The 136,005-nt window shown below is 40.4% G+C and overlaps 1 protein-coding gene across 1 annotated transcript; it reads left to right on the forward strand.

The window, feature by feature from the left end:
- The first annotated feature begins 594 nt into the window (after nt 1–594).
- LOC132822648 (V-set and transmembrane domain-containing protein 2-like protein) lies at nt 595–89,982 on the forward strand. The gene is made up of 6 exons (XM_060835894.1): nt 595–670; nt 49,204–49,373; nt 61,970–62,020; nt 84,335–84,689; nt 89,096–89,129; nt 89,913–89,982. Exons 1-6 carry the CDS (start codon nt 595–597, stop codon nt 89,980–89,982), a joined length of 756 nt encoding a protein of 251 aa, XP_060691877.1.
- Nucleotides 89,983–136,005: the final 46,023 nt, after the last annotated feature.

Raw genomic sequence — 136,005 nt, forward strand, 5'->3', positions numbered from 1 at the left:
GGGTTTATTTTGATGTTGATTTATCTCACAATTCTCTCAACTCGCAAAGCAGGTCAGCTAGCTGGCCGTCTATAACCAGTCTACATGTTGATGCATTGATAAGGAAGATTATCTGAAACTAGACAGGACAATTTCATATACAAATCCACACTCTTTCAGGTCCACTCAAACCAGCAATTTCGACCATTCTAGACTAGCAATTGCCAGCATTGAATTGTCCAGGATGAAGTGTACGGCTTGTTGCATCCCAGAGTGATGTGACATAAAATAGGAGTTTATATTAGGAGGGGCTGCAATCTTCAGAAGTTTGGTTTTGTAAACATTGCCTCTGAAGTTACTCTCACAATAAAACAGGCTGACGTGGATACCTCCGCGCGGTGATGAGGCGCCCCCGTGCTTAGCACCGCTCTGTTCCGCGTGTCTCCTCCGCCCTGTGCTGAAGTACCGCAGAGGCAGCGGCTGCGAGAGATCAGCTTGGCTTCAGATCGCCTGAGCGATCGAGCTGGCTGAGCGGAGATTTCCTCAGGACCCGAGCGAGACCGGATTTCCAACACCCAGCCCGACTGATGTGAGAAACTCAGCGGTGCAGATAAGATGGGGATATTTGGAGTGACAGTGGGAGCTTTGCATTACCTGGGGCTCTATGTGCAACTCTGTGCTTCTTCACAAGGTGAGAATCAGCAGTTGGCTATTTCGATAGAGCAGGTTCAGTGCGAGCGACCACGAAGGATACCTTTGCACTTTAGAATTACCAGGCGCAGGCATCGGTTTTTCATAATATTCATTTGTCCACAACACGTAATGCAAATTGAAGTTTTGTCTGATAAATATGTTCATCAAGAATTGAAGCAAGATGTATGGTAACATTTGAAGAATATTCCTGTACAGCACGGTTTATTTATTTATTTATTTATTGATAGGAAGCAGTGTCTTCAGATTACAAGGCAGGTGAAAGTCTGGATTGAGGCTACAGTCCACAATTGACATTATCATATAATTGCTATCTTCCATCAGACAGGAAACAGAGTAATAATATCAAATGTTGGATTTTATTCAGGGTTAAAACTTCCTGCTGCCTTTAGGATTTTAGCACAAGCTGTGGTGAGAGTGCAAACTGTGGAATATCGATAATTAATAAACACCGTTCTTAGCATTATGATATGTTTACGTGTGCTACCTCTATCCCGTCCTGTAGTTCTGTTGTACAAGGTATTTTGAAAAATGATTAACCCTTTTCAAATCAGCGAAGCATTTGGTACAATGTCTGAATAATACTACTTTCTGTAGTTTACAGTGAAATACAAACTGGCTCATTACTTGTTTACTGTTTTGCTTTTGTAATAATTAAAGTTTGGAAATATCAATTCAGTAAACACAGAGAACCCTATTTTGTCATTTTCTTAGAACAGATGAACATTACAATTATAAGTGATTAGTGTACAATGAGTGTGATTGTATTCCTTCCAGTCAGAACTGATATAATCAGAAAATATCAGTTTGCTCACGACAGTATTTTCTTGAGATTGTTGTACACACTGTACAAACTCTTGTCTTTTTTTTAATATTTGGCTGAATTGTCCAACCTTTAACAGAGTTTAGATTTGCATTTTCTTTTCTGCTTTCATCGGTGATTCTTTATTTTGAAAAGAAACTGTAACTACCCACAAGAGCTTTCAGTTTGAATTATGAATTCTGAAGGTATTAACCTCAATTGTACAATGCAGTACCGTGATATCCTTCAGTTGCCAATAGCTAGGACGATTAAACACTAAAGGTCAGAACTAATAGAAATAAGTTTGTGACATCCACAGATCTCAAATAAACGTAGTTCAGTTAGTTCAACACGTAACATTGGAAGTTTAATATAACAGACATGAGGATCTATTCACAACACTACCACAGCATATAATCATAGTTGTACTAAGGAAGGCTTTTAAGGGGGAAAATTGTCTTGCAATGTTGAAATTGTTTCAGTGAATGTGGTGATTCATAACCCACAGCATTAAGAATAGTATTGATATTTGTTTTATAGCATTTTTGTGGATTTTTACTAACAATAAAATCTGTTTTTTGTTAGATAAGCTTTCAAAAGTAACAGTACAAAGCTCTTCAGATTACTGCTAGGAATTTTTATGTTTATGGAGTGACTATATAACAAAGAAACATCTGTTCAAAACTATTAGAATTAGCACAATGTAAGATAGTTTTCTTAGGAAATAATACATTACGCTAAAAACTGGAACCATCAACTGGAGCAAAGAATATCACTATCTGTGTTTGAGAGCTGTGTTATAATGACACTAATCTGTGCAATTGTATGAAAACATTTAAGTAAATTATAATGATTACAATTAAAGCATGCATTTGAAGTGAATGGTGAAGTCAAAGTAAAAAGAAAAGTCAAGTTTGTGTGCTAAGCATAAGTTAAACATGTTAATTTAGACTGATAAATAATTAAAAGCCTTTGGAGTGACAATGACATTTCAAAGCTCCATCAAAAATATACTGAGCTTCCTTTCCTCACTTCTCATACAACCAATGGCAATATTGTGATTAAAGAAATACCACATTTCACAATGGTCCTGATTACTTCTAGATCAGGGATGGCAGATGTAATGGTGAATCAGACAGATTTCCTTCATTCGAAAAAGACGGTAATTGTGAAACTGCATCTTCCCCTGCTCCCACATCTTGTACCCAAATATTTGCTTTTTTAAAAAACCAATCCTAACCATTGTTCTGAAGGTTGCAAGAGTTGCTTGGTTTTGGAGCTATGTCCAGTATGCATCAAACTCAACTTGTTGGAATCGACTTCATTGAAGAGATTCAAACTATTTTTCCTCAAAGCTATATTAAATAAAAATAACATCCATTTTGGACTCCCTATTGCCAAACAACTGATATTCCAAACTGAGGTGCCTATTTACAAAGCATCTTAAGAGTTGAAAATTAATATTTTTCCCAACATTTGATCATATACACATTGGCCTGAAGTAAAGATCCACTGCTTCATCCTGCAATGTTGTTGTGCTAAGCTTTAAATTTTGGTTTTCACCAGTTTAGATAAATTGGAAGATTACATTATCAAGTGTTAAAACTGATAAAACCTGCATAGGCCATTTTCCAAATTGAATAAAGCATAACTGAAACCCCTTCTCTTTTGTTTGTACAGCATATGGTTTAAAGGAACATGAATCAGGTTCGGCTAAATACAACCCACAGCAGGAATTCATGAAGATAAATGTGCCCAGTGCATTCTTTTAATTTGAGTGAAAGACCTTATTAGTAAGGGAAGTTCCAAACTAGTTATTAGACTTGGCCAGGGAGTGCTACTTGTTAACTTGTTTGTTACACTGGTCGAGTGATTTTCACAGAGTTCACATACATGTCACTCGTTACCTTGATTGCCCTAAAATATATTTTGAAATGAAAATGATGTATGTATTCCTGAATATTTTCCATAAGTGGAGAAGGATGCTTAATTTTAAATTAATACATTAGTTTAAAAACATCATGATTTAAGCTATTTCATAAAATTGCAATATACAATTGAAATCACCTATAGCCATCTCATTTCTGATTTGCTTCTCCTTTAAATTATTTTTGGGATAGGAGGGAGACTGGTTACAGTGTTTAATGGCTAAGTGAGTTTGTGTCCTGCTGCTAAAGGAAGAACAAATATCCAGGCAAAGAGAGAACAAATCTCAGAAGCTCAGAGAAATCCAAATTAGAAAGAGAATTTCAACCCCTTGCATTGTACAGACATCTACTTCATTGTAAAATGTTTTTCTGTTTGTGACAATGGATAAAACAAAGGGCTGGCATATGCATCTATACTTTCATGACACAAGACCTAACACTGTTTTTAAACAGAAATTGCTGGCGAATTTCAGCTGGTCCGGCAGCATCTGTTGAGAAACTCTGAAAAAAGGTCATTGGACTTGACATGCTTTTTCTCCCCACAGACGCTGCCAAACCTGCTGAGTTTCTCCAGCCAATTCAGTTTTGTTCCAGCATTCATAATGCTTCATTGTGTTAACGTTTTGTAAAGCTTTGTGGTTTAAAATCATGTTGTTTCATTCTCCCCAGGTAAATCAGATGTCATTCCAAAGGTTTGCTTAAAAAATATTGCTGAAGAAAAATTGCTTAATGTCATATTTGAACAGATTTGTTTTCCATGTTGATCATTTTCTTATCCTTCCCCACTCACCCCCTCCATCTACATTGAAATAATTGCACGTTTAATGAAAAATCATTCAATGGTGTTGTTTCACTCTTTTAAAAAGCTGGCATTAAACTGCTAAGACTAGTTGTGGTGTTGGAGCTAAATACTGTAAAGCTTTGTCAGTCTGTGGTAAGATGTATTTTTTTGCTATTTGTAAATGATTTAAACAGAAAAAAATGGTTTGGTGTAGAAGGTATAAAGTAATGAATCTTTTCAGTAGACAAACTTTACTCACTCAAACTATGAAATATTACTGGAGCTGTAATGTTTAATTTGACAGCCTTTAATATAATGTTTATCAATAATACAGCCAATCTTAGACTGGAATATATCACTGGGCTGCCCACATGCCATGTGATAAATAGAATTGAAACAGATCAACATATCTACAGCGCAGGAATGTTGAGTCATAAGTCATAAAATGACAACAGGTTGCAATACAGTTATACCTTTTAATTCAATAAAACTTTCTAAAGTGGTTCACAGATACTGAGTAACAATAGAGTTAGGGTTGGACACCCAAATAGTTATACATAAGGAAGCTATTAGAAAATGGAAGAGAGCTAGCAAAAAAAAGAGGTTATAAAGGAAATATAAGCAGATTGTGGCATCAAGACTGCTGAATCTCCTGGCTGAGGTGCTAAGTAGTGTACTATTTGTGGAACAGTCCTACTGTTTATCTTTAAAAGAAACAATAGGATGGTGAATGACCTGAAATACTGTCATTATAGTTGTAAAGTAGAATTCAGGCAATGGTTGCAATTAACAACTAGAACTGAGAAGTCATGGAATCCTATTTTCAAATTAGCTTGCATTTGAAATTTATATTGTCATATAACAGAGAAAGTACCGTTTTAGATATTTCAAATACTCTTTATGAAGATCTATACCAAATAGAGAAAATTACATTCTGTTCTTCAATGATTATCAACTGAAAAAAAATCATTGTAAATATTGATGTGGAATTAATTTCAGCATGGAAAAGCTTGTACACTGTGTTAATTTGGTTTCATTTAGTCCAAATCAGTTCTATTTACTGTATACTTTACGCAGATTTATAAAACAATATGAATTATATGATGAGTAGTAGCTGTCACATGTCCTCAAATGTTAATCCTTTTTATTTACAATCTTCTGCACCTACTTGATGGAAGTTCTACTTAACCAGACTTCAAAGTCCACTTCGAAACAGAGAAAGAAAGGGAAAGTTATTATTCTATTTTAACCAGGCAGACTGTATGTCCTGTGCGTTTTTCATCTACATACTGATTTTGTCAAACTAATTCGAATAGTTCATTCACATAGGTGATGTTGACTATCTTAAAAGATCAACTAAAATGATTGGAGCAATCTCTTGTTAGGGCAACTGAACTAACCCATCATTCATAAATGTTCATAGGCACTGCTTCATTCTAATGTGCTGGGGGAAGACTTCTACTCTTGCTTTGCACAGTATTATACATTCACAGGTTAATTACCAAAGGAAATCTTTCTTAATCTATTGCATCAATAGTATCTTTATCTCTTACAATGACCAAAAACAGCTCTTCTAATAGGCAGAGACTACTTTTCTAATATTAAAATCTATTTGTATTGTCTTTTATAGTCTGAAGATGTGTCTGTAAACAAATGTGTTCTTTTGAATTGAAATCTAGGTCACCGAAGCAAAGGAGCAGTGAAGTAACCCATTGTATCATCTAATTCCTATGTCCATCTGATATATTCAGCAACCAATTGAACTGTATGGCCTTTCCGTTCCTTAGTAGGCAGATAACCAGCACAAAACTTATGAATAATTAATAACTCATCAATGGTTCATCTACTGTGCTCCTTGAAAGCCTATTCAGGAAGGATAAATCATTAAATTTAGGGTGACTACCCTAATCCAAAATAGAGCTTGTTGCAATTTTTTTTCAAAAACATTATGTGTCTGAGTTCCATTCCCAAGCGTAAAGACATGGGAATGTGAAATAGATATGGTATAACTATCACAGAGAGAGGAAAAACACCATAGTAAAGAAATTAATTAAAAGAAATAAATAGAGTTTTATGTTTCTAATTGCTTTACATCTTAGCATCAGGTCTGAGGTTTAATAAAAGAAACATGAAAGCTGCTCGCACAACTTATTCAGAAGGATTAAATAAATCTCTATGCTTGTAAAAGCATTTAACAAAAACACATGCAAAATAATTAATAATAATTAATTTAGAAACAATGATTGTAGATGAGTGCTGTAAGTATGTTACTTAATGGGAAACTGAAGGCTGCTGAAAAATTTATAATCATAAGCCAAAACTTAACAACTCATTTGTGCACACGAGTTATTGGGTCTCCTTCATGCAAGGAATGATCTTGTATTGAACAATTCCTATTGTGTATCCTCCTCTCTAGAGAAAGGGGCAATTGTATATAGCAACTATGAACCACCCATTCCTGTGTTAAGCACTATGTGGAGAAATTTCAGAAAAGTTTACATTCAAAAGGATCCGTAAGTAAACCATTATTTATTGCGCATTGACATTTATCCATAAGCTTCTCAAAGATTGCAACATCATGTTTTCAGAATCTTTTAACTGCTTTAGGGTCAGTGAAAGGGAGCTGAAATTGATTTGAAATGTTCGTGTGGTTCTTTCACTCAACAACAGAAAGAAGCACAGAATGTTGTTATGCACCTGAAAGTGGAAACAAGGCAAGAAGGGGAACTTAATTATACCAGGGGTCAAAAATCAGGTACCTTATGGCAGGATGAAAGTTTGCAATAATGTTATCAAATCAGAATGTAATTTTCTCTATTTGGTATAGATCTTCATAAAGAGTATTTTGAAGGTGAGTTACGTGTCCTGACAAGAAGTCTTTTCGCTTGCATTTGTAAGTCATTTGCTCATTAAAAGGGCAGCTCGTCAGAATTGCATCCCCCTTCTAAATTAAATCTCCCTGAGTGCGCAAAACTTGTCCTTCACTTGTCTACTGCCTATAGCAAGTAATGTCACCATCATCCCAGAGGATTGTTCTTTTATGGAGAGTGACAACAATTTAACCTGAGGGTCAACATGCTTCAGACAAGGGTCAAGGTTGAGAAGGTAGTACCTTTCTGATGATCTCAGATGGTGTAGGAATTGAACTTGCACTGTTGCCATCACTCTATTTTAAGAAAAGCTGCCCAGCCAGCTGAGCTAACTGATGCCATTATTCTGCATATAAGACTTTCAGCAGGCATGTTATTGACCTCACTAAACTTCTGTGTTAGTAACAGAGGGAATGTTCAGCTATGTCCCTATTGATATTGGGTGGATGTAGCTTACATTACATGGGGCACACAAAGATGGAGGCATATGTAATGGGCACATGTAAAGTAAGCTGGCCAAGAGTGCTATTCTGTCTGGCTAAAGTTTAAAGACTGTCTGGCCAAGGATGGAAGGCCTCCCACTGAAAAGTAGAAATGTCAGAAAATTTAACTGTAGGGATCCACTCTGAGAGCCTGAGCGATGCTTCTGGCTTGTAAGGAATGAAAACCTGTCTGAATGCCTTTTAAATATGGGGATGAGATCTCTGTGAGAGAATGATCGGGGCATTGACTTCTTGCTTGCACATGTGCTTTTCATACATGCATATGTAATGAGCTAAGAATCACATAACTGGATGAGGAAAACCAAGGTGCCCTCATGTGGATGTGACACAGCTACGGCTGCTACTGACCATATATTTCAGAATGGAAGATTCTGCTCAAAGATGCCAACTGTAGCTTTCAACAGGCATTATTCAACATGGAGAACTCAACATGTACAATTAAAACATGCTTCTAGTCAATTGCTATTCAGTATTTCTGATAAAATTAGGTCTTTGATACATATTTTCTTCAAGCATTCTTAATTATGACTATCTCAACTTTAATAGATTTTTATGGTAAATCATTCCACTTTCCACAAGTGCAATAAAATTATTTACACCCCTATGCTTCAGTAGTAAAAACATCTATCAGTGAATATAATCTTGAGATACTTTCTAAACATTTCATCTGTTTGAACATTTTTAAGGAGATTCCTCTTTAACTTGTCTGCTGCAGTGAATACAGCTCTTCTGGTCACATCCTCATATCTTTGATACCTTATCTATAATGGAGCTCACACAACCACTCAAAATATTCTGAGTTGTGGTCTGACCAATATTTTATTCTGGTCTATCAGTACTTTCTTGAATTTGTATGTGCTGCTTTATATGTATAAAAGGTATCTTTTTTGTGTGATATTTTCCATCTGTTAAACCTATCATTCATACAGTATGCTTTTTAAACAGGGTTATACTCTTCTGAGAGAAGTTAGATGGATTTGCCATCCTACCACAGCAACATAGTTGAAATCAAGGACAGTTACATTAATTTGGTTACCTTGTACTCTGTATATTTTCTGGAGACAGATCAGCTGCCTTCCAGAAACAGGCAACACATCATTTAACCTATCATACTACCCTGATGGTAATTTCATGAACTCACTTGCTATCAACTATTATTACCCTTAGTAGGAAAAGGAGGTATTCTATAATAATACTTTGTGACTTGCAACTAATAAATGGTGAAGACATGAAAACAATTTGGTATCTTCAGAAATATTTATTTTACATTTCCTAAAACGCACCAGCTTTGGACAGAAATAATTCAATCCATTTTACTGACATGCAAATTTATGACTCCCTCTGTCTTATAATGAACATTTTGTTTATCCCTGGTCCAAACTGCAAATCTCCAGAAGTGACTTATTGACTTCCAATTCTTCAGTCCTAGGGGAACTGTCATGCAGATGCAGAAAAGATAACTAATTAATGTTGGAAATGTGATGGAACAGGTTGCCCACAAATAATTTGTTTTCTACCTTCATGAGAGAGAAAAAAAACACAATTACTTTGGAAGGTTTTTCTTGCTTCCCTTATCTTGGAATCAACTTACCAACATGTTGGAAAACCTCTTGCTATATTTATACTGACTCAATTGAATCATGTGATGATAAAGTGCAATTCTGTTTTCTGTCTGAATTCAATATTGATATCACTGCATTGTAATTCTACTATAATGGATGTGTGTGCTCATCTTGGAGTATTACACTAGAATGTGAGAGACAAACATTTTTATTTTCTATGTTGAGATAAGCGATATAGTATACAAATCATAAGGCCATAAGTTGGTCAGGAATCTTGTTACAGCATATTGAGTGCAGTGTATTGACAGTTTCTGTTGGTAAACCCTGTTCTATTATTTATTTGTTGCTTAATCAGAGCAAAATAAAAATCCTTAGAATATATAGTGCAAAGCCTTTGTTTATACTCAAAATATTTGCCATTTTGGTGACTTTTTCACAAAGCAAGCAGTTATAAACTATTGCATGAAGTTCCTATGTATAAAATATCTATTTCCAGTCTGAGGAAGACCAATTAAGCTCAGTTCTGAACAAGTTATAACCAGTTTCTCTCATGTATAAATCTATTTTTACTGCAGGGTAATGTTTTAGACTAATATTATTAATATCAAGGGAATAAAGGAAAATCTTGAATAAAGTGACTAATGATTACTACACAATACTACTTAGATGAGGAGAAGTAGGATAATAAATGTAAAAATGCAGAGTATAGAAAGGGAAGTGGAAATGAATATAACAGGAAATGTCTAACATATCAGGGAGACATGTTTCTAATATCATTGCAAGACGATTATGAATAACAAACTTTTAAGTATGTGAATGGATTGAATAAGATAACCTTGAAATATTTAATGTGAAAAATACTAGAAAAGTAACCTTAGTATTAAGGCTGAATTATATCAAAATCTGGAAGAATTTGTATTGATCAATCTTAACATGACATGAATGAAAACAGGCTGTTTGTTTATGGTTAAGTAATAACCTCACAACCAAGTGATATGGAACAAATCTGCTAGAAAAATGCATTTCGGACTGATACTGGGAAGTACAGTCAGTGATAAATATGTGTAGTGACTTTCTAGATAGTATAATGGAATGAAAACATTGAAATCAAGTTTGAAGTGGATAGATACAGTGATGGAAGAATTGTAAGTTTCTTTAGAAGGATAAATTAAATGAGCTGAGGGTTCACATTGTCAGATTTCAAATTTGAGAGGAACCATAAAATCGAGTCTCGCTGAATATTTTTGGCCTTTGTTCACTCCAGAGTTCAGATCGCTTCGTGTCTTCATTCCTTCTTAGATCTATGATCATCTCTGTTCCTAAAAGCTGACCAAGAACTCTATGTTACTTCAATATGACTATGTGTACATACTCCAATCATTTCACCTACTGCTGAGATGCAGAGTTTGGGTTAGTCTTGGTTCTGGACGGGAGGTGACAAAGCTTGAAAGTTTCCAGCTTGCCCTATAGCAACGCCCTATTCCAGGAGGCTTCTTGGAGATGGATTGAGTGTTGCCCTGAGGCAGATAGAGAAGAGTGTAGGGGCAATGGCACCATTTGCAATGGATCCATTGGGCAACATCACGGTTGATGTGTTATTGTGCAGCAGGTAGAGAATGGTGACAAATTTCTGCAGCCAGCTAAATTTGAGGAAAGCACTCCATAATCCCTTCTGGTTAACAGTTAAAGGGTTTTGTGAAGTTCAAAAAGGTAATTTTGCTGTGAAGATCATGTTCATTTTGCCGCTTGATGCACAGAATCAGTCATGTGGTTCTATTAGTATCCACTGGGAGGAGGTGACTGAGGAGAATTGACAACCCTTTCCTGTGCAGGGAGATCTTCTGGAGTACCACAGTCAACTTCAGCTCCTTTTTTTAAGATGATCACCATTGGTTATTTTGGAGGTCTGCTGGCATGCTCTTCTCCTTACAAATGAGAGAGACGAGGTCTCGTACTCTTGCATATTTGTAGATACACAAAATCATTGCCTTTATGTGGATAGAGATAAAGAGGCCAGAACATCTGAGATGCCATAATGGCTCAAATTTTGACCGTGTAGTCATACAGTCACCCGAAATGGCCCACTGCTGTAGTTTTAGGTCCTTCTTTCATGATCAGTCTGGGTTTTCTCCTTGAGAACTCCTCTTTACAGTTCCATGTGGCCTTCTTCCTTCACTGGTGGCAAAGGTTTCTAAAACATTCAATCTTTCATGTCCTTTTTCAGGGCATGGGAGTTCACTATATGGACAACCATGCTATCTTATAGAGCTTCCTTTAAAAACAAATTACCCAATTGTACATGAGTTTTAATGTTTAAACGATAATGTGAATCCACCCAGAAAGCTGTTTGCATTTCTTTAATTTTCACCAGTACTTTTCCAATGTGAAACCTCATACTATTGATATTTTAGAATTAAAGATATTAGTATGCTGTTGAAACACTGTGTGCTATATCTTATTTATTTTCAAAACCCTAGTCTTCAAGACTGTAGCAATAATGTGTCTTTGTGGTCAGTAGTATCTCTGTAGTCGCTCCCAGTGGCAGTTGTTTGCACTTCTCAGCTTGACAAGATCAGTGAGTTTACTTTAGAAAGGCACTGGAGATATTTTGTCAGTCCAGTTCAGTCAATTGCAAAGTATAATAAGCATTATTGCCAATCCTTTCTTCCCTAAATTCACTTACAAAGTTTTGGGTTTTTATTACCTACAGTCCTGAACACTGTATGCAATAGATCTGGTTTCTTACCAAGCTTTTATCTTTAGGACAGTCAATACGAATGTGTTAATTGGGATGAAATCTGACTGTCATTTAATTATTTTGTTTGGCAGCTGAAAATTGATTTATAGATCGTTTTACTTCTTATTCTCAGTATTCAAAGGTTTTGAGAAGATTGTATTGAATAAATGGGATAGTGTTATCTATGCCTCTGGGTAATTATTCATATTTAATACAGGGGCAGGCAGGAGGTCAGGGGAAGGACAAGCTGTTGTGATACCAGGGTGAGATTTGCATTGTACAGTGCCTCAAGCAACATCACAGAAAGCATGCACATAACAAGGAGGACTAATGGAGTGGTGGGAGTGGAGGCATGAGGAGGAGAGCCACAGATATGGTCTATGTTAGAACCAGTGACCACGGAAGACAGAGGATTGAGGTCCCGATTGAGAATTTAAGGAATTATGGAAGAAGTTAAGGGGATCTCAAAGTCTCGATTATTCCCAATATCGTGCCTCCAAGGATTTAAATTTGATGATTTATTGAAAGAATGATGCATGAGCGAGGGCTTCAAATTGCTTGGACTTGATACCAGTTCTGTGGCAGGAGGGACACATTCAAGGTTGACTGGTCCACCTGAATGGAGCTAGGATCAATACCCCTGCAGTTAGGTTAACTAGTGCTGTAGAGGACTGAAATCAAATCAACAGGGTCTCAAGGGAGCAAATTGTAGCATTAAAAACTAGAAACAGAATGCTTGAGAACTGGGAGAGACGGCTAAAATGGCCAAAGGGTCTGTTTCCTTGCTGTATATCTCTATGACTTTAATTTGGTGTGAACATAGAAAATACGACGGCTACTATGTTAGCCTGGGAGGGTATGGTGTAAGTGGACAAAATCTTCTCAGCAAAGTAACTCAACTGCAGCAGTGAATAACTACACAGGAAGATGGTGTACAGGGCAACCTCAGTTATCCGAATGACATGGGCAGGGAGTATTTTGTTCTGATAATCAGATAATCAAATGTTCAGACAATGCAGTTTACCCAAACATGGGGACCTTGAGATTGTGTTCGGATAATCCAAAATTCAGACAATCAGTTTCGGATAACTGAGGTTGTGAGAGCTGGGAAATGGTGCAGAGAAAGGAAGGATTGATGGTTTACAATTTGTAGATGTGAGGTGGTCAGGAAAAATAGGGAACACAACTTTGTGTTGCAGACTAGGATCCCCAATCACAGGATGAAATGTGGATTTGACCTGACACTTTGGTGAGAGCTGTAGCCCAATCCAGTATTGATTTCCTTCTGCAAAAGTGGCCAATTAATAGCCAAAGGGTGTGCTCACTCTCTATTGAAAGTTGGTAAATGGGCTTCCAAGGCAAGGGAGTCAACAGAAGGTTGTCAAGCATTGACACTGAGAGAGTTCCTCCAATGGAGGATCAGCAACAGTAATAGCTGTTCAAAATTCTTGGATGCCATCAGGAATACACACATAGACAAAGAAGAAACCATGATCTCATTCGACGTGATGGCACTGTTCACTTCGATTGACAAAACCCTAGCCAGAGAAACAATAGCCAACCTACTGGACATACATAACAGAAAACAGGAGGCGGAACCCATCAACAAAGACGGCATACTTAAACTACTGGACGTATGCCTCACTACACACTTTACATTCAACAATCAGATATACGAACAAATCAACAGAACACCCATGGGATCACCAATCTCGGGACTCATAGCAGAGGCAGTTATGCAAAGGTTAGAACAAACAGCCCTACCACAAATTCAACCCAAACTCTGGGTCAGATATGTCGATGACACTTTCATAATCATCAAAAACACGGAAATAGAAAAAACACACCGGATCATCAACGCCACACTTACAGGCATCCGATTCACGAGAGAAGTAGAAAAGGATAGCCAACTCCCATTCCTGGACGTGATAGTACAGAGAACACCGAACGGAGAATTCACCACAAGGGTACACAGAAAAACAACACACACAGACCAAGTCCTAAACTATGAAAGTAACCACCCCAACACACACAAACGAAGCTGTATCAGGACACTATTCAAAAGAGCTACAACACACTGCAGTACACCAGAACTGCGAAAAGAGGAAGAGGAACACCTATACAAGGTATTCGCCAAAAACGGATACCCGCGCAACTTTATCAACAGATGCCTAAGAGATAGACCACGGAATGAGGACATGCCACAACCAAAAGGACTAGCCACACTACCATACATCAGGAGCGTTTCAGAACTGACAGCCAGACTACTGCGACCCCTAGGACTCATAACGGCACACAAACCAACAGCCACGCTCAGACAACAACTTACTAGAACAAAGGAGCCAATACCCAACATGAGCAAAACTAATGTAGTTTATAAAATACCATGCAAGGACTGCACAAAACACTATATAGGACAAACAGGAAGACAGCTAACAATCCGCATATATGAACACCAACTAGCCATGAAGCGACACGACCAGCTATCCCTAGTAGCCATACACTCAGACAACAAGCAACATGAATTCGACTGGGAAAACACTACTATCATAGGGCAAGCCAGACAGAGAACAGCCAGGGAATTCCTAGAGGCATGGCATTCATCCACAAATTCCATCAACAGACACATCGACCTGGACCCAATATACCAATCACTACAGCGGACAGCTGAAACTGACACCCGGAAGCGGCAAAGACAGACCACTATAAATGCTGGAAGAAACATCAAAGAAGCGCTTCGAAGGAGGCTCCACAGCACTGATGATGTCTCCTAGCCAGGGGACGAAACGTTTGCAACAAAAACTTCCAGCTCGGCGAACAGAACCACTACAGTAATAGCTGTGGCCAGATAGCCAGGAATAATGGGTGGAGTGGGTTGCCCCTCATGGAATGAAATGCTTCTGCTTCTCTCACTGGACACAATAATCTTTATTTGGCCTCTGAGTAGTCCTGCCTGCTGACAGCAAAATTCCCCTCTTTGCAAAAAGACCCTTTAGTTACCTCATTACAATTAGTGACTCAAGTGAATCTTTTCTAACTTGTCATTCTGACAAAACCCAGCTTCTTTGGAGTGGACATGAGGAGGGAGAATACAAACTCATTTTAAAGTGGGCCCAATAACAGGGAGACCTAGAGGGCTTATGCACAGGTTTTTGAAAACAGCTACCATCATTTTCCACTTGGAAACTCTATAACCTTCTGGACTCGACAAGTTTGATGTTCTCCCATGTCCTTGCCCCAAACCCCACACAATAAGCCTTGTTATCACATAGTCTGCTATTACACACTGCCCATCATTTAGCTTCTAATTGTCCACTAATAGCTATTCATTCTCCCAGGCTGATCGTTATCCACTCCTTTGTCTATCCAACTGTTCTTCTCTCCCTTTGGGCTCTACCTTCACCGATCATTTGCTGTTTACCTGGGTCTCTGGATTAACAGCCCAGCAATAATACCTCTAGGCCACTGCCCTACCCCGCTTTGGTGTGACAGCCCTTGTGTCAGATCCCTCCGAGACCTGGACTGGTGAGAGAATTGAAAGCAGGAGGTGAATTGGAGGGCTAAGGTAACAGGGGAAAGGTCTTTGTGGAGGAGAGGTACTGGTGTGATTGCAGAGGCTTGTCAGGCAGGCCCCTGGATGGATTGGCCTCTTATTCCTGAGTCCAACAAATCCTCATTTTGAGGAGGCCGCTGGTTTCCCCATTGTTACAGAAAACCCAACCAGCAACTGTCAAATGTCAAACATTTGATGACAGTGAGATTTGCTGCCTTATTCTCATGTCTAAAGTTGCAGCCCTGATCCTTGGATCGTGTCTAGCCCTCCCCCCCCCCCAGTTTCAGTTAGCGCTGGTAAAATGTGGATTTGAATCGAGAAACAGATTCTTGACACATTTTTGACTGGCTAACCCAATCCCCCTTGTTAACATTTCATCCCATTGAGTTCAAAAGCCAGGAGTTTTACATAAACCAATGGTTTATCCCCAGCCAGTGTATTATGTCCAATCCTCAGCATCACACTCCAGGAAAGATGTGGAAATATAAAATCCCAGGGACTTCAATGACAGGGATAAACTGAAGAAAGTAGATTTGTACTTAGATTAGAGAGGAGATTTAACAATGGTGTATAAAATCATGTAGGGTTCAGATGGAGTGAAAAAAACAAATTCCAAGGGCTGAGGGAATACTTACCATATAAGATGCCCATAAGATGCTGAAGGGACTTGGCAGGGTAGATGTGGAGAAGATGTTTCCTCGTGAGAGAATCTAAGTCGAAATGGCTGATTAAACAAATGAAGCAAAATGCTTTCTTATGTGGGTTCACAAATCTTTGAAACTCTTTTTGATTGATTGTTGTCACTTACTGAGATAATGTGAAAAGTGTTGTTTTGGGTGCTATGCAGGCAAAATAGATCAGGATAGCAGAATAAGTGTTACAACCACCGATAAGGTGAGGTTTAAGACAATGTTTTGGTAATTCTGATAGAATTGTGGTTTAAAAGAACAATTAGAAAATGTTGTAAGAATAAGATCTCCTATAGACAGCTTGTAAAATGTCACCAAGCTCACTTGAATTATCCTTGTAAAGGTGGTGAGAGCAGAGGCTATTTTTAAGCTAGAGGTGGTAGATCCTTGGGAGCCATGGGGTACAGAGATTTTGGGGCTAGTGGTAATATGAATTTGAGGTTGTAATCAGATCAGCCATGATATTGTCAAATGGGGAAGCAGGCCTGAGAAGCTAAATATCCCACTTCTCTTTGTCTGTATATAACCATAGAGATCACAGACTTAAGACGATTGGCAAATATACCAGAGGCCACATGAGGTGTTTTTAATGCAATAACTGATTGGAAGTTGGGGTGCATACCTGACAATAGGAAAAACAGATTCAGTAGTAGCCTTCTAGAGGAGTTCAGATAAATATTGCAGGAATATGGAAGAAGAGTAGGGAAGTGGAACTAACTGGATTGTATATGAAGAGTCAGCATAGTACTGTACCCTGATTATACATCTCAAGATGGATCCATGATTTCAGCAAGCATTACTGATGGTCACTTGACTATAATAGTATATTCAATGTTTTTGTTTTCTTAATCATCTACAGGGAAGTGGGTGTCACCTGCTAGGCCAGCATATAATTCCCATCCCTAATTATTTCCCAGTCTGGACTCAGGTGTAGGCCAGACTAGGTAAGGACAGCAGATTTCCTTCCCTAAAACATATTAGTGAATCAGATTTTTTTTGTGACGCTGTTGCATTGTCACTATTAGGCTAACGCTTTATTCTAGATCTTATTGAAATCAAACCCCCATCCCTAAAGTATTAACCTGGACTTATTGGATTACTAGTCCAGTGACATTACCACTATTCCTGTTACTTTTGTTACCTGTTCTGGCTTTGCAGTATAAAATTATAATTCCAGGATACCTTGATTACCTGATGATCTCCACTTCCATATTCTGGAAAATGCTGACTAAAGGTTGGTGAAATGTGGAGTGAAAGGTGAGTCCTGTTAGACTGTTGCTGCCTGATGTCAATGAGCAATTGCACACTATCTTAATGATGCCAGCCATCAGTTGAAATTGAAGTTATTTCTTCTTGACTATTTCACCTTTACAATAATGAGTAAATTCTGGAACAAATGGGATTATTGTGGTGGGATATTCAGGCAATTAAGTAGCGAGAGCCTGTGGTGGGAAAAGGGTGTTAATTGGAAGCAAACTTTTCTATGTCCTATCGGTTCTGTGATTCTGTGAGTTATTATTACTTCAGTTCTATTCAGGCCCCCCTCCATCCATTCTTTTTCAGGAACATTAATTGATTCCGTTACTGGCACTCACTTTGACTGGAGACATTGTCAATTCTGCTTCCAAATCCAAACCTTCACATGGGAACCATTTCTGACAGTTCCCCTTCTTTCGTCAATTTTTTTGACACTATTTCCAGGTACAAGTTATCTATTAAGATTTGTCATAAACTCCACCCAGTGCATGACCACCTCGACTACACTTTCACACATGCCATCTCTGTGCCACCATAGTCCATGCCAACTCCCCACACATTTGCAGAATGCGCAATAATACTTCCTTTCTTTTTCCTGACCAAGGCCCTAAACAGATTAAGCAACACTTTACTGCTTTCAATCTAATCTACATCTCTGCTCAGTTCACAAGTGTGATCCAAAGCTTTTAGTTGCTTGCTGTTTTAAATCACTACCTTGCTCTCATGATCACATAGCTATCCTCTGACTGCTAACATGCCTGGAGAAACAACACCCTATTCCTCTGATTCAGCACTTTGTAGCCTTCAGGACCTAACATTGAATTGAAACAACTTGAGACTATGGATTCTGCTGTCCATTTTGGTTTTCAGTTTTGTCAAACTTTTCGCTTGTGTTCATTTTTTTTTGTTATAGTCTCAAGTTAAGCTGTCCGTTGTTCTGCCATTCACATTTACTGTGTTCCTGTCTCATTTTGTGTGGCTCAGGGGATTGGAAGTATTTCAAGACAGGTTGCTAATTTGTTACAAACCTGTTTTGTGCTGGTGACATCAAACGTTCTACCCTCAGACTTCCCGAACATTAGGTAATTCCCTAGAAGCCTGCCATTTGATAGGAATGCTAATGCTGAGTAATTTATATTTCATACAACGACAAAGAAAAATAATGAAGTTGCTCCCTGTCCTTTATTTGTACGCAAGGAAGCACCACAAGGCAAAAATAAAATTTCTACTGACGGCTTGTACAGAATAAAATAAAGTGGTGTTCTCCCTTCCCATCTGTACTACATGAAACTGTATGTGTAAACAAAATGTTGTGGATTTCTTGGCAAGATTTCTCTGTGCTTAGGTGAGGTGAAATAAACTGCTTGAAGTGATGTCTACCACATTTGCAAATACTAAAGGCTATCATGATCATGTTGGAGGACCACTTCTGTCACTCAGCTTATCAGTAGCACAGTGTGTGTCCTTGGGAAAAGCTTTCAATAGCTAAAAAAAACTGAGTTTCAGTACAAGCAGGCAATGTTCTTAGAATAAATATGTCTTGTGAATTAATTAGGGTTGAGTCAAATAGAAAACAGGTCTCTGCTCAACAGAATTTTAAAACATCTGATTCTGTCAGCTGTCTTGCTCACTGTTCCTGAATTTTCATCAGGAATTGAAGGCAGGATTTCCCCATGTATCGAGAGGGGTAATTAGAGGCTATTCCCCCGTCCCTCAACCACACCAACACAGTGGGAAAGTTGCCCTGTTTCCTATTCTCACCATGGGTGGAGGCAGGTGACTGTGGAGGTGGCAAGGCAGTGGAGTTGGTCATCCATGGACCTTTTGCACCCAAGACTTAGTCAGATGACAAGCAGAGGGCTAGCTCTTCTTCAGGGCTGTCTCACTCAATTACTTCCCCTTCTCCCCACATCTCTCACCACCTTCAGCAAGGAGAAAATCATGCCCCGAATATTTATTGACCAGAATTGCAACTAGCTGTTTTCCCCACAAATTTATGAACTGTCATTTGCCCTTCTGTTCTACCCCGTCCCTTTTCAGGATGGAAAAACTACTTCCAGTCGGATGAAGAATTATAAATAGGCGACAAGGGAAGTTACTGTTGCAGTCATGAAGAACGCCTGGGGCATGTATACTCCCATGTGTTGCAAAAATGATGATGGGTTTAATGATTTGACAGCCGTGAACAATACAGGAATAATTCATTTTCATTGTGTGAAGCAATTCATCTTTTGTGTTTAATTGAATTACAATGGTAAAACTATCAACATTACACAAATCACACCTATTAATTATACAACTGTATATTTATTTTTAATCAATAAAACTGCATATATAACAAGATTTCTCTTGAACCTTAAGGGCAATTACTGAAAGTGCTGGAAAGGCACAACAGATCAATTTGTATCCGAAGGAAAATTTTAATATCTCCAGAGGCTAGAATCTGCAGTCCTTCAATTGAACTTGTTATACCTTATCCCTTCATCCAGACCTCCTTCTTATTTTAATAACCCGCCGTGTCTTTCCAGAATTGTCTCCTTTTAGTTTAGAATTCCAGCATTTACAGGCTCAATTTTCCAAAAAAGAAGCTTCCAAAGATAAGGAATCACTTTTATTAGAAATTTATCTTTCTCTGTACCAGGCTGTACAATATAAACTGTTGAACAAAGGAGAACAAAGAACAATACAGCACAGGAACAGGCCCTTCAGCCCTCCAAACCTGTGCCGACACATTTTGCCCTTCCATACTAAAACTGTCTCCACTTACAGGATCTGTGTCCCTCTAGTCCCTCCCTATTCATGTATCGTCCAGGTGTTTCTTGAATGCTACTATTGTATTGACAATTAACTGATGGAGTGGATGCGTGTTAGCAGGAATAACATGTACAGTAGCATGGTGGTTCAGTAATTAGCACTGCTGTCTCACAGTACCAGGGACCTGGGTTTGATTCTACTCTCTGGTGACTATGCAAATTTCGCACAGGCATTTTCCCCATGTCTACATGGAGATGCTTCTGGATGCTCCGGTTTCCTCCCACAGTCCAAAGATGTGCAAGTTAGGTGGATTGGCCATGCTAAATTGCCCTATAGTGCCTAGGGATATATTGGATAGGTGGATTAGCCTTGGGAATTGCAGGATTACGGGGATAGGGTAGTGGGGGTGAGTCTGGGTGGGATATTCTTTGGAGGATCAGTGTGGACCAGTTGGACCAAATGGCCTGTTTCTGCACTATATGGATTCCAGTAACATCCTTTAAATGAATGCTGCTTCAAAGCACAGTCTGTATTAAATGAGATTATTGTTAGAGATAATATTTACTACCGGCATTTCTTATAAAACCAAAATATTGTATTTGTATACTTTCTAGTGTCTCTAATATTTCAAGGTATGTTGTGCTTCAGTACAGCTCCAGTAGCAAAACTTTTCTGTAGAGCTCCTCTGATAAATCAAACATCAGGACTGTCTAATCAAGATGCTATTTGAATGGAATTTTACGATGCCACCAACATCTGACTGCTTCTTTTAACCAGTTATTTTAAAACATTAAAACACCATGAACCTGTAAGTGCATCAACATGTGTCTCCATAGCAATAAGAATTTCTGGACAACTGAGAGTTCTATGTATTCTTAAAATGTAGTAACGAGTAATTGAAGAATTATTGAGAATTATTGCTTGTTCTTCACTTGTTGTTTGAGATGTAATTCCATTAAACCATTTTTGAAGAATGTCTCCATTGTCTTGGAGGTAAAAACAATGACTGCAGATGCTGGAAACTAGATTCTGGATCAGTGGTGCTGGAAGAGCACAACAGTTCAGGCAGCATCCGAGGAGCAGCAAAATTGACGTTTCAGGCAAAAGCCCTTCATCAGGAACAAAGGCAGAGAGCCTGAAGCATGGAGAGATAAGCTAGAGGAGGGTGGGGGTGGGGAGAAAGTGGACCATTGTCAGCCGCAGTTACTGCCACGTTTATCAGAATGTTTAATTGCATTTCTTCCTTAATCAATTGTTTGGCAGGCAGGAGTATTTGCACTTGTTTCTTTTGTGCCCTGTCTAATTTTTGAGTGGACTAGTTGCACAACTCAGCAGTAATGTGGATGTTCACTCGATGGTTGATAGTGACAAGAAACGCAAATCTTCCAAAATTCTATTTATCACACTCGGATTTCAGTGTCACTTTTTTCCCTTTGATATATTAAAGTTGGACAAAGTTAGGAAGAAAATTCCTCCTTATAAATATGAGCATATCTGGAATGTACAGCAAAACATTAGTAATTTCTATTCCCATTTGTTTTAAATTTAATAATTTATGATGGAGTGCTTTGTATGATTTCATTTAATTTTATTGAAGGCAAAGCATGATATTTTGTTAAAAGATATGAACTTAAAGGAAATGTCCTCAGACATTTTCCTTGTCTGTTGTCTTAATTCCAAGCTTTCTTTAAAGATGATTTTAAATAAGAAAAGAAAGGAGCAATTACAAAAGGACTTTTAATGTGTTGATATGCCTAAGTGTTCAATTACTCTGATCAATCCTTATCTATTCTGACACGTGGGCAAGTCTATATCACAACTTCCTTACTCCAGGAAATCTCATACAGATTGTAACTGAGGTATGAAATGGTGATATCAGTGGTTGAACGGGGTTTTAGGTCATTAGAATACAGAATGGGCAATTATAAAATTGCATGAAATGAGTCTTTGTTTATTACAATAGCTAATAGAGGGGAAACATGCTGCTAAGTTTAGATGATCATCACCTCTGTTTTGGCAGCTACAAGTAGCCTTGGAGATCCAAAATAGTAACCACAGTATCCGCATGTACGTGACTGAGGTGAGTCACAGGGGACACCATATTAGTGGGTGTATTAGTTCACACACAGTAAGTGGCAACTAGAAACATGCAGAGTAGACAGACCATGATAGCAATTAGTGTGTGATGTTGATTTGATGCCAACAGTATCATTTCAGAGCTAATGCTATCTTTTAATCATGTATGACTGAACATGTGTTCAGCAGCAGGAAGGATCCCCACCAGCACCATTTAGAGATTACCAACTACTTTCAGGTTAGTTGTGGATTGATTTCTATCAACTGAAGCTACAATTATACAAGATCTTTGATACTTTCTTGAGTTGGTACAATAGAGGAGCGGAGCATGACTTTTTTTAGCCCCACTCCCCCACTGGTTATAGCAAATTTTAAATTTAACCAGCGAGCTTACATGACCAATTATATAGGTTTTATGTGATGTATCTAGTTTTGTAGTCTAAAAAAGGCAGTGAGGTTTCTTTAAGTCAATAAAGAAAAATAAAACTTACTCAAACGGTCAGCATTGCCAAACCAATCCTGCCCCAGCTTTGTTTCTTGAACTCTAAACTCATTTATTTAGACAGAGCAAACACTCCTCCATTCTTTCTCATAGTGACACTGAACTATTGATTGTGCACAATTGCTTTTGAGTTCTCCAAATTCCCAGGATATTTCTGGATCCCTCACTCCAACAGTTAGTTGCCTACTAATTCCCAGAGCTTCTTCCTGCATCTAACAGCATAAATTCTCACTTTCAGTCCCCAGTTATAAAGACTTATTTCAATTGCATCTTAACAAGTCCAGCTCAACACTTTTCTCCATGGAGGGAGATTCGTTCTGTCTCCATTTTCCATCAGCTATGAGCTGGGAACTACTCTTTACTGACACCTGAATGGTTTGAGTGACCTATTAAAAAAAAATTGCTACAAGCCTCCCCCTTTTTCCTCAGCATTATTGAAAGTAAGCAATGTTTAGGAGCAGGCAAACGTAGCAGCCCTTTAGAAGTTTGTTCCCTGAACATTGCAACGTTCACTGACCGCTGGTTCCCAAAGCACAAATTCATGAAATAAAAAGAAAATCATCATGGGGTTTTTTAAAGTTACTAAAGTCTACAGAGCTTAATGTGGCAGGTAATTATGTATTTGATCCTGACTTCAAGACTGCTGTAAAAAGCTGTTGGTCCCAAACACGGGAACTGTACTAAGTATTTCCCAGGAATAATGTGCTTAGAATGAACAGCAGTAACATAGAGCAGGGTAAACTTTGGAAAGAGAGAGGAAGAAAGGCTACATGACCTTCAGCAGAAGGTCCTATCTATTTGGTCAGGAAATAATTCACGTGCCTAAACCTCAGTGAGGAACAGTGTGTCAGGTGCCTCCTCTTCAATAAAGATGTCCCCTTTAATAAAATCTGCCAGCTGCTTCTGCCATGCATATAAGGGCAAGCATGGTATTGACTGGTGAATGTGAAAATGAATGTTTATGCTTTGGGTTCCTTCCAGGCTCAAGCTAGAAATGATTGCAACAATTCATCATTTTCTACCCTTTGTTGAATAAGGGAAGTCACTGAGGGTTTGTACCAAAGAGCTGAACATATTTCATTGCTCTTGGCAGTGAGCAGCATGGCAAGTGAGCATAAAGCTTCAAAAGGATGCAGACTTCCCAATTGTGTAAAGTGCTCAGCACGGAGTGTGCCAAGATTTGTAGTGGCCTGCTGTATGCTGAATAATGGGTTATCTTGAAGTCACAGCTCTTGTCACCAGAGTGCAAAAGGAACTAGAGGAAGCAGAAAAAATAAAGAAAGGTAGAGGCAAACTGAACAGTCCCTTTCTGACTGAACTGTGTATGAACAGTGCACCCAACTACAACTCCAATTCCCCATTCCTGAACAGCCCAGTATTCTCTCTGTTACTGACTGTCACAGTGTTCACATGGATGCAATGTTGAAATACAAGAAAATACAAAGCAATTCTAAACAATTATTATGAAACAATGATACATTTGCAAATAAACACCAACAAATTAGCCTTGTGCATTGTCCAGTCTTCTGTACCTCTCCAGCTAAACTGGTGCACCTACTCAGTACCACCCCTGTCTTTCACTAGGGGAGGCCGAAGATGGTCTTGAAGGACAACCCCAACTAGATCTGGGCCTAGCAGGTCTAGCTTCAGCTGTACCATCCCAGCTTGGGTGGCAGCAGCCTGGCACTAAGAAGTGGCAGTGCCCTCGCTGCTTCTGATCTTTGTAATTTCCTCCAGTCTGATTGGATATCTGTATTCTTCAAATGTTGGTTAATTGTTCATCTTTGATTTTAATTGTTCTATCCTTGGTCATCATGCCTTCAGCTAAAACTCTCTGACTCTCATCATCCTTCTACACTTTCCTGCTTCAATTACCTAGTTCTTGACTATCTGGCTGAATATCTTTTTATAGAGCAGTATCAAATTCTGTTTCTTCCTTATCCAGTGAGATGCCTCGAATGATTTTACTCCATTGAAATTGCTACGTAAATATAAGTTGTTGTTAAAATAATCAGCTGCAGAATATCCCAAGACTAGCACAAAATATTGCATTTTTTTCTGAACTTGGTTACATTGAATAAAAGTGCAAAGACTACCAACTACTGATGTATCTGTGCCTTTATTCTGTACTAATTTCAAAACTTATATGTTGTACATTGCAATGCTTCACACTTCCTCTGCCAGTGGAATTTACTCTCAGAAAATATTGTAATCTGAAACTCAGCTCCTTGAATGCAGAAGATCAAAAACACAATCTTTGCTGTTACTGAAGATACAATGAGTTTCCATGATCTTCAGCTCTGTGGGAGAACTATTGACTTAAATCACTCTTCAGGGGCCCTGCTAGAAAATGCACAAGATAGATATTCAGCTTATCCTGGCTCATACATCTAGAATGCCAACAGACTTCTGTGCAGCATGACCTTATATCAAAGTCGAGAGCCTTTTCTCCAATCATTTTCATCAGTTTTCTCAAGTACATTGGCTCAAAGAAAAGTCTGTTAAGTTTATGATTTATTGTGAAAAGGAGAATTTGCTGCATCAGTCTCAAATGTATTACTTGTATCTTTTCTTCATTTGTTAATGCTATGCAAGCTAGGCCTGCAAGTATTACACATCCCTAGAAGTCAACATACATTGTTGGTCTGGAACCCTGACCAGACTGGCAGATTTCCTTGCTAAAGAACATTAGTGCACCAGCTGGTGTTTGAGAATCAATGGTGGTTACGTGGTCATCAACTCAGTTGCCTGGGCAGTTAGTTTGTGATGCGGAGTGGTGCCAACAGTGTGGGTTCAGCTCCCATACTGGCTGATTTTACTAGGTCCTAAGCAACCTCTCCCCTTGCTTGAGGCATGGAGGTTAAAGCAAGGTTAAAGCACCACCAGTAAGCTCTGGCTTATGACAGCAGCCATATGGTCTTGTAAAACTTTAGTGATTTTACTTTTGACATGGTCATCATTCAGCTTGCTTTTTAGTGAGTTCAAACATAATTAGCTGCCACGGTCGGATTGGAAACCATGTCCCCAGAACATTCACCTGAAGTTCAGGATTTCTAGTGCAGTGACATTACCATTTTTAGCCCAAAGCTATAACATATTGGTTTTGTGTCGAGATCTCTCTTTTTATACAGTTTCTGCCATAGACAACTATGTTAACCCAATTCTGAATCCCCTTACCACGGTTAATTTCTAAAGGTAACTATCAGCCTTGCCTCTGCAGATGAAATATCTACTTTGTCCTCTGGGACCAAAATTACTTTGCAAGTTTCAGCTTTGACTTTTGTTTTAGAACTTCGAGAGAAATGTGGATCTCTGCAAATATGTTTATTCTGAGCTGCATTACTTTTATTGATGTAGCTAATCTTAAATCTTTGATGATAAAAGCCATAATACTGATGTCTTTCTTTATGATATGTTTATAGTCAGGAAGGAGTTGCATTGGGAGTCCTCAACATTGACTTCAGCTCCCATGAAGTCATAATAATGTGGAAAATAACTACTGCTTTAAATAAGCACTAACTGTAAACAGATATATGCTAAAATACAGAATCAGCATACTATAGAATTTAATGATTCTGAACCCAATTTAGTAGATTGAAGCTGTGCAGTCCTATCACATCTACTGGTGAATGGTTAATTAATTCACTGACCACAAACAGAGAAGGGAGCTGGAAAAAGTTCTCCAACCTCAATGATGACAGAGCCCAAATCGTCAGCACAGAGGACAATCATAAAACATTGGCACCCATCTTCAACGATGTCTTCTTTTATGTAGTACTTTTAATCCAGTAACATGGGAGTATTATACTGAGCCCGAAACAGAAATACTGGGACAGATGAACAATGCTTGTTTGAAGAGATATGTTTCAAGAGTATCTTAAAAGTAGAGGGGCAGAAAGGTTTAGGGTGTGAATTTCTGAGCTTGGGATCTTGGCAACTGAAGCATTGCCACCAGTGAGAAAACAATGATAATTTGAAATGTACAAAAGGTGCATGATCAATTTGAAAACTTACCTTCTAAATCTTGACTTCATGTGCTGCACTACCAACGGACAATTACTGTAGCAGATGGAATATTTTAACGTGACTTTTTTTATTGATTTTTGAGAGTTCAAAAGAGGATTTAAAAAGGAATGTATATATGAGGATTATTGGGCCTGGAGAAGATTACAGACAGGGAGAGACAAGGTCATGGGAGGATTTGAAAACAATGATGAGAATTATAAAATCAAGGCATCGTTTAAATGTGAGACAGTCTTCAGGCATAACTGTCAAATAGATAATCTATCCTGCCCCGCTCCTGAGATTGCCACTTCCACAGGTGCCAGTCTTCAAACAACTCCAACTATTTAATACGATATTAAGAAAACACCAATGGCTACGGACCCACAATATCCTGGCTCTAATCTAGAGATGAAAATGTGTTGCTGGTTAAAGCACAGCAGGTCAGGCAGCATCCAAGGAACAGGAAATTCGACGTTTCGGGCCGGAGCCCTTCATCAGGAATGAGGAGAGGGTGCCAGGCAGGCTAAGATAAAAGGTAGGGAGGAGGGACTTGGGGGAGGGGCGATGGAGATGTTATAGGTGGAAGGACGTCAAGGTGAGGGTGATAGGCCGGAGTGGGGTGGGGGCGGAGAGGTTAGGAAGAGGATTGCAGGTTAGGAGGGCGGTGCTGAGTTCAAGGGAATCGACTGAGACAAGGTGAGGGGAGGGGAAATGAGGAAACTGGAGAAATCTGAGTTCATCCCTTGTGGTTGGAGGGTTCCCAGGCGGAAGATGAGGCGCTCTTCCTCCAACCGTCGTGTTGTTATGTTCTGGCGATGGAGGAGTCCAAGGACCTGCATGTCTTCGGTGGAGTGGGAGGGAGAGTTAAAGTGTTGAGCCACGGGGTGGTTGGGTTGGTTGGTCCGGGCGTCCCAGAGGCGTTCCCTGAAGCGTTCTGCAAGTAGGCGGCCCGTCTCCCCAATATAGAGGAGGCCACATCGGGTGCAGCGGATGCAGTAGATGATGTGTGTGGAGGTGCAGGTGAATTTGTGGCGGATATGGAAGGATCCTTTGGGGCCTTGGAGAGAAGTAAGGGAGGAGGTGTGGGCGCAAGTTTTGCATTTCCTGCGGTTGCAGGGGAAAGTGCCGGGAGTGGAGGTTGGGTTGGTGGGGGGTGTGGACCTGACGAGGGAGTCACGAAGGGAGTGGTCTTTGCGGAACGCTGATAGGGGAGGGGAGGGAAATATATCCCTGGTGGTGGGGTCCGTTTGGAGTTGGCGGAAATGACGGCAGATGATACGCTGTATACGGAGGTTGGTGGGGTGGTAGGTGAGAACTAGTGGAGTTCTGTCTTGGTGGCGGTTGGAGGGGCGGGGCTCAAGGGCGGAGGAGCGGGAAGTGGAAGAGATGCGGTGGAGATGGATGCATCTGCAGACCTCACTTTTTACTCTAATCTAGAGATGAATTGTACCTCTATCAAAGCTATAGAAGTTCAGTTACAATACTGACATCTAGCTAGTGAAGTGGAAAACCACATAGGTATGCCCTGTCCATGAAAAAGTTCAAACTGACTAATTACCTTGATGTCAGTCTATACTTGATCATCAGCAATGTGATCGATAGTGACAGTATTATCAAGTAGCATTTAGTCAGTTCACAGATGCACTGTTTAAGTTCACCAGGGTCTCAGAGCTCTTTTCCCTGGGGTCAGGAAAAGACTAAAATTAAAGGGTTTAAGGTGAGAGGGGAAAGATTTAAAAAGGACCTGAGGGGCGCCATTTTCCATGTAGAGGGCAGTGTGTAAATGGAGTGAGCTGCCAGAAGAAGTGGTGGAGGCTGGTACAATTACAACAATTAAAAGGTATCTGGGTGGGTATATGAATAGGAAGGGCTTAGAGGGATATTGGCCAAATGCTGGCAAATGAGATTAGACTTATTTATAATATCTAGTCAGCATGAGCAAGTTAGACCAAATGGTCTGTTTCTATGCTGTACAGCTCTATGATTCTATGACTTCATCATGTCATTGTATGAGTTCCTCAGTGTAATTTCCCAGGACCAGCCATCTTCTGCTATTTCATCAATGACCTTTCCTCCATTCTAAGGTCAGAATTGTTTACCATTACATGGTGTTCAGTACCATTTACAACTGAAGCAGTCCCTGCCTGCATGGACCATGGTAAACTGGATAAACAGTCAGGCAAGCTCCATCACTGGAATGGAGCATGAAGGAGCTCAGTCTAAATTCTGGAACCTTTTCCTTTTCTCTGTGGGAATAGTGACACCTCCACATACCCAGTATTATCCATGTTGAAGCTACTGACAGCATATGCCTCTGTTTCCACTGCAGTACAGGTAGATGGCTCACTGCTACAGTGGAAGCACCGACTGAGATCCCAAGATCCAAAATGGAGGCCTTGCAAGTTCAGTCTGCTACCATCCTATCTGAGGATCTTGCCGCTGTACATTACATGTGATTCTTGCAGCAGTGCACAGTCTGAGTTCCAGCAGATAACGAGGACAACTGAGGCAGTATCTGAAGGAGTGGTGTTATCTCCATGGAGCATGAAACTGTTGTCCTCTCTGAAGATGACAGTATTCATGCTCCACACACTGACATTCAGCCCTTGTTATTGTCGCTCAGGTGAGCCATTAAACTATTGCCATTCATGCCAGGGTCCTGTAGTTGGAAGCAAGGCCTTTATGATCCACAGCTGCACAGTTGTCATATAAAGCTTTTCTGCAGTCTCATCCTGTCAAAAACAAGTCTTTCAACAGCCATGTAACAGTCACTGAAAAAGCACTGTGTAGGAGCACTAAGTTAAGCAAGAGTACCTAGAATACAGGGACTATGAGATAAACCAGAGTGATTATTTTTTCTGTCTGTTATTGATTTATTGTGGCCTTCATTCCAGAATCATAATGACAAAGAGCTCATTCACAGAGCTTCAGTGCACAGCTGATGCTTCTGCATGCACAATCACACAGAAACTGAGCTTTGCATCATTGTCTACACATTCACCAAAGCAAATGAGAAAATGGTCCTTTCCCTAAACATCAGGAAGACTAAGACCCTCTTCCATGGGAAAATACCGCCTCCCATTGATTAAAGTACATGGTGGGATTCTGGAAAATTTCATGGGAGCTTCTGTCTATGAAGGCAGACATAGCTGGTGAAATTCATAGTTTCCCCCAATATGCCAGCTTAACCTTCAGCCAACTTGGTGAACAGAGTATTTTGGGACCAGGATTTCAATTCTAAGGCTAAGGTCAAAGTTATTGTATGAAAGTTTATGCTGTTGTTCTTCACTGATTGATGTTTGTCGTGTGATGGGGATGTCTGATGTCTAAATGTCTGATGTTTGGATGTCTGAAAAGGGCGTGGCGTAGAGAAATTTTTTGTTGATGGAAGTACTTTTCAGTTGAAGTGAAACTTCACAATCTGATCACTTTTGCCTTTTGATTGTTTGTGTATGGTGGATATACTCTCTCCCCTGCCTCCTCTTCTGCCTCCTCCTTATAAGGTGGCTCCTGATTAGGGAGATCATACTTGGCATTGATAATTGCTAGATTGTGGAGGACACACCAAACTAACATCAACAAGAAATGCCTATCTTGGATGTTAGGAGTGAGCTTGGAGGCAAAATCTTTGCTTTAGGAGGCTGATAGCTTTCACTGTGGGTTGCAAGTAGGTCCAAAGCTTTCAATAAAGACCTTCTGATGTTACTTGGTGTGATGTCAGAGGAGGTTGTACATTTTGCCCTTGTTGCCAAGCAGACACCCTCTATTGTGTGTCAGAGGCCCGAAGGTGCTACTTATTCAGGATTGATGCAGAATAAATACTTTGTGGGTAAGGCCAGTGCAATGAGCATTCACTGAGAAGAACGTCTTGCTGCAGTTTTACTTAAACTTCACCTTTTAGAAAGTGTTGAGCCTTGTCATTCCTGCATGGCTGATCAGTGTACAGTTGATAGTGATGTGACTTTCTTCCATTACTAAGCATGTTGGATTCCTTCAAAGTGTCCCAGCAATATTAATAAGTAAAAAACACCTCACCTTCAACTTGACTCTTTAAATAGTCCCAGAACAGGTTACTACATCTTGCTACATAATGCGTGTTGTTTCAGGAATGTTTAATTAAGATATTACCTGAATTTGTAGGTTTGGTATGCTGGTGTTGTAGCAGCCAATTCAACAGACTAATATTAAATGAAGCCCATTCAAGGTTTGTAGGCCCACATGTAGGATGCGTAGTCCTTCTATAGTGGATAGTCACATTCCTATGCAAACCCGCGATGTGCAAAAACCTCTCAATCCAACTAACACAGTGTTGCCGATGCGATTGTGCTATAGCCAACATACATTTTAAACATTTGTGCTTTAGAAACAGCATCCCCTATTCGTCAATTGTGTTACAGTGAATTTGTGCTAATGAAGTACACATTTTGGCAGAATGACCTGTACCTGAATATGCAACCCTAGTATGGTAGTGCAGTGGGTTTTATGTAGCACAGACATTTCACACACATGGAACCCCATTGTAAACCTTTCTGGTGGTCGTAATTTTTGTGTCCTTGCATTACTTAGAAACAAAGTCTCCTGTGTTTCGGCATATTTCTGGTATTTCTATAATCTACTTCTCTATACCACTAGCTTTGTATCAATCCTAATGCCTCTAGCATGAATTACCTGTTAAAAGATTATGTACAGCATGGGTGCCACAGTGGCACATGTGCGGCACAGTGGCACAGTGGTTAGCACTGCTGCCTCACAACGCCAGAGACCTGGGTTCAATTCCTGCCTCAGTCTGTTTGCACATTCTTCCTGTGTCTGCGTGGGTTTCCTCCAGGTACTCCGGTTTCCTCACCCAGTCCAAAAAAAAATGTGCAGGTTAGGTGAATTGGCCATGCTAAATTGCCTGTAGTGTTAGGTGCAGGGATAAATGTAGGAGAATAGGTCTGGGTCGGTGTGGACTTGGGCTGAAGGGCCTGTTTCCACACTGTAAGTAATCTAAGCTAGAGAAAATCTTGTGGTTGAATATCCCATTGATATTCATTATCCCAGCTGGTACAAATAGTTAGCCTGTGCCTTCAGATTTACATCCCTGAAAGTTTCATAGTTTGGAGAGAACAAGCATAATTATTTTAAAACATTCTGATTATTAGCTTATGCAATGTAACTGAAAAGTGCCTAAAACAAAAACAAAAAACTTAAACATTACAAATTATACAACCAAAATATTTTTATAGATAAATTATTTTGTTTGTGCCATAAGTCAGAAATTAATAATAAATTGCATTTGTTTGCAGTTAATATCTGAAGGCAGCACTGGGTGACGTTATACATTCTCTACAAAGTCACTTTGTCAAAATATATTTTCTTATCAATTATATACAATGTTCCTTTATTGGGAATTACTTTGTATTAAAGTTAAAGTCCTATTTATTAGATATGGGATGGAGGAGGTCCCTGCCTGATGCTATCAGAATACAAAGGATTAACTACAAACTTGGAGCCTTGCCAAAGTGGTCAATTTGAAGAAAGGCTTTTAAAAGTCATTTGTAGTTTTAATGAACAGTAGTGGTGGTTAGACTAAAGACAGTTTCAATCTTATCAGACTATCCGCAGTTGTAATAAGTCACTAACTAATTTTTGTGTGCAATTAGCCATGCTTCTGTTCTGGGAAGGAACACATATTTTGGCTGTCCTTTTGAGGATCAATATGATGCCATTATTTCTGTTTTAATTATTGATGTGCTTAGGAACAGGAATACCTTTGTAACGATTTGTAATGAGGTCAACCAGGTGGACTTCATCTGGAGAATGGTTAGGTAAACCCTGGATTCAGTTACATATCAACTGTGCAGGTCTTTTTACAGGCTCAATATGGATGCCCATTCAAAGTGGCTGGGCGTGTATAGAGTTCATTTGTGAAACACTGGGATGACAGTAGTTAAACTGAGAACACCTTTTACAATACGTGGACTCCTAGAAGTGTTGGTCACAGATTAGATTAGATTAGATTCCCGACAGTATGGAAACAGGTTAATAGTCCATTGTTTAACAGGAGGGAATTTGAGTATTTCCTAAAGGGGAATGATAGTCATCTAATAAGGACAGCTCCATACTATCCATCCAATGGTCTGGCAGAAAAAGCAGTCCAGACTTTGAAGGCAGTTTAAAGAAATACACTACAGCTTCACTCAATACCAAGCTGTCCTGATTCCTATCTGATTATTGGACCACTCCTCAAGCAACTACAGGGATAGCTTCAGCGGAGTTGCTGATGGGGAGAAGACTCTGCACCATGTTAAATCCAATATTCCCGGACTTTGCAGGGGAGTATGAAACACCATCATGGATGCCAAAACCAAACAAGTGAGAGAGAGAAACAGTTTCCTTAAGAGGATGAAGTTTGTTGTAGGAACTGCAATAATGGCCCTGCTTGAATAAGAGGCATGGTCGATGCCAAATCAAGTCCAGTGACATATAAAGTTTAGGTAGGTGCTTCAGTCCTGCAAAAGCACATGTACCACATGAGAGCTGCAAACTCTCAGACAGTACAGGAGCAAAACATGCCCAGCTCCTCAACTGCCTTTCCGAATGTTCTGGAACCTGTGGGTTCTCCCTCTCCATCAAGCATTGAAAAGACCTCAAACTCTGAGATGGACATGGCAGATATCACCACCTCAACATGTTTGCCACCTGAATAGAAGAATGAATTTCTTCCGAATTACTCTGAGTGCAATAGCTGAGCTACTGTGTGCTACATGCTGTCCATGTCTGAGCCAATTGGAGGAACTTGACCCAATGCTAAAACACCCCAGGTGAAGCTATAAAAAGTAGAACTGGCCTATGTGCTCTGACTCAGAGGGGGAGAGATATAATGATTGTGACGAGGTCAGTCAGCTGGACCTCAGAATATGAGTTCCCTGATTGGATCAAATTAACAACCCTAATCAGGGAGCCCTGACTGACAGATATAAACAGGAGTGTCACTCAGCATTGCCCTTTGTTGAGGAGGGCACTGCTTGTCACTAACCACTTGTATTTTTCATTTCTTCCTTGTGGTGGAATATGAATAAAGTTTTGTGCACTCATTGTTCATTTGCTGTATCCAATACCTGCATGCACACAACATGAATGCTGGGGAAAAATAAGCACTACTGCTGTTAGGCGGTAGTGTGGGGCTTATATAAGAAAGAAGTATAACCGGGGGATTAGAATCCTCTCAGTTGAGAAAAAGAAAAATGAAAGGAATAGAAGAAGAAAAACAAAAAATAAACAGGGGATTTCTAATCTCTTCAGTTCAGGAGACTGACTCCGAGCTGGCTGGTCACACCCAGTATACTGTGAGGGGGAAGAGAGTTTCCTTGATTTTAGAAAAAAAAGTGTCAAAGGTTCTGTTCCCTCTGAGAGCTGGCTCTGAGGAAGCTGAATTACTGTCAAGGACTGTCCATGTGTAAATAAAAGGTGACTTGACGATGGCTTTTGTGGAGTTGTTTCAATCTTGATCCCTTATTCTTTCTGTATCAGAAGCTTTTATCAAATGCATTATTTCCTATGGTGTAGTAGTATATGAGTAAAGACCCATCTCTGTGTCCTCATTGCAACTCATTGCACTTCATTGTGAGAACATTTTCAGTTGCATTGCATAATATGAATGGTGGAATTCATGTCAAATAAGGTCATTTAACAGTCTGGCGTACCTTTTAGTGAAATATTTGTTTATGTTAAATGCACTGTTCATGCTCGAGCATGTTGTTTTCTTCAATACATTTTAAGTGCCAAAGATGGAAAGATTCATAAATGTACCACTTCAGGTAGTATCAGACCTTCACCTAACGCAACTTCACTCCAAAAAAAAATTGTGGAATTTAGTATTTGCTGCTAGAGCAGTTGTTACCCAGGAAACATGGTCATGTTATAGAGGAACTGCAATGTTTAGCTTGCTGTCTAACCTCAAATGTTGAAGAAGGCTCCGAGATTCAGTAAGCCACCTGGCACCCTCTGTGGAAATTTAGGGCACTTGGAGAGGATTTTCTCTGTGTGTCACTTATATTCATGATTTACTTTTGGCGCACAGGCATTCATAATTTTTGTATAATCAAGGAAACTTTCTGAAGTTGCAGTATTGGTGACTCTTGAGCTGCTAAAAGTGTTCATGTGATAATACTGATTTCAGAAGATGCTTGACATGTTTGTGTTGGACAGGTCTAAGTTTGGAGGACACACATTTCTGATATAAATTGTCAATGGCTTTTTCTCCATCATTGCTAATTAGATCTATTTGTTCCTCCGATGTGAGGGAGACTCCGCTGGCTACAATTGTGAAAATGTTCGCAACTTCTCACTAGATCAATGAATCATTTAATGCCATATCCAAATACAGCTAATCTGTCTCTTTAGGAAGGTTGTTGAAGTGGTTGTCCAAGTCAGTAAAGCATCTTGCTTGAAGAATGAGATTGACTAATCTTGGGGTGGACTGAGACATCATGTAAAACTGGGTTTAAAACAATTGAAATCAGAATATGTGAACAGTATTGAATGTAATCCCAAGTTTGAATTCAACTCTGCTTTTTCCCTTAGTAGGTGCTGTGCACACTTTATGCTCTAATGCATTATTGCTAGCATTGTGGAGTGCAACAGACAGTGCTTAGAGTCTGTGTGGCTGAGAGATACTTTGATTTTGCTTCAATTACTTGTTACCCACTCTGTAATCCTGTACACTGGGAGAATTTAAAGACTTAGATATTTGTAAAGGCACCATTTAATGCTACTGCCACAGACCGAAATGAAGAGAAGTATTAATAGTTGGCATAATATTGTAAATCAATGGATTTGGGAATTGAGTTAATAGAAAGACAGGATGGAATGTGAAGGAGTAAAGAGTAAATTCTGCAGCTGAGCTAACTCCTCCTTGGAATTGTAGGCTGCTGAAAGGATCTTCTTAGCAGCAAAGAAATATAACACACAGGGGATATAATAGGATGTCCCATAAATGGATCTAATTGAATAACAAATGAGTCTATAAGGTATCATTAAATAATTTTATCTATTGCAATCTAATTTGCTAGTTCTTTTTGGGCTGCATTCCAAATCCCTGTACTTGTCAGTAAACTGTTAAAGACTCAATCCTTGTAATTATGAGAGGATAAATGTTTAATATGTTTGTAAGAATTTCTTTTTTCTTCTCTATTTTAGCATGGATATAGGTTAATGATTTGCTTATTGATTGTATTAGGAATCTGTTAACTAAATTACGCAAAGGCTAAATTGGGTAGCCCCTAAAATGTACAATGGAATTGTGATGTGCAGTTAGTCAATGCCCTACAATACAACGTAGGTAGCTTCCTGCTTTTGAGCTGCCTGCTATCACCAACTGTACAATTCATTGACTGTGTGCACCAGCACTGATTCCAAAGTTTTATTGAGCAAAATACAATGGATGCTAGAACCTGTACTGAAAACAAAAAATGCTGGAAATCACAGCAGGTCAGGCAGCATCCATGGAGAGAGAGCAAGCTAATGTTTTGAGTCGAAGGTAAAGTCATCTAGACTTAAAATTTTAGCTTTCTCTTTCCAAAAATTTTAACTTGTTTGCACCAATTACCCTCCAACCACAAGGGATGAACTCAGATTTCTCCAGTTTCCTCATTTCCCCTCCCCTCACCTTGTCTCAGTCCCAACCCTCGAACTCAGCATCACCTTCCTAACCTGCAATCTTCTTCCTGACCTCTCCGCCCCCCCACCCCCACTCCGGCCTATCACCCTCACCTTATCACCCTCACCTTAACCTCCTTCCATCTATCGCATTTCCAACGCCCCTCTCCCAAGTCCCTCCTCCCTACCTTTTATCTTAGCCTGCTTGGCACACTTTCCTCATTCCTGAAGAAGGGCTCATGCCCGAAACGTCGATTCTCCTGCTCCTTGGATGCTGCCTGATCTGCTGCGCTTTTCCAGCAACACATTTTCTGCACCAATTAAAGTCAGTCCTCACATTTTAACGGGAGTTGCATTGTGACAGAGGCAAGTGCTGTCTTCATGCAGGAAGTGAATGGACCTGGGAGATAATGAAGAATAGCACAATATGGGAGATTGTGGGTTCCAGTGTTCTCCAACACAGCCTTGTTGGGGTCAGTGTGAAAAAGGAGAGCTGAACCCTATCCTCAAGGACTAGAAGGTACAGCAGGCATATGCTTCAAAGGATATGGGACCAGAGAACCATGTAGCCCTGTGCCAGGATTCAACCCCAAGAACCTGGATGCACTTCTGTAAGAAGTTCAATGACCTTACAGAAGAGTTGAATGTCAGTGTGTGATATCAACTGTACCCAGCCAGTCTGCACATGTTAAGTGCACAACAGTGTCTAATATTAGATATGGTTCTGTAATTGGATAATGCTGGATATGTAAAGAATTACACTGACATCCACACTGTGTGGTACTTGCGTGTACTGAAAGCTCTCTATATATATAGACAGAAGGAACATCTGCATGCATTGCACCTGTTCACTCACAAAATAGGTGATAGCCATTTGCTGTTTCACTTCCCAGGCAATTTCCTGACCAATTAAAGTAAACCTACTTGGTTTAAAATTTAAAAGAGGCTTGGCAGTCAACAGCATTCATAGGTGTATTCATCATGACAATGCCTCTATTAATCAGAGTTCATTTTTCAACCAAGTAGCACATTCCTCTCATTTGATATTGGCTTTGCCTTTGAATTAGTATTCTTGTGAATTGTCCTAATCGAAAAGTTTCGATTAATTTTTTTTTCACCGACACTTGAATTCTGTACTACCAAACAACTATCTAAAATACACATGGTTCAACTCATCCTCAGACTTAGGTTCACACCTCACAGCTTTTACCTGATGCCAGCCATTCAACTATCTTAACCACTTCAAGAAACAGATTTTATAACTGTGCTAGCAGCGAAGGACTTAGCACAGCATCCTGATGCTGAATTCTTCATGACAAAGTTAATAGGCATGCATAGCCAAATGTTGGGTTCTGGTAGGGAAGCCTACCAGAACATTCAGCATTAACATGGCACAGAGCTGGTAGCATACACTTCCCTGAGTGAAAATGGTGCTCAACTTGGTGGTGAACTGTCGACCATCTACAGTTTTGTCCATTTATAGTCAGCAGCATTCTACCAGCCGTGTTGCAACTTAGAGCACTGCAGGGGAGCACCAGAATAGTAAAATTTCACACAGAAGACAAACATTAAGAATATGCACATGGGTGATTAGCTGATTTTTGTATGTAATATAGTTTGGTTTGATTTATACATTTGGTTTTAGATGATTATATTACATTGGCTTTTTACATTGTAACCAAATGGATGCTGTGATGGTTGGTGATAGAGGAAAGGTAAGGTCTGAGACTCTTGGTGAATTTGAATTAAATTTGTGGTTTCCAGTGTCGCTATCAGATGAATTCTTTGCGGAGAACTTAGACTGAAAGGTGCCATCCCTGCCTCTTCTTCCTCAGACCCCTGTTCTTTAGTAGCTAAGCAAACAGCTGGTGGTAGGAGCTATCCCATCATGATTGAGATGATGTGCAACATGCAACAGACCACCATGAGTTCTTGACATCTGCTGTGCCAGTTGCTAAAGGAGCACCTCCACAGCAATTCAGAGGATAAATGTATTGTTTACTCCAGTGATGTATCAATAACGTATTAAAAGCCACATTGCTGTTCATGTATGTATACTACTCAAATGTGCATAGATTACCCATGTAGTCAGCCATGTGGTCAGCCGTTGTCAACCAATAATCACCTTTCATTTCCCGTGGTGATAGAAAGGTAGGTGACACAGTGGAACTGCTGCAAAACAATGATGTCATGATTAATGTGAAGATAGTGGGCATGATGCATGACACATTGCCTATGATTATTTGCTAAATGGAAGCCAAGGGATTGGGATTTCTTGATGCTTCGGTACAGCTTAAAGTTAACATTGGGCACGACAAAGTGATGTACCTGCAGCCAATAAGATCCTGCACTAGGGCCACCTTGCAATCCCAGCAAAGCCGAGTTATCTGCTCTGACTGCTTATCTCTGGAAAGAGAATGAAATATTGTTACCTCTTATTGAATAGCCAGCCTTAGTGACTCTTGTGCAACACTGTTCAACAAATGATGATGTGTTGCAAATATCTCCAGCCTTGATCAGATGTCACTCAGACCATGATGTAATTTTAGGTGAAGTCTCATGTGTCATGGTGAGAGACAAATTATGTTACTCAACTCTAGCTTCTTCCAGAAGTGATTTCATTCATATCTTTTGTTATATTTCAAATTAAATCATCACCATTCAAGTGGCTCATCTTTTGTCTGCTCAATTGAGTGTTGGGATTAAATTAGACACCAAAAGTTGTGATATCTAATGATTCAAGATAATTAAGAGTATCTAATTTAATAGTAACTGCCATTTTTAGACACACTCTGTTCAATGTAATAGAATGTAACAGAGAGGGGGAAAAGAATATACTGTAAGTCTTGAGTTTAGAAGCTGACAAAATAAAAAAACAAAATGTTTGACTAATTTAATTAACATTCATTATCCTTTTGATTTTAATGAAAGGGGTTTGTCTTGACACTTTAAGAGTGGTTTGCTTTGATCATGGAATTTCTATACCTGTCTGAGTTGAATGAAGCTTTCACAGCTAGAGAGAGAAATGAAATGTCAATATCCTGCCTACGTTAACCTGTGGGTTGGTATCTATTCTGTGAGACATTAGTTCAGTTGATTGGAGGCTTCAGTACTCAATCATATTGTCATTGTTATCATTATAAGCATCATATGTGCTGTGCCTGAAGACAGTCCATGGCCCACCTTTTTCCTGTTGTCTGTTTGTCCTGTGCAACTCTTTTCATTTTCCAATAACCTCAGTTGATTTTCACACTGTTGAGTGTTGATATTCCTTTCCTTTGAAGTGATTTGTTGCTTTTACCATATAACTTTTTTTATTCTACTCTAAACTCTCAAAGCTAGTTAGTGGTTATCTCTGACTAAAACAACTTTTCCCATTGCTATCCTTGTTCTTATTTCTTTGTTGCATCTTCCATCTGCAGATATTATTCTCAATAAATACTGGATTCCTACACTTGTTCTAATCCCTTCCTCCATCACTCCCCCCCCCTCCACCTTGAGTTTGTTGATGTTCATTTTCATTCCAGTATTCGTGACTACCATCAACAATGCAACTGCTAGTTCTTGTAATGCCCCAATTGAGCTTGCTACTCAGTGCTATCTCATCCGTAAATCAAGCTGATGTTATCCTTCACCCCATCGATACCATTCTTTACCTTTTGCAACATTGAGGTCATTAAGGCCTGATTCTTTTTCCAAATCCAAATGTTCTTTCTTTCTCTGATATCTCTTACTTATCCAACACCACTATTCTGAACTCGCATAAAGATTAGATTCCTATAGTGTGAAAACAGGCCCTTTGGCCCAACAAGTCCACACCAACTCTCCGAAGAGTAACCCATTCCCCTGCCCTATATTTACCCCTGATTAATGCACCTAACACACTGGGCAATTTAGCACGGCCAATTGACCTGACCTGCCCGTCTTTGGATTGTAGGGGGAGAATCAGAGCACCCGGAGGAAATCCATGCAGACACTTGGAGAAAATGCAAACTCCACACAGGCTGAAGAGGGAAACTAACCTGGGTCCCTGGTGCAGTGAGACAGCATTGCTGCCCACTGAGCCACCATGCTGCCCACTGTGATCGCATAGCTCTTTTCATTCTCTTGTTTGATTAGTTCTTTAGTGAATGAAATGAATGATACAATTATAATGGAAAATTTAGATCTAATGTAGAGGTAAATGGATTTTTGCTCTCACTTCTGTGAAAATATGTTTTAAGTATCAGAAGCCTTTTTTAGCAGAGGGCCAAAACTGTATTTTAAAGAAATCACATGACTTATGCTAAATGACTAGGTATGCTACTGTGGTGAGACAGTTAATGAAGTGCACATTAATTTAGGAATTAAAATCTGGAGAGGGACCCCAAGCAGATCCAATTCAAAAGAAGGAATCATTAACAACAGATGTGTTGTTTATCAGCCTGAAAGTGGTCAAAATAATTTGAAAAGACTTTGCTTTTAAGAGTTCAATAAGAAAAGTCAGTGAGTTAACCTATGTCTGTCTACCTTCAACAGAGATTGAGACAATCAAATCTAATGAATGTGAAGATGGGAGTGATATTTCACTGGGGTTGAATGTCTGTAAGGATATTATTGGAGAAAAGGGTTGAATATTTTGTTTTACTCTTTAACATAACATCTTTCCAAACCGTTATTTAAAGATAGGTTTGTTTTTTTTTCTTTGTAATAAATGTAGGTTATCTTGCTATAAGTACATTGGCAACATCTTGTGAAATTGTTTATTGACTGACGGCTGTGGTAGCCAAACTGCTAAATAAAACTTATGTTTATCAAGCAGATTTCTTTCTGGAATCTGTCTTGTCTAATATTGCCATGGCTGGGATCATAATTGATGGTAATATCCACTCTTTTGCCCCTTGAGGTTCACTAGCATCAGTCTATTCACTCACACAGTTAACAGCTTCTAACACTACCACTCAGTGTTCCAAGTTAAATTCACACAAAACTAGGTTATAGTCCAACAGGTTTAATTGGAAGCACTAGCTTTCAGAGCATTGCTCCTTTGTCAGGTGTTTGTTTCTGTTCCTTTATTTTTCTTCTTTTGTGTCAGGTTGCATTTAGAGTCTTCTGAGATCTCATCCACCAAACTATTACACTTCACATAACTGCAGGATGCTTAATTTGTCCTTTTTTATTTCCCTAGATTTTCCTTCTTTTTCATTATTCACACTCCAATTTAATATTACTAAGCTTTATATATCTGTGGATTTCACTGGATGGCACATGGATGCCTCTGTAACTCCTTTACTGAGTGAAAGAGCATTCGTTCTTTGACAGAAGTTCCCATCTGCACCAGTTTGTGTTTATTTGTGCTGACACCATCCTGAGGCATTTTCTTGGCTGTTTTCAGTGATGGTTTGCCATTGTCATGTGGCAGAAGGTACAGGGCTACAATGATACCAGACAAAGACCTCATACTAAAGACCTGACTCGCTGTCCTATTTTATTTTCAAGTTTTTATCAGCCTTTTATCCTTGGATATTTCTCCATCCTTGCATTATTAGACTTTCCTAGTGTGACAACATTATAACTTTGATATTTTGTCGTTTTTTTTGAAGAGAGGTTTTGAACTATAGGTGAACAGTTGTCTGGTGCAAACCACTGAAGTAAACAGCTTGTGAGGCCTTGTTTTTTTTAAAATATAGAATAATAGAAGTAGAATGAATGGGTGGAGTCAGGTTCCAACAGAACCAAGGTTTTAGTTGATCTTTCAGTTGTTGTTGAGCATTTGAAGTTGGCTGTAGAGGCTGTCCCCTTCTTTCTCTACCAGAAGTTTCTCCTTGTTACACCTAAAAGCTTGCATTCTCTCTCTGCTAGGTGAAAGTGAGGACTGCAGATGCTGGAGGTTATAATGGAGAGTGTGGTGCTGGAAAAGCACAGCAGATCAGGCAGCATCCGAGGAGCAGGAAAATCAACGTTACGGGCAAAGGCCTTTCATCAGGAATGAGGTTGGGAGCCTCGGTGGTAGAAAGATAAATAGGAGGAGAGTGGGGTTGGGGACAAGGTAGCTGAGAGTGCAGTGAGGGATGGAAGTAGAGGTGATGATGATAAGTCGGAGAGGAGGGTGGAGCGGACAGGTGGGAAGGAAGATGGACAGGTAGGACAGTTCAAGAAGGAGGTGTCGAATTAGAAGGTTGGATCTGGTATAAGGTGAGGGGGTGGGGGAGAAGGGAAATGAGGAGACTGCTGAAATCCATATTGATGCCAAACGGTTGGAATGTCCCAAAGCAGATGATGAGGCATTCTTCCTCCAAGCGGGTGGTAAGGAGGAGGCGATGAAGGAGGCTCAGGACCAGTATGTCCTCAGTGGAGTGGGACGGAGAGTTGAAGTGTTCGGCCACAGGGTGTTGGGGTTTGTTGGTGTGGGTGTCCTGGAGATGTTCTCTGAAGCTCTCTGCAAGTAAGCGTCCTGTCTCACCAATGTAGGGGAGACCACATCAGGAGCAATGGATACAGTAAATGACGTGTGCAAGTGCAGGGGAAACTTTGATCACTGTGGAAGGCTCCTATGGGGTCTGGGATGGAGATGAGGGGGGAGGTGTGGGCATAGGTTTTACAATTCCTGCGATGACAGGGAAAGGTGCCGGGAGGGGAGGGTGGGTTGTTGCAGGGCATGGACCTGAGGAGGTAGTCATGGGGGGAGTAGTTATGGAATGCGGATTGGAGTGGGAGGGAAATATATCTCTGGTGGTGGGTCTATTTGGAGGTGGTCTCTCTCTGTTGCCAGGAACATGTGTGAGACACTTTATTTTACTGAATTTGCCTTTGCCAAGGGTGTTTGAGATGTAACTATGTTGGAATAGCTGTTGTTTGCTATTTAAGCAATTTATTATTCTATTAGGCTTTCCAATGGAGTTAAAGTTACATCATTTTTTTTGTTTATATTTTAACTGGAGACAAGAATAAAGTGTATTTTACTTAAAGCTGAGTGATGTCACCAATTGAATTGTATCTTAAACATACCGCCTCACACTTGCCTTTAAATCAGATAAAAGTTAAGATCTAGGCTCTCTCCTAGATATATCTGCAGAGATTTAGGTCTGGTCCATAACACGAGGAATTTTGTATGATTGCTCATTGGGGAAGAAAAGATACACCTTCTATCCAGCCCCTCCCAAAAGCTTTCTGCAACTTCACATTCCCAAGTAACACATGTCTAATTAATGTCAGAATCCTCTGGGATTATACCAAAGGCATAATAAATTTAAAATTCAATTTTGGGTTCAAGTGTTTATCAGTTCATCTCAAAGAAATTAAAGGCACAAAATCCAGCCTACATCACAAGATGAACTTTTTTGTTACATGGTCTTCTCCTACCCCTTACCAGCTCTCACTGTTGTAACATCAGTTATTGACCAGTAAGGCCAGACTCCTAAAGACAAGTCACTCATACCACTAACAGGACTGACTAGCATCAGAGTGCTTGAGAAAATATCAAAAATGTGTACATGGAGTCCATTTACTAAAAAAATCATAATGTAGGTGTATAATTGAAAACTGTTTTTTCTTTCTTCGAACACCTTATTGTTTGGATGAGGTAAAGTGTGAAATGTACTTCTTTGGAACTGAAATGTATAATAATTAAGAAGAGAGGAAAGAATAGATTCTTCTTTGATAGTATGTCCACAACAGCTAGGGTTACACCAGATACATTAGTACTTGTTCAATGCTATCTACATTTCATGCGATTTCTTGTTAAGTGCATCTTTTAGGCTGATGCATTCAACACTCACAGACAATCAGCTGCACTTGAAGGATAATAACTGTTTCTGAAAGTATTGTACTTAATGTGAAACTGGGCTCCTGTAATTGTAAGTCAGTACAAACTCTTAAACTCACTGGAGGTTGGATAATCAACACTAGGATTTCAAAGGAATCTTGGGTTTAATGGGTTTGTAAATCCTTTAGTGGCAGCTCTATTCCTTTAATCACGAATATTTTTAAAAAGCCCCTTGTGCAGAAAATGCTTTTCTCATGCTATTGGAGTTATTTTCAAATGTTTCCTCATGCAGATGCGTCTGTATAAAGTATCACTGTCTGGGCTAATGGCACTTTCCATTCATTTGTTTTACCCTGGTTATTGGAAAAAGGCAGCAAATGATCACTTTGAATTTGTAGTCTCAAGCAATACACACACTGAGGCAAATTATTTCAGTTGGAAATGGGGTGTTGTCATTATACAAGTGACTTTTTGACTGTGTTACTGTTGAAATTAGAGTTGACCATTCATTCAGTTTAGATTGGCAATCCAAATATGTCTGTTCTGTACGGAGAGTAGCAAATGATGTTCCTTTTTTTTAAAAAAACAGGTCATTTCATATTATTTTCCATATGGTCTGGCAGGGGTGATTGTAATTAAAATAACATACCTAATTTAACAAAGCTACCACCAAATTGGAGAGAAAGGACACTAAAATCAATGTTGCAGACTTATTTATGACAAGCATCTTTTTTGCTCTTCAATTTTGGCCCCTCAGATGTTTAGTTTTCTGCTAGTTCATTAGTCAGGCTGCTCCATTTGAGTTTATTGATGTTTGTCAGGAAGTTCACCTTGGCCCTTGGCAAAACACTCAAACCTATTCAAGCTTTTATTTGCCTGAGATCAAAGGAAATTAGGTTGAAAGTGATGGTTATGTAATTAATGTGCATATACATGTATATATAAAAGGAACAAGGAAACAGAGTGTTAGAATTTTGTGATATGTGAGTAGGAATAAAACTGACTAGAAATGCCTGGACTCTAACCAGCCGAGAATTATTTGGTGTTTAACAATTAATTCTTAAGATTTTCACAAAATTTTTAGAAGGAAATTTCAGATCTCACACAAGGATTCCACTCCTGTCCAACCTTGTACAGTAACAAACAGGTCATCCTGGATGTAATTAAAGATGACTCCAGGACACTGAATTCCAGTTCAGGTTAAGACCACTGTCAGGGCAGCAAGGACATTTGATATAATGTCCCAATGAATTGATATTTGTGATAACTGAATTGATATAGAAAATGTTAAACCCACACATTCCTATGTTAAATGAAAAGCAATCCTGTTAATTAAAACCTGATATCCAATCCAGCAATGAGGGAATGCTATACTTCTGGAGGTGCAATATTTTCAACTGGATGTTACACTGAGACACCCCTCGCAGATGGACTTGAAAGGTCCTACTGCCATTTTGAAGTGGTTAAGGGGATTTCTCCCTGTGTTCTTGTCAGTATTTATCCCTCAGCCAAAACCTCCTAAAACAGATGATCTGGTTATGATTTGATTAGCGTTTTTGTTGGAAATGACTGCCATGTTTCCTGTGTTAAAACAGTGAGTATATTTCAAAAGTAATTAAATGATTCTGAATTGCCTTCGAGACGCTGATGTCCTGAAAAGCATATAAATGCAAGTTCTTTTTTTTGTATCAGTAATATTGACCAACGTCCAAAATAGTTCAAACTATATTCTTTAGGAAACCTTCAATTACATCCCAAATTATGAAAGAATTGATGGGTTTTCTTCGTAGAGTCCTACTAATGGAAAGTAGCACATTTATTTGAGGAATTGACTGTAAATAAAAGCTTGAAAAGGTTTGAGTGTTTTGTCAAGGGCCAAGGTGAATTTTCTGACAAACATCAATAAACTCAAATGGAGCAGCCTGACTAATGAACTAGCAGAATACTGAATATTTGAGGGGCGAAAATTGAAGGGCAAAAAAAAGTGCTGGTCATAAATAAGTCTGCAACGTTGATTTTAGTGTCCTTTCTCTCCAATTTGGTGGTGGCTTTATTAGCTGCATGTTATCTAATTGTAATGGAGGGGAACATAAACAGTGAAAAGTGACAAATAATTCTGGACCATACTGCACCAAGATTGTGTGGAATTGTTTGCAAACAATATTTGATACTGATATTTCTGATTTGAATTTGTAGGCAGCTGTGGATGCCTTGTGTTATATTTTGCAGGCATCATTCTTTATGTTAAATCAGAACTGAGAATGTAATAATTCCAATGGGTGTTCTTGATGTATCATTTTTGAAACTCTGGTTCTAAAATGGATAATACAATGTAGAATTTAATGTGGATTTGTGTTTCTGTATCATTTGTGTTAAGTGGAGAGACATGGTTTAGTTTTGATTTAGATTGCCCTCAAAGTGTTTGTAAATCAGTGTGAAGAAATTTATAGAAACCAGTAACAGTCTTGCCAAATGAACAAGGCACTTTAAGGTGGAACCATGGTACCCAATCTCTGATGTTGAAGTTTCTGTGAGGTTATTGTTGAGGGGAAAATGGTTGATTTTTTTTAATATTCGTAATTAGATCATTTCAAATAGGTCTTGTATAATATGAAATAATCCTTTTTTTTAACTTTTATGTGTGATTCTTTACTCTTGTTAAAAGGACATTGGCAAACTCTTGTGAAAGTATTTCGTACCTGACTACCATGGTGTACAAATTGCAAAAGTAAGACTTATGGCCTATCAAGCAAGGTCTCACTTGGAGTTTGGCTTGTCCAGTATCACCATCAGCTGAGATAAACATTTCCTTCAGTTTAATTTTAATGTTCAGAGTTTAGTATGCCAGGCTGGAAAGATGCATTTACAGTATGGAACAGTTCATTCAGCCTGATGGGTCATGTTGGAGTCTATGTTCTATGGTGGCACTTTTTCCTAGTAGTTACTCATCATTCTTCTGAGATCCATCACTTCCACAGTTCTTTGTATGTATCCTGCGATATTGTGATGTGTACCAAATAGCTGGGGGACTGCAGCAACTCAAGAAGGAGCTCCTCATCAACCTCTCGAGCAACCAGGAACAGGAAATAAATGCTGGCCAGTCAGCGATGCCCACATTCCATGAATAAATTATTTTTAAAAAAATTTAAAAAGTCAATAAAACAAATTACCTTTTACTTTGTAGTTTGTATATGCATGGTTCTAGCGGAAATTTTGCTTATTAAAGTGCAACTTTAGATCGCACCATCTTAAGCCATTATGCCACTTTTACCTCAGATTTAATTAGCGTCAATTCCAATCTCATCGATTGTAGTCATCCAGTAACCAGAAGGTCAGGGCTAGCATTGCTAAATTTAAAATGAAGGTCCCTTCGCTAACCTCTAAAGGCTTGGAACATACCCAACTGGCATAGTATCTCCAATCTGACACTGGCTATGTTTGTATGGTCAGGTTGGAAGGGCTGTGTTGCGCTATGACCCTAACCCCATGGAAATGTGTTGATGTTGCCGAGACTAATCTGATGGGACATTATGGCAATTTTCAATGCTGTTTGGACCTGTATTTTCCAAGCTAACAAGACTAATTCAAAAGGTGTGTTTTACAAGCAGGACTTTACTGCAAGGTTCAAACAGAAATACAGGCGCTGAGTGCAAATAGGCAACCTTACTGGTGCCACATCTGGATTTCAGATGCAAATTTGGTAAGGCCAATTTCACCCTCAAATCAATTTAAATTAATTTAACAATCCCAATTGGTGAGGAAATGAAAAAGAACGTACAGTCTATTCAAAAGCTCTCCACTCCAATATACTACATCCAAAGTCACTAGTCTGTCAGTAACTTTGCTACTGTTTGCTGCAATAGCTTGGACTAATTGCAAACTCAAGCAGTCAACATTCATTGTTAAATTGAGGAACTGACTTGTCCTGGAAAAAGATCCTGGATGTTTCTGTGTTTCTGTCAGCTAAATTGAAGAGTGTTCATTGAAGTGTGGAGTGTCTAGCTTTAAAAAAAATTTAGAATCGAAAAATTGTTATGGAACAGAAGGAGACCGTCCAACCAATCATGTCACTCCAGATCATTAAAGAAGCTTCATTACATAGCACCAATCTCTGACTATGTCTACAGACCGTTGTACATTAAATCACTGTCCTCTTGAAAGCCTCAATTGTACCTGCCTCCAACACAGGCAGTGTATTCCATAGTAAAAAATGAGGTCTGCAGATACCCTATCTACTTGCTGAACGAAAACGTTTTCCCTCACATCACCCTTGCTTTTTTTCACACATCACTTTTTAAATCTATACCCTTTTGTTCTTCTTCCTTTTATGAGCAGGATCCACTCTGCTCCATCCAATCATTTTTAAAACCTCTATCAGGTCTCTTAATCTTCTCTCCAAGGAGAACAATCCCAGCATTTTCAATCTTTCCTTGGAATAAACTGAACTCTGCAACCATTGTTGTAAATCACTTTTGCATTTTTTCCAAAGTATTCACATACTTAACAAAACTGTGGCACCCATAACTGTACACAATAATCTAGCTGGTGTCATTAAAAGCATCTTCAATTTGGAGTTGCTTGAATTCCACACAAATACCCTTCTCTGACCTATGCACTCACTTGTAGTTGATGGAGAGAATTGTCAGCAGCCTAAGTTTGATATCCTTAAATCCTGTATCTTCATGTGCTTAACTCTGCTCTGACATTAAATCTGCTCTTCAATGTATTTCAACTGTTGTTTTCTTTACTGCAGCAATATTGATAAAAGTAGAGATGATGATATCATAATTCTAATTTATACGAGGAAAAGTAAATCAAATTGATCATGTGCATCTATTGAATACAGCAGATATGGTCAGGGCAAATTGTTAGCTCTGGATTAAATGCTAAATGGTGAACTTGTAGCATTGGGATGACGGTCTTCTATGTGACATTTCATTGAAGATGATAAATAATTGACTTTACTTCTACTGAAATAGTGGTTAAAAGGGTATACTGTGAATGCTTTGAGCAACCCTCTAAACCCCAGCAGTAATTTCCAAGCTGTAGTCTCAAAGTGAAAAAGCTAAAGACTGCCTGCTGACTGTAGTTTGATTTCTTCCTTACAGCTCTGTTTACTGAGGTCCCTCATGATGTCTCAGCCAGAGCTGGGCAGGATGTGGAGATGGCCTGTGCTTTTAGGGGCAGTGGTTCACCATCCTACTCACTGGAGATTCAGTGGTGGTATATCCGAAACTCCAAGGACTGGACCGACAAACAAGCATGGAGCTCCCACCAGGTACTCTCCCTCTATCTCTCTCTCTCTCTCTCTCTCTCTCTCTCTGTCTCTCCCTCTCCTTGTATTCAACTTCTTTATTTAAAAATATAAGCATTGCATCAGTTTCCATGACTACAAATAACTTTGACATAGTCAAATATCCCAAGGCACATCCCAAGAGAAATGTGATCAAATATTCGTTGACTCCTGAGACACAGCTGGGACAGATAGTCTATAGATTGGTCAAAGAAGTAGATTTTAGTAGTGTGGTCTCAAAGTGGGAGAGGGAGCTGGAAAGCCGGAGAAGATGGCTCAGTGGTTAGCATTGCTGCCTCATAGCACCTGGCACCAGGTTTGATTCCAGCCTCAGGCGACTGTCTGTGTGGAGTTTGCACATTCTCCCTATGTAAATGTGGCTTTGTGTTAGTTTTCTTCCACAGTCCAAAGATGTGCAGATTGCTTGAATTTGCCATGATGTTCAGGTTGGGTGGATTAGCCATGGAAAACATAGGGTTACAGGAATCGGGTAATGGAATGGGTCTAGGTGGGATGCTCTTCAGAGGGTCAATGTGGATTCAAATTCCCTGCTTCCACACTTTAGGGATTCTGTGATCCCTTGGAGGGGAGGAATTCCAAAGCTCAGTGGCTCGATTTTTGAAGACATGGTTACCGCTGTTGTAAATGAGGAAGTGGAAGACAGGGATCTTGAAGATTTGAATAGCTGGAAGAGGTTACAGATGTAAGCAGGATTGAGATCATGGAGGGATTTGAAGATGAGTAAGAATTTTCAAATTGTTGCACTGCTAGATTGGAGACAGTGTAGGCAGCACAAAATGTCTCAGTGCACAAACTTTAATAAAGGTCTGGTAATAATCTCCAGAATTTGATCATTGATACCAGCCATTCCTAAAGATCATAGAATCTCTACAGTGCAGAAAGAGGCCATTCAGATTAGATTAGATTACTTACAGTGTGGAAACAGGCCCTTCAGCCCAACAAGTCCACACCAACCCTCCGAAGAGCAACCCACCCAGACCCATTCCCCTACATTTATGCCTTCACCTAACACTACGGGCAATTTAGCATGGCCAATTCACCTAACCTGCACATTGTTTTGGACTGTGGGAAGAAACCAGAGCACCCAAAGGAAACCCACGCAGACACGGAAAGAATGTGCAAACTCACAGACAGTTGCCTGAGGCAGGAATTGAGCCCGGGTGTCTGGCGCTGTGAGGCAGCAGTGCTAACCATTGTGCCACCGTGCTGATTCAGCCCATCAACTCTGCACCAACCCTCTGATGAGTTTCCCACCCTATTCCCACATTTCCTATGGCTAACCCACCTGGCCTGCACATCCCTGGACACTAGGGGCAATTTAGCATGGTCAATCCACATAGCCTGCACATCTTTGGTCTCTGGGAGGAAACCGAAGGAATCTGATGCAGGCACAGGGAGAGTTGCCCAAGGGTGGAATTCAACCTGGGTCCCTTGCGCTGTGAGGTAGCAGTGCTAACCACTGAGCCACCGTGGTGGAGAAAGCACAGCTATCAGTGTTCAGTGATAGCCTAATGATCTGAACATTTTGTCTTGTAGTTGTAAAATAATATAGAATATTTCTTCTTTTTTATATATTCAGAAACTAAATTTGCCTTTTAGATGAGATAACCTAGACACCAATAATTCTTAAACTACATTTGTTTTTGGATTTTACCCCGTCTGTTTTATAACAAAAGCAGTTGCGTTCAAAGCACTTTACTGCCATCCAGTGGCCAAGCCAAGATCATCCCTCTAATGAACAGCCATTCCTGAAAAGCGATGGGGAAGGTGGTGGAGAGGGGAGGATAATCAAGCCAATTGACATCCGGGAGATCCCATGATATTCCTGCAGCACAGGAATTAAGTTCTGAGTGAATAGACCTTCCTCACCCTCTGCTGGTTCAAACGCTTATATGGTGAACTATATGGTAAATTGCCACTTCACCCATTGTCATGATTGACTCCATTTCCAGCAGGCGAGAACACTGGCAGCCTTCCCATCAGGTAGAACACTGGATTAACGTGCCTGTCAGGTAGGGGAAGGATGATTTATACATGTGGGGTTCATTCAAGCCCAAAGGAGTATTGTGTGCATGAGGATCGTCACTGTTCTAGTCAACTTAGAACAATCATGTTAGGTAACAATATGCAGCTTATTGCATTACTGCGATTATATACAGATTGCATGATTATGACCTACGTTATTGCAGAGAATATCAGGAGCTTCGAGCTTCGAGCCTCTGCTCTGTCTCAGTAGCGCCTTCTCTACTCTGCTCAAATTCCCTGTGACAGTGGGGGATGCTTATTGCACTCAATTAAGTATTAACCCTTTCAAACTCGTATGCAACATCTCTCACCACCAAGTGAGAGACGCTGTTATGGTCATACATTTGTTTAAATACTTAGAATACAATGCTACCATCTCCTCCCAGTCTTTGATCTTACAATTCAGACGATCTGTAGATTTGCAATTCTTCCAAAACATGTTGACACTTGGAAGAATGGCAGTTTTTTTGATCGAAGGTTGGACAGTCTGCAGATCAATCTACTGTCTTTTGGTCATCTTTGTTTCCAATTTTGCTGTTTGGTTCATCCAATATAATTTGCGGATGGCTCAGCCTTGATGGTGATGGGATGAGGTTCCTGCTGTTCTTTCATAGGCCCCTTTGACAGTATAAGCAATGTTCAATCCCCATTAATTTGTATCTCCTTGGATGATCATACCCTTTCTATTCAAATTGCTGATCCTCAACTTTTGCCCTGCTCCTGGCTGGCAGATTCATCTCATATTAACACTTACTGTAATGTGTATCTGGCTGTATGTGATAGGATTACTCTTTTGTTTTCACTCATGGGGCATGGGCATTGTCGACTGTCTTCCCAATTGGCTTTAAAAAGGTGGTGATGAGCTGCCTTCTTGAACTGCTGCAGTCCACGCACTGTCTGCAGACCGACAATATTGTTAGGGAGGAAGTTCCAGAATATTGACCTAGCAACACTGAAGCAACGGTGACATACTTCCAACTCAGGGTGCTGAGTGGCTTGGAACTTGCTGTTCCCATCTATCTACAACCCTTGTTTGCTCTTCTAGATGGAAGTGGTTGTGCATTTGGAGAAGCTACCCAAGGAACCTTGGGGAATTCCTGCATGAATGTTGCAGATGGTACACACTGTTGCTACTGAAGATCAGTGGTAGAAGGAGTGGATACTTGATGAGAAAGTGCTGCTTGTTAGAACTGTTGATGATATCTTCCATCACTTTATTGATGATTAAGAGTAGCCAGATGGGGCAGTAATTGACTGGATTGGATTTGTCGTGCTTTTTGTGTACAGGACATACCTGGGCAATTTTCGACATTACTGGGGAGATGCCAGTGTTATAACTGTACTGGAACAGCTTGGCTGGGGATTAGCAAGTTCTGGAGCACAAGCCTTCAGTATTGTTGCTGGAATGTTGTCAGGGCCTGTCAACTAATATATCCAGGACCTCCAACTGTTTCTTATGGAGTCAACTGAATTGAATGAAGACTGGCATTTGTGATGCTGGGGTCCACTGGAGAAGTCCAAGATAGATCCACTTGGCACTTCTGCATGAAGATTGCTGTAAATGCTTCCTTTGCACTGCTGTGTGAAGTGTTCCCAATGAAGATGGGAACATTTGTGGATCCACCTCCTCCTTCTCTCCAGTGAGCTTCTTAATTATCCACCACCATCATGACTGAATAAGGCAGGTTTGCAGAGCTTAGATCTGATCCATTGATTATGGGATTGCTTTACTTTGTCGATCACTTGCTGCTTATGCTATTTGTCATGCAAGTAGTCCTGTTTGGCGGCTTCACCAGGTTTATAACGTATATAAGTCTTGTACCAATTTCCTAGCTAGGGTTTGGAGCTGATACTTCAGCTGACTGCCTATCAGTAGCTCTGCTCATTCTGTACTGTGTTGGAGTATGATGGACCTGTAATTCAGCAGTGCAGTGTATAAATAAGAATTCATCTTCAAGAGTGACCCAGTCATTCTACCCCTACCTTTGACCTTACAACAAAAAGTAGACTGTGTGTGGTGAGCTTCTGACATGCTCAAATACAGATTTGACTGTGAAGTGACTAAAATATTCACTTCTGAATTATGCTCTGTGGTCCAAAATGTAAATGTTTTAAATGAGCACATATTCTCTAATTGTACAGTTTAACTGCTTCCCCCATGGATCAGCATATCATCCATGTGCTGTATGACTCCACAAGTAAAATCTTTCATACCATTTGTGAAAATGTCTCTGGAGCAGAAGCAATCCTAAATGATAATCTGTTGAAGCAAATAGAGTTATAAATGCTATAAGCAATTTTGAGTGCTCATCCCATGGTACTTGCCAGAAACAAATATTTGCAAAGTTTTGTGAAAACTATACCCTCGGATAGTTTACCTAGATTCTGGTCTTCAATGGACATTGTGTGAATTTCTCTCCCTGCTACCTTGTTGAATGGCTTCAGGTCAACACAAATACAAATAACAACCAAATGTTACCTACATGTGAAAACCACTCTGTTTTGTGTCAAAGACCCCATTTGTGCCATCTCTCTGTTGTCAGTTTGTTTTAGAGAGGGATATGATAGTCCTTTAGGTGTTTAGACTTCTTTCAGCTTAAGGCTGTATTTAGTTTCTTGATATTCCTAATACTTTGAATGAATTGGGATAGTTTTTTCAAAAGGAACTTTTTAGTATCTGTTGTTTAATCCCCTCCACAATTTGAATGAGATTGAAGGTCAATAAAGCACTTCTATTCAGGAGTTGAAATTCTCAGTTGTAAAGTGTATGATGGCTTTATAAACATTTGATGCTCTCTATGTTTGAGAATTGCCTGTAACACATATTTAACTGCAATGCCGCCTGGACTAGAAAGCTAAATTTCTTTTAGCAGTAAACAATGTTTTATCAACCAAGGCTCAGTGTATAATATTGGGACCTTAGTTCAGTGTCTCACTTAAAATGTGTGAGACACTCACTCATATAAATATCTTCTTGCTAAAATGTTTGGTGTGCACAATTGATTTTTAAAAAATTGATTTTACTTTCTACTGGAGACTTTTCTGTCTTATTCATCACTTTGTGTTAGTTTTTGTCAGGCCCTTTTGCTTTTCTTTAGTGGTGACTGGCTTTAGCACACTTTCTGAAAGTGATTTATTTTCTTACAACAAAAAGTCACATTTTTAAAGAACTGAGGAGTGTTTGTGCCTGTGAGGTTTTATTGTTCCACAATTTGGGCAAGGAATTTTGGTATCTGTCCTGCACCTACAATTGCTTATCTGAATGTCTTTTGTGGCTTTCTACCTTAAGAAATTAATAGATTCCATACATTTTCTGTATCAAGTTTTGTCTCCATCTCTTGAGATTCATCTGTCCTGCTCCTAGATTTCTTCATCATCACTCTATACTAACCTGTAGAGATTGTTAATCTAGAAATCACCTATGGGTTGACTTAGATGCTGCATTCTGTTTTTAAACCTCAGCCTTTCAAGAACTTTATTAGTTCTAAGTAAAAGTAAGTTGTCAAAGGTTTTCAATGTTATTTTATGTTTGTCTAATGTTTCACTTATCCCTTGATGAGCAATAACATCATCTGCTATACTTCAAATTATATGCAAAAATGTATTTACTTGTTCAGCTTCTGTCTTACTATTCAGTTTGAAAGATATTCTGTGCCTCAAGAATTGTTTTATCCAGGGTGTGTTATTTTGTGCTCTGTGTGGCCCATCTCTAAAACTAAATCTGCTTGGTATCACATTTCTAATCCCATTGTTTCTTAATGTGACTCGGTATAAATTTTCTCTCATGGGCCTCTTAGGATTCTTTTTCAGCTCTGCTCATGGTGATAATGCCTAATCAGAACTCCAATTTAAATGACCACTCTCATTCTGAATTATTTTATCATTAAGGATTTCCCTTTTGTATAGGGGATTTCTGTTTTTAATGTGTGAAATCCTTGATGTCCATTTGGCTCACAAGCTCATTTTGGGCTTGGGACCATTTCTGCAACCACTGACTCATGATGCAGCCTGTACTTCTGCCTCAGAGTTGGAAGTTTCTTCTGTTCTAGGGTATACTTTCAGCCCTAAAATGCTGCCTGTGTCATTCCCTTATGTATTCTTCCATGTCAACTATTGCCATGAGGTTTGCGGGGCATCAGCAATCAGTAGTACTGCCTCATCTTGAAGTCTTTTGAGTCATTGGACTGATTTTCCCTGTGTTTGTTTTGAAGTCTAATTTATCTTAGTTGGTACCATTTAGAAATGGTGCTGGTCACTGCTGCTCACTAAGTTTGTGATAGCCCTGACCACTAGTGTCATAACTTGATTCCTTGTACTACAGTTAACTACATTCTTGTTTATGTGGATTATTTAAAGCTTTGAAGTGATATAGCATGGATAAGGATAGCCCCCTATTTGGGCCAACTAAGAGAGTGTCGTTGAGTAAACAATATGATGTTCATTGCATTACTGGAACTATTTACACAGTACATGAAAGCACTTGCGGACACTGTTAAGAGTACCTAGACTTCAGTGCTATATTTTCCCTCAGTGGAATTTTTAAACTGATTATTCGGATTATGATAATATATAAATGGTAAGATAAAATTTTAAAGAACCATTGAGAACAAGCAGGGCTTACCAGTTAAACTTTTCCAAAGAACTGGCATAGGCAAATGGACAAAATGGTTACCTTCTGTGCGAGATAATTCTATGATTCCAAAAACAATGTGTTTTCATTTTTTTTAGAATCAAATGAGTAACAGGGTGAGTAAGTGAGTAAATTTAACAGGAGGGTTTGTAAAATGTTAAGTTGATATCTTCTTCAAAGAAGAGTTACACCTGAAATGTCAACTTCTCCACCTCCTGAAGCCACCTGGATTGCTATGTTCTTTCAGCCTCCTGACAACTTCAGCCAACTAGTTTCAGGATTAGAAAATAACTCAAGTTCATCTTTCTTGGAAGAATTATGGAAAGTATTTGTGCTTCAGGGATTTAGAGAGGGTCCATGAAAGTAGTAATTGAATGAGCAGATTTGAGAAGACATTGCATGTTTTCTAACATTATTTGAACCAACTGGGTATATGAAAATCAAGTATTGACTAAAGTAAGAGATCCAAACAGAATGGAATAAGTTCAGTAAGAAGCCTGGAACTAACTAGAACAAAGAATGTGTAGCTCTACCAAATTTCCATTGATTCCATTGTAATTTGTTATCTCAATCAATCCAACCTAGAAACTTAAATGAAGGATAGGGTTTAATTTTTCTCTATTAAAAACAGCCCAAATTTCTATATTTCATCATAATTGGCAATTTTTCATTTTGTAAAGCAGCAATGTCTTTCCAACTTGCTGTGTAAAAGTAAATGACTTATGATTGATGCAGTTGTCCTACATAATATTCATTAGTTCCATGCAAATGGCAAATAATTCCACCCCATGTCGAATACACTCCACTAATGCTACCATAGCAACTATCAATTACCCTAACCATAGGTCAACGCTACGACTTAATTTCATCATGCAGTTTTCACTGACTGCCCAACTATCCATTTTGAAATGATACTAACATTTTGAACGCAGTCGAACAAAATTAAAATGTGGAGTAGAGTTAGAGTAAGTGAGCGTTTTCAAGTGGAACATGCAAAATACTTAACGTTTAAACATGTTTAGCTAACTGCCTAAAGAAGAATTTCTGTTGGGATTGTGAATACAATGATACAATTGCAAACTCACAAGCAATGTGACCATTGTAGTTTGAAGCTGCCCCCCTCCTCACAGTATATTGGATAAATGGAATAATCCTTGGAGAAAAAGTCTGGGAGTGGTTGTACTGGTGAATTTTGGGACAATTAAGTCCATCTCCAAAGGAATTGGATTGAAACTTGTCAAGAAAAGCTATCAAGGATTAATAAATCTGTTTGATTCACATATAATTTAGGAAGTCAAGATTGAGTTAGGGGGTGGGGGGAGTTGTTATTGAGATACATGCCCTGTAAATGTAGCTGGAATGACATGCCAAGTTACTCTTTGCATCATGAGGTTGTTTACCTGTGAAAGGTTTTACTTCAGCTGTATCACTTTGTGGACTTGATGACATCACCATAAAAGTTCTCATGAAGAATCCATCACTGATTAGATTAGCGCAAGGTTTGTGAAGTTTTGTAGCTCAGGTTGAGGTTTAGGGTGTAAGTTTGCTCGCTGAGCTGTAGGTTTGATATCCAGACGTTTCATTACCTGGCTGGGTAACATCATCAGTGGTGACCTCCAAATGAAGCGAAGCTGTTGTCTCCTGCTTCCTGATTAGATTAGATTAACTACAGTATGGAAACAGGCTCTTCAGCTCAACAAGTCCACACCAACCCTCCAAAGAGTAAAGCATCCAGACTCATTTCCCCTCTGACTAATGTACCCAACATTGTGGGCAATTTAGCATGGTCAATTCATCTAACCTGAACATCTTTGTGATTGTGGGAGGAAACCAGAGCACCCAGAGGAAACCCTTCCAGACACGTGGAGAATGCACAAACTCCACACAGACAGTCATCCAAGCCGGGAATTGAACGTGAGTCCCTGGCGCTGTGAGGCAGCAGTGCTAACCACTGAGCCACTTTGCCCCCCACTACTGAATGAGATTTAAAAATTGCGATGTTCTACCAAATTAAAATAAATAAAATGTCACTGGTTCAGACCATGTGAAGTCAAGCAGCACACGTTGAGGTGGCTGCCTTGGCTTTAGGACCCATTCTATCTCCTGCGCTGTAACTGTGTGACAAGTTTAAAATCTTGATGGGCTGATTTGCGCTGAGATACTATGTCAATGTTATGCACTAAGCTCAGTGTCAAATACTTGGGCTAAATAGGCAGTACTTTCCTGAATACTTACCCTAGTACTGTCATATTGTTTAATCTCTGATGGAACTCAATGATTAACAGTGATACTCACCCTACCATCACCCAGTTGCATCCCTGCCAGACTGACCACCCTGCCCAATGTTACTGACCATCCCTGCTGACCCAGATATCTGATGCTTTGACTTTCTCAGATTTGATTTCCCATCTTTCTTGAGACCACTGTCTACCCACTCACCAAAGTCTCTCTTCCGCTCACCTCAGCACACACCTATCCATCCATTCACTTATTACCTCTCACATCTGCTCACTCATTCACACACTTGTCCAATGACTTATGCACCCACCCATTGATCCTCCCCATCTTACTCACTCACCCACTGACTCCTTTACTCACTCACTAATCTATTCACTCACTCATCTGTAACTCACTCACTCTTTCACACTCTAACTCACTCACTCAATCATTCATTCAGTCAGTCAACATCTTTGAGATTCTTGAATATAACAGCCAGATATTAGATGGGCTATCTGTTTGGGTTTTCTGCTTCACTACCAATGACATCCTCACATGGTCACTTCTATAGTCCAAGCCCAGAACTGAGGTTACTATGAGCTTCACAAGACAACAGAAATATCAGTGTACAATATTGCCCAAGTTGCTGAAATAATTTGTACACTTTGAGATATGTGTTGGACGTATGTGGGGAGCCACTGTTTTACCTTGTCCTTGCTGGACTTCCAATAATTTATTTAGAGTTTGAATTTTCCATACAATCAATTCCAGAAACGAAACTCATAATTATTTTAGAAAGTCAGAATAAACTTGCTTTTTGTTAGTTGTATTTTCAAACTTATAAATGTTAGCCAAGAGAAGTCCATCTTTGTTCATATTAATCTTTAATGTCTGTTTGGATGCCAGTGAAAAGTTGGTACAGATATTCACACAGTTCTCTATTCCCTCAGAGCACTACAAGGATGAATATATTTTGTAGCTGGTAAATCATTTTCTACAGAGTTTCAAGTCTGTACAAAAACCTGTTAAATTCAGTAGTGTACCCTTCCAAGCATTTAATCATTTAATTTGAGGTAAAAAAAAATTGAAAATTATGATAAAACAGTGACCCACACCCAGAGTCAAACAGATGTCATTTGTAATCTTCCTGTCCTTTTACTGCCCATTCACAGTCTGATTGGAAAAATTGTGGGCAGCACGGTGGCACAGTGGTTAACACTGCTGCCTCACAGCGCCTGAGACCCAGGTTCAATTCCCGACTCAGGCGACTGTGTGGAGTTTGCACGTTCTCCCCGTGTCTGCGTGAGTTTCCTCTGGGTGCTCCAGTTTCCTCCCACAGTCCAAAGATGTGCGGGTCAGGTGAATTGGCCATGCTAAATTGCCCGTAGTGTTAGGTAAGGGGTAAATGTAGGGGTATGGGTGGGTTGCGCTTCGGCGGGTCGGTGTGGACTTGTTGGGCTGAAGGGCCTGTTTCCACACTGTAAGTAATCTAATCTAATCTAAGTCATGGATCGGAAGGCAACAACATGCTGAAGGACTTTGGAAAGGAAGGTGGTGTTAGGGATGGGATAGATACTTTTAAGGACAGAGTGGCTGAGAGTCTTTTTATTATGAGCAGTGGGGTGATAATAGAGATTTTCAAAGAAAAAATGACAGTGCTAGGGAGAGTGAGGCATTTCTGAAGGCAGCTAGCATGGGGTTTTGAATTGGAGGTTGGCTAACCAGTGGGTTAATGGGAATGGAATTGAGGAAGGCAAAGCTCATAAGAGGTAGGCAATCACAAGTGGGCTTGCCAGGGTGTCTACCATATGCAATTGCTACAATGAATGGTGAAGGAGTAACATTTGGAAGATGAAGTAAAGAATCATGTACTCTATGGATGGTAGAGGATGTGGTGAAAGGGAATTTAATAAGAATCTCTGGCATTAATTATTTCATCTCTCACTGTGTAACATTTAGCTCTCAGTGCTCTGGTCTATGAGAGTTTTGTGGGGCAGAATTGCCTGTCATAAATTCAAGGGTATAAATCTTTGCTCATAAACTTCTGCCCACTTATTTTAGAGTATTTGGATTATTGTGAACAGTTCCAGTGACATCAACAGAAACAGGTCATTCAAGCCCAGAAGCAGTACTGAGGAGAGTAACGAGGTTAATCCTTGGTGTGGAAGTAAGCAGGATTTATGACAAACGAATTAATAAAATCCCCACTCAGCCTCAGGACAAAATGGTGCAGAGGATGTATCATTGATATTAATGAGTTAAAGTGAAAAAGGTCTAACAATGGCATATAGCCTTTCATGACCTTAAGATTTCAAAATTGATTTACAACCAGTGAAGTACTTTTCAAGGGTAGTCACTAAAACCAGTACAATCCTTTCCAAAATACTAGGCTAGCAGGAGAACATAGATTTAGGACAGCAGGAATGATGTCTCATAAAGGAGGTAATCAACAGGATAAAGAGCAACAAATGATCAAGGTTAGGACTGATCTACAATGCAGATTGAAGAGGGTTTTGTGGTGCAGTGGTAGCTGTATACTTGCTGCTGGGCCATAAGGACTGGGTTCAAGCCCCATCTCAGAATAGGATGGTCACAGAAGAGTGTTCAAACAGGTTGATTTGGGGTAAGAAAGAAATAGTTTGACATTGTAATAGAGAGAAAGCAGGCTTGGCATTCAGAACAGATGATGCCAAACAGATCAAAAGGTATTTTATCTGAACTGGGTCAGTACAGTCATTAGCAGCCTATTTTCAGCAGAGTTTATTGCTGGATAAAATATTCAGGAAGCTGGAAATTACATGCTGCCAAGTTTCACTACTTTGTTTCACGCCTCAGCTCATTTTGTCTTTTCTGCAACTCTTCTTAAAAGCTCTCTGTTTCACTGACATTTTGAAAAACCCTCAAGATCCTGGTCTAACTGTGCTTGTTATAAGATAAAAAATGATTTTTCAAGCTCAGCATAATTTCAAGACCTTCTTGTTTTTTGCTATGTATGCTGTTAAATAAAATGTCCTCTTCTTAATTAATGGGTATTTTGAAAAACAAGACTTTGTTGCAAGTGGGTCACATTTGGTAATGACACTGATATCAGAATATTTTCTGTGCTTAAATAACAATAGAGGGAGCTATTGTCAGGGGAGAAATGTGGCATATTGCAAAATATCCCCGTGACAGTACTAATTCTTGGTGAAGTTGGTCTTTGCTCTTATCTCTGATATGGCAGACAAGGCTAACTCCCTTGAAGTCTAAGTATAGTAGATGTGATTACCATCCTTGATTCATGAGGCACATCTCAAGTGTACAGCCTTTACGTTGCAGAGACATTTAATAAACAGCACAAAGTTTTTTTTCCTCACACATTCACACATTGTGTTAATATCCCCATGTGTAGCATGCTGTAAAGTAACTGTTCTCCTTTATTTAGAATGCAAGATGTGTAAAAGAATAAAACTGCAAGCAATCCTTTGACTATATAATTAAATTACATGACTGGCTTCACCCTAATAAAGAAACACTTTAGTCAACTGTCATTTTGTCTAATAAGTGTGCCTGAGATTGCTTCTCACCTATTTGGGGAATTGAAGTTTTATTGAAATGGTTGAGCCTTCATAAAAATGCTACCCTTGTTTTTACTCTCTCTCTCTCTCTCTATCTCTCATTCTTTCATGCATTTCATTTTTTTTAACAGATGAAGACTTCTACCCATGAGGAGCCTAGGAAGGACGCAACAAAAATCAGTGTGAGTTGCAGTAACTGACTGTTTCCAGTTTAAATCTCACTTTGTGTCAAGTTATATCTCCCAATGATATGCAAAATCTGCAGATGTCATTTGCATATGAAGAAGTAAGTAGAACAGTCGAATAAAGAACTTTAGGATCATTTTCATTGTAAGACATCTGTAAAAAACAAAATATCAAATGCTGAAAAATGTGTTGCTGGAAAAGCACAGCAGGTCAGGCAGCATCCAAGGAGCAGGAGAATCGACGTTTCAGGCATAAGCCCTTCTTCAGGAAATATCAAATGCCTAAAGTAGCACACAATAATGGTCCTGCATTTGTAGTTTACACTGAGCTTGTTTTACAGGTGAGTTGATGGCCAAGTTTTACACTTAAGGCCCAAATAGTAAGTGTTTAAATAGGAAGTGTTGTTCCAATCTGATTCCTTCCAGAGGGTTACTTTTATTAACATTACCCAACCATCAGGTTGTACACTTCTTCATCTGGAGGTCTAAGATGGACCGTGTCCGCAGGGACACAGTGTAAAATCTGGATGGGGGGAGTGGAGAACAACATACCCAACGCCACCCTCATCCTGATGGCCACCTTTGTGTGAGGCTGCATCAAGCTGTGTGTAAACCCACTGTATGCTGAGGTTCTACCTGTCGCTGGTGTTGCGAAGAATGGGCCTGGCCTCATTGTCACAGAATGCTTCAAGTATTTGGACCATTTTGTATCATCTGTCCTTCATGGAGAAATTTGAAAACAAAACCTCATTTGACCACAAGTGCATCAGAAAGTGGTCAGCACATTGCGTTCCCAAGACATTGCGGGTATAGAAGAGAGTGGATCCTGTAGGGTGGTTCCCTGAACAGACTGTCAAAGTAACTTGGCACAACGCCTCATCACCAGAATCTTCCAAAAAGCAACAAGACATCAGTTGGCTGGTGGTGAGATCCTTCGTATGTATCCAGACTCTGTGCGCCACTGCACAGTGCTCTCGAAGCAGCTGAGATGGGGGTAGAAATTGTCACATAACACCTTCTAGAATGTGCCTTTGCAAAGGAAGTCTGGTGAGAGATGCATGGGCTTTTGTCAAGGTTTGTTCTGAGCAGGACTCTGTGCTGTACAGTTTGATCATCAGGACACAGTGAGACAAACATTGACTACACCTAGAGGATCATCAACTCTGTGAAAGACACTCCTTGATCTGCCCAAAACATGTTGGCCTCACAGAGCAAGGAGCTGACCTCCACCAAGTGTTGCAGACTGGCACATTCCAAGGTCCAGGACACTAAAGCTGTTGTCCAAGCACAGTGGGGAAGGCCATAGTCTAAGGTCTTTCTGCTGGTGTTAAATAGGGGTCTGTTTAAATGATCGGACCCTCCTGGTGCCTCAAATAATAATGAATGTTGTCTTGTATACATAAGAGACGCCTTTGGTTTGTTTATTGGATAGAGTCAAATTCCAGTGTTTTTCTCGTTTCTTTATGTGCTACTGTACAGAACTGAACTGCTTTAGTGACTATTTATGTGCATAAAGACTTTTTATGAATAAAGTATATTATTGAAGTAAAAGAAAATTAGATGGCACACTTCATGGTGCTGGACTCCTCTGCCTAATAGGGAGGAGCAGGAGAGATTGATTCCAAACATCCAATATGCATAGCAGCAGCACTAAAGAGCAGTGTGCTTAGAATAGTTCTTGTAGCTGATGGAATGGCATTGTGGGGTGGAGGTGCTTTCACTATTGTCTATGATTACACCCCAAAGGAAATGTGCGATGGACATGTCTCCCAAGTGACTGTTGGTAGCAAGCTCAGATCTAATAACATACATAATGGCGACTTGCCAGAATCAATTATTTAATTTACATTAAAATGTCATGTTATAAATGTTACAATGACACTGAATAGTTTATTACAGGTCAGGACAATCATCCAGGTAAAAAGTGGAACATGAGCTAAATGATCTTTGTGTGTCTCTCTTTCTCTCTCCTTTTTTTGTCTGTCTCTTTCCCCCTCTATCTCCTCTCTCTACGTTTCCATCTGCCTCTGTCTGTCTTTGTCTGTCTGTCTGTCTCTCTCTCTTCTCTGTCTCTATTCTTTCTCTCTCTTTCTACACCAACCTAAAGACTGGTTGGGGGGAAAGGATAGACACATAGTCACCGGTCATAGATTCTAAACAAATGAGATATCTGACCTGTGTGCACAGCAGACAGTATGCATCATATGAATACCCAAGATGGATTTCTAACCTCCAATGTGTTACTTACTTGAAAATGAAAAGCAGATATCTGACTTGCAAGCCTGAATTTTTGCCACTGAGGTGGTTAGCATGAGTCAGGAAATTTGTCTGCTTGCTGCATTGGACCCCAAATGTTGCAATCTTCATTCAGGGTGAGGGTGTAGAATACAGACCTCTGACCCTAGAGCATAAATGGCCATAATGGCAGCCTAGAACCAAGAGGCACATATAGTAAGTTCACCTCAGTGCTCTGGAACTTTATCCCACTTGTTTTAAGCCTTCTCTGCCTCACCTCTCATACCCCCCATGTAGCCACCCAACCCCCAAGACCCTTTATGCCAACTTATCCAGGATCCATTAAAAATAAAGGAGTGGTATAGAGATGAACTAAACTAAATTTCTAAATATGTTATACAAATTTAACTACACAGACTTGATAATTAAAGTTACCCTCATTCGCAAAAGCTGATTTTTGTAATCTCAAGTGCTTCATCTTTAATTACACAAATTTTTATTCATATTCCACATCCTTTGATATCCTCTTTAAATTGTCAAACTGAACTGGCAATCCATGTTGAGATGATCATAGCTTTGAGAAATCAGGCAAGCATTCACAAAGAACCCTTAAGGAAATGTCAACAAGCAGCTAAAAATCTGCTTGAACAGAGAGGAATTTTTTTAACTTTCACTGATGCCTGCAGTCTTAAACCATGCCCTGGTCTATAAATAACTTTACATCATGATGGTTACACAAATTTATGTTCCTCTCGAGTGTTTATGTTGACTGGAGAAATTTCTGTCTCCCACAATGTGGGTGGCTTAAGGCTCTGGCAATTGCCAAAATGGGGTACCTTGAGAATCGCACACTGTTCCTTCCCCTTCACCAGCAATGTTTTTGGTTCTTTTGAAATCGGGAATTGAAACTTTTGCTTCTGAATCTCATCCAGCATTGTTGGACGCCCTGTGGAGACTTCATGACTGTGAAAGTCAGTATCCCGTAATTGACTATCACGAATCAATTTCACAGACTCTGTTCTGTGATTAGAAATTAATGATCTATTGCGAGGCTTGCTAAACCCTGAGTGGGGGAGCAGGAAAGGAGCAGTCGGGGTATGTTGGCATTGGTCTAATCTGAAACCTGTCATTAGGTTATGTTTGATTCTAGCAAGAAGTTAGAGGGAAAGTGTTAACAGCTGAAAATGTTAACATCTTTCTCTTACTTCTGAAGTTACTTTGCTCGCACACTGTCTAAAGAGCTCTGTCCTACACAAATGCCATATTAACTTGCTCCTGGCTAAAAAGGTGAATCATTGTTCTCTGCAATGGTCTCTCTGTGAGAAATAGTCAGGCTTCGTGTGCCAGTAATGTGAACTGACTGACCTTCCATTTTTCTAACCTTTGTTGTCTGCTCACACCTCCTAAATCTTATAGCCCTGGTGGTTATGTATCAATCAGCATCCCATTATCCCTCATTTCCACCATTCACCCTCGCCAAAATTCAATGTGCTCAGAGAGGCTAGTAAGGGGTTAAGGCAGGGTGAGCTTCACAAGAGAAGAGAGGGAGCCTACTCTGTCTGCAGTAGTTGCAGCTGCTGGTGTTCCTATGGGGATAGGATTGCTGCAGACTGCAGCTGCTGCAGGGAGAGAGAATCCATTAGCATAATGGTATGTCATTGTATATGCAAGAAATAGACTCTGTGCATTGAGGCGAAAATCAGTTTTAATCACAGTGTGCGGTTATTACCATTTCGAGGCTGCTTTGATGCACATAGAATTTTACGTGCACAAAGCCCTGAGTTTCTTCAATGTTGCTGAATGTTAATTGAGTTTTCTATTCCGGGTAGTAGGTGGTTTCAGGGGTTCCTGTCTCTCTGCAGGTACAAGCTGCTAAGACTGGCTACTAAGACTGACTGCAAGTACAGCTTCCCTGCTCCTGCTGTTATCTTGCTAGGCTAATCTCAGAACACAGCGAAGCCTGTCTGACATTGCCCTGGACACACTCGTTGTTTGGAGCTTAATCACAGGCTTACTATTGCCACAGCATGACGTGTAAATCATACTCCCTACCCCCTGATGTGAGTGATGACATGAACAGCGAGCCATGAGGTGTTCAGAATTCCTTCATCCCTCAATGATCTATTTCTGCCTGCATTTAAAGCTGATGTTGCTTTTTTTCTGAACCTCTACCCTTATTCTGTGGAGAATTAATGCTGGTTTCTATTTCATTGAGTGTTTTAGACTAATTTATAACTGCTTACCTTCACACATCATTATGCTGCATCATGTTTGTACCAGAGGTGTCTTATATATGAGAACAGAAGCCTTGTTAGGGCTACAATTGTGTTACAGAGTACATCAGATTTTTTTTATAAATCATAGAATTTTTTTTTGGATTTTGAAATGCAAGCCAATAAACAGATGATACTAAATATAATTCCAGAAATATTCTTCAGAGAAGGAAGAACCATTGGGAAAGCTTGAGTAAATCTCTTCTGAACCCTTTTTCTAAAGCCTTTACATTTTTCCTGAACTACACTGTCCAGAATTAGCACAATTCTCCAGATGAGACCTCACCAGTGATTTATGTGATTCTGCTATGACCTTGTCACTTTTCTATGCTATTCTTCTATTTATAAACCCAAGTAATTATTTTTTTTCTTAACTAGTCACTCTTTCCTTTATGGAATTGTGTCTATGGACTTTAGCATCTCTCATCTACATTCTTCAAAATTGAATCATTTGTAGTCTATTGTCTTTCCATATCATTCATCTCACAGTGCATCACATATCTGTGTATTGAACTCCAACAATCATTCTTCTACTCATTTTATTCTGCCAATCATCCTGAAGTCTTCAGCTATTCTCATAACTATCTACAGTGTGGCTGAGTTTTTGAACATCCAATGTTCCATACACCCAATTCATTGTCTTCTGCAGTCCTCAGGATTGAGGATGACTTGATTCCATGCCTGTGTTTTGGGTCCTGAGATGACTGTACAGGCACAATAAAGGTAAGACTAATGACTCTTAAGAAACATAGAAACATAGCAAATAGGAGCAGGAGCAGGAGTAGGCCATTCAAGCCTGTTGTGCATTCAATGTGACTGTGGCTGATTATCCAATTCAGTACCTTGTTCCCACTTTTTTCCTATGTCCTTTGATCCCTTCAGCCCTAAGAATTATATCCAGCTCCTTCTTGAACAACAGTCTATGGTTTGGCCTCAAACACTTCCTTTGACAATGAATTCCACAAGCTCACTACAGTCGGGATGAAGACATTTCTCCTCACCTCAATTTTCTTCTCTCTCTTATTAAACAATGGTCCATGGGTTCTGGCCTTCCTAGTGATCAGAAACATCCTTCCTGTGCTTACCTTGTCTAGTCCTGTTAGAACTTTATCGATTTCTGTGACATCCTACCTCATTGTTCTAAACTTCAGTAAATATAGTACTATCTGATCCAGAATCTCTTCCTACGTTAGTCTTATCTTCCAAGGAATCAGTCTGGTAAACCTTTGCTGCACCTCCTCCATAGCCAAAACATTCTTTCTCAGATAAGGAGTCCAAAACTATACACAGGTGTCATCTCACCAAGGCCTACTTACATCCTCTCACTACGAAGGCCAACAAAGCTTTTGCCATCTTCAAGGCTTGCTGCATCTGCATGCTTACTTGCAGCACTGATGTACAAGGACACTAAGTCTCATTGCACCTTACCCTTTCCCAATCTATCACCTTTCTGATAACAATTTATCCTCCTAGTTTCGCTACGAAAGTGGATAACCTCATATTTATCCGTTTTATGGTTGTCCTTCTACAGGAGGGATGCTGTTAAACTTGAGAGGGTGCAAGGGTGTTACAAAGGTTGGACGATTTCAGTTGTAGGGAGAGGCTAAATAGGCTAGGGTATTTTTTTTTCCCTGGAGTGTTGGAGGCTAAGGCTAGACTTTATAGAGTTTAATAAAATCACGAGGGACATGGATAAAGTGAATAGCCAAGATCTTATTCCTTATGTGTGGGATTCCAAAACTAGAGGGCATAGGTTTCAGGTGAGAGGGGAAAGATTTATAAGGACCTGAAGGCTATCTTTTTCATGCAGAGGATGGTGATTGTATGTAATGAGCTGCAAGGTGAAGTGGTGGAGGCTGGTATAATTGCAACATTTAAAAGGCATTTGCATGGGTATATGAGTAAGAAGGGCTTGGAGAAATATGTGCCAAATGCTGGCAAATAGGACTAGGTAAGATTGGGATTTCCGGTCGACAGGAATGAGTTGGACCGAAGGGTTTGTATGACTCTTTGACTCCATCTGCCATGCATTTTCCTATTTGCTCAACATGCCCAAATCACACTGAAACATCTGTACTCACAGTACACCATCCTACTCAGTCTGCAAACTTGGAGATATTTTATTTACTCCCCTCATGTAAATCATTAACAAAACTTGTAAATAGCTGACCCCTGTCACTAATCACTGCCTTCCACTCGGAAAACGACCTACTTATTCCTACTCTTTGTTTCCTGTCTGCCAACCAGTTCGTTATTCTGGTCAGCATACTACTGATGACCCCATGTATTGTAATTCTACCCAAATGTTTTCATGAGAATCTATCAAAAGTCTTCTGAAAGTCTACATAAACTGCAATGCTAGTTCCCCCTTAGTCAACCCAAGTAGTTGCAATGCTGATTTCTTTCAGTTCATCCCACTCACTAGACCCTGTGTTCCCCAACATTGTTGGAAAATTATTTAAGTTCTCCTTTATGAAGTCAGAATCAAAATATGTATTTAATTTCGTCTACCATCTATTTGTTCCCCAGTATAATGGTATTTTTTTAATTTTCTGGCTATAAGACATCTGCATTTCTTCTCACTAATCTTTTTTTTCTTCACATACTTACAGAAGCTTTTATAGTCAGTTTGGATGTTCTCTGCAAGCTTACTCTTGTGCTGTATTTTTGCCATCTTAATCAGTTCCCTTTTACTCCTTTAAAATATAAACTGCTTCCGATTCACACAGGAAATAAAACAAAATGCTGGAGATTGCAATTGGTCAGGCAGCATCCATGGAGAGAGAGCAAGCTAATGTTTTGATTCTAGATGACAAATCATCAGAGCTGAAGTGAAGTGTGGAGCGGGCAGCATTTATACTATAGTGGAGCAGAAGGAGCGGAGGAGGTGGGGTGAGGTGTTGAGGGTGAAAGGATGTTGATAATTCAGATTAAGTGATTGGAATGTGAGAACAGCAGAACAATGGTGTGTCTAACTGCCACACCGGAAAGGACAGACAGTCTCATTGGGGTGTGGATGGTGCGGAGGAGGGGAGCGAGGACGTGGTGACACAGAATGTAGCAAAAACAGCTAAAAGAAAGGGAAGGAATGGGTTCATAATCTAAAGGTGTTGAACTCAATATTGACCTCAGAAGGTTGTAAAGTAAGCAGTAGATTTGTGGTATTTTTGTTTTTGCCCCTTACTTGGATCTAATACTATCCCAGACAGGAATGAATAATTGTTGCAGTTCGTCCATGAGCTCTTTATATGTTTACCCTTATCTATTGACAAGAAATAGTATTAAGTAACATTCCCTAATTTATCCTAGTTTGCTTGCACCTCATACAATTGTAGTTTCCTTTGTTAGATACAGCACTATAGACTCAGAATCAATGACATCACTTTCCATCTTAGTGAAGAATTTTATCGTATTCTGGTCTCTCTTCCTGAAGAGGCCTTACATAGCTAGATTGCCAGTTATTCTATTTTGCTCATGCAACAACCCATCTGGAATGGCCTGTTATCTAGTTGATTCCTGAACCAGAAAATCATCCCGCACACACTCCAGGAATTCCTCTTCCATGAGATTGTTATTGATTTGATGTGCCCAATAGATGTGTAGATTAAAGTTGCCCAGAATTATAACTACTTTTATTGCTTCAATCTCTAATTTCTTGATTAATGCCTTCCCAACATTATGAATATAAACCCTGCTTTAGACTTTCTGCCCCTTGATGTTTATAAGCTCGATCCTCATAGATTCCACTTCACTTAATTTCCTCCTTCACTATTGCATTAATGTGCTAGTTAACCAGCCATGCTACCTTACCTCTTGTTCCTTTTTGTCTGTCCTTCCTAAAAACTGAGTGCAGTCAACAGATAATTGTATCCCAACTTTGGTCACCCTGCAGTCATGTCTCAATCACCCCATACATGCTTATATCTATGTGCACAACTAATACATCCATTTTACACCAAATATTATTTGCATTAAGATACATAGCCTTAAGGTCAAGCCTTTTACTCTTATTATTCCCTTTCACATTATTTTCTTGTTCCGTTCTCTTCTATCTCCCTGTACTGCTTCCTAAGCTGCTGCCACTTTAGTTTAAAACCTCCCCTATAGAAAACATCACTGCAAACTATCTCTGAGTCTGGCAAAAAATATTAAGACAAGACCAACCTTGATTTCCTGTCACTGAGCCAATTCTATATTCATAACACCAATTTTCTTCTCATTTCATGAACTTTCATCAGCTTAACCTCCAATATAATGCTTAATCAAATGCCTTCTGGAAGCCTCCTCAGCTTGCTGGCCAACCTACGGACCTTGATCACATCAGTCTCATGGCTACTCAGTCCCTCCAGTTGTTACAAATGTTACTTGCCTTTGTTCCAGGTACTTCTATGGTGTAACTGTGGAGACTTCTGGCACACAATGAGAGTTTGGGATGGAACATGGCAAGTTGTCCATGTACATTCCAGTCTTGTTTCCCCATGAGGCAGCTGCAGACAGGAGTGGGCTTACATTGTGGGGACTAGAGCAACATCATCAGTACGGCATGGGGAGGGTGAAAATAGGGAGCCAGTGGAACCTAGTCAGTTGGTCTGAGGCAGTTGTAGCTAAAGTTTGCTACCTTCAGGCTACTGGTCAAACAGGTATTCACAAGCTGTGAGAAAAGGTCCCAGGATGTAGGTGTGCTGACTCCAGGCAGTTAAAGTTCAGGAAATATCCTAAGGAGCTCAGAAGGCGGTCTAAGGTCATTGGCTCTGTGCTGGAGAGAGTTAGTGCTTTGTAGCAGTTGTGGAAGCCATTGTTTGTTCAGTGCAACTGAGACTAGGTGGAAGGAAGCTCACAAGCAATATTTACTTTGTGTAAGTGAGTTCAGAGTTCAGAGTATTCAAGTTCAGAGTAAAGCTGGGGCAGTGCCAGCCTAGTGAAGCTAATTTTCTGTGAAAGAGCTGAAATTGTGTTCTTGAGACAGTGTCAGAGTACTGTCTTGGCAATCCATTGGAACACAGACTCCGAGGAAGTGATTGAACTAAAAGAACATGAACAGTCATTGGTGTCATCAACGTTGGATTGGCATTTGAGGGAGTTCTAAAGCTAGATCTTCCAAAGTGAAGAACTGGGACACCTTGTGAAGGCGATAAAGCTTTTTTAATGTGATTTGGAGTCACGTAATTTCACTAATTCTAGGGGGTTTCCTGATAAATCCATGGGATCTGTCTTGACTGCATCATCTATTTGATGTTATCTGTGAGGTACTCAATCAGTTTGTCAATCTATATTTGTTGCATTTTTACTCTGGATATTAGACTATAAATTGTATATATATCGCAGATTGTTTTACTTTTCTAGCTTCACATAATAAATTGTAGCTTTTTTGTTCAAAAAAGTGAAATCTTGTGGCCTCTTAATAAGATGCTGAGATTTCTGACATAAACCAAGACAAATGTTGTGGGTCCCTAACTGGATTATAATGTGCCAAGGATTAACATCATCTTCCTTCATTCCAGGATCTGTTGGATTTCTTCCTGGGACTCCCTGTAATCTCGGCAGCACTCCCATTGCTGTTCTGGTGTTCCTGGGATTGCTCAAGCTGGTGGTCAAGTAGATTGGCTGGCCGTTCTCCAGGATGGGAGTTCCTCCCAATGAAGGATGGGAGTCCCACTCTTGGGATTCTCCTGCTAAGATGATGGAGTGGGGTTTTGTTTAGGTACCTCAACTGTCAGTCACCTTTCCTCCTGGAGAGAAGAACAGTCCACCACCTCTCTCAGCCATTGTAAAATCCAGCCTGGAATAAACTAAATTGGGCAGCCAAAACAAATCCATTTTGGCCTGGAAATTCTGGATCTTTTGTTGGGGTTGCAACGAGGGGATTGGATTGTCGCAGGGGATTGTGTGAGGTGAAAATCATGCTGGGCACTCCAGTGTTGCATGTCAAGGTCTTGCACCTATATGCAGCATGTCAGACCTCCTGGATCAATTTAAACTTGCCAAAGGAGGATTCTGTGTGTATTGCTAGAATTTCATTCACCAGTTCATAACTCTGAACTGAGCAGCATCAAAAACTGATGTCTCTGAAATTGATGGGTGAGTGCAGCAAGCTATACCAGTCCTGAGGAAACGTCACTTGACCCAAAACATTAACTCTGATTTCTGTCCACAGTTGTTGCCAGACCTGTAACATTTCTCAGAAATTTCTGATTTCCAGCATTTGCAGCTCTTTAGGTGTTTTATTTAAGCCATATTAGTAACCTGTGTCATTTGGAGGTGATCGATAAACTTATGGGAAACATGACCATATTCAACGAGACTGTTCTCAGGACAAAAAGATGTGCAAAGGAGGCCAGTAGTAGTTCTGAAGTGTTGAGGACTCGGAGAAGTCAGTACTCCGAGCTAGGAGGTGCACCTCTGCTCTCCTAGCTCTGTGTTCAGCTACTTATGCTCCTCTGAATGAGCACGGGTTAGGTTGCTGGATAAGCAAACATTGAGCACCCAATTTCTTACAGACATTTTACCCTGAGTTTTATCAAATTGCCAGGCCTTGCTGTTAAATATCTAGGATAATCTGATTTTCTGCTTTGATCATGATCCCAAAGGCAGTCTTTCAGATTAGAACTGACCCAGAATACTTTTAAACATATTGATGCCTGTGATTTCCACAAGTGCACTCATTTGTGGAAATGGGGCATTGTGATCTTATCAAACTCAAAATAGATTTGGCAAAATATACCTTAACCAGTGATTTTGAACAATGTAATGTTACTACCATCTAGTGGTCAATATACGTATAATCTCCAGATGATCCTTTTACAAAATGATGGTTGGAATTCCGACATATTGATGAATGCTGGATTCACAAAATCTCACATGGATTGACAGGAAAGAAATGCTTTGGAGAGATTTGCTCTAGTATCAAATCACAATTGTCTTAGCATTCCACAAAATAATAAGAAGGATGACAGAATCTGCTAAACAAATAGGAATCAGTATGATGCATAATTTTAAAATGAACGCTGACTTCAGAATGAAAACCTTGACGCATATTGAATAAGCGAAATGAAAAGGGCTGTGTAATTAATTTTTCACAAAGTGCCTCTAAAATCTTTATCTTATTAATGAAATTGTCAATACAATACACCATGGTACATTTTATGCCCTAAATTATTATAAAGTGTGAAAAATGTGGGAAATCAAATAAATTAGAAATTGCAATATTATTTTCTTTTAATCAATTGAAATGTGAAAGACTTAATTATGAAGCTTTTGAATTATAAATCATCTGAATTATCCTTATTATGCAACTCAATGTCACATCAAACATATCCCGGTTTGTAGAGGTCCATTAGCATACACTGTAATGTGACTACATTATAACTCCGTATGTATAGGCTTGGTTATAAATACTCAGACAAAAGTTCGATCCCATTGAAAAGCTTCATTGTACAAATACATTACAAATACTTTATACACAGAAAGGCCAGTTAGTATAACTGCCGGTAACACTGCAAGATATCATAATCTACTTACCAGAATCATTATCAGTCTACATTGACGTGAGCTACATATAGGGATATGGAAACAATTTTGAGATGTATCATGGAGACAGAGCGTTTTAGAGAGGATAGTTTCAGAGTTTAGGGCCCAGACTGAAGGCATGGCCAACAACAGTGGAGCAAAGGAAACTGAGCATGCTGAAAAGACAAGATTGGATCCATGCAGAAGCCTTGATAGCTTGTAGGAATGGTGAAAGTTAAAGACAGGGAGGGGAGAGATCATGGAAGGATTTAAAAACAAGATTAGCATTCATGGCTTCAGTTTCACATTTGAGAGGTACTAGGACATTGTCACCATTGAAATAAGTTGTGAAAATCCTTGCAAACGCTTGTGAAAAATAATCCTTTAAGCTTTAATTCTTTCCAGGTCTGAATTCTCTTGGTGAAGTCAAGTTGCCCCGCTGCCAAACATCCAAGAGATCACAAATGTGTTTGCCCACCACATCCTGAAGTGATTGGAGCATACAGGCCTTACTATAGTTGGATATATCCAATGATATGCCAATGAAAAGGAATATGCTATCTGACACATTCACTACACCTGTCACCCAGCAATACTGGGCAATGAGAGTGCAAGTATGTTGCTGGACCCATAGCCAGCTGGAGGAGAGTTTTCAATTGTTTTAGGCTCTGAGGAAGAATTGAATAAGCTGCACTAATTTAAATATTTAGGACAAAAAGCATTGGTGCCATCTTCTGCCGGACCCAGGTTCTTCCATCCACATTGTATGAATTTACCCACTCACTGAAGTAGGCAAACAGGAGTTGCTGGGAGTTCTCCGATATGAATGTGACCTTGCAGCTCCCAACCTATTAAAGATTGAACAGTGCTCCACCAAAGCAAAAGACTCTAGCTAAGTGAATATTCTGTATCCAACATGGTATATCACATGATTTAAGCACCCAAACTGTCCACTCAGTTCAGCTGGCCCTGGATATCCTCCTGATCCATTCTTTCCTTTTGCACAAGTCTAGTATCTATCCACCCTGTGGTTACACAGAACAATACAGCACAGCACAGAACAGGCCCTTCGGCCCATGATGTTGTGCCGAATATTTGTCCTAGCTTAAGCACCTATCCATGTACCTATCCAATTGCCGCTTAAAGGTCACCAATGATTCTGACTCTGCCACTCACACAGGCAGCGCATTCCATGCCCCCACCACACTCTGGGTAAAGAACCTACCCCTGACATCCCCCCTATACCTTCCACCCTTCACCTTAAATTTATGTCCCCTTGTAACACTCTGTTGTATCCAGGGAAAAAGTCTCTGACTGTCTACTCTATCTATTCCCCTGATCATCTTATAAACCTCTATCAAGTCACCCCTCATCCTTCACCGTTCCAATGAGAAAAGGCCTAGCACTCTCAACCTATCCTCATACGACCTATTCTCCATTCCAGGCAACAGCCTGGTAAATCTCCTCTGCACCCTCTCCAAAGCTTCCACATCTTTCCTAAAGTGAGGTGACCAGAATGCACACAGTACTCCAAATGTGGCCTTACCAAAGTCCTGTACAGCTGCAACATCACCTCACGACTCTTGAATTCAATCCCTCTGCTAATGATTAATACACCATGGGCCTTCTTACAAGCTCTCTCCACCTGAGTGGCAACTTTCAAAGAGCTATGGACATAGACCCCAAGATCCCTCTGCTCCTCCATCTTACTAAGAACCCGACCGTTAACTCTGTATTCCGCATTCTTATTTGTCCTTCCAAAATGGACAACCTCACAGTTGACAGGGTTGAATTCCATCTGCCACTCCTCAGCCCAGCTCTACATCATATCTAAGTCCCTTTGCAGCTGACAACAGCCCTCCTCACTATCCACAACTCCACCAATCTTCGTATTGTCTGCAAATTTACTGACCACCCTTCAACTCCCTCTTCCAAGTCATTAATAAAAATTACAAACAGCAGAAGACCCAGAACTGATCCCTGCCGAACTCTACTTGTAACTGGGCTCCAGGCTGAATATTTACCATCTACCACCACTCTCTGACTTCGACCGGTTAGCCAGTTCTCTATCCAACTGGCCAAATTTCCCACTATCCCATGCCTCCTGGCTTTCCGCATAAGCCTACCATGGGTAAACTTATCGAATGCCTTTCTAAAATCCATCTATGCTACATCCACTGGTCTACCCTCATCCACATGCTTGGTCAGCTCCTCAAAGAATTCAATAAGACTTGTAAGGCAAGACCTACCCCTCACAAATCTGTGCTGGCTGTCCCTAATCAAACAGTGTCTTTCCAGATACTCATAAATCCTATCCTTCAGTACCCTATCCATTACTTTGCCTACCACCGAAATAAGACTAACTGACCTGTAATTCCCGGGGTTATCCCTATTCCCTTTTTTGAACAGGGGCACAACATTCGCCAGTCTCCAGTCCCCTGCTACAGCCCCCGTTGACAGTGAAGACAAAAAGATCATTGCCAACGGTTCTGCAATTTCCTATCTTGCTTCCCACATAATCCTAGGATATATCCCGTCAAGCCCAGGGGACTTGTCTATCCTCAAGTTTTTCAAAATGCCCAACACATCTTCCTTCCTAACAAGTATCTCCCCTAGCTTACCAGTCCGTTTCATACTCGCCTCTTCAACAATACGTTCCCTCTCATTTGTAAATACTGAAGAAAAGTACTCATTCAAGACCTCTCCTATCTGTTCTGACTCAATACACAGTCTCCCACAACTGTCCTTGATCGGACCTACTCTCGTTCTCGTCATTTTCATGTTTCTCACATACACATAAAAGGCCTTGGGGTTATCCTTGATCCTACCCGCCAAAGATTTTTCGTGCCCTCTCTTAGCTCTCCTAATCCATATCTTCAGCTTCCACCTGGCTATCCTGTATCCCTCCAATGCTCTGTCTGAACCTTGTTTCCTCAACCTTATGTAAGCCTCCTTCTTCCACTTTACTAGACATTCAACCTCCCTCATCAACCAAGGTTCCCTCACACGACCATCTCTTCCCTGCCTGACATACATATCAAGGACACGTAGTATCTGTTCCTTGAAAAAGTTCCACATTTCAACGACATCCTTCCCTGACAGCCTATGCTCCCAACTTATGCTCCTGAGATACAAGTTCCATATTCTAACATTTTCATGAGTAAAATTATTTCTCGTGAATTTGTCCCATCCCTTCTCAAATGGAAATATTTTGTAAAAGTCCATCCTATCAAACTCCCTTGCAATTTTAAAGAGCCTCTGTTAAGTTACTGCTACTTTCGAAAGTAAGACCCTGACTTCTTCAGTCTTTCATGACAGTTATAATCATCCAGTTCGGTTAAACAAGTTTGAATCATTTTTGTAGTTTCACCAATGCCTCTACATCTGTTTTGTAATTAACAACTATACACATAGACGCTGTTATTGTGAGTATCAACGTTTGTACACAACATGCAACATGTGGTTGTATCGTCATATATGTTTGCAAATCTCAGACTTTCAATTTCCCTCAAATATAAGAAAACTCTTATGAGATGGTCAATATGGCAACTTGACTTCACCAAGAGAATTCAGACCTGGAAAGAATCAAAGCTTAACGGATGATTTTTCACAAGCGTTTGCAAGGATTTTCACAACTTATTTCAGACTCATACTAAGACTTGCTAGTCCTGTTTCCCAAGTAACTGGATGATAATGATTGTTGTGGCTACCACATGCTCAATGGCTTAACCTAGGTTACAAATGTTGCTCTTCATTCTAATGCTCACAGCTAAGGTCAACCAGTACTATGAATGATATTGGTAAAGCTGCTTGCGTCCGGTTCTCATTCTGTGTGAATATTTTCCACAAGAAGGCTGTACCACGATGTAAATTTAACAAACTGCTCTCATGTTTGAAAGTTAATTAAGGACTGAAGTTGACTTATTAGAATAAGTCAAATCAAATGTAATCTCCAATATGAAATGTTAACGATAACCAAAGCAAGATGTGTTTATGTCGGACCAAATCATATGTGTCGCCAGGTTCCCCAACATGCAGCTAACAGGTTGGCTGCTGGAGGGTCAGCAGGGTGTTGGGGAAGTTGGAGTGGTAGTGAAGAGGTGCAAAGGTACCCATAGGGGAAAGACTGCTGCCCTGAGGCATGCTACTAATAGGCTGAAGATATGGCTTCCACCCTCCGGGACATGTAAGCCCTCACTTGGAGAGCTTAGTCATTTAGAGGCACGGGGGGCCCACTGAGGAGAGTCAAATACTCCGTCCTCCAACACGCTAACAGGGAAGCATGCTGGATTTAACCCCTGATATGCACTTATCTCCTCACCAGTTTAATCCAGGGAGACAAGGCCCTCACATGGACAGGTCCCACTGGAATAAGCATGTCAATCCTGTCTTCCAACCCAGCTGTGGGGAGGCATATAATCCAGGCAGTAATATCTGTAGACTCCCCACAATCTTTCTTGGTAATTTTAGTAACTATACACTATCTTAACTGTTTTTCTAAAGGAATCTTTCAATTCATTTTAATGGACTGTCCTTGGACAGTAAATATGCCGTAAAAATCCTTCCTTGCTTTCCATTGCACTTTAATCCTCCAACACACTAAATACAGAACACTGTGGGTTTGCAGTTAATAAAAAAGCGACATGAAACTAACTATCTCACCATCAATAAGCAGGATTCCCAAATTCCCTGATCACTTTACTGTGTCTATCACCTTAAGAGTTTAGATTCAATGTCTCTCCGAGCTGAAGTTGAATTTATTTTACTGGTGACAGACAACACATTTAAATTGACTTAGCTGAGGAGCTAATGAATTGGGGGGTAAGTTCACATTGATTTGTTTACTCAGCTCATTATATTTTTTATTACCTCTGAAGTGTGGAGCTTGCTTGAGGTCAGAGCTTTATCATGGTTTTGTGGATACAGGGAACATTTTAAAGAGATTCTTGCTTATAACCATTTAAGGGAAAAATCAGACACTGGGAGGCACCTTGCAGTGATTATGACAGAAGCTAAAAAATTGTCAAATATGATTATGGCACTTAACCTCAAGGATCAGGTTCTTTCTTGTAACATTTCTTACATCTGTATTTTTAGTGATTTTTTTTCAGAATGAGTGAGAACACACTGAATGGATAATTATCCTTTGGTATGGGTGTACAGCAAATGCAACAAAAAAAAATGTGTAGGTTTTGTGGATGAGTAAATACAACTGATCAAGTAGCTTCTAGGATACACAGTGATTTTTGTAATTGGAGATTTGGGTGGATAAAGTACATTGTGCAGAGTAAAGGTTAAACAATGATAGCACAGGGGTGGCTCGATATGGTGGAGTTCAGCTTAATTACACTTGAAAGAGAAAAGAAAAGAACTATGTTTACAGCAATGCTTATTGTGACCCTAGGGTGTGCAGAATTACTTTACAGTGAATTAAGTACTTCCCAAATACAGCCACTGTGCAATGTAGCCTCGCAATCCAACAGTTATACAGTCATAGAGATGTACAGCACTGAAACAAATCCTTCAGTCCAACTCGTCCATGCCAATCAGATAGCCAAATTTAATAGAGTCCCATTTGCCAGCAATTGGCCCATTTCCTTCCAAATACTTCCTATTCATGTACCCGTCCAGATGCCTTTTAAATGTTGCAATTGTACCAGCCTCCACTACTTTCTCTAGCAGCTCATTCCATACACACACCACCCTCTGCATGAAAAAGTTGCCCCTTAGGTCCCTCTTAAATATTTCCTCTCTCACCCTAAATTGATGCCCTCTAGTTTTAGACTGCCCCAAACCAGGGAAAGACCCTTGTATATTTGCCCTATCCAAGCCCCTCATGATTTTATAAATCTATATAAGGTCAACCCTCAGCCTCCAATGCTCCAGGCAAAACGCTCTAACCTATTCACCCTCTCCCTACAGCTAAAACCCTCCAAACCTGGCAACATCCTTGTAAATCTTTTCTGAACCCTTTCAAGTTTCACAACATCCCATAGGTGGACGATGAGAATGCCACACAATATTCCAACTGTGGTCTTAAAAATGTCCTGTGGTCTTAAAAAAAAACAATGTGACCTCCCAACTCCGACACTCATTGCTCTGACCCAAAAAGGAAAGCATACCAAAAGCCTTCTTCACTATCCTATCTACATGCAACTCCACTTTCAAGGAGCTATGAACCTGCACTCTAAGGTCTCTTTGTTCAGCAACACTCCCTAGGACCTTGCCATTAAGTGTATACGTCCTGCTAAGATTTGCTTTCCCAAAATGCAGCACCTCACATTTACCTAAATTAAACTCCATCTGCCACATCTCAGCCCACTGGCCCATCTGATCAAAATCCTGTTGTACTCTGAGGTAACCTTCTTTGCTATCCACTACACCTCCAATTTTGGTGTCATCTGCAAAGTTATTAACTATACCTCCTATGTCCACATCCAAATCATTGATATAAATGATGAAAAGCAGTGGACTCAGCATCAATCCTTGTGGCACACCACTGGTTACAGACTTCTAATCTGAAAAGGAACCCTCCACCACTGCCCTCTGTCCTCTACCTTTGAGCCAATTTTGTATCCATATGGCTAGTTCTCCTTGTATTCAATATGATCTAACCTTGCTAACCAGTCTACCATGGGGAACCTTGTCAAACGTCTTGCTGAAGTCCATATAGATCACATCCACCACTCAGCCCTGATCGATCCTTTTTGTTACTTCTTCAAAAAGCTCAATCAAGTTTGTGAGATGTGATTTGCCACACACAAAGCCATGTTGACTCTCCCTAATCAGTCCTTGTCCATCCAAATACATGTAAATCCTGTCCCTCAGGATTCCCTCCAACAACCTGTCCATCACCAATGTCAGGCTCACCTGTCTACATTTCACTGTCTTTTCCTTACCACCTTTCTTAAATAGTGGCATGACATTAGCCAACCTCGATATCTTCTGGCACCTCCCCTGTGACTATCAATGATCCAAATATCTCAGCAAGATGCTCAGCAATCACTTCCCTGGCTTCCCACAGCTGGGGATTTATCTACCTTTATGTATTTTAAGACATCCAACACCTCCTCCTCTGTAATATGGACATTTTTTTTCAAGAGGTCACCATCTATTTCCCCACATTCTGTATCTTCATGTCCTTCTCCACAGTAAATATGGATGCAAAATACTCATTTAGTATCTTCCTCATGTTTTGTGATTCCACAAGTGGGCTGCCTTGCTGTTCTTTGAGGGGTCCTATTCTCCCTCTCGTTACCATTTTAGCCTAAATGTATTTATAAAATCACTTTCAATTCTCCCATTCACCTAAAATAGAGGTCATGCTGCAGCTGTAAAAACTCTGATGCGGCTGCACTTGGAGTATTGCATGCAGTTTTGGTCATCACATTATAGGAAGGATGTTGAAACTTTGGAAAGGGTTCAGAGGAGATTTACTAGGATGTTGCCTGAAATGGAGGGAAGGTCTTATGCGGAAACATTGAGGGACTTGAGGCTGTTTTATTAGAGAAAGGAAGGTTGAGAGGTGACTTAATTGAGACATACAAGATAATCAGACGGTTAGATCTGGTGGACAGTGAGAGCCTTTTTCCAAGGGTGGGTAGCACAGGGGGGCATAGCTTCAAATTGAGGGGTGATAGATATAGGACAGAGACAGTTTCTTTACTCAGAATAGTAGGGGCATGGAATGCACTGCCTGCAACAGTCTTAGACTTGCCAACTTTACAGGCATTTAAAAGGGTCATTGGATAGGCATATGGATGAGAATGGAATAGCGTAGGTTAGATTGGCTTCAGATTGGTTTCACAGGTTGGCACAAGATCGAGGGCCGAAGGGCCTGTGCTATGCTGTAATGTTCTATGTTCTTTCCCAGTGCCATGTTCCTAACCATGCCCTGAGTTCATCTTCTTCATGCATTGAAATAAATGCAGATTAAATAACCTCGTTCAATGCTTTGTTCCTGCCTGCCCTAACTATTTGATTTGCTCCTTTCTCAACTGCAGCAGATTCAGACTGATGTCTTTCCTCACCATCTCCCTGGGTCCCCCACCAATACTTTACTTGTTTAAATCCTCTTGAGCAGCTCAAGAAAATGTCCCTGCCAATATCTTTGTCCCCTTCCAATTCAGGTGTGATCCGTCCTTCTAATACAGGTCACTTCTACCACAGAAGAGATTCAAATTATCCAAAAATATAAAGTCATGTTTGGTAGTGAAAAATATTGGACAGAACACCATAGACCAACTCTCCTGCTTTTCTTTGAAATAATTTTTTTCTACAATGCTGGGATCCAATTTGGGTCTTTGCTTAATGTTTTACCTGAAAGATGGCAATTTCACTTTCTGTCAGTACTACAAGGAATTGTCAGCAAATATTTGTTTATTTTATTTTGTGTTTGAAGTCTTTGGAGTACAAAATTAAGATAGTTGTACAAAGAAGACTCAAATGGATAGGATAAAGATTGTGATGAATTTTTGAGGGAAGAACGGTCATTGTGATGACATTATAGTACCCTCACTTCACAGTTTCTATATGCAGAAATAATAATTTGTTTTGGTAATGCATTCTGGTCGTCTTATCCATGTTTTTGTCCACTAGGGATTTTTTTATGTGCATGTGATTTGTATGAACGCTGTAATCAGTTCGAAATTATGCCACGTGAACATCATATAAATTCTTAACATATTTGCATGGAATTTTCAATTAATTGTGAGTACTATTGCATTTGAAACAGATGGGTCCCTTTAAAATAGAACAAAATTAGCATTTTCTTTTCAGTTTGTTCATAGGATGTGAGTGTCATTGTCGAGACCAGCATTTGTTTCCTACACCTAATTGCTAGGAGGCAATTAAGAATCAACCACATTGATATAGGTCTGGAGTCACATATAGGCTAGACCAGATTAAGACAGCAGATATTGTTCCCTAAAGGACAAAGCGATCAAGATGGATTTTTGCAACAGTTGACAGTTTCAAAGTCACTATTATGCTTTTTTAAATATATTATTCCAGATTTAAATGAATTCAAATTTCACTATCTACCATAGTGGGATGTGAACCTATGTCCCCAGAACATCACCCTGGGGTTCTGAAATACTAGTTTAGTGATATTACCTCCTCACATGTTCCCCCACTTCCCTCACAGTTGCAACTATAATACTCATGCAGGTACTTCCAAGGTCTGTACTATTAAAAATAACAAACTGCTGCAGATTTGGACACATGGTAGTAGTCCTCTCACAATGAAGTTCATTATAAAGGAACTTTTTGAATAGTTCTCAGACAAGTGATATAAAAATGTTATTCTTTTCCCCATTAGAACTGTGCAAATACCCTCAGCAGTCGGCATGTCCAGATTTGAAGAGCTATGGAGGTGGACATTGCTAACTTAGTATTTCTTTGACAAAATATTTGTTTTTAAATAATAATGTGGTAACTAAATGAACAAAGCTGAATCCAGCTGGAAAAAGAGACATTTGTGATGATGGCTTCATCAAAATTTTTCTTCATTGCAACATCCAATGAACTAATTATATTTGTTGTCAAAACTAAAATAATAAAATCTAGTATGGATTATTTGAAGCAAATTAATTTGGTTTCAAGCAATGTTCTGTGAGACTGAGAAACGTTAATCATAGCAAATGTGACCCTGTTACTCTTAAAAGAACAAAATTCAAGACTGCATGTGGAAAATTGTGAGCAGTTATGGGCCCCGTATCTAAGGAAGGATGCACTGGCTTTGAAGAGGGTCCAGAGGAAGTTTACCAAGGTAATCCTGGAGATGTAACCCTTGTCATCTGAGGAATGGTTGAGGACTCTGAATCTGTGCTCGATTTAGAAGTTTACAAGGATGTGACAGGATGTAATTGAAACCTACAGAATACTGAGAGGCCGAGATAGAGTGGACCTGGAGAACTAACATGAGAGACTGGGACCTGAGCGCACTGTCTCAGAGTGAAGGGATGACTATTTAGAAATAAGACAAGGTGGAATCTTTTCAACCGGAGGCTGGTTATTCTGTGGAGCTTTTTTGCTGCAAAAGGCTATGATGGCGAAGTCATGAAGTGTATTTAAGACTGAGATTAGATAGGTTCTTGATTGGTAAGGAGATCAAAGGTTACATGGAAAAGGCAGGAGAATGAGAAACATATCAGCCATGGTTGAATGGTAAAGCAGACTTGATGGGCCAAATGGCCTGATTCAACTCCTATATCTTAAGGTCTTATTTTACTTCCCATTGATTTCCTTTTTCTAAACCCTTTAACAAGACATTCTTTTTGTTTTCTATTCCGTCTAGGCTGTGAAGGTAGTTGGAAGCAATATCTCTCACAAACTGCGATTGTCCACCATAAAAACCTCAGATGAAGGCACTTATGAATGCAGAGTGACTGATTACAGTGAGGGCAAACCCAGACATCACAAAGTGAAAGCTTATCTGAGGGTCAAACCTGAGCAGGATCATGAGATGCTGCTACATGAAGCTGCCGCCCACATGCAGGATACCAAGGTGCCGGGAAGTGATATGAAAGCTCACACGAATCATATTGCTAAATCCTCATCTTTTTCCAACAGCCCTAAATCTATCCAAATCATGAATGAACAAGCTCTGGATACTGACTGTGAACAGAATGATCTGTCTCTTGATGCTGATCGTATCCACTGTGTTTAATAGAATGAGCTGTTGTGGAGAGTCAAGTGTTTGTAAATTGTATAGAAGGAGTGCATGACCAGCTTCTTTGTGGGAGTATTTTGGCAAAAGAATATCTGTAAAACTATCACTTAAAGGGGGTACCCAGCTTTTTAACCATTTTTGTTATTTGATATATTTCATGTTTGTTGAAAGTGAAATGTTAATTTCATTACATCTTGATTTGTGTTCCACAGCCTATTTAAAAATCTCTTATTTACGTAATAATCCAATAGAAGCAAGCTCACATCTGTCTTTTACAGTACATTTATCAGAAAGACACAATGACAGTCTTACATAGAATAGAATACTGACATAAATGTATTTAATCTTTAAATGTAATAAACAATTATCCATCTCTCCAAACTTTATGGAAGGATATTTCATCCTCACTTTCTTTTCAAATAACAATTGAACCCTTAGGTCAACCTAGGGTTTCAAGCTCAATCCAGTCTTTAACAACTCCAAAACTTTTACAATTGATGATTACAGCACCCTATTACCTGAAAAATCTCAACTCCATCTTCAGCTTACCATTCTAATTCTATCAGAAGAACTGCAATGTTGTGACGTAATGTTAATTATATTACAGGTCCTAAGTCTCACTTGATCAAGTAATATCACTACTGTTTTTAAACCTCAACTTCGTGCTACGAAAAATCTCTTAACTCCATTTCACACAACCATCACAACCCTTGTTACTCTCAAGAGTTTCTATTCTGCCTTTCCTTCATATCCACAATCAAACATAATAATCCAAACTAATTACCACATTTTCCAATCTCACCTAAAGACTCCAATACCATTTTGCTTAACATCCTCAACCTGCTCCCACCTAACAATCCCAATCCTATTTTTACCTAACACTTAATGTATATTTAATGATCCATTTGCCCATTGTTCTGTGACATCTCAGATGAATCCAAAATGATGCATTATCTCATAACAATCCTAACCACATACTGTGAAGAGTTCCAATCTCCTTCTACCCAAGCATAGGTGCCACGGTAGCTCAGTGGTTGGCACTGCTGCCTCAGTGCCATGGACCTTGTTTTGATTCCAGTCTCGGGCAACTGTATGGAGTTTGCACATTCTCCATGTGTTTGTGTGGGTTTCCTCCAGGTGCTCCAGTTTCTATCCACAGTCCAAAGATGTGCAGGTTAGGTGGACTGGCCATGCTAAGTTGCCCATAGTGTCTGGGGATGTGTAGACCAGGTGGATTAGCCATGTGATATGAAGGGGAATGGGGTGGGTCTGGGTGGGATGCTCTTCAGAAGGTCATTGTGGACTTGATGGGTCAAATGGCCTGCTTCCACATTGTAGGGTATCTATCTATGTAAGTCCTTCCTTATTCTCATCAAGCAACTTTAACTTATTTCATTTTAACCGCAAGTCTAGTAATGTCCCTATCACAATATAGTCAATAACCAGTACTCAAACTTCCCTGACTCAATCATTTTAACTCATTAAGAATTATTTCATCCTCATCAACAAGTTTCCACTCAAATATTATGATCTCGTCAAACAAACTATGCATCCAAAATAACAAAAGTTAATTCCCTAATGGTCTGTAATAACTAAGTATCTTTTGTACAAAGTCCTATCTGGAGATTCAGCTTGCAGAAATATTAGTACAAGATTAATATGCTGTTAAAGAATTAAAAATAGTGAACATCATTGAATACCAGGAAAAGGTATAAATTGATTAACATTATACTAATCTTTTGTTTCTTTTTCTCTATCAATAACTAGGAGCAGTCAGCAAATGAAGTGTAAACATGCCATGCATTGTAAATGTCTATGTAAAGAGGGGTGGAATTGCAATGAAAAAGAATTTGCTTTTGTTCTCCCTGACTAATTCATTATTGTGATAAAACACCTACTTCTTGCATTGGTTTATGGGCCACATCAAATATTTACCAGGAATCTTAGATCATCTGACTTGATGGTGTCCTTCAATATTGCATAGGTTGATCAGGTCTCGTTATTTTGATAAGTCACTCAAAGGGACATATCTGGTACCATGCAATAGAATGCTTTGCTGTAAATAGAGCTGTTTTTGTGATTTTTCTCTATTAACCTTTTCTTTTCAATTTAGTTGTTGCCGTTTTGAAATATTTGTGTAAGAAATCTAACGTAACATTGTTTTATCTGCAAGTATTTTTAAATTGTATATGGTCAAGCATCGTTAAATCAATTTTAAAAAGAGCAGAAGTTAGACATTGAAAGTAACATAATATATTTTAGATTGTGCCAATCATCAGTTTTCCAGTATAGGGCCAGACAAGAACTAGTCTTGTCCTTTAGCAATTAAAATAACGTATCCGTAATGCCGCCAGATATACAATGCCCTTGCCATATTGGAATACGCTCAGTGTGTTGACAAATTTGCAATGGTACCTGTTGTCCTGTCAAAACTGTGGACGGAACAGGATGGCAAATGGCTTCCAGCCCTATACTTTCATTACCAGTAAATTTCCATGTAAAATACTGACATGTATTACAAATAGTGCCACTTCACACTTTGGAACCCATTTAACGAGCAGTGAAGTGGGATGATGCTGCAGGCTTTAAAACCTATTTAATGGATCATTCAAATAGTCCATTCAAACTGTGAACACCTGTCAGTCTATACGGCTGAAACAAAGACAGAAAATGCTGGAAATACTCAGCAGGTTTGACAGTACCTGAAGCATTTTGCTTCTGTATCATCTGAAAACTATTTATGCGAGAGAGAAAAAAATCCAGAAAGTAGTGGGTCATTGCACACAAATCATATTTAAGTACTTTTTTAGTGGTGATGTAACTATGGAAACATTCAGAGCCACATTTGCAGCAGCTTTTAATTACTGGATTTTATTTTGGCTATTTGTAGCAGAGTCTGTCTGTAAATGATTTTGCTGAATGTGATTAATAAACACAAAACATGGATAGAGTCTTGTCAGGTTTGTTTTCTTTGTATGAATATTTTTAATGATACAAGAGTGTTGCAACTTTTATGAACTGGGAGAATTTTCTGCAGTATGTGCTGAGAACCAGTTTTATTTTAACTTTCTAGCATCTATTTTTAATCAACCTGCTCAGGGACTTTATGACACACCTCTTGAGCAAGTAGGACTTGAAACCAGATCTTCTGGCTCAGAAACAGGGGCACTACAACTATGCCACAAGAACCCTTAGAGAGCCAGATATTGCTTTGCTTTTCTTTTTTCAAACTTCATATCCAGAAGTGCTCTCAAATACAACAGATTGTTTTTTTTTTCCCCTATCCTCAAATCACCCATCTACTGTTCATCTATTATCCTTCACTAATAATCATCTGTATTTCAAATTATGTTTAATGTCTGGCATGAACAATACAGACCACCAAAGGTAAAGAAATAGTTCTTTTTGTAAAGCTGGAGGTGCTATCACACACAAGTGAACAGCTTTTGCTACGAGCAAATTACCCATGGCAATGTTCATCTTTTAAATGCCACCATTAAATCAGTTGTGTTTCCAATTGTTCAATTTATAAGCAGAGTCCATTAAAGAAAAGGCAATAATGCCAAGGTGTGGGAGAGATAGGAAAAGATGGAGATGGTAAAGGACAGTTATCATTATTAATGATTTCACTTGGCTATTTGGGCCCTTTTTTGATTGAACGAATAATCAATCAAATTGATCCATACTCATCTAAAACCAATCAGAGTCCCTCCCCTTTCTCTCGGGGATCTGGGGTGGAGGGAACTACATGTGGCAGTCCCCTGCAACCACAGATCGCGGTGGTTCATGGACTTCCAGCCCAACTGCTTGTTCTGTGGTGCTGTAGAGTCCATAGACCATGTATATATTCGGTGTGGGCATTTACACTCCCTCTTGGATTTTCTTAAACACCTTCTTCTCAGTCCTACACTCCTGATCTTTGAGCACTCTTTGTGCAGGGGGGAGAGTAGGTTAGAGGATCTCCTCGTGGGTCTGCTCCTGGGCCTGGCCAAACTGGCCATAAACAGATCCAGGCAGTGGGCCGAGGAGGGAGTAATTAGGACTGATTGCCTTCCCCTCTTCCGTGGCTACGTCCGAGCCTGTGTGTCTCTGGAGAAGGAGCATATGTGTCCACCAACTCCCTTGAGCTGTTCAGGGAGAGGTGGGCACCTCTATTTTGATTTAATCCTTACCCTAAATGTTTTTGATCACACAGCATTGCCTTATGATGAGAGGGGCATTACTTGTCACTGGCCACTCTGGTGTTTCCTTTCTTCGTGATGGTGGAAATTGAATAAAGATTTGTACATGTGTGTCTTTCACGATGTCTGACACCTGCACACACACAACATGGGTGCTGGGGAAAGTATAAACACTACCGCAGTAAGATGGTACTGTGGAGGTGAGGGAGAGAAAGTCAAAAAAAAGAAAACCAGGAGATGTAGCATCTCCTCACTTTAGGGCACTGACTCTGAAAAAGAAAAAAAATAAATTTAACCAATCAATATATCAAAGGCTGTTTATATAACACCCACTGATACAATACATGAATGCATGGTGAAGGAATATAAAGGTTTTAATAAGGGATATTTTCAAAACTTTCCATAAAATTATCGAATTATTGTACACAATATTGATTCTCTCTCTCGATAAAAACAGAAACAATTCTAAGCACTAAAGGACCAAGACAAGGTGCAAGATAAATATCACAAAGGCATTACTGAACTGACATTTGGGAATCTGCAATGTACACCTGTTAATCAACAAGTGTCTAGAAAGAGCTATCTGACAATTCTGAGAATGAACTTGTTTTAAAGTGATGGGGTTGGAGGTGGTGGTTTTGTGTGAGTATATGTGTGGGGGTGTGTGTAGGTGGGTGTGTGTGTGTGTGATGACATGTGTGATGACCTGCCTGACATCTTGGATACCTTGCTTCGAAAACTTCAAACAAATGATTAATATAGGCTAAACTACCATGCCTCAGAAATAAAATGAGTTAACATGCTCAGAGACAGAAGGCAATATTCGAGACACAGCTAAATTCTTCAGATAGAAAATGGACCAGGAGGAAGAGTTCTCTTATAATTCGGTTGTGCTGTAATGCAACAGTTGCGTTCTGCTGCGACCTCACGCTATAATAAATTAGGCTATGGAAAAATCGCTATAAAAAATCGCACTGTTGAAGATCACTAATAGAAAATTGCTATACCCATTCAATAGCAAGTTTGCATTATCCAAACAACATTCATCAGTTGAAGTATAGCCAATATGCACTGGCGAAATGTGCATTATAGCAGAATGAACTGTACAGAGATCACCCCACTTTTTGCTTAACAGTTTTGGTCATTTGGCATCAGTGAACCACTCAGCTCTCATTGGTTGTACAGTTTTCAGGTCTATTTAGCTAATACATCATGTAGCCCTTTGTTACATATTAAACTATCTTAAAATTACTTGTGAAAACTCAACTGACTATCTTTGGTATCTGTGGCTCCCAAAATCAAATCTTATCCAATTGAGTCAATGTGCTTAAAATGAACATCGAAACACAAATAGGCTATTCATAAAATTAAATGTGATCATTGAGAATTCCAAAGCTTCACAATCCTCTGAGAAGAAATTTTTTCTCATCTCTGTCCTAAATAGCATCCCCCTTACTTTTGGATTTTGCTCTTTGATTCTATATTCACCAGCTAAGGAAAGCACCGTACCTTATCTACTCTGTCTATTCCTTTTAAACATTTTGTAGGTTTCAGTGAGATTGCCTCTCATTTTTTGAAGCTCTAGAAATACAGGCTCAGTTGTCCGATTTGTCTTCACGTGACTCCATCTATGGCAACAATATCCTTCCTGAGGTAAGGAGACGGAAACCGCAAACAATAATCGAGGTTGATGTTCCCTCTAAGCTGCTATCAAGCTGTGCATGCACAACTACTCCAATGTTCTGTGCCTGATGGTTGGTGTTCTGGTTCGAGATGGTGCTGCCATGCACAGTCCGAAGAAATTTAGAGCACATGCTGCTCCAGGTGCAGTCTAACCAAGCTTTTATACAACTGAAGCAAGATTTCACTGCTCTATTACTCAAATCCTCCACATTTCACATTTACACTTTACAAACTCTTATCATTTAAGAGTTGGACTACTTTCTAAAAGGTGAGATAATTCGTAAAGCCAAAATACAAAGGGATCTGGGAGTGCTAGTCGAGGATTCTCTAAAAGTAAAAATGCAGGTTGAGTCCGTGATTAAGAAAGCGAATGCAATGTTGTCATTTATCTCAAGAGGGTTGGAATATAAAAGCACCGTTGTGCTACTGAGACTTTATAAAGCTGTGGTTAGGCCCCATTTGGAGTACTGTGTCCAGTTTTGGACCCCACACCTCAGGAAGGACATACTGGCACTGGAGCATATCCAGCGGACATTCACACAGATGATCCCTGGAATGGTAGGTCTAGCATATGAGGAACGGCTGAGGATCCTGGGATTGTATTCATTGGAATTTAGAAGATTAAGGGAAGATCTAATAGAAACTTACAAGAGAATACATGGCTTGGACGCTAGGAAATTGTTTCCATTAGGTGAGGAGACCAGGACCCATGGGCACAGCCTTAGAATTAGTGGGGGTGAATTCAGAACAGAAATGCGGGGACATTTCTTCAACCAGAGAGTGGTGGGCCTGTGGAATTCATTTTCGCAGAGTGCAGTGGAGGCCGGGAGCTAAATGTCTTCAAGGCAGAGATTGATAAATTCTTGATGTTACAAGGAATTAAGGACTACGGGGACAATGTGGGTAAGTGGAGTTGAAATGCCCATCAGCCATGATCGAATGGCGGAGTGAACTAGATGGGCCGAATGGCCTTACTTCCACTCCTATGTCTTATGGTCTTAAGAAATACCCTGCACATTTGTTCCTCTGCAGTTCTTCACATCTAATTTCCCACTAGCTTTTTGCACTAGACTTTTTGGAGAAATCAGAAGGAAATATAGCAGCATGGTGTCAGCATGGTGATTGACACGTATGGACCCTTGGAGTAGCTGCACAGCTTAGAGGGGACATTTGTATGAAATATGAACAACCTCTCATTTTCTCAGAGTAACCAATGTAAACCTTAGCTTTGAAGTTGAAATAGATTTTGGGAATCTATAGAACATTTTATGCCTAGATTGCCACTGATGAATATTTGCTTCTTGTTTTGCCGAATATACACCTGTTCATTGGAGTAAATCCATGAGAAGCAATTGTAAATAGTCACTGCCCATCTTTCTCTAATCTTTTAAAATAAATGTAAAATCAAGTTAAACAGCTCCCAATGGGGCACTGTAACAAGAATATAAACTACCATAGAGCCATAGTGTCATTGAGATGTACAGCATGGAAACAGACCCTTCGGTCCAACCCGTCCATGCCGACCAGATATCCCAACCCAATCTAGTCTCACCTGCCAGCACCCGGCCCATATCCCTCCAAACACTTCCTATTCATATACCCATCCAAATGCCTCTTAAATTTTGCAATTGTACCAGCCTCCATCACATCCTCTGGTAGCTCATTCCATACACGTACCACCCTCTGCGTGAAAAAGTTGCCCCTTAGGTCTCTTTTATATCTTTCCCCTCTCATCCTAAACCTATGCCCTCTAGTTCTGGACTCCCCAATCCCAGAGAAAGGACTTTGTCTATTTATCCTATCTATGCCCCTCATAATTTTGTAAACCTCTATAAGGTCATCTCTCAGCCTTTGACACTCCAGGGAAAACCGCCCCAGCCTGTTCAGCCTCTCCCTGTAGATCAGATCCTCCAACACTGGCAACATCCTTGTAAATCTTTTCTGAACCCTTTCAAATTTCACAACATCTTTCCAATAGGAAGGAGACCAGAATTGCATGCAATTTTCCAACAGTGGCCTAACCAATGTCCTGTACAGCCACAACATGACCTCCCAACTCCAGCACTCAATACTCTGACCAATAAAGGAAAGCATACCAAACGTCTTCTTCACTATCCTATCTACCTACGACCCCACTTTCAAGGAGCTATGAACCTGTCTCTTTGTTCAGCAACACTCCCTAGGACCTTACCATAAAGTGTATAAGTCCTGCTAAGATTTGGTTTCCCAAAATGCAGCACCTCGCATTTATCTGAATTAAACTCCATCTGTCACTTCTCAGCTCTTTGGCCCATCTGGTCTAGATTCTGTTGTAATCTGAAGTAATCCTCTTTGTTGTCCACTACACCTCCAATTTTGGTGTCATCTGCAAACTTACTAACCGTACCTCTTATGCTCGCATCCAAATCATTTATGTAAATGACAAAAAGTAGAGGACACAGCACCGATCCTTGTGGCACTCCACTGGTCACAGGACTCCAGTCTGACAAACAACCCTCCACCACCACACTCTGTCTTCTACCTTTGAGCCAGTTCTGTATCCAAATGGCTAATTCTCCCTGTATTCTGTGAGATCTAACCTTACTTATCAGTCTCCCATGGGGAACCTTGTCGAACGCCTTACTGAAGTCCATATAGCTCACATCTACTGCTCTGCTCTCATCAATCTTCTTTGTTACTTCTTCAAAAAACTCAATAAAATTTGTGAGACATGATTTCCCATGCACAAAGCCATGTTGACTATCCTGAATCAGTCCTTGCCTTTCCAAATACATGTACATCCTATCCCTCAGTATTCCCTCCAACAACTTGCCCACCACCGAGGTCAGGCTCACCGGTCTATAGTTACCTGGCTTGTCTTTACTGCCCTTCTTAAACAGTGGCACCACGTTTGCCAACCTCCTGTCTTCTAGCACCTCACCTGTGCCTATCGATGATACAAATATCTCATCAAGGGGCCCAACAATCACTTCTCTAGCTTCCCACAGAGTTCTACGGTACACCTGATCAGGTCCTGGGGATTTATGCATCTTTAACTGTTTCAAGGCATCCAGCACTTCCTCCTCTGCAATCTGGACATTTTGCAAGATGTCACATCTATTTCCCTACAGTCTAGATCTTCCATATCCTTTTCCACAATAACAATGAACAGAAGGGTACCAAATTGATATAACATCATCTGAAGTGACAATGTATCCCAGACCCAGTGGAGTCCACCAATTTCTCAAGGTCTCTCTTGTGTTAATGATCACCACATGTGTGACCTCAAGTTCACCTGTACCATCTCAGACACCTCCCTCCCCTTCCTGGACCTCTCTGTCTCCATTTCCAATAACCAACTCAACACGGATATCTACTTCAAACCCACCAATTCCCACTGCTACCTAGACTACACCTCCTCCAACCCACCTCTAATAAAAATGCAATCCCTTACTTCTAAGTCCTCTGCCTCCACAGCATCTGCTTCCAGGAGGACCAATCCCACCAGAGAACAACCCAGATAGCCTCCTTTTTCAAGGACTACAATTTCCCCTCCCATGTGGTCAACAATGCCCTCCAGCATTTCTCCTCCAATTCCCACATCTCCGCCTTTGAACCCTACCCCTCCAATTGCAACAAGAACAGAAACCCCCCTGGTTCTCACCTTCCACCCACCAACCTCCAGATGCAATGCATCATCCTCTGCCATTTCCACCACCTACAAACAGACCACACCACCAGGGATATATTTCCCTCCCCACCCCTATCTGTGTTCCTCAGAGACCATTCCCTCCACGACTCCCTTATTAGGTCCATGACCCCCAGACCTCCATTCCCAACACCTTCCCTTGCCACTGCCCACACCTACCCCCTCACCTCCGTCCTAGGCCCCAAAGGATCCTTCCACATCCAACAGAGATTTACCTGTACTTCCACACATAACTGTATCTGTTGTTTTCAATGTGGTCTTCCTCTACATTGGGGAGACATAATGCCAACTTGCAGAACGTTTCAGAGAATATCTCTGGACAAACGCAATAAAAAACTCCGCCACCCTATGGCTGGCCACTTCAATTCCCCCTTCCACTCTGCCAAGGACATGCATGTCCTGGGCCTCGTCCATTACCAAACTGTAGCTACTCAACAGCTGGAGGAAGAACACCTAATTTTCCATCTTGGGACCCTCCAAACACATGGGATCAAAGTGGATTTCATCAGTGTACTCATTTCCCCTCCCCCCACCTTATCCCTGACCCAACCCTCCAACTCAGCACCTCCCCCTTGATCTGTCCTACTGTCCATCTTCCATCTCATCCATCCACTCCACCCTCCACTCTGACCTAGCACCATCACTCCCACCAATCTCCTGATACAACACATCATCCTCAGCCATTTTCGCTGCCTACAATCAGACCCCAACATCAGAGGTCCTACCCCTATTAGCATTCCATAGAGACCATTCCCTCCATGACTCCCTCGTTAGGTCCCAGCACCTTCCCTTGCCACCACAAGAAATGTAAAAGCTACACCCACTCCTGCCCCCTCACTTCAATCCAAGGTCCGAAAGGATTGTTCCACATCTGGCAGAGATTTACCTGCAGATCCAAACACCTCATCTACTTTGCTGGTTCCTCTCAATATGGTCTTCTCTACATTGGGGAAGCAGGAAACTAACTTGCAGATCTTTCCAGAGAACATCTCTGAGACATATGCACCAAACACCCCACAGCCCTGTGGCTGACCACTTCAACTCCTCCTCCCACTCTGTGAAGGACATGCAAGTCCTGGGCCTCCTCCACAGCCAAATCCTAACCACCTGGCGCCTGGAGGAAGAACGCCTCATCTTCCGCCTTGTGATCCTCCAATCACATGTCATCAACATCAATTTTACCAGTTTCCTCACTTCCCCTCACCACACCTCATCCCAGATCCAAACGTCCAACTTGGCACTGCTTTTTGATTTGTCTTATCTGTCCATCTTCCTTCCCACCCTCCGTTCTGACCTATCACCATCATCCCTCACCTGTACCTCCCTATCACATTCCAAGCTACCTTCCCCTCCAGCCCCATACTCCCTCCTGTTTATCTCTCAGCATCTTCCCCCCTTCAACTTTCCCCACCACATCCCCACTTTCCCCCACATCAATTCTCCTGCCAAAGCTATTTCGTGCTCCCCTTTTGCCCTCCTGATTTCCCTCTTACTGCCTTTATACTCTTCTTACTGCCTTGATCTCTGCTATTTATACCTGACATATGCTTCCTTCTTATTTTTAACCAAAACCTTAATTTCTCTAGTCATCCAGCATTTCTTACCCCATACCAGCTTTGCCCTTCATCTGAAGCATTCCTGAAGAAGGGTGATTCCTGAAAAATTTAATTCCCTACCTCTTGGTCCTGCCTGGCTTGCTGTGTTCTTCCAGCCTTCTATTGTCAAATTTGCCCTTCACCCAGACAGAAGTGTACAGTCTCTGGATTATTGTTATCTCCTTTTTGAAGGCATCACATTCTCCAGCTGTCCCTTTACCTGCGAACATCCACACATAATCAACTTTTGAAAGTTCTTGCCTAATACTGTCAAAATTGGTCTTCCACTAATTTAGAATTTTAAATCTTAGATCCTCTCTTTTCCATCGCTATTTTAAATCTGATAAAATTATGGTCACTTGCCCCAAAGTGCTTCCCCAATGACACGTCTATTAGCTGCCCTTCCTTATTACCCAAGAATATGTCATGTTTTGCACTTTTTTTCGTAGGTACATCCACGGAATAACTCAGAAAATGTTCATGTACACACTTAGCAAATAGCTGTCCATCCAAGCCATTAACACTATGGCAATTCTAGTCTATGTTTGGAAAGTTAAAATCCCTTACCATAACCACCCTATTATTCTTACAGATTATTGAGACCTCCTTAGAAATTTGTCCCTCAATTTCCTGCTGACTGTTGGGAGGTCTACAGTATAATGTCAATAAGATGGTCATCCCTTAAAGCACCATTCCTCATGGGAATTGGAATCAGTTAATTTATTCAAAGAGTATAGTGGAAACTTGGGACTGAATAATTGAGAGTGATCTGTGTGAGAAAGGTTAGAATGCCACTTGAAATGAACTGGGAGGAGCCTGTGTTGGACTGGGGTGGACAAAGTTAAAAATCACACAACAACAGGTTACAGTCCAACAGGTTTATTTGAAAGCATTAGCTTTTGGAGCAGTGCTCCTTCAATCAGGTGGTTGTGGAGAATAAGACCATAAGACACAGAATATATAGCAAAAGATTACGGTGTCATGCAACTGAAATGATAAATCGAACAAACCTGGATTGTTGTTAATTGCTCATAGATTTAAAAGTGCATGATTAGTAGTGATGTGAAATGTATCTAACTTTGACCATGAAGATGAATTCTTTTGGACTGAGATTGTCTTTGAGACTTGGGTGTGATACTTCTCTAACATTAGTAAGGGATTTAATGTTTGGCATGTGAAACAAAAATGCAGAAAATCTCTCTGATCGCTATCTTGAGGGGCAGCACCATACCATATTTAGAAACTATGGTTGAACGTTTGTATCTTTGGAAATGTATAGGCAATTAGAAAGCACTTCTACACACAATGATATTTGGAACTCTCTTCCACAATGGCAGTGGATGCTTGTTCAGCTGTTAATTTCAAATCTGAGATAGATACATTTTTTGTTAAGCAAGGTTGTTAAGAGATATGGAGCAAAGGCAGAGTTAGGCCTCAGATCAGTCATGATCTCATTGAATGGTGAAACAGGATTGAAGAAGAGAATGACCTACTCCTGTTCCTTTGTTAAGTTCTGCCCAAGTTATGTGTCTGCCCCTGAATAGTCTCCTGGTGTTTCATTCCCATTTGGCCTTCCGATTCTTTGCTCATGCAAAACACAAACTTTGCTAATATCGATCTTGACTCTGTGTCTCAGCATTGAGAGGTCATGTCCTATTTCAGAAGCAGAGCATCTAATTTAAACGGATATTTCAGTGCATTCCAGACAAACTGCTCCACTGTTGGAGAGGCTGGCTTTTGGGCCTGAATTTTCCTATTTTTTTGGGCAAAGAGTCTGTTGATTGAGAATCATACTCACCCAGTTTACCACAGCTTATATGATCTACCAGTCTTCATTTCATTAATTGATCAACCGGCCTCTTTCATGGAATTGGACAGCAGGAGAAGCCCACTCGTGACATACGTATCCCATGAATGAATTTTAAAAATCGTGATCCTTTGAGAGTAAGGTAGCAGAGAGCAAATGGTACTACTTACCCCTGCAGAGTACAGAAGATGACTTACTTGCTTCCTGCATTGTATTTCTCCTGGGAGACTGCACTGCTTTGGGCTGCTAGCTCAGTCCAGTCTGGCTGAGCATGATGGTGTGTGCTTCTTTGTCAGTGAGCTAGAAGAAGCATTGCCCTCTTGCCCACCAGCCTACCCACCAGCACCTCCATATCACGGTTGATGAACTGAGGGGTTAACTTTGCTGTTCTAGACTATTCTTTGGGGATAATGTGCAGGACCAGAGTGTGCAGAATAGCTCCTGGCTGTCAAAGTCTGACATGATGTGCAGCGGGAGTTCACTACAACACCAGTAGCCAGTTGGTGCAAAGCCCCACAACAGTGAGCATTTCTCCCTCTCCTGCTTACAATTATTTTGCACTGCATACTCATCTAATTAAGATTCATGAACTGTTACACTCATTACTGGATGCACACTCAACAGCTCTCACCCACCATATCCTCCCAAGCTATTAGCTCTTCCTGCCCGCTGTGTCTCCTACTCACTCACCAGGGACACCTCACCACCTCTACTGTTCCTGTATCACACTAGCTGCTCTTCTATCTACTTGTATCACATACTGTACCTCTCTTTATCTCATTGCACAAAATATTGGCCCATCCCCCAGACCGTCATCTCCACAGCACCCTGTAATTCTAAGACTAGTTGTGATTAACCTGTATGACTGATCATGGTCAAATCCTGGAATGGAATCAGTTGAATCTCTTGAGACCGATGCACACTCAACAGCTCTCACCCACCTCATCCTCCCAAGCTATTAGCTCTGGTAGTGTCTTCCCTCTGCAATGAAAAGCAATGCAATCACAGAGGCTGGCAAGTAAGGACAAAGTAAATGAGTGCTTGGAACTGTAGGTAAAGAACTATATGATGTATTGTTCACTGTAGGTGCATGAGGATGTGTGTGTGTGTGTGTGTGTGTGTATTTACTCGCACACCTCTGTATATAAAATAACCTGATGGCAACATATTGGCATCCTTGAGCTCCAAAGTGAAGTCCTGAAGCCTGAAATGGTTTGTGAGTTAGTCTGAGGGCAACATGATGATATGGTGAGGTTCCTGGTTTGCTATTGTTGGTTTGCTCGGACAAAGTGTACATTGGACAAAGTGTGGAGAAGGACATGTCCATGAATCAGGCAGGAATGAAGATGAAGACAGAGTTAGATGATGCCAGGAGAAACAAGCAGTGAGCTGTGCCATCAGGTAAGTGCTCTGACTTTCAGCTTGGCAATTGGCGCTGCTGAGTTTCTCTGGGAAAATGAAGAATTGGGAATTATGCAGCAGTGAGCCAAATTGGGCCTAATAATGATTAGATTAGATTAGATTACTTACAGTGTGGAAACAGGCCCTTCGGCCCAACAAGTCCACACCGTCCCGCCGAAGCGCAACCCACCCATACCCCTACATTTACCCCTTACCTAACACTACGGCAATTTAGCATGGCCAATTCACCTGACCCGCACATCTTTGGACTGTGGGAGGAAACCAGAGCACCCGGAGGAAACCCACACAGACACGGGGAGAATGTGCAAACTCCACACAGTCAGTCACCTGAGTCGGGAACTGAACCCAGGTCTCAGGCGCTGAGACATCAGTGCTAACCACTGTGCCACTGTGCCGCCCATAAATGAATGCAAATCAAAAGAAACAAGGTCATTGCCACATTAGCAAGGTTCTGAACTTGTCACTTGAAATTTACAAGGAAAACTGGAAATGCTTTCCTGAATTCATTTTCTTGCATTTCTCACCTTTTCCTGCACCATTCAATGAAGTGAAAAATCCCATCCTTGAAATTTTAATCTGAGGCTTAGGAGGATGTAACAAACTCCATGATCCTATTTGAAGATCAGAGGAGAATTCCTCACTGTCCTGGTCAACATTCACTCAAAAGTACCAAAATAAACTAACAGCAGATTTATCTCATAAATTCCTGCTGTGCAAATTCGGTCTTTCATATTTCTTTCAATGATAACCGTGAGAATCCTTCAAAATTAATTGGCTGTATGTGCATTGACATAGCCTGGGGATATGAAAGATGCTATATAAATTCTTTCCTTTCTCTGCTATTGTGGTGCTTAAAACTCAAATGCAATGGAAATAATGTAATACCTCAAGACAGCACAAAGCCAATTAAGTGCTTTTGAAATGTAGTCACTGTGTAATAGGAATGCAGCAGACAATTTGAGGCATTAAAATCTCACAAACAGCAACAAGATAAATGATCAGCTAATCTATTCTAAACTCTGGCAGCATCTGTAGACAGAGAAACAAAGTTAATGGCTCAGGTTTCCAATTGGTTCAAGACACTGAAGTCAATGGTATATGATAGGTTCTAGAGAAGCTTGAGCCAGTTGGGACTTCTATTTTTCTCTGAAGGATACTTTGTACATGGGATGAATTTATAGTAGACACAGTGGTCTGGATTTTCTGACAACCAGACCGTCATTATTCCAACAAAGATGAGAGTTGACCCTGTAAAATCCTCATCAGAGCAGACACTGAAGGAATTACTCAGAAAATTGAAGATTCCACTGGGCAATGCACCTAGAACTCTCTGAAAGCTCCCGTTCAAACTGGCAAATTCAGAGAGAAATGAAATTACTACACAGGAAATGTTTTACTATTAAATACATACATAACTTCTGAGAAATCACTCAAGTGACCCCATATTTACTTCACACACAAAGCTCCCCAGTTTCCCATTACCCTCCATTCCTCCCCCCTCCCCCAACACAAACACACACATACACGTGCGTGCCATTTCCAACTACCGTTCTGAGCTTCTGGCCTGATCCAACCAATTGTCCCTATTGCTTGACGTGAGTCCTGAGCCAACACTTGCCCTGGGCACTCCCACTGGACCCAATACCCAGTCTCACAAACCCCTGCGATAGCCAATTTCTCTCATCCACACTGACCTACCCTAGATAAGGCCAGATATGTTGATCTGGCAACTCTGTCACTTTATGCTCTATCACTAGGCATTCTACCCCCTTCCTACCTGTCATCTTACCCAGTTGGCAGCCTTGATAGCACCTTTTGCCTTACCCAGCTAACATCCTACTTACCAGGTATACTTCCTAGCTGGTACTGTACTTACCAGACATCTTAACTTCTACCCATCTGATATCTATCCACTGGCACCCTAACCCCTACCCAAATGGCAGTCTATGTAACTGGCACCCTACTGACCCGGCAACCTATCTCCTACCCATCTGAAATCTTACCCCTGGTTTCCTCCACCTTCCCCAGCTGGCACCCTACCCACTTAGCATTCCACTTTCTACCCATCTAGAATCTATATTTCCAACACCCTAATTTCACACTTATCTATATACTTACTGTTTAACAGCAGCTGTCAATGTGGCTTTCAGGATCTTTAGATTTCAGAATACAGCAGCGGTCTGTTGTGAAAACGGATCATTTGTTTAACTTTGCCTGATAATTCTGCACCACGACAGAACTGCCAGAGAAGAAGAATGCTGTTGCATTGCTGAAGAAGCCTTGATAAGAATCTCCTGTTAGGAATATAGAGTTCTCTCTTTTCATAAAAAAGAAAGGATGGTGTGGCAATCTGTGTGAGACTGGGCCCCCTCAGAAAGTCTAGCACAATTGGTTCTAAGGAAGACTCAAATTGGACTCTAAGTATTAACTTTGTTTTCTCGCTCCTCAGATGCTGACAGACCTGCTGCATTTTTCCAGCACTTTCTGTTTTTATGACATAAGTATTATGAATAGTTGTGCTCACATTGAGCTGGATGAGTTTACACTTTGTGAAGTTGAGAATTTAATCCTATATAAGACAAAGCAAGTTACCGTGTTAATGAGCTGAACCTCTGATCTTTTAAAGCAGTGGTTTTCAAAATATTTCATGTGCAATACAATTAGACAGAGTAAAAACCCTGTGAACCAGCTGACGGTCCTACTCTAGCTGCTTTCACTTGCCACCACTAAAGGATAAATCAGACTTATTGGGAGGAATTATGTTAATTTTGATGAAATCATAATGGGGTGAAGCCTGGTTCCAAGCTGGAGAGCTCCATTCTTTTATCATCTCCATGTTCAGCTCATTCCTCATTGTTTTTTGGCCATACAAGAATGATGATGCTGTCCCCAGTGTTATAGTGGTGGGAGTGTCAGCAGATGCCTCAGTTGGTGAGTCCAGGATATTCTGATTACATTGGAACTGAAAGTCCATCAAGCATTTCTCATCAAATTGAACTCCTTGACATTGAGCTCGTCTATGAGGCCTATATGAGCAAATAGTTTTCCAAGTCACTCAAATCCTGCATTTGCCTGTTGGGAAATTTTTCCCGAATTGCTAGTGGAGCCTCCATGAACTTGCTTTGAAGTCTTCATTAATCTGGGCAGCAAGATAAAGATAGAGGGCTTGGTGATGTGGTGCAATGAGAACACTCTCTGTGTCAGCATCGGCAAGCTTAAAGAACTGGTTGTTAATCTATACTGCTCATAAACAAAACTTTCCACCATACTTAGGTACACATGACAATCAATCAATCAAATTTCTGCTATATATGCAAATAAGAAATCAGTAAGAGTTGTGAAAAAGTCAACTTCCTGGCAGTTAAGTTGTGCATGCTACAACTCCACCTTCACATGCAAAGGTTTCACTTTGCCTTGAATATTAAAGTCAGTGATAGCTTTTCCCTGTAAGGCAAGGTTCATCCTCCTCAAAATGCAGAAAGTACCAGCCAAATGTACTCTTGGGAAAATGGCAAGAAATCATTACACATTTTAAGATGCCACACCATCCATAGTCATGGCAGTGCGAGCAGAGTTTGACCTTCTCATGCCATTCAAAGAAGTGTATATTTTGTCCTGTGGCAAACAGGGAACTTTAGCATTGAAAGATAGTTTCATAATTTCACTCTCCATCTCTTCATACAGCAGGACTTTAAAGTGTAAACATCTATAGTGTGTCATTTGATAAAGGTCACAATTTTCACTGCTTTATCCAGAACAGCCTTAAATCCAGCAGGAATCTTCTTCACATTGAATTGTTCATAATGAATGGTACAATTTCTCGGACATATAAGCCCTACATCATACCAAAATTGCCTTAGTTCATCAATTCAAAAACCAAAGCATTGTGTCCAATCAACTTTATTTTTCAGAATAAAATTGTTCAGCACTTTGAAAATAATTTCTTCTGCCATGTTGGCAGATATTCATACCTAACTAGAAGGTCAACATTGCTCATCTTTTCAGTGGATTTGTCAAGCTGGAGTGAAAAGTACCAACTCTGACAACAGCTAGTTTTACATTTTCAGCCATTGATGTTATTCACTGTTGAACAGCGCTATTTGAGAGGGGTATATTGTCAATGACATTCATTGCCTTTTCTCCAGTCACGATACTTACTATTATTCTTGTATTGGGCTTGACCAAGTTCTCTGCAATAGTATGGTCACTCCTATTCTTGGCTCCCAGCAGTGATGCCTTACGTGGAACAACTACACAAAATAGCTTACACTGTGTGTGTAAAGTGAGTCGTGTAAGTTAATGTGTTTTTTTTCTTTGCAGGCAGAGTAAAGACTTTTGGAAGTTTACGCCTTGATAGGATCAATTGTAATAATCATGATTACACTACTGAGTTAGTAATACCACCCATCTGGATTCAATTTACACTCTGTCAGAAGGTCATTCATTGTCCCAAGAAATTCACTTCTAAGATGAATGAACTAGTTATGAACTTTATTTAATTGCTGCAGGGTCTATTATTATTCTGGGACACACGCCTTGCTTGGTGCAAAGGCATGTGACCTTTTCATTGCTGCAGACCTAGCCTCTTTCAGTTGTTCAATAAATGTATCGTTACCATTCTTATCAATACACTTAAGATCTTTGGGTGATCCCACCTTCAAATACTGGCCATTAGGAGAAAAGCAGCAGTCAATGAGAGGGTGAACTAACATTGCATGGTGCTAAATTAAGCAGCACTTAAGGTTTCAGCAAGGATATTTGAGTATTGTTTTGTGAAGCCTTTCAGTATAGCCAGCAGGTTAAGAGAAACTTAGGGGATCTCATTTGGACCTCCCCACCATTAGTAACTCTTCCATTTTAAAATGAAATTGCCCTGAAAGGTTTAAGCATCCTGTCCACAATGTCTAAATGCGATCTGACTTCTGCAACTGGTGTGGTGAAAACCTGCTCTATAATTGATCCTGTTGACCTAGAAGACACAGAAGGATGTACCTAATGTTACGGACCAGGCCAGCCCCCTCGAAAAATTTCAAGAAAGTAGCCCCGACCTTAACTTTGCTCATTGCTTTAGGCAGGTTGAATGTGGATATTCCAGGAGAGATGCAGCTGGTCAAACCATTTACTTTCAAATAAAACAGAATTTATTTACAAGATTACCAAATGAAACACAAACAGATGAGAACAGAATACCGAATAACTTAACCTATCTGAAAACCAAACGGATTATATCAAGTTAGTGATGCTGTTCCAAATACTTGTAACAATCCCCACAAACGTCCCTTGGCAAAAAGGGTAAAGTTAAACACAGGAGAGAGAGAGAAAGAGATGACAGACGGACTCAGCATAGAACACTCTCTTCCACGTTGCTGTTTCTTAGACCAGCAGCCTCAAACTGAACTGATTGCTTTCAGTGAACAGCCAGACTAGTAAAACCAAACCAAATCAGAGAAAAGGTGAGCGGGGAGAACTGGCCACTCCCTTTTCATTGTATAAGTTTTTTTTTAATTTTGAAAGCATTCTCAAGTAGATCAACCCGAGACATTTCGGAGTCTGTGTCTTAATGACCTCCTGAAAGCAAAACCAAGGACAACCCAATCTTGTTAAACGAGCAAGTGAGGACTGCAGATGCTGGAGATTAGAGACGAAAGTGTACTGCTGGAAAAGCACAGCAGGTCCGCCAGCATCTAAGCAACAGGAGAGTCGATGTTTAGAGCAGGAAGGGCTGATCCTGATGAAGGTTTTTTGCCTGAGATATCGACTCTCCTGCTCCACAGATGCTGCCTGACTTGCTGTGCTTTTCCAGAACCACACTCAACTTGTTAAAGGAGCAGCTCCCCCCTTTTAAAAAAAGGACCATCTATATCTAAAGATGGCTTCATTTTAAAACCCCTTAATCTTAAGCTGTTAGCACTCTACAACACACATCTACATTACATTGACAATAACCATGCAAACATGCACTACTACACTTTGTTTCAGTCTGTTTCACTCCAGCCACCGAAAGCCTCTATTTCTCATTTAAGACTTGACAATGCATCGGCATTCATGTTTTCTCAGCCTGCCACATGCACAATTTTTAAATTGAGCAGGCATAACAACAAGCCCCATCTAAACAGTCTGGAATTTTTGTCCTTAAATCTCTCCAAAAACCTCAATGGGTTATGGTCAGTGTACATGATTGCCTCATTATTACATTACTGGCAACATAAACATTGAAATGTTGTAAAGCCAACACCAAGCTCAAAATCTCCTTCTCAACTGTCAAATATTTCTGCTGAAGAGTGTTTAATTTCCTGGAGAAATACCCAATAGGTCTTCTTGTTGTCTTCCTGCAAGAGCACAGCAGCAACACCCACATTACTCATATTCGTAGCCATCTTGAATGGCTTTGTGTAACTAGGTGGGGCTAATACTGGGGCAGTGGTTAACACAGCTTTCAGGCTGTCAAATACCTTCTGACAGTCTGCTGTCCACTGAAACTTCTTGCCTTTCTTTAGCAAGTCAGTGAATGGAGTAGCCACACTGCTAAAATTTGGTGTGAACTTTTGATAACATTCACTCAATCCCAATTCGTCAATGGCATGGGAAACTCCCCAATTACCTTTGTTTTTGCATTCCACGGGCCATCTGTCCATATCCAATAACATGGCCTAGGAAGGTGACTTGGGCTTTAGCAGATTCAGTTTTAGCCAGCTTTATTACCAAGCCTGGGAGACAGTGAGGTCTGCAGATGCTGAAGATCAGAGTTGAAAGCATGTTGCTGGAAAAGCACAGCAGATCAGGCAGCATTCAAGGAGCAGGAAAATTAACGTTTCAGGCCAGAACCCTTCATCAAGAATGAGGCTGGGGGCCTCGGGGGTAGAGAGATAAATGGGAGGGGAGTGGGGCTGGGGAAAAGGTAGCTGAGAGTGCAATAGGTAGATGGAGATGGGAGTAAAGGTGATAGTTCAGAGAGGAGGGTTGGGCAGATAGGTGGGAAGGACGATTGACAGGTTGGACAGGTCATGAGGGCAGTGCTGAGCTGGAAGTTTGGAACTGGGGTAAAGTAGGGGGAGGAGAAATGAAGAAACTGGTCAAGTCCACATTGATGCCCTGGGGTATAAGGGTCCTGAGGTGGAAGATAAGGTGTTCTTCCTCCAGGCATTGGGTGGTGAGGGAGTGGCGATGGAGGAGGCCTAGGACCTGCATGCCCTCAGCAAAATGTGAGGGGGAGTTGAAATACTTGACCACGGGGTGGTGGGGTTGATTGTGCGGGTATCCCGGACATGTTCTCTAAAGTGCTCTGTGAGAAGGCGTTCAGTCTTCCCAGTGTACAGGAGACCGCATCAGGGGCAACGGATACAATGAATGATGTGTCATTTATCACCATGCCAGCCTCCTGAAGTCAATCAAACAATTCTGATAAATGTTGCAAATGTTCCTTCCACGTATGACTAAAAATTACCAGGTCATCTATAAAACAACACAGATTGGTAATCTAGAAATGACATTATTGGTTAGTCTCTGAAATGTGGCTGGCATACTTTCCACATCAAATGGCATGACTATAAACTGATGCAATCTGTTACAAAGGCTGAAATTATGTTTGCTCTTTTGGACAAAGGTACCTGCCAGTACCCTCAGAGCAAGTCCAACTTGGAAATATAAGTTGCTTGCCCAAACGTTTGAACACAGTCTTCCAAACACGGAATCGGATATGCATCAGTCTTTGTAGCTACATTGACTTTGCAATAGTCCACACATAACCATTGGATACCATCTGGTTCTGGTACCCATTACTACGGGTGAGCTCCAGTCATTTAATTCACTTCAAATATGCTGTCTTGGAGCATGCGTTCAATCTCCTTTTGAACCTGTGCCAACTTTAGAGGTTTATGCCTAAAAGGATGTTGCTTAATCGGAACAGCATCTCCTATATCGACATCAGGCATAATTAAATTAGTACTTCCCAGTTTATTTCCACATCTCTCCCCATGTGATAACTCTTTCAGGTTATTTTGATTTTCCTCTTGAAACTAACTCAATAGTTTATCCCAATTTTCAACAACTTCCTCATTGTCCAATTTGATTTGAGGAATGTCAAATTCAGAATCCTCTGAACTTGAGTCTACACTCTGTGTTGTAATCAATAACACAGTATCCTTTGGCTTTCCTTTCCTTTCCTTACCTTTTGAGTATACTCACATGACAAACTCTGTGAAATTTCTTTCTGTCTGGAGTCCTCATCAATTAGTTCACCTCACTTAATTTTCTTTTGACTTAATAAGGGCCACTAAACCTTGCTTTTAAAGGTTCATCTATCACTGGAAGTAACACTCACACCTTATCTCCAATTGCAAATTGCAAGTGTTTGATTTCTTGCCTACTTCCTGTTTCATTCTATGCAGTGATACCTTTAAATGGTCTCTCACCAATCCCCCACTCTAATTAATCATTTCCAAACATTTGACACACAGTCCAAACATGTGGTCTCTGAATTATAACTTACCAATTCCTTCTTAATCAATTTTAGCAGTCCTCTCACTTCATGCCCAAACACTAATTCAAATGGACTGAATTTGGTCAATTCATGTGCTGCACCTCTGATCGCAGAAAGTACAAAAATAATTCTTTTATCCCAATCATCTTGGTAGTCTTGATTACAAGCCCTTAACATGGTGTTTCTAGTGCTCCCTGCAGCTCTGGATGGTATGCAGTACATTTGATTTGTTTTCTTCCTAAGCTCTCCATAACTTCCTTGAATAATTTCGAGGTGAAGTTTTACCTTTGATCTGATTGTTTCACTGATGGTAGTCTGTATCTAGTGAAAAATTTGAGTAACTCCTCTACAATCCCGTTAGCTGTGATATTGTGAATGGCCTCTGGAAACTTAATGGACACATCTTTTATTGTTAACAAATACTGATTCCCATTTTTTGTTTTAGGTAGGGGTCCTATGCAATCATTGAAAACTCTTGTAAGAGGTTCTTCAAATGCAGGAATAGGTATTAAAGGTACAGGTTTTATTACTCTTTGTGGTTTTCCAATTACCTGACACGTAGGACATGTCTGGCAAAATTAAATTACATCCTTGTGCAGTCCAGGCCAGTAAAAATGTTTTTGTATTTTAGGTAGAGTTTATCTTACCCCTAAATGACCCTCTAGTGGTAGCTTGTGCACTACCCACAACACCAACCTTCACTGACCCACTGGTAATATGACTTGATGAACTTCTGCCAAACTCATCTGCCTGAATATGTGATGGCCTCCATTTCCTCATTTAAACATCATTTTTAGACAGTAACATTCGGGGATACATTCAGATTTTTTTTCCTGTGTATGCCTTTTGATACAATTGCTTTAAATTTTCATCTTTATGCTGTCATACCTAATGAAGGCCTTATGCTCAAAACATCGATTCTCCTGCTCCTCGGATGTTGCATGACTTGCTGTGCTTTTCCAGTACCACACTTTTCAACTTTGATTTCCAGCATCTGCGGTCCTCTCTTTCTCCATCTTTCTGCTGCAACTCGGTTAATTTATCTGTGCTAAAGCTGTCTGCTTTGTCATCTATCTGCTCCTGGTTTGTGTCAAACATTTGATCAAACAGGGTCTCTGCTAATTTCACTTCAACTTCCTTATCTGTACTTTTTGATCTCTCCTGTTTCAACTGGTGACTTTGTGACCTCGTTAGCACACAGTCAGGAAAAATCCCAGGATGTGTGTCCTGCAGTAGTTCAGTTGCCTGAGTTTCCACTGGCTTTTCAACCACAGTAGGCAGCACTCCTACCTGTAAATCAGCTATATCATTAGCAAGGACAAACTGTATTCCTGGAGCTGAGAGTTTGTCCAGTACTCCTAACATGATTCTCCACTTTTCACTGGAAACTTTAATCTCACTTTACATAATTGAGCACTTCTTGTCTCACTGTGAATTCCCATTACTAATACTTTCTCTGACAATAATCCTTCAGAGTACATATCTCCTCATCTTTCAACATTACAGATTGAGAGGATCCTGTATCTCTTAATAGTATAACCTCTTCACCTGCTGCTCCTGGCCGAGTTGAGTAAATTTTACCTTCACAGGTATATGGTTTAAGAAGATCTGGCATTTCCTCCTTAACCAGCTTCCAGCCAGTTTGTATATTCTGGTGAGGCTTTCTGTTACCACCTCAACAAAATTCACAGGCTTATCCTGTTTTCCTCCATGTGGCTTCCCAGTGCTTTTCCTAACCCCGCAACACTGTGATTTCATGTGGCCTACTTTATTGCGGTGAAAATACCAGTGTTTTTTAACCCTTTGGTATCGTCATGATCCTCACCGAGATCTACCTTTCCCTTTTCACACGAGGATTTTTCTTTTCCCTAATTTCTATCCCGCAAAGCCAAACTTTAATTGATTGGATCAAGTCAAAATCATTAGCTGCTAATCTAATCTTGCCATGCTATTTCTCTACTAATCCTGCCATGTTATTTCTCTGCTCTTCCTCATTAAGCTTACCTTCAGCCTTCATCTCCGTCTTTTTAAGTTGACTTCCCTGTCTAAGTGCCAATTTCTGAAGTTCAAACTCCCTTTCTTCCTTTGCTCTTCTCTCTTTTTCTCTCTCTTTCTCTGTCTATTTCTTCTGCTTTTATTCATAATTCAAATTACTTCATTTCTGTTGCCCTTAACTTGTCTTTTGCCTCTAAGTCAAGTAGCTTAATTTTCAATTTAACTGTCAACATCTCTAAAGTTTCCAGCAAGATTAAATTCTGAGCTATTGCTGTAATTATCTCTCCTTTCCTTATGGAAAGAAACAGCTCCATGCTCAGCTTGTCTGCTAATTCCAGCAGTTTGGCTTGAATCACCTTTTGCAAAACACCCAACATCACTTCTTCCACCCCCAGAAAACTTTTAGTGACTGAGAGAGCCATTGCTATACAAAGCACTGTTTAAAACAACTAAAACCAACACATAGAAGCAACACGTGCCACTCACAGCCTTTGAGTCCAACAATCTGAATCCCAATTTGGAATTACAGAACAAATCACATAAAGAGCTCCCAATCAGTTTTGGACCAGGCCAGACCCCCTCAAAATATTTCAAGAAAGTAGCGCAGACCCTAACTTTGTTAGTTATAGAGTAGTAGAGCCATAGAGATGTACAGCACAGAAACAGACCCTTCGGTCCAACACGACCATGCCGACCAGATATCCTAACCTAATCTAGTTCCATTTGCCAGCACTTAGCCCATATTCCTCCACACCCTTCCTATTCATATACCCATCCAGATGCCTTTTAAATGTTGCAATTGTACTAGCCCCCATCACTTCCTCTGGCAACTCATTCCATACACGTACCGTCCTCTGCGTGAAACGATTGCCCCTTAGGTCCCTTTTCTATCTTTCCCCTCTCACCTTAAACCTATGCCCTCTAATTCTGGACTCCCCCACCCCAAGGAGACTTTGTCTATTTACCCAATCCATGCCCCTCACCATTTTATAAACCTCTATAAGGTCACCTCTCAGCCTCCGATGCTCCAGGAAAAACAGCCCCAGCCTATTCAACCTCTCCCTATAGCTCAAATCCTCCAACCCTAGCAGCTTCCTTTCTGAATCTTTTGTGAACCATTTCAAGTCTCACAACATCCTTACGATAGAAACAAGACCGGAGTTGCGCGCAATACTCCAAAAGTGGCCTAATTAATGTCTTGTACAGCTGCAACATGACCTCCCAATTCCTATACTCAATGCTCTGGCCAATAAAGGAAAGCATACCAAGTGCCTTCTTCACTATCCTATCCACCTACAACTCTACTTTCAAAGAGCTATGAACCTGCATTTCAAGGTTTCTTTGTTCAGCAACACCTGCCATTCCTCAGCCCATTGGCCCATCTGAACAAGATCCCATTGTACTCTGAGGTAACCTTCTTCTCTCTCCACTGCACTTCCAATATTGGTGTCATCTGCAAATTTACTAACTATACCTCCTACGTTCACGTCCAAATCATTTATATAAATGACAAAAACGAGTGGACCCAGCACCGATCCTTGTGGCATACCACTGGTCACAGCCTCTAGTCTGAAAAGCAACCCACCATTCTTCCTGACCGTTTGACTTGTTCCCTTTTCCAACTGTACCAGTCTCAGATTGATCTCTATCCTCACTATTTCCCTGAGTCCCACCCTCCCCCCAAACTTACTCATTTAAATCTACTCAAGTAGCTCTAGCAAATCTCCCTGCCAGTATATTATCTCCTTCCAATTCAGGTGCAATCCATCCTTCTTGTGCACATCACTTCTACTCCAGACATGATCCAAAAATGTGAACCCTTCTCCCATACACCAGCTCCTCAGCCACATATTCATCTGCTCTATCCTCCTATTCCTATCCTCACTCGCCCATAGCACCAGGAGTAATTCAGATATTACTACCCTTGAGGATCTCTTTTTTTAAACTCCTGCCTAACCTTCTATATTCTCCCTTCAGAACTTCATCCTTTTCCCTTCCTATGTCATTGGTTCCAAAGAATACAATGACCTCCTGCTGGTTCCCTCCCCTTTGAGAATATTCTACACCCTGTCTGAGACATCACACCATTCTGATTTTTCACTGCTGGCTGCAGAAACATCTGTCTGTACGTCTTATTAGAAAGTGCCCTAAGACAATCCATCGCTTGGAACCCGACGTACCCCTCATTGCATTAGAGCCAGTCCCGGTACCAGAAACTTGGCTATTTGTGCTATATTCTCCGAGAATCCATCACCCCCAAAATTTTCCAACACAACATACTTGTTTGAAATGAGGATAGCCACAGAAGACTTCTGCACTACCTGCCTACCTCCTCTACATTTCCAGGAGATAATCCATCTATCTGATTGTATCTACAGCTTTTCTCCCTTCTTACAACTGCCATCCATCATACTCCGTAGCTCTTGTAAATTCCCCTTTGCTTCTAACGGTCGCTCCAAGCAATCCATTTGATCTGATAGGATTCGCAACCAAACACACTTCCTGCAGGCATAATCCTCAGTAACATGTAAACTCTCCCACATCTGACAGGAAGAGCATATCACTCTACTAAAGGCCATCTTTGCTTCTTCACAATCTACAGACCTTGAAAAGAGTACTATCGTTTTGCTCTAATACGAACAGTACTCTGGGCTAACTTAGAGTTACAGTTTATATTTTTAAAGTTTAATCAAGAGACAGATTTCAGTAAAACATAAAATGAAGGAAGAACCCACTCTAATCACTACGGTGAACTTAGAGCAAGGTTATATGTTAAAACTATGCACTTACCTGTTCCTGTGTTGTGAGCTCTCCCAGACAAGTTCCTCCAAGATCAGTTGTGAATTTTACTGTTTATGAATTTTTCCTAGATGCACTCCAATGTCCAGAGATACACAAACTCAACAGCAAAGGTAGTGACTGCACAGATCCATTGCTGTGTCAGTTAAGAGAGTCGGTTTCCTTCTCTCTCTCCCTTGCTGACCATGTGCTTGCTGTCTTTGTCTGCCTTCCTCCCTTTTAAAAATGCTGTGCTTTGACATTTTTTTTCCTCCAAAGTTCCAAAACAATGCAACAACATAAAAAACAGTAATTGCTGCTCCTGGAATTTGAGAAAAATCACCTCCAACACCTAAAATACCTCAAAAAAGGAGAGGCTCCTACAGCCACAATTTATTCCTGTCCTCCATCGTAGATTTCCCAGAAACCTTTTTGTTTTAAGTAAGTGTAATGTGGATATTCCAGGAGAGATGCAGCTGGTCAAACCTCTTAGTTTTAAACAATCCAGAATTTAATTACAAGATTACTGAATGAAGCATAAACAAAACAGAACAGAGTACCGAATAACTTAACCTATCTGAAAATCCAACAAATTATCCCAATTTAATAATGCTGTTCCAAATATTTGCAGCAATACCCATAAAGCGTCTTTGGTAAAAAAGGTAAAATCAAACACAAGGTCTTACAGGAGAGAGAGAAATGGCAGAGGGATTCAGCATGGAACACCCCCTTCCACATCGCTGTTTCTTGGACCAGCAACCTCAAACTGAACTGATTGCTTTCAGTGAAGAGCCAGACTGGTAAAACCAAACCAAACCAAACCAGAGAGAAACTGAGCTGGGAAAACTGACCACTCTGTGTTCATTGTACAAGTGTAGTTTTTAAAAACTTCAAAGCCTTCTCAAGTAGATCAATCCAAGGCATTTCAGAGTCTGTGTCTTTAAGACTTCCTGAAAAGAAAACTAAAGACAACCTAACCTTGTTAAAGGAGCAGCAGCATCACAGCTAGGGCTGTTTATACTGAGAAGATCCAGGCCTGCTGAGAGTGTCCTGCTCCATGCAGGCCCACTCTAGGACTTCTATAGCCTTTGGGATCACAGGTCGAGGGGAGGTGAAGCCCAGCAACTCTGGAGTATCTTAAGAAGAAGCTTCAGTGATCTTGTGTATGGTTCTTCTTCAGTATGCCTGCTGGCACCATCCTATGTCCTTGAAAGGAAGAGATACCTTATTATGACACAGGGTAAACTCCCCTGCTTAATTTCAACCAGCAACACAGAACAGATTTACACAATGCAGTAATGTGTGAAAATTCAAGAGACCAAGAACTATTTAAAGTAAAAGTAACAACTGTATTTCTACTTAAATGTCTAACATAAAGTAATTAACTAACAACTATTTACATCTCCTTCCATAATACCTATCTTTTACTTTCCCTTCTCTTATATTAGTCCGATAAAACACCCAATGAAGATTTACTAAAAATCCAAATTCCAAAGCCAGGCAGCTGTTGAAACTTCCATTTATATCTTCCTTTGTAGATTTTCTTCTTCTTAGGGATTTCTGCTTCACAGGTCATTGACTGATAGAGGTACCTTTAAGAGAGCTACTCTACAGGTAGTCTGCAGATGTTGGTGGCTTAGCAGTTCTCCTCCAACTGTTCAATTTTCCTCAGTATTATACCCCAAAGCTATGGATTGTTTCATTGATTTTTAATATCCTAAATTTAAACTTGATTGGAGGTTGGTATTTTGGGGCATAATTTATATTGATTGATCAAATTTGAATTTGTTTTTTGTCTCCTGGCAACCGAAGTACTACTAGTTACTGGGCCAAATGCTACATTGTAAATTCTCCAGCATACTGTGTGCTTGCTAAGTCGTTTCTAGCTTTCAACTTTCTTAAAGGTACAGTACCCCTTACACCTTCATAACACATCTTGAGGTTCCTTTTGCTCCTCTTGCCTTGCTATTGATGCTGAGCATCTATGGTTAGAAAAATGGAGTTCAAGCCAATGCACATATTCAGGAAACACTGGTACATAATGGACTGATACCTCCCTGGCCACATGCATTCTGCAGCCAGCACAATACTGATAACGTTGGTGGACTACACCATCCTTTCATCTAGTTTACTAGTGGCTGCTGACAAACCTAGCTGCTATTTCTGTGAATTTCAGGAGTGCAGGTTCATAGTTCTTTAAAAGTGGAATTACAGGTAGACAGGGTAGTGAAGAAGGCATTTGATACACTTGCATTGGTCAGTCCATTGACTATAGGAATTGGAATGTCATGTTGCAGTGTATACAACTGTTTTGGTTAGGCCACTTTTGGCACATTGAGTTCAATTCTGATCTCCCTGCTACAAGAAAGATGTTGTTAATCTGAAATGGTGCAGAAAAGAGTTACAAGGATATTGATGGGGTTGGAGGATTTGAGGCTGAACAGGCTGAGGCTATTTTCCTGGAGTGTCAGAGGTTGAAGGGTGACCTTATAGATTTTTATAAAATCATGAGGGGCATTGATAGGGTGATTTTTTTCCCCAGGGTAGGGGAGTCCAAAACTAGAGGATATAGGTTAAAGGTGAAAGGGGAAAGATATAAAAGGGTCCTAAGGGGCTACTTTGTCACACAGAGGGTGGTGTATGGATTGAACTGCCAGAAGAAGTGGTGGAGGCTGGTACAATTGCAACATTTTAAAGGCATCTGAATGGGTACATGAATGGGAAGGGTTTTGAGGGATATGGGCCAACTGCTGGCAGATGGGACTAGATTAATTTAAGGCACCTGATGAGTATGGACAAGTTGGACCCAAAGGTCTGTTTCCATGCCGTACAGCTCTATGACTCTGTTCTGAAAATGTCATTAATCATTGTGACTGCATGATGAGCTGAGCTGAGCTGGAGCCCAGTGTCTGGTCGGCCTCTGAGTGCCAGAGACATGAGACATACAATCTCAGCCAGCTGTGGACAGGTATGAGTGATATTCTCACCAGATTGTGCTTTCAAGTCTGTGCTAGATATAGAGAATGCACTGAGGTAAAAATTTCTGAGCTGGTGATGGTGCAGGTAAAAGACTTGCCCATGTCTGAGGATTTGGTGACTTCCTCCTCAGAGATGGAGGCGATTCTGAGTGTCTCTGGCACAGGAATTTCTTGTGGAGCATCACTGGGTGCTGTTGAAGTCTAAGAGAGGATCAAAGAAATTGTTGTGTGAGAGGGATTAAAATTAAGAGTGAGTTAGCACTCGTATTCATGCGAGAGCAGCCTAGCATTATAAAGCTGATTGGTTGGTTTGTCATGGAGATCTCTCTGTCCCACATGAACTGTAGTATTCTACCGCAGCCAAATCAAGTGTTTTCTCCTTGAAAGGCATGAGGAGCCTTCTGCCTGTGGCACCCACTGGTCTCAGCCTGATTGTGAACCAATTTTTCCTGCTTGAAGACAAAGGGATGGATTGATTGCAATGGAAATGGATGGAAGAACAGTCTATGATGATGCAGGAGCAGAAGGGATAGTAAGATATCACCAGAGATTGAGTGGAAAGGAAGCAGAAATAGTTTAGGAGGATGAAGAGGTGAGAGCTATTGAGTATACATGATGCATGCAATAAGAGAGTCATAGAGTACAAGCCTTGCTAAGAAGTGTGTGCAGTGTAAAAGTTTGAATGAGTTGTGGCCCATGAGCATGAGGTAGCAGAGTGCACATGGTGAAACTTACCATCACTGAACACAAATGATAATTCACCTTTTACCCATACTTCAGTGGTTAAACCCTCGACGTACCACTGACACGAGACTCTGTCTGCGTCCAGACTAGCTATGTCTGGTGGCAAAGCCTTCTTTGGAGGTCAGCAGGAAAAAGGAGAATTCATTTCTTCATGACCTCATCCATGAGCACCTCAAGGGCACTGAATACAAAGTGAGGAGTTAACTTGTAGTTTTCAGCCATTCTCTCGATGATTAAGGTTGAGTATCACAGTGCAAGGAGCACCTCTAGGCTTGCAGCATCTGAGTGCTGTGCAACTGGGCTTTAAATGTCGCACCAGCAGCTCAAACACAAGGAGGTCCCAGCAGAGGTGAACATGGGGGCCTCTCCTATCCCATGAATCCATGAAAAGAGCACCAAAGAGTCCAGAAGCATTACTAATTAAGTGAAGAATGAATAGATTGTGTGAGGAAAGCTGCTCCAAATTACGGTACACTGGGTGCCATGAATCTCACTCATTTAAAATAAAACTTTAACTGAATGTGGGAGAATTCTGTCAAGGATGTGGAATCTTATAGAGCCCTCAATAATGTGGGCTATGGTAAGAAATTTGGGACAATCATGGGGGACACCCAGTGAGGCTTTTCTCACTATTGGAAGTAGCAAGTTACATTTTCTAACAGAATTTTGAGCGCTGAAATGAGATTCTAACTGGGAAGCAATCAGATGCCTAATAATGTGGATTATTGGTGAATTATGTTAATCATTGTTAATAATCATTTACAAGGATTCTTGCCTCATTAATATGCAGGTTGCTATTATCCCATGCGCTGGGAAGAGACGGGATGCCAATAAATCCCAACATGAAAGTCAGAATGGGTGTTTAGCAACTATAACTTGTTGTTGGATCCTCTGGACTGCCACCTTGGACACTCAGCATCAACATCTCAGGGCACACTGCAGGTTAGTGGCCACATGCACCCATCGCAGGCTCACATCATTTACAATAAGATCATTGTGCATGTGAATGGCATGTAATGTTTGAGTATATGAGGTGCAATGCCCCTGGTGCTCACCTTCCACCCTACCAACCTTCACATAAACCAAATCATCTGCCGACATTTCTGCAACCTCCAAATGGACCCCACCACCAGAGATATGTTTCCCTCCCCACCCCTTTCTGCCTTCCGCAAGGACCGTTCCCTCCGTGATTACCTGGTCAGGTCCACGCCCCCCTACAACCCACCCTCCCATCCTGGCACCTTCCCCTGCCACCGCAGGAATTGCAAAACCTGCGCCCACACCTCCTCCCTCACCTCCATCCAAGGCCCTAAAGGAGCCTTCCACATCCATCAAAGTTTTACCTGCACATCCACAAATATCATTTATTGTATCCATTGCTCCCGATGCAGTCTCCTCTACTCTGGGGAGACTGGACACCTCCTCGCGGAGCGCTTTAGGGAACATCTCTGGGACACCCGCACCAATCAACCACACTGCCCTGTGGCCCAACATTTCAACTCCCCCTCCCATTCTGCCGAGGACATGGGGGTCCTGGGCCTCCTTCACCGCCTCTCCCTCACCACCCGACGCCTGGAGAAAGAATGCCTCATCTTCCGCCTCAGAACACTTCAACCCCAGGGCATCAATGTGGACTTCAACAGTTTCCACATTTTCCCTTCCCCCACCTCACCCCGGTTCCAAACTTCCAGCTCAGCACTGTCCCTATGACTTGTCCTACCGGTCATTTCCTTCCGCAATGCTGACCATGTCATTGGTTCTTAAAAATTGCTGAGAGATATCTCTGTAAACCGATCTTCAAAGAGAGACTCATGGCCCACAGTACACACAGCTAAGGCAGGACATGCTTAGGTGCAAAGGACCATGGGACTGATTCCCTCTCCTCCTGAAATGGAGGCATAATGCAAGACTCTCTTATATGCAATGATGCCTTTCCTGGGTATGTGGGGCAGAGGGAGCGATTAAGAACATTTGTGCTCATACAACCCCTACACTACTTCTGCCTCTCTGTGGCTTGAATGGGGGACTACTTATTAAAATAAATTTCGATTTCAGTGTCAAGATGAGTCGATACATGGCCTCCTTGTTGGAATGTTCCAGTCTGACTCTATGGAGAAGCATGTTAAGCTGTCATTTGTAAGGGAAGAGACTGTTGGCTGCTCTCACTGCGAAGAGCCCCTTCTGCTCTTGATGTTCCTGACACGGTTTGATTGTGAGTGTGACTGATGGACCCAGCCACCGTAAGTTGCTGCTGTTACTGCAAAGCAGTGAAGGTGCAGGGAGATGGAGGGGGAACACATGCGTCAGCAAGTCTGAGGCCAGCAACAAACCTGCTGCAAAAGCTGAACAGCCTCCACGTGGTTGCAACTGAAAGGCCCCTTGGGGATATACTGCAGACAAAGGAGGGCCAGAGTCCACTGTCCTCATACCATTCCCTCTGGATAAGAGAGGTGCAGTGTCAGTGCTTGCTGAGGATATCCTGGGACTCTGTGACTAAACTATACCTGGTGCTTGATTGGGACCTGGGATCTGAAAGTTTGAGTGCCAATCCTATCCTGGTGGTTGCCAAGGTAACAGCTGCATTGAACTTTTGTAAGGCTGACTCATTCCAGTGAAGCAGAGGACTTGTGTGTGATTTCATAATTGTCCACTGGGATCTCTCAACTGTCCACCCTCAACTGAATCAAGACTGTGACTGATGCCATTTGTGCCAGATCACACCGGTTCATCATGTTTCTACATCAGGGGTCAGTACTGCAAACCATATAATAGCATTGGGCAACATCACTGGCTTCCCCCAGATGTGACATGTCATTGAGAGTCTCATATCATACCACAATAGATTTCATCATAGAGTCATAGAATCATAGAGATGTACAGCATGGAAACAGATCCTTCTGTCCAACTCATCCATACTGACCAGATATCCCAAGCCAATCTAATCCCACCTGTCAGCATATCCCTCCAAATCCTTCTTATTCATATACCCATCCAGATGCCTTTTAAATGTTGCAATTGTACTAGCCTCCACCACTTCCTCTGACAGCTCATTCCATACACATTGCACCCTCTGCATGAAAAAGTTGCCTCTTAGATCTCTTTTATATCTTTCCTCTCTCACCCTAAATCTATGCCCTCTAGTTCTGAACTCCCACAACCCAAGTAAGACATTTTGTCTATTTATCCTATCCATGCCCCTCATAAGTTTATAAACTTCTATAAGCTCACCCCCTCAGTCTCTGACACTCCAGCCTATTCAACCTCTCCCCATAGCTCAAATTCTCCAACCCTGACAACATCCTTGTAAATCTTTTCTGAACCCTTTCAAGTTTCACAACATCCTTCGGAGACCAGAATTGCATGCCATATTCAAAAAGTGGCCTCACCAATGTCCTGTACAGCCGCAACATGACCTCCCAACTCCTGTACCCAATACTCTGACCAATAAAGGAAAACATATCAAATGCCTTCTTCACTATCCTATCTATCTGCAACTCCACTTTCAAGGAGCTATGATCTTGCACTCCAAGGCCTCTTTGCTCAGCAACACTCCCTAGGACTTTACCATTAAGTCCTGCTAAGATTTGCTTTCCCAAAACGCTGCACCTTGCATTTATCTGAATTAAACTCCATGTGTCACTCCTCAGCCCATTGGCCCATCTGGTCAAGAGCCCGTTGTAATCTGAGGTAACCTTCTTCACTGTCCACTACACTTCCAGTTTTTGTGTCATCTGCAAACTTACTAACTATACCCCTATGCTCATTTAAATAAATGATGAAAAGTAGTGGACCCAGCACCGATCCTTGTGGCACACCACTGGTCACAGGCCACCTGTCTGAAAAGCAATCCTCCACCACCACCCTCTGTATTCTACCTTTGTGCCAGTTCTGTATCCAAATGGCTAGTTCTCCCTGTATTCCATGAGATCTAACTTTGCTAAACAGTCTCCCGTGGGGAACCTTTTTGAACACCTTGCTGAAGTCCAGATAGATCACGTCCACTGCTTTGCCCTCATCAATCCACTTTGTTACTTCTTCAAAAAACTCAATCAAGTTTGTAAGACATGATTTCCCACACACAAAGCCATATTGACTAGCCCTAATCAGTCTTTGCCTTTTCAAATATATCCTGTCCCTTAGGATTTCCTTCAACAACTTGCCTACCACCGACATCAGGCTCACTGGTCTATTGTTGCCTGGCGTGTCCTCACCACCCTTCAAGAGTTCCATCCTATCACTGTGTAAGTGAGCTGTGATCACCAGTGCCATTTAATATAGCTTTCCAGATACCCTGGTAGCTGTCACAACTTCTATATCCTTGAGGACTTTCACACTCCTGTTGCATTTGAGGATCCTGGTGCCTTACATAGCTGGTTACTGGAGGACAAAGGCTGTATTCTGTGACCAAACCTAATGACTCCATTATGCAAATCTCTGACTGAGGTGGAGTTGAGCCACAATGTGCAGTCCATTCCTAGACAGAGACCATTGGTGATCAGAAAATAAGCCTCCGGAAGTTGAGATCCCACACCTTGGATCATGTCTTGGTAGGGAGATTTGCTGCAGTACACTCCAGATACAGTGTGCCACATCTGCACAACTGGAGCAGTCAATGAGGTGATGTGTTGAAAGCTGAGGAACTGGGAGAACAGAAGCAGCCCTCCGAAGAGGATTAGGAGATTGAACAGGAGGAACATCTCTGTGTGCATGACAGAGTCCAGCTGCATCAAGCATCACAAGCCAGATTGGAATTAATTGTTAGTTGATACCAGTCAGCTAATTGAAATCACTGATTTCATGTAACATACTTACTGCCAGCAGTGTTTTTGTCTACTGGGGGAAAATGCAGCTTCTGTTCCTTTGATTTCTATTCACTTTGGTTTCTGCAAATAAACATTCATGCTATACATCATTTCAAGACTGTCTTGTCTGTGATAGCCCCACAGTAAACAATGATGGGCTACTTGTTTCCAGTGGACATTGTGGACAGTAGCAGTAACTTACAGATGATCATAAGAGGGGATGTGACTAGAGACTGGCAACTTGTGTGGAATGGTGCTAAACAATGAGGGTGGAAGCATGCAGTTGTTTGTACAAGACAGCGTGATCTATGTGCTGTGAGAAATGCTGATTTGTGCCTGCCTTGTCACTATGTTGATGCTGAAGGACAAGTCCAGATTGTCAGCACTTGACTGGGTGCATAGCTAGGTTTTCAAGATGGCACTGGTGCCAGGGATGTCAATCTATTCTGGGATATCCCATCAGTGATGAGTTCTCTGTGTGAGTGGTTGAATCCCAGCTAGCATTGGATGAGAGGAGCATCATAATGGGAGGGCAGGTAGTTAGTGAAGCAAGATTGGGATGACCAGGTCTCACAGAGAGAAACCCTGAAATTTCATGAACTGAAAGAAAATGATAATTTGTCAGCGTATGGTAAGATTAAGTCTATTTTCTTCTGGTGCCAACCCAATTTATTATTATCTGAAGAAAGCAGGCAGTCAGTATTGAATCTTTTTATGATCCTTGTAGATTCTCCAGGCTGTGAGAACCCAAGGCACCTGGAAGGTTGAACATTGCTGCAGGCAAACTCTTCTTTATCTCCCTCATTTCTCCTATGACAAATAATAGGATATAAAGCATCTGGCTGCTCCTCCCTATGCTACCAGGAATATCAGCAGCCAAGAGGTTGCTCAACAACTTTTTTTTTTAAAATCACTAATTGAATATTTGAGTTGAGAAAATCTCCCCTATGATTATACCATAGAGCATATGCTCTGATAAATTATCATTTTCATTTGGTTTCATGGAGTTTCAGGGCTCTGCTAATAGAAGTTGCAGTCAATTGCTTTCTTATAAAGTAACTGCTGATCCATTAATACATCTTTTCTGATTTCTTGAGTGGAAGCTGTCCACAATGAGCCTAACATTTTGTGCGGCGTGTTCTAATCTTTAAATTTATAAGACACTTCAGATTCCTGAGATTGAAATGTGTCAATTTTCTCACTGGACTTTTGTTTTTGAAACATAATGAGAGCAAAATATAGACCATGTATCACTGTTGATATTATTCTTTGAAAGATATGTGAAAATCGAATTCTCTAGTTTTCAAAGATGAAGTTCAAAGTGCCATTCTGGTCCATAACCTTGTGCAAATACAGAAATACAGTTTGAGATTTCATTGTAACTGTTTTCATTTTGTGCAACATCTGCAAAGATAGTTACCACATTCATTTGTGGTCAATGTTTTTTGTTGAATACCTACCACCAAATATTTACCATCAATGTTATGAAATCAGAGAAATGAATAGTAGCCGTCATTGATTAAATTGTAGTAATCTGACAGCGATCCAAATTAATAATTGAAGGCTTTTGGATGTTTGCATTTGTTACTGTGTTCTCAAAAATTAAGCAACTAAAAAGATGGTGAACGGGGAAAATAATTGACAACATCTGCCTTCTTGTGAATGCTGTAATTATACATCAAGAGTAAGTGCCTCTGTTGGTGCTGTCTAGCCAGGGTTCCATGGGTACTTCTACACTTATACAATAAATCTGGAATGCAACAGAGATAGTTATGATATTGAAACTAATTATTTCCATAATGAGGTGCAACAATGATTCTGTGAATATTGTTTTCATATTTTCAAGTGTGATTTGGAGTTCAGATAACCACTCATCTGAAGGGCACATCATTAACACAGTTTGCAAAATGAAATTGTCAGAAATTTGAATTACCACAGCTATATCTCCTTTTCACTTCATGACGTAGGAGACATGTCTATATTTAATACCTTTCCCAAGAGTTGATTTCTTGCACATAATCATAAATTTGCTTGTCAGGCATCAGGAAGCTTAATGGTCACCCAAATTGGAAGGAAAGAAAGTTGATGATAATGTGTAGAAAAGCTGCCAGAGAGGCTCGACAACAGGGAAAATAAAACAAAGCCAAACATCGAGTATGCCTCGAATACAGCACAATGTCAAAAACCAAGTTAAGGGCATCTCCAATACAGTCAGTATTCACAACAAGATTGATGATGTAAAGTCACAAATAGAGCTCAATGGGTACGATCCTACAGAAACATGGCTGTATGGTAACCAAGACTGGAAATTGAATATCATTGCTATAGAGGGAGTGCAATAAAATTTCACCAAACATATTCCTGGGATGGTGGGATTGTGCTTTAAAGAGAGTTTGGACAAATTGATCCCATATACTTTTAGACTTTTGAAGATTGAAAAGTCATCTAATTAAAACGTACAAACTACTAAAAGGAATGGACAAGGTAAAGGCAGGTAAGATGCTTCCATGGTTTGGGAATCTATAACCAGGCGACACAACTTTAAAATAAGGGGGCACGCCTTTTAGAACTGAGATGAATTTGTTTTTACTTTGAGGGCTGTGAATATTTAAAATTATCTATCAGAGTGTTGTCTTAAGTACCTCAATTGAATTTTCCTCCACCACAGTTTTAGGCAAGGCATTCCGAATCACAACATGGTCCAAACAGGACTATGGGCCAAAGGGAGTGGGGAACAGTGTAAAGGTTCAAAGGTCCTTAATATTTTTATTACAACTGGGAAATGTGGTTCTTGTATTCAGCCTATCTCAATACATGGGAACCTCTGTGGCTATCTGTAAACTGTGTCCGAGGATGGTGAGCTGTACTGCAGGACACATGTGCATACCCTACCCCTGAGAATGAAAAATGTGGCCACTCAGTGCTGTCACTCTCGATGTGGAAAGCCAGAAATGTACCTGTCTCTGCCCACTCACGCCTTTCTATCAGCAGGTAAATACACATACTTAAATATTTAAAATAAAATATGTACCCTTGCATTTCCTATTACATTGCACTTTCTAGTAATTTAGAAGCAATTTCAATAATTATTCCAATTGAGTTAATTTTGCAGGATTGGTTATGTAGTAAGAGTAGATGGTGTGTGGCTGTGATATAATCTCAGACATTGTCATAGAAAAAGCACTTTTTTGTCATAACACGAAATATATTAATCCCAGTGGTTCCTTAGACTTAGACTTAGACTTACAGTGTGGAAACAGGCCCTTCGGCCCAACAAGTCCACACCGACCCGCCGAAGCGAAACCCACCCATACCCCTACATTACCCCTTACCTAACACTATGGGCAATTTAGCATGGCCAATTCACCTGACCTGCACATCTTTGGACTGTGGGAGGAAACCGGAGCACCCGGAGGAAACCCACGCAGACACGGGGAGAACGTGCAAACTCCACACAGTCAGCCGCCTGAGTCGGGAATTGAACCCGGGTCTTCAGGCGCTGTGAGGCAGCAGTGCTAACCACTGTGCCACCGTGCCGCCCTTCTTCTATTAAGCTGGTCAACAGTTGACATTGTTACCAATTGAGCAGACGGTCAATTTCATCAGGATTAACTCTGAAATTAAAGTTTCATTTTGTACAATGGATAGGTATATTTTGCTTCTCAGAAGCAGAGAGAGCAGAGTCGACTGCACCAGAAAACACTGGAATAAATGTGCGAATAACAGAACTACACTAATCTCATAATGAAGAGTCTACCAAATGGTATTGAACTTCAGGCTTCATTTTTTTTAGATTTCATCTTGCAGTTAGATTTCTAATTGGGTTATTTTGACTTTTATTGCACACTTATATGAAACAATTACTGCATTCATCAATTCACTTTTACTACACAATTCCACACACTAGTCAAATCATATATAACACATAAGCTACCAAGTATTTTCATTTTTATTTGTATTTTACTCTTTAATAAGATGACTTTTTATCATGTCATTGTCACATTCAGTCTCTCTGCTACAGGATGGCATTCCTCTGACCACTCACCCAGAACGACACTGGGCACCAAACAGCTGCCTACCAATGCTGCAGCTCCCTGACTGACAGCCTTTAGATTAACTTATTTTTTTCTTGACACACTTTCATGCACCATCACTGGAAGCTGTGAGATGCCTAAGTAGCAGCAGTAACAATGGTCATATAATGAAATAGTGGTCAACGTTTGGTGTTTAATTAATGTTCAGCAACTTCAGGACAGATATGCAATAATGTCAATATCCAAAAATTAATAACCGAATTCTGTTGTTCTGTCATCATCTTCACAAAACTAGAATTTCAAACTAACATTGCCACACAATGTTATACCTCATTCATATTAGTTAATGTGCTCTGTTAACAACATCATAACTGTTCATGAATCAATTTTCCTGTCATTGAAAATTAACTATAAAAAGCGAAAGATAACATTCCTCAAATTTTAATTGTTAGAGATTCCAAATTATAAAATTCAAAGTTTTATTTTCCCATTCTTCATCAGATCTTTATCTTCTTTATTCTTCCTCTGTATCTGATCTGGCATTCACTTGTGCTAATTCACATTTCCTTCTCAGTTCCATCGCTGTTAATTTCACAACTCTTTCTAATATATTAGTTAAGGAGGTATATAATCATTTGCCTTATTCACTCATGAAGCATGGGCTTAACTTTTCTCATTGCAAAACTATAAGCATGTGCAAGTCTAACTAGTTGTAGATACTGCTCACTACTTTCCTGCAGCAAATCTTGAGAAGAAATTTTTAAGGGTCATTCATTCATTTATGCAATGTCAGATTGTTTCAGAAAGCAAATGTTAGGCAAAACAACGAGTTGATAACTGAGCTCCTTTATTTTCGACATGCTGGATTATTTCTAGCCACTTGCATAGATTTTATTGATCAATGTGGAATATTTAATGTAATATCCTGTGAGATGAGGTGATAATTTCAAGAGGACATAAGCAAACTGCTGAAATGCAGAGACATGACAAATGAAGTTCATTAGAGAATGCACTTTGAAATTAAAGACCCAGAAGTTTCACACATGCAATTTTTTGACATTAGCAGGGCATGTTGTAGATATTATTGTCTGTGGCTTTATGAATTGTGTCATAAAGTACACAGCAAGAAAGAACTGTTAAATGTTCATAATCCACTGGCTCTTCACCAGCTGGTATATTGTGTGCAAGTTTGGACATCACACATTTAGAAGGATGTCACTGACTTAGAGAAGGTTCAGAGAAGACTGAAGAGAAACCAGACAATCAGGATTTATTTTGGTTCCAGCAGAAAAGGTTAAATGTAAATTGAATAGTAATATCCATTATTATAAAGAGTGTTGATTGAATAAGTCAGGAGAAGCTCAGGTTGTAAGTTTGCTCGCTGAGCTGGAAGATTTGTTCTCAGACGTTTCATCACTGTGCTAGGTAACATCATCAGTGAGTCTCTATTGAAGTGCTGGTGTTCTGTCCTGTTTTTATTTATCTGTCTTGGTCTGTTGTGGTGAGTGACATCATTTCTGTTTCTGAGAGGTTGGTAAATGGGGTCCAAATCGAGGTGTTTGTTAATTATTTGAACGCTAGGCCTCTACAAATTCCCGTGTGTGTCTTTGCTTAGCCTGTCCCAGATGTATATATTGTCCCTCATCATCTGTGTGTACAGATACTAGTGATAATTGATTGTATCGTTTGATGGCTAGTTGGTGCTCATGTATCCTGGTGGCTGGTTTCCTGCCAGTCTGTCTGATATAATAATTGTTTTCTGTCCTTGCAGGGTATTTTGTAGATGATGTTCATTCTGTTGATTGTTGGTACAGGGTTCTTTAGATTCATCAAGAGCTGTTTCAGCGTGATGGTAAGTTTGTGGGCTACCATGATGCCAAGGAGCAGGAGTAATCTGGTCATCAGCTCCTGTATGGTATGGTGGCTAGAGTTTCTGGGCATGCTGTGTTTTCTTGTTTAGGTTTGTTGTGTCAGAATCAGTGGACTGTGCTTATCAGATACCCATTATTCTTGAGTACATCATGTTGGCATTTCTCTTCGGCATCTCGTAGTTCCTGGGTGTTGCAGTTGTTGTGGTTCATTTAAATAGTGTCCTGATGCAGTTCCATGCGTGGGTGTTGGGATGATTGCTCCTGTAATTGAGTATCTGGTCTGTGTGTGTTGCTTTTTTGTAGATGCTGGTCTGCAGCTCTCCATTGGTTTTTCATTCTACTGTGGCATCTAGGGAGTCTGTTGCTGTTCTCTTTCTCTTTGATGAACTTTATACCAGTAAGGATGTTGTCTGTGTCTGTGGGTTTCTTCTAATTTGTTTCGTTTCATAATGACAAAAGTGTCATCCACATAGTGGATCCGAAGCTTGGGCTGGATCATGGGAAGGGCTGCTTCTGACATTGGTGATCCCATGGGTGTCCCATCGGTGTGTTTGTAGATCTTGCTGTTGAAGGTGAAATGGGTTGTGAGGCATGGGTGTAACAAATTTGAGGATGCTGTCCTTGCTGATGGAGTTTGTGCTATCTGGTGTTTGTGTCCTTGGTTCATCTGATAGCATGGCCAGTGTTTCTTGGTCAGGTGATGGTTATTGATGTGAATAGGGTCGTCACATCAAAGGAAACAGTGACCTCGTCATCCTCTACCTTGGTGTCTTTGATGATGTTCAGGAATTCCTGAGTGGAGTGGATGGAATGGTGTGACTCTTCTACTAGTTTGTGTTCACATTCCTTTGCTAGTTTGTATGTTGGTGTACCAAGAAGTGAGACAATGGTTCTTTTGGGGGGGGAGGGAGGGGGGTGAAGGGGCTGCTTTGTGTACCTTTGGTAATCCTAAAATGGGATGTGTTGGATCCTTCAGGCTGAATTGCTTGGAGGTCAGTCTTGTTAATTTCACCTGTCTTGTGGAGTTTCTTCAGTCATGCTGTAATACTATTTTCTAGCTGTGGTGTCGGGTCCATCATCACCTGTTGGTTCGTGTCGGTATCTGCGAGTAGCGTGTTTGCTTTTTCAATGTGTTGTATTCTGTTCAGGCTGACAGTCATGCATCCTTTGTGTGCTAGTAGGATTACAATATTTAGGTCATTTCTAAGTACTGCCAGGGCTCTCCTTACCTGTGTGTAGAGGGTGTTCCCTTCTTTTTTCTGCTTAGTGTTGGCGCTACTGTCTGTCTAATAGCCTGCTGAATTTCTTCAGTAAATCCGTTGTCTTTCAGGGTGGATTCCAGTGTTGCTAGGAAGTCCTTTCTGTCCACGTCTCTGTGGTTGAAACTCATCCCTCATACTAGGACAACTTTTTTCCGTGTCTGTGAGTGGTCAGTCTGACAGGTTCTTTATCCAAGCTTCTGAATTGTTGGTGTTATTGCTGTGTGTGAGCTTGTCCAAATTTTCTTGTAGGGCTAGTCTTTTCTTTGCTGTTGTTTAGTGTTGATGGCTTGTTCTAGCTGTTGGAAGAAGCTGTTTCAATCAGGAGAAGGATCAGAAACATTGTACAGATTTAAGGTAATAAGCAAGAGCACTGGAGTTGTTATGATCTAGAAGAGAAACAACCAAAGAATTCGAGTGGAGAAGGCTCCACAAATACCTCCTTCCTCTACGATAGAGCAGCTCAGCACATCAGTGCAAAAGATTAGGTTGAAACATTTGCATCATTTGCACCAAAACATACCACAGTCCCTAACTAGTCTGCTGGTGTCTACACAGTCCCTAACTAGTCTCCTCCCCACTTATGTAGCTGATCTCAACCTTTCAGCATGTTTCAACAGTCAATATAATTTTATTATCTTTAACATAATTTATTGTGGGTACAATTGCTTACACATAAACAACAAAAAGAATTGCACTGTTAAAGCATATGTCATCAAAGTGCAGAACGAACTTGACTGCCAAAAGAGGATAAACATAGACAGAGGAAAAAAAGGTTTAGGTCTTCATGCTCCCTCCCCAGAATTTGAATATCCAATGAGTATGCCAAAATTGGTGATGTAGTTGTGTGTTCCAGACCATCTCCTGACAAAGTATTGATGGTGTGTTGAAGAGAATGGAGGAGAAGGAAATGCAGAAGCTTTAATCTCAGGTAGTCACAATCCACCATCAGAACCACATGGAACATGGAACATTACAGCGCAGTACAGGCCCTTTGACCCTTGATGTTGTGCCGCCCTGTCATACTAATCTGAAGCCCATCCCACCTGCACTATTCTATGTACGCCCATATGCCTGTCCAATGACGACTTAAATGCACTTAAACTTGGCGAATCTACTACAGCTGCAGTCAAAGCATTCCATGCCCTTACTACTCTCTGAGTAAAGAAACTACCTCTGACATCTGTTTTATACCTATCTCCCCTCACTTTAAAGTTGTGTCCCCTCGTGTTTGCCATTCCCCATACTTGGATACCATCTTTGATATCTTGCTTTTTCTCCGCTTCTGGAAAGCACAGGCCAAGGACTGCCTGATTTTGCTGGCCCATTCTCCCCTTGTGCAAAGGTATTCCCACCCAAACATCCTTTCTGAGCTGCAATGGCTCCAATGCAGTTACTCAGATTTCCTAGACTGTAGAGTTCCAACAGAAGCACTGATCTAACAGAGGGGGTGCAATGTTAAGGAGATGATTAGTGCATGCAGTACTCTAGTCACAATACATACACCAAGTCAAACTAGGCTGATTGATGGCTGTAGCTGGGGTCGACCTCTTTATCCATTCGGAGTCTTCTTTCAAATTGCTGTCATTGATGTACTTTTTCTCTCATGTACTCATCTAGTTACCTTACAAATGGATATGAGCCATTTGCCTCAACCACTTGTTGTAGCCGAGTTCCACATGTTGTTTTAACATAGTTTATATATGTGTTGAAATTTAAGCATGTTGATAATTTTAACATCATTTTTACATGTGCACTTGTATGTATGTGCAAGAACACAAGATATATATACGCACACCCAATGCAAGCATGTTTATGAGGAACATATTGAGCAGCTTTTTCCACATAGCAAGTTGTTAGCATCTAGAAGATGGACAATTAAACAACTTGGGTGGAGAAGGGTCCACAAATACCTCAATGATGGGACAGCTCAGTATATTAGTGCAAAGGATTAAGCTGAAGCATTTGCACCAATCTTCAGCCAAGAATGCCAAGTGGATAAGCCATCAACCTAATTCCATAAGTCCCAGCATCACAGATGCCAGTCTTCAACCAATTCACATAATATATGATAACAAGAAAGAACAAAAGCATAGGTATGGTAAGAGCTAAGATTTGGCAACATTTCAGCAACAGTACTGAAGATGTGCTCCAGAACAGGCCGTGCCCCTAACCAAGTTTTTCCAGTACAAGTTCAACATTGCCTCTATGTAACAAGGTGAAAACATTGCCCAGTTATGTCCTCTACACCAAAATAAAGACAAATCAAACCCGGCCAATTGCCACCCAACAATTTACCCTCGATTATCAATAAAGTGATGGGTGATGTCATCAATAGTCTCATTAAGTAGCACTTGCTTAGTATTCTTTTGATGAAGGCACAACATTCTAAAACTGCAAAATGCTCCATATAGTAGTCATACTAAACAAGTGCAGAAACTTATTTAAATGAAAGATATACACTGATAGCATGCTGAAGCCACAAATAATATGGAAAATGTTAGTAAATTAATGTAATCAAATTAAACAGAAAGGAGTCAATCCATTTGGGCCTTCATAATTAGAATGCTAGTAAGTCACTTAGTTTATTTTAAAATGTCAACCCTGGAGAAGTATCCCATTTAAATGAGTGATACTACATGGAGTTTGGGCTCATTTTAACATTTAAGGGAATGTGCTCATTGTAATTCAATGTGATTTCCTTTAATTGAGCTGCAGTGTATAAATGGACTACTAATGTTATCGTAATCAAACCACCCAAGTAAGCAGGAGAAAGCATCTGCAATTAAATGAATGAATTAGAGGAAGAAAGAGATACACATGCTCAATTCCCCTCATCAAGACTTTATTTTTCTTTTTCAAATATAGCTTTGGATACTTTAATCTGTGTAAACGTCCAATTAAAACTGGCAAGTTGGAGAATGATTATTTGCAAGTGAATTCTGCATATCTAAGATCCTGGATTATTTATCAACTAATAAGGATGTAATCACATTAAAACAGCTGCAAACTAGCAGTAATGCCTACTTTAATCATTATAATATCACTGGATATTGCAAACATTTTATTTTACTGACATTGTACAAAGATGCTACCATATACCTCAGAGGATAATGCCTGAGTCTGTGCAGTAATGAGTTTATTACAGTCATTATTCTGAATGACTGTGACTTTCTAATGTCACACATTTGTCTCTGTCAGCACTGCATGCTGCAATGTCTCTCCATTAATCTAAATAATGTGGATCTAGCAAATCTGCCCCAGCAGAGAACATTAATTTACAGCCAAGAGCTGGACAACATCTCATTATTTCTCAATTTAGAACTAAAGGGTTCAAGTGCACAGAAGGTTACAATCTCCATGGAAATCATACGAGGGTTTAAACTTGTTCTACCAACCAAAGAAGTTAGTTACTCAAGTGGAAATTGAATAGCAATGTTGCAGCACAAAGGGACATATATCTCAGGCATTTGACAATTTCAATGTGACATGTTTTCAAAAAGATTCCAACTTGATTTGAGGTGGAAGAGGGATGGTGGGAAGACAGGGTCAAATTGGTTTTTGAAATCAATCCCCAATACCAGCTTGCATTTATATACCACTAACATTGTAAGGTATTAGGTAAGTTTAAATCTTTTGATGCTTGTAATTATTCCCTAATCATTTACTTCCTTGATGGTCATGCAAGTGACAATCAAGGATGTTCTTACCGGAAACAGTTTAACAAACTGTTCAGGCTTTTGACTTTCAATTTATTCTGTGGGTCAGCACAGATGTTTCAAAGTGATTTGATAATAAACCTCTGAATTTATAATCTAAATTCAGTTCTTAATAGAACCTTTGATTTTTGAGTAGTGAAAAATACAGGACTCACATGAATGCTGGAACTCCCAAGTAAAAGCAGCATTCTGTACTCCTATGTTTTTGTTGGTTGAGGTGGCAAGCACTATAGGATTATAAAGTTTTTTATATATTACACAACATCGAAACAGGCATTTATGCTCAGTGTAAATATTCTCCCACCTTTCCTCAGCAAAATCTTTCATAAATCTCTATAATCTTTATCTTCACAATCCCATCAAGCTTTCCCTTATATGCATTCATATTACTTGTTCAACTACTCAAAAGTCATATCAAGTTCCATATTCTTACTACTCTTAGTGTGGCAAAGCTTATTCTGAATTTCCTAGTGATTCCTTGGTAACTATCTTATCCTGTATTGATGGCTTCTAGTTATGCTGTTCTCCAGAAGGGAAAGCTGTTCTCTGTATCAACACTACAATTAAAGAAGACAACCTTTATTAGGTCGCACCTCAGCCTTTGGTTTCAAAACATACACAGGCTATTGATATGAGGAGACATTCATTCTGATGACATCCTAGTAGATTCTTTTCTGCACCATTTCAGGCTTCAGTGTTCTTTTTTATAGTATGGCGTTCAGAACTGCATGTGATAAAACAAAGATTGTCAAACATAGAGCCAAAAATGAACCTCTGAATTTTGATTATGAATTGAGAACTCCACTTTTTCCTAAAAATGTCAATTAAAGTATGTTCATAGGTTAGATTATAAACTGCAAACCGCTGTAAACTTTGTATCTTTATCCCAGCCAGAAATTCCTCCCCAGAAGGGATCATCACTGTATTGAATTTGCTACAATTCCTAAGGTGTCTGGATTTCCAGCTGGCAAAGTCAGGCCTCTGATTTTGATTCACAGGCTGAGTGTGCAGAGGCAAGTGATATCTCAGATGCACAAATCCAAAATATAAAAATAGCTGCTGCACCCTTCAACCCCCTATTGCTCCCCTCAGCTCAATACCCTGACCATGGTAACCCAAGCAAACTAAGACCCTCTATCCATTTCCATAAGATCCCTTATAGACATTGTTACCTTACGCTCCCCCCATCATGAGCCCTCACACCCCGAATGTCAACTGAGTGGCTACTTCCATCCACCATCCTTTCTCCCTTGACTAACTATGTTTATTCATCTCATATCCACAAATAATCAAGCATAAAGAAGAAAAAATAAAGTTACATTATTTGGGCAGCACGGTGGTACAGTCGTTAGCCCTGCTGCCTCACAGCGCCAGAGACCGGGGTTCAATTCCTACCTCAGGTGACTGTATGTGGAGTTTGCACATTCTCCCTGTGTCTATGTGGGTTTCCATATGGTGCTCTGATTTCCTCCCACACTCCAAAAAAAATTAGGTGAATTGGCTATGCTAAATTGCTTGTAGTGAAGGGGTAAATGTAGGGGAATGGGTCTGGGTGGGTTGAGCTTCGGCAGGTTGGTGTGGACTTGTTGGGCCGAAGGGTCTGTTTCCACACTGTAAGTCATCTAAAGAGTTCTCTATTACTGATTACATTCTATTAAGAAAAGCATTCTCGTTCATAAAATACATTTTTAGCATTGTTGATGTTCTTTGACAAGTCTTAACACCACCTGGCAAATTACACAGATTTAAGGAGTTTATGCACCTCTTACACACAACTTTCTCTACAGGTAATAATCCTGAATGGTATCTGAAACCCCATTTCCCAAAGGAACCCTGAACCTCTCCCCAAAGGAAGGCAGGATCTCAGTCCCAAATGTGTTCTGGGAGCATGTTCTGTATGTTTACCTCAGTTCTTCAGTGGTCCTGAGCCTAACCAGAAGAAATGCACTGAGAACAGACCTGTTTTTATCTGATTTAATCTCTGCACTGCAGCTTCCAGACTAGGCCCTCCAAATTCAGATTTGAGTGAAGATAGCTGATCACTTAAATTGCTTGTTAACTTCCATTAAAAAAAATAGAAGAATTAATATTGGACTACTCCCAGTATTAATTTACAAAAAATGGGAAATCCTAGACTCAGGCAGACAAAAAAAAAAGCTGCAGACGCTGGAATCTAAGGGAGACAAGCAGGAGACTGGAAGAACACCAGCATCAGGAAATGGAGAAGTCAACGTTTCAGGTGTAATCCTTCTTCAGGGCTGGGGATAGGTGTAATGGGAGCTACAAGTAAAGGGAGGGTGAGGGGTACTGGAGTAGAGGGGCAGGTAGTGATGTAGGGATAGCTGAATACAGGTGGAACATACGACCTAGTTGGTCGATGAGAGAAATGAATCTGGTTGGTAGCTGAAATGAATGGCTGATCAGAGGAATGGAAGGGAGGGGGATGGACTGGGAAGGGATGCAGGGGATGGGAAGTGAAATTATTTGAAATTGGAGATTTCAGTGTTGAGTTAGGGATAGGATTTGGACTTTCTGACATCTTCCATCATTTCCAATGTGAAGGAGACGGGCTCGATCAGAGCGAAAATTTGGGTCCAGATGGGCAAGATCAGTTTTTCTATCTTATATCCAACAGTCATGCTGAAAAATCAAATATAACACTACTCCTCAAGAACTCAGCAGTTACCTACTCAAGATCTTAGAACTGAGTGAGAGTGGTTCTAAGTACAAACTCAAGAATAAAGATCAGCTTTACAGCAACGAGTGAAAGAACTAGAAAATATTGTAGCTTGAAAGATTGAAAAGGAATGAGAGATCCCAAGTGATCTATCAGGGCCAACCCGTTTAAGGTTATTAAAATGACTTTTCTTACAATACTCCAGGAAATAAAAGCATTGAAAGAGCATGACCTCACTGCATGGTTTTGAAAATCCAAGTACTTTCTGTAAGTCTCTTGGCTGGTAGAAGAGACAGTTTATTGCACGTCAGCTCAAATTCACAATTTTTCCAGTTTGGCTGTTTAAATCAAATCACAAGAGTATTGATTGAATCTTACCATATTTTGAATGTCATTTTGTTGCGTTTCATGGATGACTTATGTCCATGTGGACCAACAAGTTTTCTTACCTTATCATACCAAACGTGCCTCATTAGCTACCTATCATACCTCATGGTGCCTTTCTTATCCAACACTAGCATGATTCTACCACTTGCCATAGTGAAGAATTTGTCACTGCTGGGATATCCTAGAATAAGCCAGAATTCCTGGTGCTGGTGCCATCTTTGAATGACTGTTAAGTATCTGTATCTGTCAGTATAAAGCCACACTGCATGTTTTGTGACATCTACCCTGGACCTGGCAGACAAGAACAAATTGGCACCCAAAGTGGTGCTGGGTGGAGGATGCCACCACCCTCAGGTTCAGCAGGCGAGTAGACCATTACAGTAGATCTTGCTAGCCTGCTGCGATATTGCCAGTTGGATCAGTCCAGTCTCAGCTGTATGAAGGAATCTCCAATAGTGTAGGAAAAAGATTAATGACCTTATCCACTCTGCAAGGTTACTGGTATCATCTTCTCCCTACTACCTCATATTCAATCAATTGCTAAAGTACCAACCACCCATCAAAGCTCATGCTCCACCACTTTTAACTGCATGCAACATCTTCCCTCACTCGCTGTCACCCCAATCCCCTCTAGTTCTCCATACTGCTAACCCTAGACACCTCTGCACTGCCTACTCAGCCTACTCACTCCCTTGGGCCACCTCATCACTATTCTCCCACCTGCACCAGCACTAACAGCTGTACCATTGCCTTTCAGTACACTTAGAAAATGCCTCTAATAGGGCAGGAAAACCCACAAGTGACTCCTACATTGAGCTTATGATGCTTTGAGAGGGTTCTGAATCTGTCCACTCCAAGCAGCTGCCTGACTGTAAAGGGATCATAGATTCAACACCCCCTGCGCCCCCCCCCGGCCAAATGTAGCTGTCTTCTGAGGCTTTAATGCTTTGCATTTTGTTTGTATCAGTCTTCACGGTGGAATGCATACAAGAGTTTGAAGAGAGTCAAGGGGCAGAGGTGAGTATAGTGGCCACCACTAAGGAGATGGTACTAGAGAAGCTGAAAGGTCCAAAGGTGGATAAATCACCCGGACCAGTTGGGCTACTATCCAGAGTTCTGAAGGAGATAGTTGAGGAGGTTGTGGATGCATTGGTTGTGATCTTCCAGGAATCACTGGCGTTAGGGAGCGTCACAGAA

The sequence above is a fragment of the Hemiscyllium ocellatum genome, chromosome 15 (genome assembly GCF_020745735.1).
Source record: "Hemiscyllium ocellatum isolate sHemOce1 chromosome 15, sHemOce1.pat.X.cur, whole genome shotgun sequence".
Lineage (NCBI taxonomy): Eukaryota > Metazoa > Chordata > Chondrichthyes > Orectolobiformes > Hemiscylliidae > Hemiscyllium > Hemiscyllium ocellatum.

Bases quoted from the DNA above. Each gene is read 5' to 3' on its own strand.
- LOC132822648 (XM_060835894.1), top strand. From the start codon at position 595: ATGGGGATATTTGGAGTGACAGTGGGAGCTTTGCATTACCTGGGGCTC. The intron at 671-49,203 runs GTGAGAATCAGC...TCTTCCTTACAG, and splicing joins ACTCTGTGCTTCTTCACAAG to CTCTGTTTACTGAGGTCCCT. The intron at 89,130-89,912 runs GTAGCATCTCCT...TTCAATAGCAAG, and splicing joins AAAAAAGAAAACCAGGAGAT to TTTGCATTATCCAAACAACA.